General features: G+C 41.8%; 3 protein-coding genes across 5 annotated transcripts; all 3 read right to left on the bottom strand.

Moving 5' to 3' along the window:
* Nucleotides 1-312: 312 nt before the first annotated feature.
* WDR47 (WD repeat domain 47) lies at nt 313-76,610 on the bottom strand. 3 transcript variants are annotated; one of them, XM_060201964.1, is made up of 15 exons: nt 76,125-76,610; nt 61,077-61,243; nt 56,004-56,087; nt 53,568-53,652; nt 48,733-49,535; nt 41,951-42,077; nt 37,308-37,486; nt 29,660-29,917; nt 23,449-23,524; nt 20,344-20,501; nt 17,776-17,945; nt 16,887-17,057; nt 15,722-15,853; nt 5,541-5,759; nt 313-1,642 (listed from the first exon to the last, which is right to left on the bottom strand). In XM_060201964.1, exons 2-15 carry the CDS (start codon nt 61,232-61,234, stop codon nt 1,500-1,502), a joined length of 2,763 nt encoding a protein of 920 aa, XP_060057947.1. In that variant the 5' UTR covers nt 61,235-61,243; nt 76,125-76,610; the 3' UTR covers nt 313-1,499. The 3 variants fall into 3 exon arrangements, with proteins under 3 accessions (XP_060057947.1, XP_060057948.1, XP_060057949.1); XM_060201965.1 differs by lacking the exon at nt 61,077-61,243 and having other exon boundaries at nt 76,125-76,609; XM_060201966.1 differs by lacking the exons at nt 61,077-61,243; nt 76,125-76,610 and having other exon boundaries at nt 53,568-53,654; nt 56,005-56,087.
* Nucleotides 76,611-82,555: 5,945 nt separating this feature from the next.
* LOC132541460 (endogenous retrovirus group S71 member 1 Env polyprotein-like) lies at nt 82,556-84,276 on the bottom strand. Its single transcript, XM_060202366.1, has 2 exons — nt 82,688-84,276; nt 82,556-82,628 (listed from the first exon to the last, which is right to left on the bottom strand). The coding sequence occupies exons 1-2, from the start codon at nt 84,274-84,276 to the stop codon at nt 82,556-82,558; spliced, it is 1,662 nt and encodes a 553-aa protein (XP_060058349.1).
* Nucleotides 84,277-102,635: 18,359 nt separating this feature from the next.
* Nucleotides 102,636-114,515, bottom strand: TAF13 (TATA-box binding protein associated factor 13). The gene is made up of 4 exons (XM_060201961.1): nt 114,402-114,515; nt 112,093-112,171; nt 106,748-106,845; nt 102,636-104,203 (listed from the first exon to the last, which is right to left on the bottom strand). The coding sequence occupies exons 1-4, from the start codon at nt 114,426-114,428 to the stop codon at nt 104,033-104,035; spliced, it is 375 nt and encodes a 124-aa protein (XP_060057944.1). The 5' UTR covers nt 114,429-114,515; the 3' UTR covers nt 102,636-104,032.
* Nucleotides 114,516-119,287: the final 4,772 nt, after the last annotated feature.

Genomic DNA, 119,287 nt, shown 5'->3' with positions numbered 1-119,287 from the left:
AGAGAGGAGGTGAGGCCCCCACAGCACTGCTTGTCTTATTTGGTGCCACGGATCAAATCTGGGGACTCACACATAGACATCCTATACTCTGCCTGCTAAGCCACCTTCCTGGACACTCTAGATCTTAAATAAAAGAGAAGACATGCAAAAACTATGCAGTTTCCAAGAGTTTGAAAATAGCAAGTACTGGAAAAACATTAGATAGAAACTAATTGATTATGGTATTTCAAACACTAGACCATACTACTTCCAAGTAAACTAGAAAAGAAATGCTATAAATGGAAAATTATAGACACAAAGGAACAGGAAAAGTTTTAGGTGTCAAGAGGTCTTTATTGAAATAATAGCACAGTTACATTTCTAATATCCTTCCACTTGGACACAATAGATTAAAAATGCTTGCTACTTACAGTGCACAGACAGTTCAATAATTAGAACCAACTCAACTGCTTTTAAAATAAATAAAATAGCCTGTTTAATAATTTAAAGTAAGTTTACTGTACAATACGAAAATAAAGATACATAAATGTTAGAATCTATAATGCTGTAGAAATAAAAATCGTTATTCTGCATTACATAAAACAGTGCAAGAAAAAAATCCAAATAGGCTTTCTGGAGTGCAACAGTTTAAAATTTTCATTTTTAATTATCATGCGGACATAGCATTTCAAGCCATGCTATAGTCTATGGGAAATTTTTAATTTTTAAGAGGAAAATGATAGCCAGTAAGTTTTTTGAACCATCAAGTGTTACATCACATAACAAAGCTTCTGCTCTGCTTCTACAGTATAGAAGGGACGTATCTTGTTGCATTCAAAAAACTGAAATCAACAAGTTTCTGAAGCAAACAGAGTTACCTTTTAAGCCTGATGCAAAGTAATAGACAAAATGGCAATTATATCCCTGGGTTAAGGGGGGGGGGGGAGGCCTACACCACAGAAGGAATTAAGAAGCAGTTTTCCATTTGTCTTTAAACTCCATAATGATCCTTTGTGAAAACAACCATGTAACTTTTGAAAGACAAAATTCTGACCTCTAGCTGACAAGTGATAATATCATGGGGTTGTGAGAAAAGCAAAAGTAATTTCCAAACACCTATGTTTCATCTGTGTAGGACTTGGTTACATTACATTGTAATATGCTTAAGAGTTCACCTTCAGTGTGTATATAAAACCATTATTTAGGCAAAGACCAAGGAATGCATTCAATACTAATCGTAAACACATCTTCCACACCTTGACTTGAGTGCACACAGACAACATAGAGCTCTTCTGCAGACTTTGGCAACAAAACTACATGGCGGCACGAGCTCACATGGAAGACTGAAAGCACTGCAGAATAACACCACCCAACACCTTCTATCAAAGGGGTCTCAGGGACAAGAAGCCTCCTCCTGCTAAGCCACTTTCTTGGCCAGTCTATTTTCTTCAAATTTGTAATTCTCCCAACTCAGCAGTCTTAAGTCTGTGCTTTCACTGCATGACTGATGTCAGTGTATTCTAGCCATTGTAAGTCCAGAGAGTTACAGTCCTATCTGCAGAGGATGACAGGAAGGAAAGGTCCTGGGTGTGCCACCTGCACTGAATTACTTTGTCCTTGTGCTCCCCCACCACCATGATGGGAAGCTGCTTAGTGAGGTCTCCTATATTAAACAAGAAAAGAGATACTGGGTTACAATACAAAACAAATACATGGGCCAGTAGATAGCATATGGCTATTCAAAGAGACTCTCCTGCCTGAGGCTCCAAAGTCCCAGGTTCAATCCCCAGCACCACCATAAGCCAGATGAGCAGTGCTCTGGAACAGGACGGCAGAGGACCTAGTGGGGGTTTTACTAAGTGGAAAACTGGGAAATGTAATGCATGTACAAACTATTATATTTACTGTTAACTGTAAACCATTAATCCTGCAATAAAAGAATTCAAATGAAAAAAGATACATGGTGGGAACTGGGCGGTAGCACAGAGGGTTAAGCTTACATGGCACAAAGCACAAGCGTTGGCATAAGGATCTTGGTTCGAGGTCCCAGCTCCCCACCTGGAGGGGGTTGCTTTGAAAGCGGTGAGGCAGGTCTGCAGGTGTCTATCTTTCTCTCCCCATCTATGTTTTCCCCTCCTCTCTCCAATTCTCTCTGTCCTATCCAACAACAGCAGCTGTGAGAATAATAACAACTACAACAAGGACAATAAAATGGGTAAAATGACCTCCAGGAGCAGTGGATTCGTAGTGCAGGCACCGAGAGCCCCAGCGATAACCCTGGAGGCAAAAATAAATAAATAAATAAATATTAAATAAAAAGAAAAAAGATACATGGCTATCTTTCTCAGACTTCCTATTACAGTATTGAGGCTGAAGAGATAGCTTACAGGTAATGCAAAAAGATTTATAATGCCTGGGGGAGATAGCATAATGGTTATGCAAGAGACTGTCATGCCTGAGGCTCCAAGATCTTAGGTTAAATCTCCCACACCACTACAAATAAGAGCTGAACAGTATTCTGGGAAGGAAAAAAATTTTCTTTTTTTTTTTTTCTTTCTCAAATTTTCCTATAATTAGCATTTTTAAAATTTCTTTATTGGGGAATTAATGTTTTACATTCAACAGGAAAAAAAAATTTCTATGCCCAAGGCACCAAAGGTCCCAAATTCAATCCTCAGAGCCATTATAAGTAAACCAGAGTTGGGGGTGGGGGAGGGAGGGGGGAAGAAGAGAGAGAGATCAGGGCAACAAAAGGGAAGAAATAAATAAAATAAATATTAAAAAAAAAAAGAAGAGAGAGAGATCACAATATTAAAAATACAAACTATATGGGAGGCCAGGCAGTGGTGCACTGGGTTAAACACATTTAGTACCAAGCACAAGGACCCACATAGGATCCTGGTTCGAGCCCCCAGCTCCCCACCTACAAGGGGGGCGGGGAGAGGGTAACTTCCCAAGTGGTAAAACAGGTCTGCAGGTTTCTTTTTCACCCCATCTCTATCTTCCCATTCCCTCTCAATTTCTCTCTGTCCATTCCAAAAAAAAAAAAAAAGATGGTCACAGGAACAGTGGATTCGTGGATTCATAGTGTAGGCACCAAGCCCTTGCGATAACCCTGGAGGTAAAAAAAAAAAAAAAAAAACCAAACTATATGAATATATTTAATAGGTTTATTAGATAAGAGACAGAGAGAAATTGAGAGGAGAGGGGGAGATAGAGGGAAAGAGACAGAAAAACACCTGCAGCTCTGCTTCACCACTCATGAAGCTTTCCCCCTGCAGGTGGGGACCAGGAGCTTGAACCCGGGTCCTTATGCTCTGTAATGTGAGCACTTAGCCAGGTGCACCACCGCCTAGCCCCACTTCACTATATTCTTTAAAAGAAAAAAAATTCTCATCAGTATTGAAAGAAATGATAATTCACAGAGGACCTGTTTTCCTTACATGTCCCTTTACTTAGTTTCCAAGGATTGTGTACAATCCAGGTTTAAATCCAGACCTAAGCTTCAGAGTTGTGCTTTTGCTTGTTCTCTCTCTCAAAGGTGTTATTATAGGACTTACTCTACTTAGTGGGTGCTGGGGGCAATCTGAATCCTCAGATGACTGAATTGACCTAAACTGTATAAAGCTCAACTGTTATCTAAAAAACTGCTTGTTGTATGTATGGGAAACCCTCTTCCCACATTAGAAACTGGATCCAGAAGGCCCAGAGGTGGCGCACTCAGTTGAGTACACTCATTACCATGCAGAAGGACCTGGGTTTGAGTCCCTGCTCCCTACCTGCACGGGGAAAGTTTCACAAGTGGTGAAGCAGATCTACAAGTGTCTTTCTTTCTTGCTCTCTAACTTCTCCTCCTCTCTCAATTTCTCTGTCCTATCAAATAAAATAGAAAGAAGGAAAAAAAGATAGCTGCCAGGAGCGATAGATCTGTAGTGCCAGCACCAATCCCCAGTGATAACCCTGCTGATGAGTAAATAAATAAATAAATAAATAAATAAATAAATAAATAAATAAATAAGAAATTGGGTCCAGAAATCCAAAATAAAAATGCAATTCTGGTCATAATCTGTGTTTTTAAATCCTTCGAAGGATTCCCATTGTGTTTCTTAAAAAGTAATTAAAAATCCTGCCTCTGGTTTCTTCTCCTCTCTCTTTTAGTTCACTAAGTTCCAGTCAGAATGGTGTTCCCCCCCCCCCCCAGTGTTATTGCTGGGGCTCAGTGCCTGTACTATGAATCCACTGCTCCTGGCGGCCATCTTTTTCCATTTTTGTTGTTGGCTAGGACAGAGAGAAATGGAGAGAGGAGGGGAAGACAGAGAGAGGGAGAGAAAGACAGACTGTAGATTTGCTTCACTGCTTGTAGGTAGGGAGCCACGGACTTGAACCAGGATCCTTGCACAAGTCCTTATGCTTCGTACTATGTATGTTTAACCAGGTGTGCTACTGCCTCCACCCCCCCACAAGTTTTTTGTTTTGTTGTGTTGTGAGCACCCCCAGCCACTCCTGCCTTGAAACCTTTACACCTGCTGTGTGGTCTTCTAGGGTCCTTGTATGGCTTATATCTTCTCACCACTGGTCCTCTATGCATGTAATATTTTCCTGGGGACATCTATGCTATCTTATCTAAAATAGCATGTAATATTTTCCTGGGGACATCTATGCTATCTTATCTAAAATAGTCTTCCCCTGTTGAATCCAGTCAATCCATCCTTGCTGATTTTTAAATGCTCTTGCCAATAGCTAGAGTTATATAGATTAAGGACTTCCCCACCCAAATGTTTCTTTATTTAGTAACATGAGAGAAGGATAGAAAGAAACAGAGTATCACTCTGAGATACAGATGCCAGGGGTAGACCCTGGGACTCCATGCCTGAAGTTCTAACATTTCATCCCACACTATCTTCCAAGCTGCTAATAGTTTGCTTTTTTTATAATTCCCTAAAATGTAAAATCCATGTAGAAGGAATCTGTTTTATTTATCTCTGTGTCCTTAGTCACTACATAGATTTTTGCTTAATGAGTATTTAAAAATAAAACAGACAGTGAAGATATATATATTACAGACTGTAGATTAAGATGTTTTTAAGTAGAGGCAAATAGTAGTATATAAAAGTGTGTGTGTGTGTGTGTGTGTGTGTGTGTGTGTGTGTGTGTGTGTGTGTGTGTGTATTTTAACGAGACCACAGCATTGCTTAGCTCTGGCTTATGGTGTCAAGGATTGAGCCTGGGACTTTCAAGACGCAGGCATGAAAGTCTGGCATGTTATATATCATTGGGCAATCTCCATGCCCCCAAAATAGGAGCACATAAATACATATTATAACATCACTAAATTCAGAATGGTTCGATGTAATAAATTTATGGTTTTAAACATTTTTACAACTAAAAACAAAAATAAAACTACATGAATCATTTAGTAACATTATAATTCACAGTACCAATAATTTGTTCAATAAACAGTATAAAACCAAAATTTGAAAATGCTGTAAACAATGTCAGATTAACAAAAACAAAACAAAACAAAAAACCCCTAAGATCAAAGAAAGAGGTAACCTACTTACCTTGCAGGTCTGTCACTTTTATTTTCATATCATAGGATCCTGTTAGCAAGTAGTGTGCTCCAGGAGAGAATCGAACTGAACGAACATCACTGGAATGAGGGTGATAACTCTGTACCATTCTTCCCCCTCTTATGTCATACAACATGCAGCTAGAGTCTTCTTGTCCTGTGGCTAAGAGTCGACCACTGGGGTCTACAGCCACTGATGCCACTGCACTGCCTATAACAGGGAGAGCAGAAGTTTCAGTATGGAAAAATCAAATAAAGCTTTACTGCAATTTCTAATTATGTTCACTGATGCATACATGAAAAGTTAATGTAGCTTATCATGTCTATTCAGTTACAGAAAAATCCAGATTAACCTTCAGTCATCAGGGGCCAGGTGGTGGTTCACCAGGTAAAGTATACATGTCACAGTGTACAAGGACCTGGGTTCAAGCCCCTTGGTCCCCATCTACAAGGGGAAAGCTTCATGAGAATTGAAGCAGTGCTGCAGGTGTCTTTATTTCTCCTTCTCTGCTTCCCTCTTCCCTCTCAACTTCTCTCTGCTTCCATCCAATAAATAAATAAAACTTTAAGAAAAAACAGTCACCAACAAACAGTTGTGTTCTTTCTTGGGTAGGGAGAGTATAAAACAAGATTCTGCAAAGAATAAGAAAGTCCCTTCTTGGTCATTTGGGAAATCTGCTGAGAAAGCACTACTTATGGTATGATAGATGAGTCATTTTTCCCAATGCAGTGTTTTCACTGCTGGGTAAATATTCAGAGATACTACCATTTCAAACTTAAAGTCTAGTTGGGGTTACAAGAAATAGCAGAGTATGTTTTACGGCACTTTGTAAGTAACATATGACTTACTGCTAATAGGAATCCAACAGAAAATAGCTCAAGTCCAGAAGCAAATGTCCTAACTCTAGATCATGCATTCTCAACAGAAGCAATGAGGACCCCAAGAGGGTGTGAAGTCGTTCTTGGTGAGGGAGCAGGGTTGTATGCTTGAAAAAATGCAAGACACACCAGCACCACTATAAGCTAGAGCGGAGCAGTGCTCTGGTGAAGAAAATAAGAATAATGAAACAAGTATGTTAAAAAAATAAAAAAGAGTTGGAAGACGGAAAGGTGATTAAAAAAGGAACTTTTGGACATTGCCAAAGGCTTGATTATATATGACACTTGAGTAAAAAAAAATGAGTAGAAAGAAATATTAACATTTCAAGAGAGAGAAAATTACCAAAAAAAAAAAAAAAAAAAATGAAGTCTCTTAATAGGAGAGAAAAGGAGTGCCAGGCAGTGGTGAGCCTGGTTAAGTGCACATGTTAACATGCACAAGAACACAAAATAGATGAAATATTTAAGAAAAAAGATGTCATCATTAAGAAAGATAAATAATGATAAAGTATATAAGAATTAAGCAAATTAAACAAATAACACCATGGTAAAACAAAAAAAAAAATGCAAAAAGATATGAATAGTGTTTATTTGTTAAAATAATGTAAATGGTGAGTTGGGTGGTAGCACAGCGGGTTAAGCACAAAGCGCAAGGACCAGCTTAAGGATCCCGGTTTGAGCCCCCGGCTCCCCACCTGCAGGGGAGTCGCTTCACAAGCGGTGAAGCAGGTCTGCAGGTGTCTATCTCTCTCCCCTTTTCTGTCTTCCCCATCTCTCCCCACTTCTCTCTGTTCTATCCAACAACGATGACATCAATAACAACAACAACAGTAACTACAACAATAAAAAACAAGGGCAACAAAAGGAATTAAATACTTTTTAAAATTTTAATTTAAAAAATAATGTAAATGATGATAACCAAAACTGCTATAACTATATTGAAATTTTACAAGATAGGAAGAAGACTACAAAGGATTCCGGCAAAGGAGGGCATGGGAGGGGACGGAAAGGACATTGGGGTCCTGGTACGTGATGAGGGAAAAGGACCTAAGCTGGAGATGAGAGTGTTCTGCAGACGCCCATCACAGGGATGTAAGAAATTGTATCCAGGTGTCAACACTGTACTATGAACCATTAACCACCCCTCACAAAAAGGATCTTTTAAAAAAGAAGATAGGTAGAAGTAGTTAGTAGCTGAGGGACGGCAAGAGTTAAAAAGGGACATGAAAAGGTTATTTTAATTTTTTTGGCCAAACAAGGTTATCACTAGGGTTGGTGCCTGCACTACTCCATCATTCTTAGTGACCATTTTTCTTTTATAGAGGGTGAGAGACAGGGAGAGAAAGCAAAACACATGCAGCACTGTTCCACTGCTTATTTAGCTTTCCCCCTAGAGGTGGGGACTTGGGGCTGGAACCTCAATTCTCAAGCACAGTAACTTGTGCACCTACTGGGTGAATGATGATCCTGCCCCCAAATCTTCATTTTTTTTAATGGTAGGGAGAAAATAGGTAATACTAAAATGAACTGTGTCCAGACATGTTATTTAGAAATGTGGAAATAGAATCAAAACCATAAATGATTTCCTCTAGTAAATGGGAGATGAGGCAGGAGCTAGAGGTCAAGATGTGATTCTCACAGCAAAGCTGTTCTTTTTTTTTTCTGATTTTTTTTATTAGGGAATTAATGTTTTACATTCAACAGTAAGTACAATAGTTTGTGCAAAGCTGTTCTTTTTTAAATGAAAGAAAAGACAGAGGCCAGAGTGCCACTCTCACATATGTGTTGCTGCAGATTGAGCCTGGCACTTCTAGTCTGCAAAGCATGAGTTCTAACAGCTGAGCCACCATCCAGAGGTCATATAGGCTCCTAAGCTGAATATGGGCCCCAGACCACATCAAATCATGAGGTTTACATTCAACAATATTTCTTTTTTTTTTTTTTTCTCCCAAGTGAATCACCAGTTTCTGGGAAGGACAGGTTTTGAACCTGAAAACTCTATCTGTCTGTCTTTCTGTCTCAGAGTCCACAGACAGAGCCACTACTCCAACCTGATCATGTCTCAACAATATTTCTACCCCTTTCTCATATTAGGGGGCTACTCTCTTCACTGATCCAGCTTTCTGTTCCTTTTCCAGCCATGACATCATCTCCCCAGACAATAACCTGGATCCACCTGCATATCAGATTTCAGGCTCACGGAAAAAAAAAAAAACTAGTATAGCCACAGGCCCTTTGGAATATAACTAAAATATGCCTACTAGCTATCTACAAAAGGGAGTGCCCCCCCCCAACTATTCAGCTGCACTATTCCAGCCTTAAGGTCCATAATTATTCAACAATTTGTTTGACTTTGTGTTAACTCTCTTTTCAGCCACCAAGTTCCAGATGCTAGCATGATGCCAACCAGACTTCCCTGGACAGATGACCCCACCAATGTGTCCTGGAGCTCTGCTTCCCCAGAGCCCCACCCTACTAGGGAAAGAGAGAGGCAGGCTGGGAGTATGGATCGACCTGTCAACACCCATGTTCAGCGGGGAAGCAATTTCAGAAGGCAGACCTTCCACCTTCTGCATCCCACAATGACCTTGAGTGCATACTCCCAGAGGGTTAAGGAATAGGAAAACTATCAGGGGAGGGGATGGGATAAGGAGTTCTGGTGGTGAGAATTGTGTGGAGTTGTACCCCTCTTATCCTATGGTCTTGTCAATGTTTCCTTTTTTTTTTTTTTTTTTTCCTCCAGGGTTATTGCTGGGCTCGGTGCCTGCACCATGAATCCACCGCTCCTGGAGGCCATTTTTCCCCCTTTTTGTTGCCCTAGTTGTTGCAGCCTCATTGCGGTTATTATTGACATTGTTGACGTTGCTTTGTTGTTGGATAGGACAGAGAGAAATGGAGAGAGGAGGGGAAGACAGAGAGAGAGGGGAGAGAAAGATAGACACCTGCAGACCTGCTTCACCACCCGTGAAGCGACTCCCCTGCAGGTGGGGAGCCGGGGGCTCGAACCGGGATCCTTATGCCGGTTCTTGCGCTTTGCGCCACGTGCGCTTAACCCACTGCGCCACCGCCCGACCCCCAATGTTTCCTTTTTTAAATAAATAAATATATATATATATATATATATATATATATATATATATATATATAATAAAATAAAGACAAAAAACAGTGCCATGTGATACTTAGAAACAGAAACAGTAGTTTTGGGTTTTTTTTTTTTTAAGTTTTTAAACTTTAATTTGATAAAACAGAGATAAATTTAGGAGGAATGGGGTAAAGAAAGGGAAGAGAGAGAGAAACCTACAGCAGTGCTTTATTTGTGAAGCTTTCCCCCTGCAGGTGGAGACCAGGGTTTGAACTAGGTCCCTGTGGATGGTAACATGTGCAGTTAACCAGGTGCACCACTGCCTGGCCCCAACAGTAGTGTTTTTTTTTTATATTTATTTTCCCTTTTGTTGCCCTTTTTTTTTATTGTTGTTGCTATTGATGTCATCATTGTTAGATAGTACAGAGAGAAATCAAGAGAGAGAGGGAAGACAGAAGGGAAGAGAAAGATAAGACACCTGCAGACCTGATTCACTGCTTGTGAATCAACTGCCTGCAGGTGGGGAGCCAAGGGCTCCAACCGGGATCCTTAGGCCGGTCCTTGTGCTTTGTGGCACATAAGCTTAACCTGCTGCGCTACCTCCCAAATCCCAGTAGTGCTTTTTTATTTTCATGTGGTATCAAGTCAAACTCAAGGTCTCTCATGTACTCTACTACAGTCATCAGTCTGGTTCCTTTATATATTTATTTATTTGTTCCCACCAGAGCATTGATGTGGCTTCATTCCTACACAGTTCCACTGATCCTAGTGGACTGTTTTATTTTTAAATAGAGGGTGGGACTGAGGAGATATCATAATGATTTTGCAAACACTCTTATGCCTGAGGCTTTGAGGTCCCAGGTTTAATCCTTTGCATTACCATAAGCAAAAGCTGAATAATACTCAGGTAAAAAATAAAATAAAATAAAATAAGAAGAGAGAAAGAAGGAAGGAAGGAAAGAAAGAAAGAGGGAGAAAGAAAGAAAGAAAGAAAGAAAGAAAGAAAGAAAGAAAGAAAGAGGGGGGGAGGTTGGGTGGTGGCACACCATGTTAAGCTCACAGAGTGCAAGGACCTTTTCAAGAATCTCAGTTGGTGCCTCGGTTTCCTTCACCTGAAAGGAGAGAGTGTCGCTTCTCAAGTGGTGAAGCAGGTCTGCAAGTGTTGCACTGCCTCTAACCTTCCCCTCTCAATTTCTCTCTCTCACCCTCACCTCTCAATTTCTCTTTGTCTCTCACCCTCCCCTCTCAGTTTTTCTCTGTCCTATCCAATAAAATGAAAAAAATGGTCGTCAAGAGCAATGGGTTCGTAGCACTGGCACTGAGCCCCAGCAACAACCCTGGAGGAAAAAAATAAAAGAAAAAAAAGTCTTGGGGGCCAGGTGGTAGCACAGCGGGTTAAGCGTACATGGCGCAAAGTGTACTGAATAGCGTAAGGATCTGGGTTCAAGCCCTCAGCTCAAACCCCACCTGCAGGGGGGTCACTTCACAAGTGGTGAAGCAGGTCTGCAGGTGTCTATCTTTCTCTTCCCCTCTTTCTTCCCCTCCTCTCTCAATTTCTCTCTGTCCTATCCAACGACAGCAATAACAACAACAATAAACAAGGGCAACAAAAGTGAAAAAATGGTCTTCAGGCACAGTGGATTATTAGTAGTGCTGGCACCAAGCCCCAGAAAGTCTTAAGTAAAGGGTGAAAGAAAGGGAGAGCCACCATAGCACTACCTCACTGCACGTGACACTTCCTCCACTTTGAATGATGCTCCCAGGTGGTGGCTCAGGGCTCCAGCAAAGGTCATCATGCATCTTAAAGTATGTGTCCCGACTCTGTCGGGAGTCGGGTGGTAGCGCAGCGGGTTAAGCGCAGGTGGCACAAAACACAAGGACCGGTGCAAGGATCCTGGTTCGAGCCTCCAGCTCCCCACCTGCAGGGGAGTGCCTCACAAGAGGTGAAGCAGGTCTGCAGGTGTCTTTCTCTTCCCCTCTGTCTTCCCCTCCTCTCTCCAGTTATCTCTGTCCTATCCAACAATGACGACATCAGTAACAATAACTACAACAATTAAAAAAAGGGCAACAAAAGGAAATTTTTTTAAAAGTATGTGCTGGGGGTCGGGCGGTGGCACAGTGGGTTAAGCGCATGTGGCGCAAAGCGCGGGGACCAGCGTAGGGATCCCGGTTCGAGCCCTCGGCTCCCCACCTGCAGGGGAGTCGCTTCACAGGCGGTGAAGCAGGTCTGCAGGTGTCTATCTTTCTCTCCCCCTCTCTGTCTTCCCCTCCTCTCTCCATTTCTCTCTGTCCTATCTAACAACGAATTGCTTCAACAAGGGCAATAATAATAACCACAACGAAGCTACAACAAGGGCAACAAAAGGGGGGAAAAAAATGGCCTCCAGGAGCGGTGGATTCATGGTGCAGGCACCGAGCCCAGCAATAACCCTGGAGGAGGAAAAAAAAAAAAAAAAAGTATGTGCTTTGTCTAGCTGAGCTAACTCTCAGCTCCCAATTTTTAATCTGATTTTATTATTGATGTATTTTCCACCATAGTGACTGTTGAGGTTCAGTGCTGGCATGAATTCACTACTCTTAGTGGTCATTTTTTTCTTTCCATTAGAGGGTGGAAGCATAGAAAAATAGTCAGGGGGCCAGGTGGTGGCCCACCTGGGTAAGCATACACATTACAGTGCTCAAGGACCCAGTTTCAAGCCGCTGCTCCCCACCTGAAGGGGGAAAGCTTCACGAGTGGTGAAGCAGGTCTGCAGCTGTCTCTCTGTCTCTTTCTTCTCTACCCCCCCATCTCTCTCTGTAGCTATCCAATAATAAATAAAAATTAAAAAAAGAAAGAAAGAGTCAGAGATGAGGCTGGGTGGTGGCGCATGCTGTTGAGCACATATGTTACTATGTGCAAGGACCTATTTGTAAGCCACAGTCTCCACCTGCAGGGTAAAAGCTTCCAGAGCAATGAAGCAGATCTGCAGGTGTCTTTCTCTCTACCTCTCTATCTACTCCTCCCTTCTCAATTTCTCTCTGTCCCATCAAATAAAAATGGGGGTAAGGGCACCATGAGCAGTAGTTTTAGTAGTTTTGTTCTGTAGTGGCACCAAGCCCCAGTGACAACCCAGTGGCAATAAAACAGATAAACAAGCAAGCAAAAAGAGATAAGGAGAGACATCAAAGTACTGCACCACTGCTCATAAAGCTTCACTCCTGCAGGTGCTCTCATGTGTTGATCTGCATGGTAACATGTGCATTCTACCAGGAGAGTCCCCTGATGGCCCCTTAATTGATTGCTTCATAAAGAAAGAATACACAAAGCACTCCTCCACTATCTATGGACAAGAGTACTGCTCAGCTCTGGTTTATGGTGGTGCTGAGGACTAAACCTAGGACCTCAGAGCCTCAGGCATGAAAGTTCTTTTTAGACAAACATTATGCTACCTTCCTCATGCAGTTCCCCATTATTATTATTATTATTATTATTATTATTCAGTGCTTGGGATCAAACCCCAGGGCCTCACACATACAAGACTTGCAATTTGCCACTGAGTCATCTCCCCAGCCTTTAAACAATTTTAAAACACACATAAAAAAATGTAATCTCAGTCTATATGGAACAATCTAAGATTGCTAATAATAATAATAATAATAATAATAATAAAAGCAAAGAATAGAGTACATATGTTACAGTGTGCAAGAACCTAGAATCAAGTCCCCAATTGCCACCTGTGAGAGGTGGGAGTGGGAAGGAAACTTCACAAACGGTGAAGCAGTGCTCCTTCATCTTCTCCTTCCTTCCCTCTCAATTTCTGTCTCTATATTAAGTAAATAAATTTAAAAATTAAAAAGAGGGGGCCATACAGTGATGCACATGACCATGCACAAGGACCCAGGTTCAAGCCTCCAGCCCCCACCTACACGGGGGAAACTTCATAAGAGGTGAAACGGGGCTGTCTTTCTATCCGCTTTCCCTTAAAATTCCCCTTTGTCCTAATATTTTTTTTTTTAATTTTAAAAAGATTGAAAGAAAAAAGCAAGGAATATACTGTGTGCTAGTGTGTGTGTGTGTGTGTGTGTGTGTGTGTGTGTTGAAAGGGAAAATGTGACACATACATATTTTGGGTTATATAAATTTACAGAACATATCTAGAAGGTAAGTAGAGTAGTATTTTAGGTAAAGACATCAAGAAGTAGGGCTGGTAAGAAGATGGCACACCCTTTTGTTCAATTTCTAGTTTTGTGTGTATTTAAAAATAATTGTTTTAAACAGGAAAATAGCTCACTTAAATTGTGTGCTGCCTTGTCATGTGAGCCACCCAGATTTGAACCCAGCCCCCATTACACTGAAGGATGCTTCTGTGTTGCTCTCTCACTCTTCCTCCTTCTCTACCTACTACTTAACTACTAACATATCTCTAGCCAAAAAGAAAAAAAGCAAAAACTTTTTTTATTCATTTCCTTTTTGTTGTCCTTATTGTTTCTATTGTTGTAGTTATTGTTGTTGACGTTGTCGTTGTTGGATAGGACAAAGAGAAATGGAGAGAGGAGGGGAAGACAGAGAGGGGGAGAGAACGAGACACCTGCAGACCTGCTTCACCGCCTGTGAAGTGACTCCCCTGCAGGTGGGGACCCCGGGGCTTGAACCGGGATCATCAGGCTGGTCCTTGCGCTTTGCGCCACGTGCGCTTAACCCGCTGTGCTACCGCCCGACTCCCGAAAAAACTTTAAATATATATTTATCCCCTTTTGTTGCCCTTGTTTTATTGTTATTATTGATGTCACTTATTGGATAGGACAGAGAGAAATGGAGAGAGATGGGGAAGACAGAGAGAGAGAGAGAAAGACACCTGCAGACCAGCTTCACCGCTTGTGAAGTGACTCCCCTGCAGGTGGGGAGCTGGGGCTTCAAATTGGGATCTTTAAGCCAGTCCTTGTTTTGCGCCACCTGCGCTTAACCCACTGCGCTACTTACCGCCCGACTCCCGAAAAAAAATTTTAACCAGTTGAAGTATCCATCTGGTCTAAAAGTTTAAGTTCTAAAATGATCTTGCTAACTAGCGAATCTGAAGAATAATACTTAATCACTGACCTTCAGTTTTCTTTTTTTAATATTTATTTTCTCTTTTGTTGCTGTTTTTTTTTTAATTGTTGTAATTTGATGTTGTTGTTGTTAGAACAGAGAGAAATGGAGAGAGGAGCGGAAGGCAGAGAGGGGGAGAGAAAGATAGATACCTGCACACTTGCTTCACCACCTGTGAAGTGACTCCCCTGCAGGTGGGGAGCCGGGGGCTCAAACCAGGATCCTTATGCTGGTCCTTGAGCTTCGCGCCACGTGAGCTTAACCCGCTGCACTACCACCCAACTCCCAACCTTCAGTTTTCTAAGTTAAATTTACTTCAAAAAATTTTTAATTATCTTTATTTATTTATTGGATAGAGGCAACCAGAAATTGAGAGGAAGGAAGAGATAGAGAGAGGGAGAGACAGAGAGACACCTGCAGCACTGCTTCACCACTTATGAAGCTTTCCCCCATGGGTGGGGACCTGGGGCTTGAACTCATATCCTTGCACATTGTAATATGTGCACTCAACCAGATGCACCACCACCCAGCCCCAAATTTACTCTTTTTAAAATTACAAACTTACAAATAAAAGTAACAGTTGTAAGAATTTAAAGCAATCAATAAAATAATATGTACTACAGCTCAGTTGGTAGAGCACTGAACTGGCATATCTGAGGGTCCTGGTGCCACTCCCAGTGTCACATGTACCAGAGTAGTAATCTGGCTTCTCTCACTCTTACATGAAACTCTCTCCCTCACATGTAATAGATAAAAAATAAATCTTTTAAAAAATATCAAGTATTGGGGCTGGGTGGTGGCAACATGGTTAAGTGCAATATTACCTTGCACAAGGACCTAGGTTCATGCCAATGGTCCACATCTGTAGGGGGAAGGCTTCATGAGTGGTGAAGCAGTACTGCAGGTGTCTCTCTGTCTTTCTCTCCCTCTTTACCTTCCCCTCTCTCAATGTCTCTCTGTTCTATCAAAATAAAGTTTAAACAAAGATTTTAAAAATATAAATATTTTTTAAAAATCAAGTCTTTGTTTTATTATTATTTCTACTATTAACATATTTATTACATGGCAGAACAAGTTAGATAACTGCACTTTATAAAATTTCTTCCTCTTAAAAATTCATATAAATTACAGAAAAACCTACCAGTTCCATGGAATGTTGTGCCAACAACACGAACACAACTTGGTACTCGAAGATCCCAGAATCTGACAGTTTTATCTTGAGAACCAGATGCAATCATCCAGCCACTCCAGGTATAAAGTGCTAAAATATGCCCTACAAAAGATCACATATTTGGTTGTCACTGTACTTCTTCCATTCAAAACTAAATTCTTTATTATTAGGTTTCTGATGGTCTAGTTAATGCAAATATACTATGTGGTACATATTTTCCATATATGGTGGAAATATTGCCAATTTTTAAGAATTAAAATTCAATACAAATACAACTTCAAAACCATACTGAATAAACTTTTTTTTTGGTAATTCAATACATTAGAACATTATAATTAGTACTGAAAAATAATACAATTTGAAATGGTAGGAAAGGTCCCCATAGAGGAAGCACAAAATTATGGGATTACTAACTTTGAAAGACACATCTGGGGTCATAGCTCAGTTTTGCCATATTTAGCAATATGATTGGGAAAACCATTCTTTCAAGTTTCATTTTCTTCATGAATAAGATAGAGATAAAACTCTCTGCCTCAGAAGACTGTTGTGAGGAGTAAATTAAGGAATTATGTGTATAAGTAAAAGATTAAGTGCACTGGGATAAATGGTAGATATCACTACTTTAATGCTCTCCAAAGTTCACAATATGAATTTTTGAAATAAAAGTTACTATCTCTTTTTTTTTGCCTCCAGGGTTATCGCTGGGGCTCAATGCCTACACCACAAATCCACTGCTCCTGGAGGGCATTTTTTCCCATTTTTTTGTTGCCCTTGTTGTTACAGCCCTTGTCATCATTATTGTTATTGTTGCCACTGATGTTGTTAGATAGGACAGAGAGAAATCGAGAGGAGGGGAGACAGAGAGGGAGAGAGAGAAAGATAAGACACCTACAGACTTGCTTTGCTGCTCATAAAGCAACCCACCCTACAGGTGAACTGAACTGGGATCCTTACACCAGTCCTTGTGCTTTTTGCCATGTGCACTTAACTCGCTGCACTACTGCCAAACCCCCAAAAGTTACTATCTTGATGAAATCCCTTTTGACAAAGTGTACCCTAATAATGAAATGTGGAGAGGGAAAAACACAAGTTGATCAACAACAAAAAATTAGCATTGATGAATGATACCACATACCAGTATGCCCACTCAGAGCATGGAGGCCCTGTCCTCTTTGACAATCAGTTGTATAAATGTTACAATCCCCTGCTCCAGCACTTATTAAAATAGCACCACCACTTTCTGGACCTTCCATGAAAGCCAAGTCTCTAATTGTTCCATCATGCATACTAAATTCCAGATCTGGTCCTGAAACAGCAATAAGAATTAAAGAAAAAAAAAAAGATGCTGCTCAATTTACTGTGCTAAGTCAAGAGTTAAACTGCTCAAAACTGACCAAGAATAAAAACAGAATGGTATGTATAATCAGTTTCACTTTACTGAGCAAAGAGCTTTAAGAAATCAAGATAATGATTCTGTTATAATCATCTCCAAAACAGTTTATATGGTATCTTTCCATCTTCTCTTTCACACTAAATGAAAAAGAGAAGAGAGATACATTTTAGGATGTATCCATTAATACAATTCTGGTAATTATTTAAGTTATCTTTCTGGTAATAACTTTCTAAAGATTAGACACAACTTGCCCTCCTTTAAGATGTACAAAAAAAAAAAAAAAGGAAACTACTTCATGAATGCAACTAAGCAAGGAAAATGTTAAAGAAAATATCCCTGAGGCTAGATTCTTGGATGTTATTAAAGACAACATAACCCACAATGACCCGGTCCATACTCCCAGAGGGATAGAGAATGGGAAAGCTATCAGGGGAGGGGATGGGATATGGAGACCGGGTGGTGTGTGGAGTTGTACCCCTCTTATCCTACGGTTTTGGTTTTGTTAATGTCTCTTTTCTTAAATAAAAAATTAAATTAAATTTAAAAAAGACAACATAAAGACATAGTAGAGATACAACAGGTGAAAATGTAAAAGAAACAATGATAAATTGCTTACATACTTGGGCCCTACCTGTTGCATTACAAGTTTCTGCATTGAATGGTAGTACTTTGACATATTTGTCATTTGATCCTGTTGCTAATAACTGTCCACAAGGACTCCAGGCCACACAGTAAATGGATCCTTTGTGATGTTTATTCCTTTTAAAACGCACCACTGGCTGCTTAGGGGTGTCATGTGCACTAAAAAGAAAGATTATGAAAAATTATTCTTGAGGGAAGAAGCGAAAAGAGTATCAGACATGATGATGAGAATTTTCAAAATCTTTTAACAAATACAGTGAGAAAATATTTAAAAATCTAGAAGTAGAGGCCTTAGAGGTGATACAGCAGCAAAAGCAATGAACTTGAAAACATGAGGTCCAAGTTTAATTCCCAGCCCCACATATGTCAGAGTGATGTTCTGCTTCTCTCTCTCTTACGTACACACACCACAAATTATATAGGTTTTTTTTAAGCGCAGAATAAATTGCACAGTGGCTATGAAAAAGACTTTCATTACTGAGTTTCTAACATTCAGGGTTCTATGCCCTACACCACCACAAGCCCACTGCTCATTAAGTTTTCCTCCTACAGGTGAAGACCAGAAAGTTGAATTGAGGTCTTGCACATGGTAACACATATTCTCTACCTGCTGAACCTCCACCCTGGCCCTGAATTCAGTTTAAAAGAAATAAGTATGAGTTTTATGGGATGATTTGCTGGAAAATCATTTGTTAACAGTAAAAGAGTTAACACAAATAAAAGAGGTGGTCTGGGAGGTGGTGCAGTGTATAAAGCATTGGACTCTCAAGCATGAGGTCCGGAGTTTGATCCCTGGCAGCACATGTACCAGAGTGAAGTCTGGTTCTTTCTCCCTCTCCTCTTATCTTTCTCATTAATAAATAAATGAAATCTTAAAAAAAAAAAAAAAAAGAGAGAGAGTAATATAAAACATAGCTAGACTGATCAAATGAAAACAGTTTTAAAGTCAAAATGGTCAGATAACATCCAAAAGGGGGCAGGTGGTGGCGCAGCAGATTAAGTGCACATGGCACGAAGCTTAAAGACCAGCCTAAGGATGCTGGTTTGAGCCCCCAGCTCCCCATCTGCAGGGGGGTCACTTCACAAGCGGTGAAGCAGGTCTGCAGGTGTCTATGTTTCTCTCCCCGTCTTCCTGTCCTCTCTCGATTTCTGTCTTATCCAAGAATAGCAGCAGCAATAAGAACAACAATAATAACAATGACAGCAACAAAAGGGAAAAAATAGCATCCCAGGAGCAGTGGATTCATAGTGCAGGCACTGAGCCCCAGCAATAATACTGGAGGTAAATATTAATAATGATAATAATAAAATCCAAAAAAGCCTAATATCAGTAAATTCAGAGTTGAACTTAATACTTTAAAAAATTTTTTAAACTTATATTTATTGGATAGAGACAGTGAGAAATCAAGAGAGGAAGGGGAAATAGAAAGGGAGAGACTGAAAGAGACACCTGCAGCCCTCTTCACTACTCGCAAAGCTTTCCCCCTGCAGGTAGGGAGGGAGGGCATGTGCTACAGTGTGCAATCCTTGCATATTGTAGCACATGCACTCAGCCAGGTGCACCACCACCCAGCCCCTTAATTTTTTTTTAAGGTTTATTTACTTATGTGAAAGAGAACCAGAGCATCCCTCTGACACATGTAATGCCAAGGAATGACTCAGGACCTTATGCTTGAGAGTTCAGCACTTTATTCACTGTGCTATTTTTTGAAGCTATTATAAGAATATTTTCTCAGGGGTTCAGTAGTAGTGTAGCTGGTTAAGCATATGTGGCACAAAAACACAAGGACTGGCATTAAGGATCCTGGTTCCAGCCCCCGGCTCCCTACCTGCAGGGGAGTCGCTTCACAGGCAGTGAAGCAGGTCTGCAAGTGTCTATATTTCTCTCCCCCTCCTCTCTTCGTTTCTCTCTGTCCTATCCAATGATGCCATCAATGACAACAATAACTACAACAATAAAAAATAAAAGGGCAGCAAAAGGGAAAATAAAAAAAAGAATATTTTCTTAAGTCCTGTAACAAATATTACTTTGTCTTTGACTTAAATAATTTAACTGTAATATAAAGGCCTTTCAGATAAGAAGACTAAGTGATGGTGTGCCTGCTAAAGTACATGTTACAGTATGCAAGGACTCTGGTTCAAGGACACAATCCCCACCTGCATCAGGGAAGCTTCATGAGTGGTGAAGCAGTGCTGCAGTTGCCTCTCTTTCTTCCTCTCTCTTTAGTCTCAATTTCTCTATTTAACCAAAATAATTTTTTTAAAAAAGTAAGAAAAAAAAAGCCAATTATATAAGAAAAACAAAATATAAAAGCCACAAGATAAGGACTAGAGTACTGAATGAGCAACATTGATCAAAAGCATTTTATGAAAAAAAAACTGATTTTGTATATTTTTGAAACACTGAAATTAAGCATAGCAGAAGGCAGAACAAAGTATTGCAGAAAGTAGAAAAATGAATATTCAAGCCCTACTGAAGATCAATTTTGAAAAAGGTACCAATGGAGATAAATGAATAAATAGAGCAAGAATGGGAACACAAACCATCTATCCTTACCTTGGATCAATTACTTCTGGATAGGCGCACACTCTCAGAGTTTTTGAATTTGAACCAACAGCATATAAACTACCACCTGGATGAAATGCCACCGCTCTAACAGCTTGTGTGTCTTCTAGAGTATTAATACAAACAAACTGTTTTTTTGACTTGTCGTCCTATGAAAAAAATTAATATGAAAATCATCTTATAGGAAAAAAATAAAGTTGAAAAGAATTCATCCTTATCCAGCTTTAAATTCATTGGAATATTATTATGTATTTCATCAGTTTATATGGTGGTGATGGAACTAAATCTGGGAATTTAGAGCTTCAAGCATGAAAGTCTTTTGCATAGCTATTATGCTATCTCCCCACTCCACAAGTAAGAATTATTATAAAAACAACACAGGCATCACTTGTTTCTAAAAGAAGTATAAATAACTATTGTTTAAAAAAAAAAGAAAGGACTATTGTTTAACCCATTTAGAAAAAAAAGAGAAAAGTTCCATTAACTCTAGCAACTAATGAATCAATATTTCAAACAGCAATTGTAAGTTACCCTTTAAAACTGTAAAAATATTTCAGTATCAGAACACTTAATGTGATCTTCATTTTCATTTGAAACAGTCAACCTGTCCTCATCTGAAGCAGCTATGTTAAAGATTTAGGACTCCTGCTATTAGTATCTTTTGTAACCACCTGCTACCCTGACCAGGACTAGCTAGCTGATCCTGGAACAAGAACCTCTACACTAAGTGCAACCAGACACAACCAAATCCTACCTTAGAAGATATGAATTCCAAGTACATGGACACAGGCAAATTACTGCACCTCTGGCTGTATTCTGAGAAGCCTACATCCTAAGTGATTATATCAGGGAAAAGACTATGCCTCTCCCTATCTAAGCTTTTCTTTCTTTCTTTCTCTTTTTTTTTTTTTTTTTGCCTCCAGGGTTATTGCTGGGGCTTGGTACCTGCACCATGAATCTACTGCTCCTGGAGGCCATTTTCCCCCTTTTGTTGCCCTTGTTGTTTTTATATCATTGTTGCGGTTATTATGTTGTTGATGATGTCGTTGTTGGATAGGACAGAAATGGAGAGAAGAGAGGAAGACAGAGAGGGGGAGAGAAAGACAGACACCTACAGACCTGCTTCACTGCCCAGGAAGTGAGCCCCCTGCAGGTGGGGAGCTGGGGCCTCGAACCAGATACTTAAGCCGGACCTTGTGCTTCGCGCCATATGCGCTACTGCCTGACCCCTCTCATTTTTTTTTAAGCCAGGATTTAGCACCTCTGGTTCCACCACCCTAATAGACTTCTTAAAAATCCTTTCCCCCCCCCACAGATTTAGAGTAACAGAGAGGGCGGGGGGGGGGGGCAAGTGGTGGAGCATCTGGTTAAGTGCACATCTTACAGAGCACAAAGGCCCGGATTCAAGCCCCAGGTCACCACCTGCTGAGGGAAATCTTCATGAGTGGTGAAGCAGGGCTGCAGGTGACTCTCTGTCTCTTTCCCTCTCCGCCCCCTCCTCCCCTCTCAATTTCTCTGTCTCTATCCAATAATAAAAATATATAGAGTATATATATAATTTTTAAAAATGACAGGAAAAAAAGGAGAGATACCACAGCACTGTTTTACCACCTGCAGAGTTTCCCCTTTGCATGGTGCTCCTATGGGGTGAGAGGTTCAAGCCCAGATGCTAGGGTCCTAGGTAAGGTAACAGATGCTTTCTACTGGGTGAGCTATATCCCAGCCCCAGCTAAGTTTTTATGTTTTCATGTAATAATCCTCATAGAGATGGAGAGCTGAGGGTAAGTATGATATGTCACACTATGTTTTCTCATATAATTTGATTGAATCATTATTATTATCCTTGGTACTGACTAAAAATGCTGTATTTTTCCACTAATCTATAATAAGAAATGCAACTGCCAAACCAATATCATCTATAGATAAGAGAAATAAAAGGGATGAATACTTGATTAAATAGCCTATAGGACATTAATAATTATTAAAGGATGCTTTATGGCAGAAGAGGCAGAACCACAATTATTTGTCTGTTGTTTATTTATACCAGAGCAATGCTCAGCTCTGATTTACAGCGGTGCAAGGGATTGAACCTGGGAATTTGAGGCCTCAGGGATGAAAGTCTCTATGCATAGCTATTATGCTATCTACCCCAGACGTTCCGGAGCCACATATTTTTGTTGGTTATCCTGTGTGTTAATAAAAACTATTTTTTTTTGTCATTTTAAAAATAGGTTTTGCAGGCCAAGAGGTGGTAGAGTGGATAAAGTGTTAGGCTCTCAAGCATGAGGTCTCAAATTTGACCCTCAGCATCATATGTAATGTTCTGATTGTCTCTCTCACAAATTTTAAAAATAAATGGATTTCACATAAAATAGATATTTCTAGATTTTCTTGAAAAAAAGAAAACTTGGAACACCAGATCAGCCTATTTCTTTGTGAAAGGGAAAAATATCCCTCAGTGTTTATCACAAAATGATCAACTCTTCACTTCCGGTGCCTTTTGGCTCTACAAGTATTTAAACTAGGGCCTTTGTTTATGGGGTTAAAATGTGAAGGAGGGAAAGTAACATAGAGTGAAACTGCATACCAGTTAAAAGTGAAAGAAGATGCCTGGCTCCAAGGAAAGAACAGACACACTAATAAGAAGTTCAAAGGAGACACTAGTAATAAACTAAAGGAACCAGAGAATTCTGAGACTACTTCATAGCCTTAACTCACGTGCTAAGATCTCTATGGGAGCATGCATACTGAAAACATTCTCAAACATGCTTTCTGAAGTAATCTCATCACTTAGCCCTGTGAAAGCTCTAGACTACTTAGATGTAAGACTGACATTAACAATGCTTATTTCTAGGTGGGGAGATGTATTGGCAGCAGAATGCAGGACTTAAAAGTCGGAGGCCTCAGGTTCAATTCTGCCACTGCATATGTCAGAATGTAGCAGTCCTCTTACATGTCTTTCTCTCATGAAAGCAAATAATTATTTTTAAAATAATGATTTCTAAAAATGTTATATTCTTTAACTTGAGAACCCCTTACAAAAATATTCAAGTACATATAAAAACAAAGAAACCTCCTCCCCTGAAGTATTATTACCTCTTCCCCTCTTGACCTTGACAGACTCCCAGAAGAATCTTCAAGAGATGGCTTGATGACAGAATCTTCTGATAAGCTGTATGAGCATAAATTCAAACGAAGTTTATTCTTAATAACAAAGCAGGAACCGAATTAATTTAACCATTGATTTCTAAATTTATTTTTTTGGGTAAATAATCCCCTCACTGATTAGTCAGTTATCCCTGGAGTCATTTGCTAGAGGGTCTAGACTCAATAATACCAAACTTAGTTATAAGGAAGGAGTGAGAATGCATTCTAGAAAAGAGATTAAGTCAAATTCTATATATTTTATTCTGCTGTTTGATTTATGAATGAAAAAGGAGAAAAGAGAAAGAGAACCAGACATCACTCTGGTACATGTGCTGCCGGGGATCAAACTCCAGACCTCATGCTTGAGAGTCCAATGCTTTACCCACTACACAACCTCCTGGACCACATAAGTAAATAACATCTTTAAAATAATGTCTTGTGGTCTGGGAGGTGGCAAAGTGGATAAAGCATTGGATTCTCAACCATGAGGTCCCAGGCTCAGTCCCCAGCAGCACATGTACCAGAGTGATGTCTGGTTCTTTCTCTCCTATCTTTCTCATGAGTAAGTAAATAAATTCTTTTAAAAAAATAAAATAAAATAATGTCTTACTCTTTAAAAATCATCAAAGAGGGGCAGGAGATAGCTCAACTACACACGAAGCCCTCACTTTGAGGTCATAGGTTCCAGCCCTGGCATCGCATGGATGCACCATGGATAGCACCAAAGGAAGCTCCATAGATAGTGCACTGGTGGTGGTGTGGTGTCTCTATATCTAAAAATATATTTTTTAATTTTATATTTATTTCTTTTCCCTTTTGTTGCCCTTGTTGTTTTTATTGTTGTTGTAGTTATTGTTATTGATGTTGTTGTTGTTAGATAGGACAGAGAGAAATGGAGAGAGGAGGGGAAGACAGAGAGGGAGAGAGAAAGACACCTGCAGACCTGCTTCACTACCTGTGAAGTGACTCCTCTGCAGGTGGGGAGCCAGGGGCTCAAACCAGGATCCTTACGCCGGTCCTTACGCTTCGCACCACCTGTGCTTAACCCGTTGCGCTACTGCCTGACTCCGCTAAAAATAAATTTTAGAAGTTGGAGTAGGCAGGGGAGATAGCACAATGATTATGCAACAGATTTCCTTTCCAGAGACTCTGAAGTTCCAGGCTCAATCCCTGGAACCACCAAAGAGTCAGTGCTAAGCAGCACTCTGGTTTAAGGAGGAAAAAAAAGTTGGTGTAGAAGTGGGACCCCACATATGTGTGGCACTAGTAATGAAAACAATGCCCATGTCAAGCGGAAAAGTAATTACAGAAGCCAGACCTTCCATCTTCTACTCCCCATAAAGAATTTTAGTACAGCGGGGGTAGATAGCATCATAGTTATGCAAAGAGACTCTCATGCCTGAGGCTCCAAAGTCCCAGGTTCAATCCCCTGCACCACCATAAAACAGAGCTGAGCAATTTATTATTGTTGTTGATGTCATCATTGTTGGATAGGACAGAGAGAAATGAAAAAAAGAAGGTTAAGACAGAGAGGGGGAGAGAAAGACAAACACCTGCAGACTTACTTCACTGCCTGTGAAGCACCTCCCCTGTAGGTGGGGAGCCAGGGCTCTAACGGAGATCCTTAGGCCCGTCCTTGTGCACTTACCCGGAAGTATTGAGTTTAGGGCCGGTGAAATACCTTATTTGGAATAGTGTGCCGATTGGCCATGTGCATGACCCACGCTTAAGGATTGAAGGAAGCTTCAGTTCTGTAATAGCACTCTATCTCTCTCTTTCTCTATGCCTCTATTTAAAAAAACTATAGTAATGGGTACTTCAAAAAATAGGCACACAGAATATATATATATATATATATATTATATATATATAATTATATATATATATATATATATGTATATATATATATGTATATATGTATATAATATATGTATTATACATATATATGTATATAATTATATTATATAATTATATACATATATATGTATAATATAATATAATTATTATACATATATATGTATATAATTATATGTACACATATAATTATATACATATATACACACACATATTCATAATAAGGGAATTATTGCCCCCAAGAAAAACAAAACAAAAAATTTACATAAAAGAAATATAATATTACACTATATGATACATTTGTAAATAACATTAACACAGTTATAGAAATGTTAACACTGAACACAGATTTAAACATAAGCTGATGTATGTATTGGAAAGAAGGGGCAAAGTATGTATTTTGATTAATAAGCAGGTTAACTAAATCAAACTGGCAGAAAATGAACTGATAAAAATAGTGATCTGTGGTTTAGGAGGTGGTACAATGGATAAAGTGTTGGGCTCTCAAGCATGAGGTCCTGAGTTCAATCCCCAGCAGCACATGTTCCAGAGTAATGTCTGGTTCTTTCTCTCTCCTCTTCATAAATAAATAAATAAATAAATAAATAGTAATCAAACTGGCAGAGAATCAATTGATAATAATAATAAAGTAACAGAGAGAGTAGGAGATAGCTCACCCAGTGGAGCACACACTTTATTATGCACAAGGACCTAGGTATAAGTCCCTAGCACCAAACAGGAGCACTGTACCCACATAGAGGGAGGCTCCATGAATGGTGTAGTAGTTGCTCTGGTGTCTATCCTTCTCTATCTCTTTCTATCCTTCTCTGTATCTGTCTCTGTCTGAACTTAAAGGGTTAGGTGTGCAAGTCTGCTTTGAGCAGTAGAATTGAACAGGCATGAAGGTCTGGTAGGAAGAAAAAAGAAAAAGTAACAGAAAAGTGTTATTCAGAAACATGGAGCTATAGAGCAAAAGAAACAGTGAAGTGTGTAAAAATGGCAGTCTACTAGAAATAGAACCCATGGACAAAGACGGGTAAAACATGGGATTCTGTATTTTATTTTAAGTCCTATGATTTAATTTTGACAAAAATTAAGGTTTAGAGATAGGAGATACATAAAACTGGTGTTCTAACAAGTGTAACATAGAAGCAAATATTATGTTATTTTATATTATAATAATATAAATTTATATTATTAAATATAAAATAAGTTTTTAATAATAAATTTATAAGACTTTTTTTTCCTGTTTTGCTATTACTAAAGATCAAACTTAAGGCTTCATATATGCAAAGCAAGTACTCTACCACATGAGTTACAACCCTGAATCAATTCTTACCTTTTTTTTTTTCTTTTGCTTCCAGAGTTTTGCTGGGGCTCAGTGTCTGCACTATGAATCTACTGCTCCTATGGCCATTTCATTTTACTTTTTTGATAGGACAGAGAAAAATTGAGAGGTGAGGGGAAGACAGAGAGGGGGAAAGAAAGACAAACACCTACAGACCTGCCTTGTGAAGTGACCCCCTGCAGTTGGGGAGCTGGGGGCTTGAACCAGGATCTTTGCACAGGTCCTTACACTTCGTACTATGTGTACTATGTGTCATTAACCTGGCGCACCACCACCTACCTGGTCCCTCTAATTCTTATCTCTGGGCTAATTCTTTTTTTTTTTTCTTAATGTTTTATTTATTGAATAGAGACAGACAAATCAATAGAGAAAGGGGGAACAGAGAGGGAGAGACACCTACCTGTAGCATTGCTTCCTTGCTTGTGAAGTTTACTCCGCTGCAGGTGGGGATTTAGGGGCTTGAACCCTGCCATGCACATTGTAACGTGCCACATATGCCATCACTACCTGGCCCCAATATATATATATGTGTGTGTATATATATATATATATATATATATATATATATATATAATTTATTTATTTATAAATGAGAAAGCTAGGCAGGGAGAGAAACAGAGAGAGAGAGAGAGAACCAGACATCACTCTGGTATATGTGTCACTGGGGACTGAACTTGGGACCTCATGCTTGACAGTCCAATGCCTTATTAACTCCACCATCTCCTGGACCATCTCAATATATTTTTAAGGTTTTGTCTGTTTATAAATAAGAAAGAGGAAAATATTGGGGGAGGGGAGAGAGAGAGAGAGAGAGAGAAAACACCAGGCATCACTTTGGTATATGCAATGCCATGGATCAAACTAGGGAGCACATACTTGAGATTCCAACACTGTATCCACTGTGTCACCTCCCAGACTGCTCTCTGTATAACTGTTATGAGCATCTAAATGCTAAAATGCCAAAAGCAAGTTATGCATTTTCAACCACTCTCAAGTGTTTAATGTTAAGAACAGATGAAGAAGTTGCTCCTTAACTATTGCCATTATAAAAAAATAACATGTTTACTAATAGCAGGATAAATTCTTACCTGATAAGTATAAACTTAAATATGTAAAAAGAGTGATCCAGCCCCACCTGCAAGGGGGGAAGCTTCACAAATGGCTCTTTTTCTCTCCTTCTCTATCTCCCCTCCCCTCTCGGTTTCTCTGTCTCTATCCAAAATAAATAAACAACATAAAATGTAAAAAAAAAAAAAAAAAAAAAGAGTGATCTGGGAGGTGGTGCAGTGGATAAAGCAGTAGACTCTCAAGCATGAGGTCTTGAGTTCAATCCCTAGCAGCTCACATAACAGAGTGATGTGTGGTTCTTCCTCTCTTTCCTGCTATCTTTCTCATTAATAAATAAGTAAAATCTTAAAAAATGTATATGTAAAAAGAAAACATTTTGTTATATTTCCCAGAACTGCCAACACTATCTTGCTATAATCATTCCATTCCTAAAAGTCTGTGAATTAAAAAATTATTTGTTGAAAGTTACCCTTTCCCTGGTGAAAAAAGAAAAAAGAAAAAAAAAACATCAGCAAGACACCCTCCCCCTAGGAAAAAAAATCAGTGAAAAATAAAGCCTTAAACTATATTACTTGGGAGTAAGATAACTAATTAAAAATAGAACTCTGTGTGTGTGTGTGTGTGGGGGGGGTGACACAATGATTAGAGCTGACTTGCAGGTACTATCCCCCTACTATCTTGTGAAACTAATACAAATAAATCTTGGGGGGGGGATTGCTGGGCCAAGAGGCAGCTCACTTAGTAGAGTGCGCTCTTTAACATATGTAAGGCCCTGGGTTCAAACCGGGGCATCACATAGGAGCACCATGGCCCCAGAGGAAGCTCCACAGATGGTGGAAAGGTGCAATGGTATCTCTCCCTCTCTATCTGAAATAAAAAGAATGGAAAAATTTGTCCTGAGAATGAACAATCCATACACACAGAGAATCCCAACCCCACCCTACTCCCTCCTCCCACACACAGTTTGGAAGCAGTGAGAAAGAAAAAATAAATTTAATTAGACTCACAGTTGGTGGGAGAGAATATAAATAAATGAAGGCAGATTAGAAAACAATTGGGGGGCTGGGTGGTAGTGTACTTGGTTGAAAACACACATTATAGTACACAAGGACCTAAGTTTGAGCCCCCATCGCCCACCTACGGGGGAAAGCTTTGCAAGTGGTGAAGCAGTGCTTGCAGGTGTCTCTCTGTCTCTCTTCCTCTCTATCTCTCCCTTCCCTCTAGATTTCTGACTGTCTATCCAATAAATGAAAAAGTAAAGATTGAAAAAGGGAGTCAGTCGGGCAGTAGCACAGCGGGTTAAGCGCAGGTGGCACAAAACGTAAGGACTGGCTTAAGGATCCCGATTCGAGCCCCCGGCTCCCCACCTGCAGGAGAGTCGCTTCACAAGCGGTGAAGCAGGTCTGCAGGTGTGTATCTTTCTCTCCCCCTCTCTGTCTTCTCCTCCTCTCTCCATTTCTCTCTGTCCTATCCAACAACGACGACATCAACAACAACAATAATAACTACAACAAGAAAATAAGGGCAAAAAAAAAAAAAGAAAAAAGAAAGAAAACAAGGGCAACAAAAGGGAATGAATAAATAAAAAATTTTTTAAAAGATTTAAAAAGATTTTGAAAATAATTTGGTGTGTAGTAAGCTAAATCTTGTCAGGTTGAAAGAGATTTTCTTCTTCAAAACAGTAATTAATTAGTGACAGGGAAAAGAGAGAAAAAGAACCAGAGCTTATCCCTGACACAGTGATGCTGGGAATTGAATTTGGGACCTCATGTTTGAAAGACCAGCACTTCATCCATCGTGCCACCTCCTGCTCAAAGTGATGTTTGACATCAATGATCTTTCTATCCATTAGAAGTTACTATTTCTAGCTTCACAAAGTCAAGCACTCACATTTGGTTGCCACTAGAAGGTGATTCCTCAAGAAATGGTATGTGGTTTGTTGACCCTGGATTACGAGGAGTACTTGTGTGAATATTTGAAGCATCATGTATTAGTCTCTGACTAGAATCTTGGGGTGGTGTAGTAAAACTTGTCACAGAATTATTAGACCCATTTCCTTTGCTTCCATTACACTGCTGGTTGATTGGTGATACTTCATTACCAAGGTTATCCATTCCAATATTTAATTCACCAAGTTTTTGAATGGACCTATAAAAAAGGCAATTATTTTAACGTTAAAACATCATGTTCCTCACACATAGAAGACTGAAAGTTTGAGACAGCAAACACATGTACATATATCAGTTGCACACTAAAATTCACCACCATTAGTTTAAAACACTGTCATTCCAGGCCTCAAACCTGGGGCACCGTATGTAGTATAATCTGCATGGTCTACCAGAGAGTTATCTCCCAGCTCCCATTGACCTTTTAAATGTACCTTTTACCATTAAAAAAAAAAATCTGGTGTATTGTACCAAAGTAAAAGAGTATGGGGTGGGGTGGGGGGGTTCAGGTCCTGGAACAGGATGGCAGAGGACCTAGTGTGGGTCATATTGTTATGTGGAAAAGTGGGAAATGTTATGCATGTACAAACTATTGTATTTACTGTCAACTGTAAAACATTAATCCTGCAATAAAGGAATTAAAAAAAAAGATAGTATCACCACTAACAAAATTTTTTACCAACAAAACAAGTCATTTTCATTCCACCTATTCATTCCACCTATTCATCCTAACAACTACAAAATGGGTAACCAAAACAGGACTTGACAGGACAAAGCCAGGTGGCACACTTTCATGCATTCTACAAAGCTTATTTCTGAGGGCCGGGTGGACGCCCACCTGGTTGAGCGCATGTTATAATGCATATAATGCATAAGGACCTGAGTTAATGCCCCCAGTCCCCACTTGCAGGGGGAAAGCTTCACAAGTAGGTGAAACAAGTCTGCAGGTGACTCTCTGTCTCTCTATATTCCCCTTCCCTCTCAATATCTAGCTGTCTCTCAAAGATTTTTTTTTTTAAAGTTTATTTTCCAGGCTTTAGTCTAGGCACGAGGGAGGGAAAATAGGGAGCAAATCAAGTTAGGAACTGGAGATACAGTTATTCTATTAGACCACTAATTAGGTATGCTTGAAGCTCCTGAGGTTAGAGGTTCAATCCTTGGCACTTACTTATGCCAGAGCTGAGCAAAATTTTGGTCTTCTCTCTCAACTGTAGCAATTAATAAATTAATAAAACCAATTAATTAATTTATTATTTTTATTGGGGGATTAATGTTTTACATTCAACAAAACCAATTAATTTAATTCCTTGAAAAGTCAGCGTCAGTGTCTTTCCCTCATGACAAGTCTCCCCAAATCACGGTAGCCTGATTCCTTATGTTGGACAGAGCTCCAAAGGTCACAAAGAGCAGGCTTTCCATGAACTCCTAATATTTAGACCCAAAGCTGGTCTAGGGACCAGCCTAGATTCAAAATAAAAGAGAGTTACAAGGAATGTGATTGTTGCAAAATGCTGTGGTTCACGATACTGTCTTATTTTCCAATACTAAAGACATTAATATGTATATGTGTTTAGGGCTTTAAAAAGGGGTTGAAAGAGAAGTCCAAACAAGATTAAAGGAATTGGCAGCCATTACTAAATATTTATCAGTTAACAAATTTTAACTAAGAAATATTTCTCAAATTGTGTTCTATGAAACATTAATTAAACATCCTATGAAATGCTCTCTCATAAAGAAAGTCAAGGTAAAATAAATCTGGGGAGTGCTGAATTAAATACAAAGAGTTTAAAACGCTAACACATGGCTGGGAAGTGGTTGAGTGGTAAGAGCGCATGAGGTCCTAGACTTGATCCCAAGCACTGCATATGAAAAGCAGAGTCTTGGTCTCTGTATCATAAAATAAGCAAATTTTCAAAAAATTTTATAATTAATCTACTGTTTGTTTTACCAAAGCACAACTCACCTCTGCCTCATGGTGGTGCCAGGGACTGATCCTGAGGCCTCGGAACCTCAGGCATAAAAGCTTTTTGTAACCATTACACTATTTCCTCACTCATAAACAAACCTTTTTTTAAAATGAAAATAGAGGGCAGAGGGTAGACTAGCATAATGGTTATGCAAACATACTCTCATGCCTGGGGCTCCAAAGTCCCAGATTCAATCCCCTGCACCACCATAAGCCAGAGCTGAACACTGCTCTGATTAAAAATAAGTAAATAAAATAATAAAAATAGGGCAGGGGTAGATAGCATAATGGTTATGCAAAGAGATTCTCATGCCTGAGGCTCCAAAGTCCCAGATTCAATCCCCTGCACCACCATAAACCAGAGATGAGCAGTGCTCTGGTAAAAATAATAATAATAATAAAATTTAAAAATATATATTAAAAATAAATAAATAAAATAAAAATAGGGAGGTCGGGTGGTGGGGTACTTGGTTGGGCACACATGTTATAGTGTGCAAGGACCCAGGTTCAAGACCCTAGTCCCAGTAAAGGGAATATCTTTATGAGTGGTGAAGCAGGTCTGCAGGTATCTACCTATCTATCTATCTCCCTCTACCCTCTTGGTTTCTAACAGTCTCTATCCAACAAATATAGTTAAAAAAAAAAAAGAAAAAGAAAAACTTTAAAGAAAATAAATAAATAAATAAATAAAAACAGGTGCTGGTGTGCTATCTCACTGAATAGAGTACCTGCTTCTGCATGTATATGGCCCAGGTTCAAGATCTGGCACCACAGGGGAGGTGTGCTATGACACTGGAGAAAGATAAAGTATCATCATGGTGTCTCTTCCTCTGTTCCTCTGAATGAAAATGTGGCCCAATGTGGCTAAACCCTGTATGTGTGAGGCCCCAGCTCTGAAAAACAAATTTTAAAACACTAACACACTATCTAGACTCTAGAAGTGGAGGGTAGGGCTGGAAAGATTGCTCAGCATGAGAGGAGTGGGCTTACATGTACTTGAGATTCTGGGTTCAGTCTACGGCACCAACAACTCCAGAGCTAAATGATGTTCTTTTTTTTTTTTTTTTTTTTATTTAAGAAAGGATTAATTAACAAAACCATAGGGTAGGAGGGGTACAACTCCACACAATTCCCACTGCCCAATCTCCATATCCCACCCCCTCACCAGTAGCTTTCCCATTCTCTATCCCTCTGGGAGCATGGACCCAGGGTCATTGAGGGTTGCAGAAGCTAAATGATGTTCTAATGTCTTTCTTATTATCTCTTTCTCATAAAAGTAAAAATATGCACTAAGCTGAACCTAAGTTAAAAGGCATAATTTGAATTCTATTTATGGTTTATCAGTAATCAGATTGAATTTTAACAGTGGGATCAAATTGTTAATACATCTTTATTGACTTGTTCTTTGAAGTATTAATTCACCTATAAGCTTAAACCAGGAAGAACAATAGTAACTGGTGACATCACTTTATAAGATACAGCTATATGTAAATAAAGTTAAAGGACATAAATTATGGTGTGGTCTTGTATGATATAGCAAATCCTAACAACAGAATTTTCAAAGTTAACCCAACTCTCAAATAATTTGGTTATAACAATAACTATCTATTGCCTTCTTAAACCATAAGACAGCAGGAACCTTTCCCACTCTCTACAAAACCCATATTTTTCCCACTTCTGAAACCTCTGGGGCGGGGCTCGCTTTCCTGCATGCTTCTCTCAAGTCATACCAATTGATACTGCAGCTGCTGATATCAGCCTATTCAATGCAGCCAGTACCACCTCAGCATGTTTCACTTCGGATTGTGTCCAGAGACATCAGGTGTGGAATATCAACCCTCCAGTTTCATCACTCTGGTGAGACCTTTCCTAGCTCATAGGACTCCTTAACTCCATTTTGGGTGGTGCACTTCTGAACAAAACCTAGATATAGACAAGGGCCCATGAGATAGGGCTTATTATACATGTGTCCATAAGTTAGGTGGAAATATATACCTTAAAGCAATAGTGCACAATAGTTTCGAGTGAGTCAAATATAGCAAGCAAGTAGAAAGACCTAAAAAAGACACCATAAAGTACCTAATCAAATAATTTCTACTTAGACCTAGACACCCTCCTCACCTACTTTCTATTTCACTTCCCTCAATCATTCCAAAGCTAACCTTGTCTGTTGTATGCTTTACATTGGGTTCTAGTTCTCCCCCGCCAAGAGAATTGGATCAGTCCAGTTAGTTTCGCGGCCGCTTGGCCCCGCCCCGAAGGAACCCCGCCAGTTCCAGAGTTGGAGAGTTGCAGAGAAAGAGAGAGTGCTTGCGCCGCCGCAAAGAGACAGCGGAGTTCTGTTTGGTGATTAGTTTGTCTTAGTTTATGAATCGTTGTTCCTGAATAAAGAAATACAGCTTCCCTGCCCAGCCGTATGTCTCTGGTCGTCTCTGTTACCCGCCCGTGAAGCTAGCTAGCCCGGCCAGCTGGAGCCTCCAAATTTTAACAACACTTGTCAGACAAAGTAAGGACTACAAAAGCTGAATAAGAACAAGAGACTGGTATACTTTAATGATGATGCTTTGGTCACTACCAGGCCATCCCATCACCTGGGGCCCTAGTAAGAAAGTCCTGCAATTACCACACAGACATGATGGGCCTAGACATCTAACAGATCCCTCTCTCCACTGTCACTGGTCATCTTCATCAGGAACAACATAATGGACCCCTTTGTGGGACCCTATAGGACCTTGCTTTCAATGTGGATCAATAATAGTAGGGACTGTTTCATTCTCTGAAGGGAGGTTGGACAACATATTCCACCACTCGAGGAAGATGGGTCCTGAAATTAGTGCAGCCTGGAATGTTCCTAGCCTTGACCACAGAATGTGAGCCTAGACCTACAGGGATGCAGAGGTTACATAGGCTCCTGTGCTGAATATGGGCCCCAGATCAAACTGATTGGGCTTACATATACAATATTTATATACCTTTCCCATATTTGGGAGCTACTCTCTTCTCTGATCCAGCTTTTTAGTCCTTTTTCCAACTATGACACCATCTCCCCAGACAATATCTTGGGTCCACCTGCATGTTAGCTGTCAGACTCAGGCAAAATCTAGTAAAGTCATGGACCCTCGGAATATAACTAAAATAGACCTACTAGCTTTTTCCAAAATGGAGAGCCCAAAATCTAATCTGCAATATTCTTGCCTCTAGGTTCATGATTAGTCAACAATTTGTTCTGCTTTATGTCTTAACTCTTTTTCAGCCACCAGGTTTCAGATGATACCACGATGCCATGTTGACTTCCCTGGGCAGACAACCTCACAAATGTGTACTGGAACCCTGCCTCCCCAGAGCCCTGCCCCAGAAGGGAAAGAGAGAGACAGGCTGGGCAAATGGATCGACCTGCCAATGGCCATGTTCAGTAGAGAAGTAAACTAACTATTGCCTTTTAAACACTAAAGATAGCAGGAACCTTCCCCTTACTCTATAAAGCCCATACTTCTCCCAGTCCTGGAACCTCTAGGGTGGGGCTCACTTTCCTGCATGCTTCTCTCAATTTATACCAACTGATACTGCATCTGCTGATCCCAACCTAATCAATGCAACCAGTACCACCTTGGCATGCTTCACTTCAGACTATATCCAGAGATGTCAGGTGTGGAATGTCAACCCTTTAGCTTCATTCATCTGGTGACCTCTTTCCTAACTTATAGGACTCCTTAATTCTGCTTTGGGTGGCGCACTTCTTAACAAAACCTCAAAACCTAGATATAGACCAGGGCCCATGAGATAGGGCATATGTACATGCATCCATAAGTTAAGGAAAAATATATACCTTAAATCAAAAGTGCACAACAGTTTGCAGTGAGTCAATAAATGAAGCAAGCAAGTAGAAAGAGCTTAAAAAAAAACAAAAACCTTAAAGTACCTAATGACCTGAAATGTAATTGACATATCGCACCAAAGTAAAAGACTCTGGGGTGGGAGTGGGTGGGTGGGGAGAATACAGGTCCATGAAGGATGATAAATGACATAGTGGGGGTTGTATTGTTAAATGGGAAACTGGGGAATGTCATGCATGTACATAACATTAGACCCAGATACCCTCCTCACCTACCTCCTACATGTCCCTCAATCACTCCAATGCTACCCTTGTCAGACAAAGTAAAGATTACAAAAGCTGGATAAGGGCAAGAGACCGGCATACTTTAATGATGACTCTTGAATCATTACAAGGCCACCCCATCAACTGGGACCCTAGTCAGGAAATCCTGGGATTCCCATACAGACGTGATGGACCTAGACTTCCAACAAATCCCTCTCTCCACTGCCAATGGTCATCTCCATCAGGAACAACTTAATAGACCCTTTTGTGGGCCCTTACAGGACCTTGCCCTCAATGTAGATCAACAATGGTAGGGACTGTTCCATTCTCCGAAGGGAGATTAGACTGGGCAACATGCTCTTCCACTCAAGGAAGATGGGTCCTGAAATTAGTGTAACCTGGAATGTTCCTGGCATGACCATGGAATGTGAGTTCAGACCTACAGTTATGCAGAGGTTACACAGGCTCCTGTGCTGAATATGGGCCCTAGATCAAATTGATGGGGTTTATAGTTAACAATATTTATATACTTTTCCCAAATTTGGGAGCTACTCTCTTCCCTGATCCAGCTTTCTAATCCTTTTTCCAACTATGACACCATGTCCCCAGACAAAACTATGACACCATGTCCCCAGACAATACCGTGGGTCCACCTGCATATTAGATGTCAGGCTCAGGCAAAAACTAGTAAAGTCATGGGCCCCTAGGAATATACCTAAAATAGACCTACTAGCTTTTTCCAAAACAGAGACCCCAAATCTTCATCTGCAATATTCTTGCCTTTAAGTTCATGATTAGTCAACAATTTGTTCTGCTTTATCTTTTTTATTATTGTTTCCCTTTTGTTGCCCTTGTTTTATTGTTGTTGAAATTGTTTTCGTTGTTGTTTAATAGGACAGAGAGAAATGGAGAGAGGAGAGGAAGACAGAGAAGGGGAAAGAAAGATAGACACCTGCAGACCTGTTTCACCACTTGTGAAGCGACTCCCCTGCAGGTGGGGAGCTGGGGCTTGAACCAGGATCCTTGCACCAGTTTGTGCGCCTTCTGCCATGTGTGCTTAACTCGCTGTGCCACCGCCCGGCTCCCCTACTTTATATCTTCACCGCCCTGCTCCCCTACTTTATATCTTAACTCTTTTTCAGCCATCAGGTTCTAGATCTACCATGATGGCAACCTGACTTCCCTGGGCAGAGAACCCACCAATGTGTCCTGGAGCCCTACCTCCCCAGGCCCCTGTTCCACTAGGGAAGGAGAGAGACATGCTGGGAGTATGGATCAACTTGACAATGCCCATTTTCAGAGAAGTAATTACAGAAGTCAGAACTTCCACCTTCTGCACCCCATAATGATCTTTGGGTCCATACTACCAGAGGGATAAAGAATACAGTAGGAAAGATTTCAAAGGAGGGGATGGAATAAGGAGTTCTGGTGGTGGGCATTGTGTGGAAATGTACCACTCTTATCCTATGGTCTTGCCAATATTTCCATTTTACAAATAAAAACTTTTAAAAAGGTGATTGAAGGACTAACCTATTAAGGAATTGCTCAGTAAGATTCTGCTGCTGATCAGGACCATCTTCTTGATTCACACCACCTTCAAGCAACATTTGCTGGTATATCTGTCGTTGTTGTTCTTTTTGTTCTAAATGCTGTTGATACCGTAATCTTTGCCTATAATATTCTTGAAATTGTTCTGTTGAATCTCGAAGCTTAAAAATATTTGAAAAAATTAATATTTGAACAGACTGTGAGTACATGTCCTCAGTCAACAGTAACTTCTATAAATACTAAGATATGTAAATATATTTATCAACTTAAAAAACTTACTACTGTTATTTTTTTATTTCTTTATTGGGGACTTAATGTTTTACATTCAACAGTAAATACAATAGTTTGTACATGCATAACATTCCCCAGTTTCCCATTTAACAATACAACCCCCACTATGTCATTTATCATCCTTCATGAACCTGTATTCTCCCCACCCACCCACCCCAGAGTCTTTTACATTTCAGGTTCTACTTGTGTTTTCGTTTCTGATCTTGTTTTTCAACTTCTGCCTGAGTTACTACTGTTATTTGAAAAATAAAGAGTATAATAAGCCTTTTTAAAAAAGTACTGATGAGTCTTAATAATTAAGTAGATAAGCATGTTGCTAACCATGTGTGAGGACCAAGGTTCATGTCCTCAATCCTTATCTGTAAGGTGGAAGCTTCATGAGTGATAAGAGCAGTGCTGCAGGTAACCCCCCCCCCCGTTCCCAACCCCCCCCCCTACTCTCTTGCTCTAGCAGAAAAGAAAGGAAAAAGTGGCCACCAGGAACTGTGGAGTTGTTGAGTAAGCACTGAACCCCAGAGATAACCCTGGTGTGGAAAAAAAATTCAAGTAGATCAGTTATTTTGTTTTATTCAAAAAATAAAGGACTGGCAATTAATGGTCATCTTGAATCCTTCACTAACTCAAAATAAAAATACATGTCAAAATGGTCATGATAGGGATATGATTAGAATATACAAATATAGGTAAGTAATGCCTATGTTTCTATATATTACTTGAAGTAGTCCAGGAAGTAAAAAGCAATGAACTTGCAAGCATGAAGTCTCAAGTTAAATTCCTGGCACTACTCATGAAACTTTAATTACCTGACTGTCTCATTAATAAACACATAAAATTTAAGCGTTCTCAAGAAATCACATTAGTATTTCATAAATGCTAAGCTAACATTATCTAACACACTTAATTTAAGTATGTAAATGGTCTTAGCAAGTTACTCTATAGAGAAACAAAAATGGGAGTGGCCAGGCATTGGCACACCTGGTTAAGCACACACAATTCAGTGCACAAGGACCCAGGTTCAAGCCCCCTGGTCTCCACCTGCCCGGGAAAAACTTTATGAATGGTAAAGCAATGCTATGGGTATCTCTCTCTCTCTCTCTCCCTCTCTATCTCCCCCTCCCCTTTCAATTACTCTCTATCTCTTTCCAATAAAAAATAAAATATTTTTTAAATCTTCAGAGAGAGAGAGAGAAAGAGGGAGGGAGGGAAGGAGAAAAATGGGGCCAGGTGGTGGTGCATCTAGTTAAGCGCATACAATGCAGTGCACATGGACCCAGGTTCAAGCTCTTGGTCCCCACCTGCAGGGGGAAAACTTCATAGGTGGTGAAGCCAGGGCTGCAGGTGTCTCTCTATCTCTTTCCCTTTCTTATCTCCCCCTCCTCTTAATTTCTGTGTCTATCCAATAATAAATAAACAAACAAAAAAAAAAAACTACCTTAAAAACAATACTTCAGAGAGTCGGGCAGTAGCACAGTGGGTTAAGTGCACATGGCACAAAGCACAAGGACCGGAGTAAGGATCCCAGTTCGAGCCCCTGGCTCCCCATCTTCAGGAGAGTCGCTTCACAGGCGATGAAGTAGGTCTGCAGGTGTCAATTTCTCTCTCCCCCCTCTGTCTTCCCCTCCTCTCTCCATTTCTCTCTATCCTAACCAATGATGACGACATCAATAACAACAACAATAATTAAAAAAATAAGGGCAACAACAGGGAAAATAAATAAATGTAAAAAAAATTTTAAAAAAGAAAAACAATACTCAGGTAGGTCACAAAATTATATAATAAATAAGAGTAAAAATTAGAAGTCTCAACATTCCTACTTCACTATTTTTATTATATTTTTATCAGTGATTTAATAATGATTAACAAGATTGTAAGATAACTGAGGTACAATTCCACACAGCTCTCAACATCAGAGTTCTGTGTTCCATCCCCTCCGTTGGCAGCTTCCCTAAACTATCCTTTGTTAAAAATTTATTTATTTATTTATTTATTTATTTATTGCCTCCAGGGTTATCACTTTAGCTTGGTGCCTGCACTATGAATCCAATGCTCCTGGAGACCAATTTTTACATTTTGTTGCTGTTGTTGTTGGATAGGACACAGAAATTGAGAGAGATGGGGAAGACAGAGAGGGGGAGAGAAAGAGAGAAAGATAGACACCTGCAGACTTGCTTCACTGCTTGTGAAGCTACATCCCTGCAGGTGGGGAGCTGGGGGCTCAAACCGGATCCTTATGCAGGTTCCGTGTGCTCTGAGCCATGTGTACATCGCTGCGCTACCACCTAGCCCCCTTCTTTATCCTTTGCAATAGTAATCTTTCTTTCTTTTTTTTTTTAAAGATTTTATGTATTAATGAGAAAGAAAGGAGGAGAGAGAGAAAGGACCAGATATTCTGGTACGTGTGCTGCTAGGGATTGAACTCAGGACCTCATGCTTGAGAGTCTAGTGCCTTAGCCAGTGCACCACCTCTCGGACCACACTTCTTTATCCTTTTAAGAGCACTGTATATCACTTTCAGGACTTAGATATTCAGTAAATTACAATATTGACAAAGAAAGACTTCCCTAGGGGAGTCGGGCTGTAGCGCAGTGGGTTAAGCACAGGTGGCGCAAAGCACAAGGAGCGGCATAAGGATCCCGGTTCGAACCCCGGCTCCCCACCTGCAGGGGAGTCGCTTCACAGGCGGTGAAGCAGGTCTGCAGGTGTCTATCTTTCTCTCCTCCTCTCTGTCTTCCCCTCCTCTCTCCATTTCTCTCTGTCCTATCCAACAACGACAACAACAATAATAACTACAACAATTGTTGCTGAGGACTTATTCTGATGCAGTCTCCGCCCCCAGGTTTTTCTATGCCCCGCTAAATCCTAGAGTGCCCCCTTTCAACCAATCCTGGCTCCGCCCCCAGGTTTTCCTATGCCTCGCTAAATCCTAGAGTGCCCCCTTTCAACCAATCCTGGCCCTACACGTCACCCCTGGTTGTCGCCCAATAAAAAGCCCCCTCACCCCTCCCCTCGCTCTCTCTGGGCTCTCGGCTCTCCCTCTCTGAGGTCTCGCTCCCTGCTCTCCCCCCGTGGTCGGCCATTGCTGGCTGGCTCCACGTGGTCTGAACCAAACCTCCCCCCCATCCTATAATAAAGATCTGTGTACCCCTTTGCTCTGGACGTCCGCTCTCTTCTCCGCGGTGCAGCCCGACACCAGACCACCTCAACAACAAACAATAAAACAACAAAGGGCAACAAAAGGGAATAAATAAATAAAATAAATATTTAAAAAAAAAGAAAGAAAGAAAGACTTCCCTAGCAAGCTGAAATCTAGTCATAATACATGGACCATGTACACTATGGGTACTCTGGAATAAATCAATCATCTCTCAAATTGGCCAGTATTAACAATAAGCTTAACCAAGAATTTTATGCAAATACTAAAGCTAAAATCATCTCCCTTTTACAAAAAAGAAGTTATTTATTTTTAGGAGAACACAAGAATAAGCAGAACACACTCCATGATATGTGATGCTAGGGATTGAACTCATCCTTCATACATGAAAAACATGTACCCTACCTACTCAGATACCTCATCAGTTGCTTTATGTCCATTTAAAAAATTATTTAGGGTGCTGGGCAGTAATGCACCTGGTTGAATATACATATTATCATGTGAGAGGACCCAGGTTCAAGCTCCCACTCCCCCATGCAGGGAGGACACTTTACAAGTTTATAAGCAGTGAAGCAGGTCTGTAGTTGTCTATCTCCCCTGCCCCTCTCAGTTTCTGTCCTGTCAAATAAAAGAGGAGGAGGAGAAAAAAAAAAAGAGGAAAAAGTGGTCCAGGAGGTAGCGCAGTGGATAAAGCATTGGATTCTCAACCATGAAGTCCCAAGTTCAATCCAGGGCAGCACATATACTAGAGTGATGTCTGGGTCTGTCTCTCCTATCATTCTCATGAATAAGTAAATAAATAGATTTATAAAAAAAAAAAGAGAGAGAGGAAAAGGGGCTACCAGGAGTGGTGGATTTTTCATGCAGGCATCAAATACCAGCAATAACTATGGTAGTAATAAAAAATACTAGGGTGGAGGGTAGATAGCATAATGGTTCTGAAAACAGTCTCTCATGCCTGAGGCTTCAAAGTCCCAGGTTCAATCGCCCTACCACCATAAACCATTTGCTACATTCCATATAGTTGGATCATGGCAAGTCTGAATAGGTTAAATCTGTTTTTACTTGCCTATATTTCTAATTTCCCTTGTGATTTCTTCTTTGTCCTATTGGTTATTTAATTCTATCCAAGTACTTTTGCAAAGAGAACAGCTCTAAATGGCTCTCCAGTACTAGATATTACCTCATTTTTTTCTTGCTTAGCTGGTCCAGGATCCAGTGCTCCATTTGCAGGCTCTTTTTCGGAAACAGAATTCTGGCCCGGGATTTCACTGTTGATAGACCGCTGCACTTCAACAGGTGTGTCACTTCTTCCAGAGAAGAAAGGGAGTAAAAAAAGAAGAGGTAAAGGTGAAGGAAAATCTATTTCAGGTGAAGAAATTTGAATTTATCTGCCATCAGGAAATGAAAAGAGGGCCTTATACATGTAAGATACCACTGAATGGCTTCCCCACATCAATTTTTTAAATTAATTTAATAATGATTGACAAGACCGCAGGATAAGAGGGGTCCAATTCCACACAATTCCCACCATCCACTTCAATTTTTTTAGACCTCTGCAGAATGAAAGGAAGAGAAAGGGAAAGAAGGGAGAGAGCAGCAGAGATATCAAAACTCCACTCCACCATCAATGGAGTTCTCTTTGATGCAGCCCATGGTGATCCCAGGTGGTGCTGGACATCAAATTCAAAGTCCCACACACTGTAAGGTGTGCACCTCTACCAGCTAAGCTATATTCTGACTCCAAGAAATTTTCTTTGTTATTTTTACTGGTAGGGCTTTGTTAAGCTTTTGCACTTGCATAACTGCACTTCTCCCTGTAACTCTTGCATTTTTTTCTTTTCAAGACAAAGGATATGGGCTGGGGAGATAGCATAATGTTTATGTAAAAGGTTCTTATGCCTAAGAGTCTGAGATGCCAGATTCAACCCCCAGCACCACCAAAAGCCAGAGCTGAGCAGTGCTATAGTCTATCTGTGTCTTTCTATCTCATTAAAATAAAGGAAATAAAACATAAGAAAAGAAGGTGAAAAACAGAAAAGGAAAGGAAGTGACAAACTGGGGTGGGGGTAGATAACATAATGGTTATACAAAGAGACTCTTCAGTCTGAGGCTCTGAAGTCCCAGGTTCAGTCCCTTACACCACCATAAGCCAGAGCTGAGCAGTGCTCTGGTTAAAAAAGAGAAAGAGAGAGAAAGACATGAAAGAGACACCACAATACCACTCCATTATTTGTGAAACTTCCCCTTTGCGTGGTGTTCCATGTGATGGCTCAGGGCTCTAGCCCAGGTCCTTGCACATGGTAAAGTTCTACTGGGCAAGCCATCTCCTGACCCCTTTCAAGAAAAATAAAGCTTTAAATAAAACAGTGGCCTGGGAGAATGAATCTAGTGCTGGACTCTCAAACATGAGGTCTTGAGTTCAATCCCGGGCACTATATGTGCCAGAGCAATGCTCTGGTTCTCTCATCCCCAAAATATAAATCTTTAAAAAATAAAAAAACAATAAAACAATGACTACTTAGCACACATTTATCAAATGTACAAAAATGGTTTTCCTTTCTTCCCTTACATGTATTACTTAAGAGATTTATTTTTAAAAAAACAGAATGTGCTGGGGGCTGGGCGGTAGTGCAGTGGGTTAAGCGCACATGGTACAAAGCACACAGACCTGCTTAAGGATACTGGTTCGAATCCCTGGCTCCCCACTTGCAGGAGGGTCACTTCAGAAGCGGTGAAGCAGGTCTGCAGGTGTCTATCCTTCTCTCCCCCTCTGTCTTCCCCTCCTTTCTCCATTTCTCTCTGTCCTATCCAATAGCGACAGCAATAACAAGTGCAACAAAATGGAAAAAATGGCCTCCAGGAGCAGTGGGTTCATAGTGTAGGCACTGAGCCCCAGTGATAACCCTGGAGGCAAAAAAAAAAGTAGAGCGTGCTTCTAATAGGAGAGTGCCAGATTAATGAACAAAGAAGGTATGATCCACCACCTAAATCCTAAGTACAGTGTTTGGGAAACAGTGTACATTCTCTTTGGCTCATCTTCATGAAAGACTGAGTGAGAAACAGACCAGCTGCTGAGATTATGCATAGGTTCACTTCTTTCTTCCTTTCTTTCTTTCTTTCTTTCTTTCTTTCTTTCTTTCTTTAACAGAGCACTGCTCAGGTTTGGCTTAAGGTGGTACAGGGGATTAGAACTTTGGAGCCTGAAGGATGAGAGTCTCTGCATAATCATTATGCTATCTACCCCGGCCCCTTTACTTATTTTATATATGATAAGGAGGGTTTCACACCAGGAAGAGAGATAAGTGACTGTCTGTTTCTCAAGTACACGCAATGCCAGGAATTTAAATGGGAGCCTCAGAGTTCTACACTCCATGCAATTATTTCTCAAGATGTAGTAGTATCTTATTTAGATCTTAATGAAAGTTCTTTTTTTCTATTTGTACTTAAAAGCTAAACACATGTGCTTCCAATATTTTTAATGCACAATAATCAGTAAACTTGAGCCAGAACGATAGCTCGCCAGGTTTGAGGCTCAACCCCATATCAAAGGTGCAACAGCATTGGGGCAGTCTAGTGCTGTGGTGTCTCTCACTGGCCCCCACCCACTCTTTCTCCCTGTCTGAATGAAAAACGTAACCCCAGGTATAATGAAATTACACATGAACTTATAATGGAAGAGGCCCCCACTAGGGAATTTAAAAAATGTAAATTTGACATCTTATGTGAAATTGTTTCTAATATTCTTCTAAAATATTAGAAATTTTTAATTTTTAAAGATGCTCATTCCAAAAATTTTAATAACTAATAACATTCAAAGTTGATGAATGCCACAGATTACCTCTTGGTGTAAGAAACCATGGAAACAAGTATAAAAGTCAATTTTTTTTTTTTAATCAGAACACTTAAACTATTGCTTATGGTGGTGCCTTAGGCATAAAAATCTGTTGTGTAAACCTCTATGCTAGCTTCCTAGCCTGTAGAACTACCTATAATTTAAGAAAAGGCAAAATTAGCTTTGATCAAATGATATACTGCAAAGATCTGTTAACTGGTGCAATGAGCTATATGTATATATGGATGTGAAATCATGGTCCAAAATTTTATACTATTTAAATAAGTATTAGTCAATATATATATATATATATATATATATATATATATATATATATATATTTTTTTTTTTTTTTTTTTTTTTACTAGAGCACTGATCAGCTCTGGCTTATGCTGGTGCAGGGGATTGAACCTGGGACTTTGGAGCCTCAGGCTTAACAGCCTGTTTGCATAACCATTATGCTATCTACCTCTGCCCTTAATAAATTTTCAATGAGAAAAAAAATTAAATGACTTTGCCTTCAAATAATTTGATTATGAAGTGGCCCCAAGAGTGACCTCACCAGTAAGGAGTATGTAGGACAGAGGTGTAATTACCAATGACCAAATAGACCCCACCTTATCTCTATAAAAGAAAACTTGTAAGAGTTGTTAACTAAACAAAGACAGCATAAAATGACCCTATTAAACATAACTTGTAGTTCATATATATCACTTAGTTTTTGCATATATACTGTGAAATAAGTATAATTCACATTTCACAAATAAGGAAGCAGACTCAAAACACCAGGGATCCTCCTAAAACTGCATTGCTTATATCTTGGAATATTATTCATTCATGAAAAAGCAAGATATCTTTCCACTTGTGGCAACCATAGATGGAACCTGAGAACGTTAATGCTAAGTTAAATAGCAAAATCAAATAGTGTATGGTATCACTTATGTATGAAATCTAAACTCAAAGCTGTTAAAGAGTAAAGTGGTGGTTATCACAGGCTGCTTATCTCAGGAGTGCAGGGAGATAAGTTGAGTGGTATTTAATTGTAACAAGCAGTAAGTCAGAGAGATATAATGGGCATGTGGTCCAGGAGGTGGCACAGTAGATAAATCATTGAATTCTCAAGCATGAGGTCTCTAGTTCAATCCCTGGCAATACATGTACCAGAATGATGTCTGGTTCTTTTTCTCTCTCTCCTATCTTTCTCATGAATAAATAAATAAATTCTTTAAAAAAAGAAGATATAGGGGAGTCGGGTGGTAGCGCAGCGGGTTAAGCGCGGGTGGCGCAAAGCGCAAGGACCGGCGTAAGGATCCCGGTTCGAGCCCCCGGCTCCCCACCTGCAGGGGAGTCGCTTCACAGGCGGTGAAGCAGGTCTGCAGGTGTCTATCTTTCTCTCCTCCTCTCTGTGTTCCCCTCCTCTCTCCATTTCTCTCTGTCCTATGCAACAACAACGACATCAATAACAACAACAATAATAACTACAATAAAACAACAAGGGCAACAAAAGGGAATAAATTTAAAAAAAAAAAAAAAAGATATAATGGATACTATAATGAATAAAGACAATAATAAAATAATATGTCAATTTAACAGCAATTTTATTATAATATGTAAATATACTGAAATAACATACCATGTATCTTAAATGTACACAATGTAACATGCCAGATTTATCCAATAAAAATAAATTATCAGATTAATTATCAATCCTTAAATCTTGCGTTTATTAACACTAGAGAGTGAGCAAGAGAGAGCTCCATGTCCAGCACTGCACATGCTAGAGTATGCTCTGGTGTTCTTTCTCTCTCTCTCTCATGCTTTCAAGTCCAACACTGTAGCCACTATACTATCTCCTGGGGTGACCTAATATTTTAATATCAAATTTTTATATTATCACATTATAAAGAACTAAGAATAAACTTAACTGGAGAAGCTGTGGTGGTAGTGAAAGGCCTGTACTCTAAAAACTATAAGACATTGCTGAAAGAAATAGAAAACAGGGGCCGGGCAATAACACAGAGGGTCAAGTGCACATGGCGCTAAGCGCAAGGACAGGTGTAAGAATCCCAGTTCGAGCCTCTGGACCCCACCTGCAGGGGGATGGCTTCGCAAGTGATAAAGCAGGTCTGCAGGTGTCTATCTCTCTTTCCTCTTCTCTGTCTTCCCCTCCTCTCTTGATTTCTCTCTGTCCTACCTAATAACAACAATAATACCAACAACAACGATAAACAACAAGGGCAACAAAGGGAAAAAATAGCCTCCAGGAGCAGTGGATTCGTAGTACAGGCACTGAGCCCCAGCAATAACCATGGAGGCAAAAAGAAAAAAAAATAGGAAACAAAAGGAAATGGGAAGATGTTTCATGCTCAAAGATTATAAGAATATAAAGTAGCCATATTACCTAAAGAAAAATACATATGCAGAAGGTATTAAATACTCATAAAAACTCACTGGCACTCTACATAAATAGAACACAAACTTATAAAATGTATTTGGACTACAAAAGATCCTAAATAGGCAAAGTAATCTTGAGAAGGAAAAAAAATGAGAGCCCAGTATCAGAGCCCAGTACTTGCAAGCATGAGGTTCTGAGTTGTTTTTGTTTCTTTGTTTTTTACTACCAGGGTTATCCTGGTGGCCTTTTTTTTCTCCCTATTTTATTTCATAGAACAGAGAGAAATTGAGAGCTGGGGAATAGAGAGGGAGAGAGAGAAAGACACCTGCAGCACTGTTTCACCATTCATGAAACTTCCCCCTGCAGGTGGGAACCAGGAACTTGGAACACAGGTCTTTGCACAAGGCAATGTATGAATGCTGCTAGGTGTGCCACTTCTCAGCCCCCTAACTGTACCATGTGGGGTGTGTGGGTGTGGGTGTGTGGGTGTGTGTGGGTGTGTGGGTGTGTGGGTGTGTGTGTGTGTGTGTGTGTGTGTAAAATGTAAGTATGTATTGGAAAGAGATAGAAAGAAATAGAGAGGGAAGGAGGAAGTAGACAGGGATAAAACAAGAGACCTGCAGCACTGCTTTACCACATATGAAGCTTCCCTCCTACAGGTATAGAGTAGGGGTTTGAACCTGGGTCTTAGAATTTGGTAATGTGTGCACTTAACTGGGAGTGTCACTACCCAGCCCCAATTAGACCTTTCTAAAAAGAGTTATTTATGGGTGTTGAATGGTAGCACAGTGGGTTAAGTGCACATGGCACAAAGTGCTAGGACCAGTATTAAGGATCCTGGTTCAAGCCCCCACCCAGCTCCTCACCTGGAGGGGGTTGCTTCCCCCTCTGTCTTCCCCTCCTCTCTCCATTTCCCTCTGTCCTATCCAACGATGACGACATCAATAACAACAATAATAACTACAACAATAAAACAAGGGCAACAAAAGGGAATGAAGAAATATTTTTTAAAAGATTTATTTATAAGCAAGAGAGAGAAGAGAACCAATGAACAACCGCATGCAAAAAAATGCAATTATACCACTCTCTTATTAAATAAATTAATTTAAAATAACTAAAGACTTGAACCATAAAATGCCTAAAAGAAATATAGGAGCCTAAGCTCCTTGACATCAATCTTAAGAGATATCTTTGGGATTCAGCTTGAATGGCAAGGGAAACAAAAACACAAGTTTTTAAGTAGCAAACTTTCAACTAAAGGCACATGAACATTAAGAACACATACACACATACATACACACACACACACACCAGTTAAACCCTCACAATTGTGGAAACCTCTTAACTTTTTTTTTTTTTTTTTTTGTGAGTGAGTCCTTTTTTTTAAGTTTTTAAAAATTTTTTTTCATTTAGTTTCCCTTTTGTTGCCCTTGTTGTTTATTTTTTATTGTTGTTGCAGTTATTATTATTGTTATTGATGTCATTGTTGTTGGATAGGACAGAGAGAAATGGAGAGAGGAGGGGAAGACAGAGAGGGGGGAGAGAAAGATAGACACCTGCAGACCTGCTTCACTGCCTGTGAAGGGACTCTCCTGAAGGTGGGGAGCTGGGGGCTCAAACGGGGATCCTTAAGCCAGTCCTTGCGCTTCCCCCGCTGCGCTACCACCCAACTCCCACCTCTTAATTTTTATAAGAAATTATGGACATCTCTTAGTCTTTATAGGTAAATACTCACCGTTCAGGGGATTCTTCATAAATACTGTGGCATTCTGTATTCTCAAGCATAAGACTTCTACTAAGGTTCTGTATCCCTGGGTAATGGAAGTTAGCAAAGGAGTGTGACATTGGAGAAGTTTTGTTTCCAAGGTCTGAGATTCTCTTATCATGACTGGTCAGTCCGCAAGTGAGACCGTCTAAAGCAGGATTCAGAGAGCGAGTCATATAGGCATCAGCTGATTGAGGCCTTCTCATTGGCGATGATGGATAGGGAGAAAGTTTGCTTATAAGAGGAGTCAAAAGATCAGCATATGCAGCTTTTGTGGGCTTCAGAAGTTTGTCAACATGAATATTGAGCATTTTCTGTTCAAAAGCACAAGAGAAGACAGAAGATGGGAGATTCTGAAGCCATGACAACAAACTCAGATCCAGATCATCACAACCATTTCCACATAAGAGGTCGATGCCAAGAAGTACTTCACTTTCTGTGATTTCTTCTCCAGTTGCTTTACTTTGACAAAATTCTACACAGCACTCATAAAGTAAGCCCTTCATTACAAGCTGAAACAAACGATTATTACTTGCTTTAAAGCCAGCCTCACTCAGTTTCCTATCAGCAGGGATGAATTCTGCAACCATGACACAAGCCTCTTCAAAACAGTGAACTCGTGCAGTGCTGGGATTCCAGTCCTTAAATTCAGCATGGTTGGTCAGACGAGGCAAAGTCAAGAGCAAACAGAGCTTGCTATAATCATCTTTAGAAGGACAGTACTCTTCTAGGGCATGCAAACACTGCACAGCTTCTTGCATTGTAAATTCCAACTGTAAGAAAAATATGTAATCATTATAAATAAAGGCTATGAGATATGAAAGTGAGAGTATTTTTTTTCATATAGATACTTTACAGACTTTCACAAGTTAACCAATTGCAAAAGGATAAATTCTACTGTAACAACTTTCAAGTCAGGCACCAAAGTGTGTTCACTGCTAAAACAAAATGAGTAAATAATTTAGTTATTTAGCACAATCTATCCCACAGGTGCTGGAAGAGAGCTCACCAGGAAGGCTGAACCTTACTTAGCATGTGTAAGGCCTCAGATTTGATTGAGCCCTGGCACCAGATGGGAACACTATGTACAACACCAAGGGAATACTATGAATGGTGGAGAGGTACTAAAGTTTAACACCTATGTCTCCCTCCTGTTCTTCCTCCCTATTTAGGAAGGAAGGAAGGAAGGAAGGAAGGAAGGAAGGAAGGAAGGAAGGAAGGAAGAAGGAAAGAGAGTCGGGCAGTAGTGCAGGTGGCACAAAGCGCAAGGGCTGGCTTAATGATCCCGATTCAAGCCCCTGGCTCCCCACCTGCAGGGGAGTTGCTTCACAGGCAGTGAAGCAGGTCTGCAGGTGTCTATCTTTCTCTCCTCCTCTCTGTCTTCCCCTCCTCTCTCCATTTCTCTCTGTCCTATCCAACAATGACGACAACAACAGTAACTACAACAATAAAACAATAACGGCAACAAAAGGGAATAAATAAAAATGTTTAAAAGAAAGGAAGAAAAAAAAGGAAAGGAAGAAAGAAAAGAAAGAAGGAGGAAAAGAAGGAAGAAGGAAGGAAGGAAGGAAGGAAGGAAGGAAGGAAGGAAGGAGGGAAGGAAGGAAATGGCCTGGGAAGGCCATTCAACAGTGGTATCACACATATTCAAGGCAGGCATGCAAGCACACACACATATACAGGCTCTAATTCAGCCATAACATTATCTTTTTCTATTTTTTAGTTGTGACTGAGGCATTACCACTCTAGACTAACTTTTACTGAACAAAAGACAAAAATAAAAGAGATGGGGAAAGAGACCATAACACTGAATCTTCCCACATTGTGGTGGGGGCTAGGCTAGAATCTGGATCATGCCCCTTACAAAGCATACTACTCAAGTAAGCTATCTTGCTAGTCTAGCTCTGAAACTATCATTTTCAAATGTATAATTTAAAATTTTAGTTATTTGTTTATTTATTTATGTATTGGATGGAGACAGAGAGAAAATAAGAGGGGAAGGGAAGTTGAGAGATGCCCGCAACCCTGTTTCAACCGCTGCAGGTGGGGACCAGGGGCTTGAACTTGGGTCCTTGTGCATTATAATGTGTGCACTTAACCAGTTGTGCCACCACCTGGCCCCTCAAATGTATACATTTTTAAAAAACATGGTTTTTTTTTTTTGAGAGAGAAAGACTGACAAAGTGAAAGCAACCACAGCACTGGTTTCTTTGAAGGCAGTGATGACCAGCCTTGAACTTCAGTCATGCACATGGCAAAGGAGTGGACTTTTCTGCTAGCCTTCAAATGTATCATGTTTAAGAGTTAAAGTAAGTGAATTTTCCACATGTGAAAACTGAAATGGTATCACTACAGTATGGGGGGGGGTCGTTCTTGTAACTCAAATGTGTGTGCCATAGGAAAGAAAGTAATCCAGAAAAAATAGTTATTCACAGTTCATTTACAACAAAAATAGTACAGACAGGACAAAAGAAAGCGTAGCTGAGAGACAAATTAATTTCTATGGCATGTATTATCTTAGAAGCATAAGATTTTGAAAATGTAAGGTACCTTAGAGTTGATGTAGTCCAATTTCTGTATTTTTCTTTTCTTTTTCTGCATTGCTAGTCTCACATTTGCACATGAGTAACCTCTCCTGGGTCAATTTTTTTATTCTTGGATATGGGTAGATAGCATAATGGTTATGCAAAGAGACTCTCCTGCCTGAGGCTCCAATGTCCTAGGTTCAATCCCCCACACTACCATAAGTCAGAGCTGATAAGTGCTTTGGTTAAAAAAGAAAAAAAAAAATTTCTTTATTTTGAGAGAGACAATGAGGGAGGTGAGACAGACCCAAAAAGAAGCTCACAGCATTGCTCTATCATCCACGGAGTTTTCCGTTGTTCCTGATGCTGACCATGGTGTTTCCATGTGGTGTTAAGAGCTCGAACCCAGGGCCATACACATGGCAAGGTGTCCATTATACTAGGTGATCTATCTCCTGGCCCTAGGTTTCTAGATCTTACATATAGGATAACACAGGGTACAGATTTAAGAAATAGTGGTTAGTGACCAAAAAAAAAAAAGTTTTTTGACTTAGAATCCAGTATTCTTCCCACTTAAAAAAAGAAGAAGAGAAGAGAAAGGAAAGAACACTGCTCAGCTCTGGCTTATGGTGGTGCCGGGACCTGAATGTGAGACCTCAGAATTTAAGGTGTGAAAGGCTTTTGCATAGCCATTATGCTGTCTCCCTGAGCCCTATTCCCACTTTTTAAATATCACTATTTGCCAAGCATTTCTCCTACACAAAGTCCCACTGCGATTTTCTTTTGGTTTAATTCAAAAACCACTAAATGACAATGAATAAAATTTTTTCTTGATTTTATATGTGGCAAGACTAATACTGAAACTTCATTTCATTTTTTCCACCAGGTATATTTCTGGGACTCAATGCCTGCACAATTCTAACACTCAATGGCCTTTTATGTTTGTTTATTTGTTTGTCTGTTTTTTAATTTCCTTTAGATGGGAAAAGAAAAGAAGGAAAGACACTGAAACACCACTCTAGTTTTCATAAAGCCCACCCCACCCTACCCCCAGCAGGTACTCCCATGTAGTAATGTGGAACTCAAAACCAGTTTCTCACCCAAGCTAGCATGTATGCTTTACCTGGTGAGCCACTTATCAACCCCATGAAACTATTAAAATCTTTATTTAGTAGTTTCAACAGAAAGAAAACTACAAACAGGGTAAAACCAGAATACTGCTCAACTCTGGTATATGATGGTACCAGGAATTGAAGCTGGGGCCCTCTGGGACCTGAGATATACAAGTCTGATATGCTACCACTGTACTATCTTCCTGTCCATTTTAACTTTAAAAGCAACTTTCTATTGCGTAGAATTGTGTAGGAATAAGCATCTCTTATCCTACGGTCTTGTTGATCATTATTAAATCAATTTTTTTTTTTTAAAAAAAAGCAACTTTCTAAGCAAAAGTCATTTAAGGAGGCCAGAGCGCAGTTCACCCAGTAGATTGTGCCAGTGTTCAAGCCCCCTGACCCCACCTGAAAAGGAGAAGCTTCACTAAAGGTTGAGAAATACTGCAGGTGTCTCTATCTATCCCTTTCTATTTCTCTCTCTTTCCCCTATCAAAAAGAAAGAAAGAAAGAAAGAAAGAAAGAAAGAAAGAAAGAAAGAAAGAAAGAAAGAAAAAGAAAAAACCACTGTGAATGGTGTTATCATACTGACATCAAGTCCCAATGATAACTTTGGTAGCAAAACAAAAAATGTAATTTAAAGGCCTACAAGATGCCTGCATTGCTATGTGCACAAGCTAGTACCCCTCTCTGCCTCTGTTTCTGTCTCTCCACACACAGACACACACACACACACACACACACACTACATTCAGAGCAGAGAGTTCCTGAGACAATAACAGAAAGCTAATCTTAAATTATTAAACTGCTTTAAAGACAAATAACTAATAAAAAATAGTCTCTGAATCAAAGATAATACTGAAATAACAGTAAGAAAGGTAAAAATTCACTTTTGGCATAAGAATCAATGATGTCATTAAGTCAAGCATTTATCACTAGCTAAATCTCCCTTTAAAAAGAGGACAAAAAGAAAACATATTACCCTGCAATCCAGCCACTCATATCATCTTTGCCTAAACAACAGAAAAACTTTACAAGTACTGCAGACTAAAATTATTGTATCCTATAAAAACTTTGAAAACTCGATTTTCATACTTTGCTTTAGGGAGTGAAATACTTATGACTGAAACAAGACTATGGCGCAAACCTTCAGGAATAAAAATCTTACATGCTGGGGCTCATCTTCTGCTGACATTGCATTGTTAACACACAAAGCTTCTAAAAACTTCTGCTTCAGGATAATATAACGGAACCTGTGAAAAGTAAAATATGAACCATCAAAATGATTTAAAAAGATGTTAGTGGCAATATTAAAGATTAAAAATAAAATTCAAATTACCTAAAGCTTAAAAGGACAATGTGTTCCTAGAAAACCAGGGTTTTTTTCCTTTCAAATTTTTTTTTTTGGTATTTAAGTCTAACCCCTACTATACTGAAGGAACTCCCCACTCTCTCCACCTACCTCATCCTTTCTATCTGTGGGGGTGGGGGGGAGTCACCCTGGAATGGTAAAGCCCAAGAAGTGGAAAAAAATGTTTTCTATCTATTTCACATGAAATAAAGAGTTTTACATGAAAGAGAGAAAAAACCTGAGCACCACTCCAATACATGTGTCACTGACGAGCTTGAACCAGGAGTTAGAGAGGCATGAGAGTCTTATGTTTCACCAGCTCAGCTAGTTCATAAAATAAAATAAAATAGTAAAATGATGTTTTGAGTGGGCCAGGTAGTGGCATACCCAACAGAGTAGTGCACATGTTATAATGCACAAGGAAGAGTTCAAGTCCTGTTCCTACACTATCCCTACAGTGCTGTAGGTATCTCTGTCTACCTCTCTGTATCACCCTCTATCAATGAAAAAAAGGGGGAAAAATGGCCGATGGGAGCAGGGAAGGAGGAGTCATTGTGCAGGCATCTAATCCTAGTGACAACCTTGGTGTCAAAAAAAAAAAAAAAAAGGGCCCCCACACCTATGGACATCTAATCTTTGACAAAAGTGCCCAGACTATTAAGTGGGGAAACCAGAGTCTCTTACACAAATGGTGTTGGAAAAAATGCATAGAAGAATGAAACTGAACCACTATATTTCACCAAAAACAAAAGTAAATTCTGAGTGGATCAAGGACTTGGATGTTAGACCACAAACTATCAGATACTTACAGGAAAATACTGGCAGAACTCTTTTCTGCATAAATTTTAAAGACATCTTCAATAAAATGAATCCAATTACAAAGAAGACTAAGGAAAGCATAAACCTATGGGACTACATCAAATTAAAAAGCTTCTGCACAGAAAAAAAAAAAAAAAAACACTACCCAAACAAAGAGACCGCTCACAGAATGGGAGAAGATCTCTACATGCCATACATCAGACAAGAGGCTAGTAACCAAAATATATAAAGAGCTTGCCAAACTCAACCACAAGAAAACAACCCCATCCAAAAATGGGGAGAGGACATGGACAGAATATTCACCACAGAAGAGATCCAAAAGACTGAGAAACACATGAAAAAATGCTCCAAGTCTTTGTCAGAGAAATGCAAATAAAGACAACAATGAGAAAGATACCACTTCACTCCTATGAGAATGTCATACATCAGAAAAGGTAGCCGCAACGAATTCTGAAGAGGTTGTGGAGTCAAAGGAACCCTCCTGCACTGCTGGTGGGAATGTAAATTGGTCCAACTGTGCAGGAAAGTCTGGAGAGCTCTCAGAAGGCTAGAAATGGACCTACCCTATGATACTGCAGTTCCTCTCCTGGGGATATAGCCTAAGGAACCAAACGCACCCATCCAAAAAGATGTGTGTACACATATGTTCTTAGCAGCACAATTTGTAATAGCCAAAACCTGGAAGCAACCCAGGTGTCCAACAACAGATGAGTGGCTGAGCAAGTTGTGATATATATACACAATGGAATACTACTCAGCTATAAAAAATGGTGACTTCACCATTTCCAGCCCATCTTGGATGGACCTTGAAAAATTCATGTTAAGTGAAATAAGTCAGAAACAGAAGGATGAATATGGGATGATCTCACTCATAGGCAGAAGTTGAATAACAACATCAGAAGAGAAAACACAAATAGAACCCGAACTGGAGTTGGTGTATTGCACCAAAGTAAAAGACTCTGGGGTGGTTGGTGGTGAGTACAAGTCCTGGAAAAGGATGACAGAGGACCTAGTGGGGGTTGTATTGTTATGTGGAAAACTGAGAAATGTTATGCATGTACCACTGTATTTACTGTCAACTGTAAAACATTAATTCCCCCGATATAGAAATTTTTTTTAAATGAGAAAATATGGAGAAAAAAATGGATGTTATTGAAAATGATTAGTAATTCAAATGATAAAATATTGTTTGAGAAAAAAATCCATGTTTGAGAAGCAGCATGATGACTAATAAGGACTATTCCTGTTTCTTTATATAAATAAAATAAATTAAAATGATGTTTTGGGGGCCTGGGATTGGTTCAGGTAGTAGGGTGCACACTTTCCAAGTGTGGGTGTCTGAATGCAGGCCCTGGCATCATGAGACATTATCAAGGACAGAAATGGATAGAGTTCCATGATGGGTGGAGCACACACCAGGCCCCTAAATCTTACCTTTTTTTGTCAAATTTTTCCATACATTCTAGAGGTTGAATGAACTGAAGAACTTCATCCCACTGGCCATCAAGGATTAGCTGCCTAAGTGAAAGAAAACATATACTATCAAATTTGAGCTACAATGATTAAAAGTAGAACAGATGGCAAGAAAGTATTAACACTTCACAAAGCAAGTAATGAGATTAGAATTTACTTAGTCCCTTAGTCACTGTAATTACATTTTTCAGAATTTACTTGCAGCAATATATAGTATATAAGAAAAATTTATACATATACAACTGCTCCCCATACATACATGTAGTTTTTCACATATGTTAAAATATCTGAGTAGGTCTAAAAGTTCTTTTATTACCTACTCACCTTATAGTTTTAAACCTACTCTGTATTGTTTAGGAACTAGCATGGATGTTCCAGTTTCACTAACTCAGCAGTACTGATGAAGGGTGATTTTTGTTCCCAGAAGATATTTGGCAAATGTTTGGAGAAATATGTAAGTTTTCATAATCGAGGGACTACTGGCACTCACTGGGTATAAGCAAGAGAAGTTACTAAACATTCTAAAATACTCTCCTCATTCAACAAAGAATGATTTTAAGTTTAAATTGCTGAGGTTGAGAAGTCCTGCTCTACATCTTTTTAATTTTCTAAGATAACACTGGTTTATAAGACTCTATGTGTTTTAGAAGTACAGTCTAAAGCTGGAGAGATAGCTCACCTGGCATGGCACACAGCCCAGGTTCAAGTGGCAGAACAACACAGGAGATACTATGGCCCTGAGTTTCTGTGGTGTCCCCTCCCACTGGCTTTCATTGCCCCTCTATCCGAATGTAAAAAGATCATGGAACTGCTGAAACCGTGTACATGGAAGTCCCTGATTCCACACACACACACAAATATATATGTATACACACACACACACACACACACATTTTGAGCCTCTTCAATATATGTGTTACTATTTGAGCCCCCTGCTTCTCACCTACAGAAGGGACACTTCACAAGCAGTAAAACAGGTCTGCAGGTATCTTTCTCCCCTCCCCTCTCAATTTCTTTGTCTTGTCAAATAAAAAAAAGAAAAAAAAAAAGGCCACCAGAAGCAGTGGATTCATAGTGCCCGCAATTTAACCCTGGTGGCAATTTAATAATAATAATAATAATAATAATAATAAATTACACACACAAAAACAAAATGTGTTATATAACCACCACCAAAGGAACAATATACTTCCACTGAAGTCTTCTAGGCCCACTCCTCTTATGGTACCTCTGTCCTGCAATCTAAGTCTCAGTTTGTTTTCATTTGACTTTGTTCCTTTGCTTTATTTATTTATATATCCCATGAGTGGGGTCATACACTGTTTTCATTTTATAGACATTCCTTTAGTATTTCTTGTAAGGCTGCTTTAATGGTGATGAATTTCTTGAACTGTTGTTTGCCTGAAAAGCTCTCTATTGCACCTTTGAATCGGAGCACTAACCCAATTGAGTATTCTTAGTTGGAGGTCTTTGCCAGTCAACACTTTGAATATATCAGGCCATTCCTTTCTGACCTTAAAAGCCCCTGTTCAGAAATCTGATGACAATGAGAGTCCCCTTAAATATGATTCTGCTTTTCTCTTGCTATTGTTTGGGCTATCTTTGATCTTTCTCACTTTAGCTATAGCATGTCTTGGTGCATATCTACTTGGACTTATTTTGCTTGAAACTCTTTGAACTTCCTAGATCAGGGTATTTCTTTGCTCAGTTTAGGGTAGAATGTCTTCAAATAAGAATTCCAAGGAGTCAGGCAGTGGCGGACTGGGCATATAGTAGGAAGCACATATAGTAGGAAGTGCAAGGACCAGAGCAAGGATTCTAGTTCAAGCCCCCATCTCCACCTGCAGGGAGGTCGCTTCACAAGTGGTGAAGCAGGTCTTCAGGTGTCTATCCTTCTCTCCCTCTATCTACTCTACCCTCTTAATTTCTCTCTATCCTGTCAAATTAAAAAAAAAAAAAAAAAGCCATCAGAAGTGGTAGATTTGTAGTATAGGCACAGGGCCCCAGTAACTGGAGGCAAAAAAAAAAAAAAAAAAAAAAAAAGAATTCCATTCCTGGGGCTGAAGAGACAGTATAAAAGTTATACAAAGACTTCCATGCCTAAGGCTCTGAGGTCCAGGTTCAATCCCCACCACCACATAAGCCAGTTTAGCAGCTGTGGTTTAAAAAAAAAAAAAAAAAAAATCCCATTTCCTCCTCTCTCCTTACAGGAATGCCTAATGTTATAACACAAATTTACGTTACCTCGACTAGTTTTAGTTTTATCTTTTTGGTGGTGTTTTCCTGATGCTTTTTCATGCTCAGTGATATTGATTTGTGGTATCTCTCTTCCTACTTCTGAGCCCTTCTACTGTATGTTTTTTCTTTTCTTTCCACCAGAGTTATTGCTGAGGCCTGGTGACTGCATGAAGATTTTACTACTCCCAATGTGTGAGTAGTGAGACAGAAAGAAGGGGAGCCAACTGCAGCACTATTCCAACACTCATGAAGCTTCCTGCTTGCAGGTAGGGACTAGGGTCTTAATGCATGTTAACATGCACTTGACCAGGTGCACAACAACTTGGCCCCTACTGTATGTTTCTTATATTGTCTCAAGACTTTTGAAATTTTCTTCCATTGACCTCATTTCAGTAAGCATCCTGAAAATTATTTCTTTGACATTTTCTTTAGGAAGTTTTGGTCCTAATCCTTCAATGCAAGTGATTCTGTTTTTGCATTTTGTCTAGTGCTATATGAGGACCTGGATTGGGAGGTGTACAGCTGATCAGATTTGTGCAACAACAAGAGTTTCAGGATCACAAGTGGGCAGCAGCTACAAGAATACCAGAGGCATTGGTTCAGGTCCAGGAAGAGGCTGGGGTTTAAAACCATATGGTGACAAAGTGCATATTCTGGGCAGAGGGTAGACAGCATAATGGTTATGCAAACAGACTCTAGTGCCTGGGGCTCCAAAGTCCCAGGTTCAATCCCCTGCAACACCATAAGCCAGAGCTGAAAAGTGCTCTGGTTAAAAAATTTAAAAAAAGAGAGAGTGTGTGTGTGTGTACATATTCTGGGGCTAGCAGGGATCTGTCTGGCAGGTTGGGGGCCAGTGATGGAGCACAGCAGACAATGGGACCCCGTCAGTAGTTTACTATAAGTGGGAGATTCACCATGAGCATGTGGGCTTTATAAGCTTGCTTGTGAGCAATCAGATACAATTACAGAAGCCAGACCTTCCACCTTCTGCATCCCATAATGACCCTGGGTCCATACTCCCAGAGGGATAAAAAAACAGGAAAGCTATCAGGGGAGGGGATGGGACACGAAGTTCTGGTGGCGGGCACTGTGTGGAAATGCACCACTCTTATCCTATGATCTTGTCAATATTTCCATTTTATAAATTTAAAAAAAAATTTTAATTATTGTCATATAGTGGGGCTTCTTTTCTATTCTTTTTTTCAAACAGATACAGAGTTGGAAAGTGGTGTGTGTGTGTGTGTGTGCTTTGATATCCCTGATGGCAATATAAATAAATAATAAAAAGTAAGAATTCAGCAACCTGAGAGGTGGCAAAGAAGAGCACAGGATTTGCCAGCATGGGTGCCAGAGTGATGGCTACATTTTTATAGAGGGTGTGACACATAGAGAATAGAAAGAGAGAGGAAAATAGAGAAATAGAAAGTGACACCTAAAGTGCTGATCCACTGCTCATGAAGCTACCCCCTTGCTGGTCTTAACTGAGTCCCTATGCATAGTAATGTGCATACTCTACCAGGTGAGACAGCGCTTTGCCTCCAAAACACTTCAATTCTTAAGGCTTCCAATGTCAGTAAGTCACAAAATGCCACTTGTCCAAGAACTTGTACTCCTTGTCTAGAATATTTGTATCACATAAAAATAGAATATATTTCTAAGTGGAAATTTGGTCATTACTTCTGTCCAAGACAAGATAGAATATATTTAGCATTTCATTTTGCCCAATGCATTCATTCCATTTCCCTGCAACTTCATCTCCAAAAATGTCTTTCTAAGCAAAGAGAAGAGGGGAGGGAGGGGAGGAGAGTAGGGGAGGAGAGGAGAGGAAAGGAGAGGAGGAAGAAGAAGAGGAGGAGAGGAGGAGGGGAGGAGGAGAAGAGGAGAAGGAGAGGAGGAGGAGGGGAGGAGGAAAGGAGAGATGGGGAGGGGAGGGGGGAAGAGAAGGGGAGGGGAGGAGGAGGGAGAAAGGAAGGGAGGAGAGGGGAGGAGGAGAGGGGAGGAGGAGGGGAGGAGAGGAGAGGAGAGGAGAGGAGAGGAGAGGAGAGGAGAGGAGAGGAGAGGAGAGGAGAGGAGAGGAGAGGAATCGGAGAGGAGAGGAGAGGAGAGGAGAGGAGAGGAGAGGAGAGGAGAGGAGAGGAGAGGAGAGGAGAGGAGAGGAGAGGAGAAGGGAGGGGAGAGGGGAGAGGGGAGAGGGGAGAGGAGAGAGGGGAGAGGGGAGAGGGGAGAGGGGAGTAGGAGTAGGGGAGGGGAGGGGAGAGGAAAAGGACAGGATGCAAAAAAAATCAACCTATTTTCTTTACTCTTTAAATATTTTTATTTATTCATTATTAGAGACAGAAAGAAATTGAGAGGGGAGGAGGAGATAGGGAGGGAAAGAGACAGAGACACCGGCAGCCCTGCTTCACCACTCATGAAGCAGGTAGGGACCAGAGGCTTAAACCTGGGTCCTTGCACACTGTAATTTGAGTGCTTAACCAGGTGAGCTACCTACCACCTGACCCCAACAACTTTTTAATATTTTATTTATGTATTTTGGATAGAGAGAGAAATTCAGAAGGAAAGGGGAGAAGATAGGAAGGGGGGGAGCTTGAACTTGGGCCCTTGTATACTGTAACGTGTGTGCTCAACCAGGTGCACCAGCCCCAATGAATATACCAGCCCCAATGAATATATTTTAAAATCATGCTTGCATAACCTTTTTATACATTACAAAGTCCTACCTGTACTGTACCTACTACTTTATTAATACTGGCATTTCTATTAAGAAGTTACACAACTCACAGTATGAAATCATACCTCAGGAAAAGCATATCATCTGAAAACAGGCCATTGATGACGCCACTTTCCTTCTCAAGGGCCAACATACTAATGTGAAGCTTCTTTGAATTCAAGAAGTCTAAAATTAACTTAATGATCTCAACCTCTTTTACATTCACCGTTTCTTCAGCCGTCATGTTGATAACCTAAATATTAAACAGAAAAATAAAGCCAAAATTAACCCAACTGTCTTATTTCTAAATGCTACTAACTGCAAGCTACACACAACAAGCTTTTTTTTTTTAATTCCATTATCTTTATGTATGTATTGAATACAGCAGCCAGAAATCGAGAGGGAAGGGGGAAATAGGGGAGAAAGAGAGAGGGATACACCTGCAGCCCTGCTTCTCCACTTGCAAAGCTTTCCCCCTACAGGTGGGGACTGGGGGCTGAACCTGGGTCCCTGCACTCTGCAACATGTACACTCGACAAAATGTGTCAGCACCCGGCCACACACAATAAGTTTTTTAAGAAACTTTTAGTACAAACATTTTGAAGTCAAATTAGTAACTATCAAAACCAAATAATTACTTGAGGTGTGGTAAAGATATGGCTATGATTTTTTTTTTAAGATGATTTATTTAGGGGGCCGGGCAGTATGCACAGTGGGTTAAGTGCACTTGATGCAAAGCGCAAGGACTGGTATGAAAATCCCAGTTCAAGCCCCCGGCTCCCCACCTGCAGAGAGGTCGCTTCAAGAGCTGTGAAGCAGATCTGCAGGTGTCTACCTTTCTCTCCCCTTCTCTGTTTTCCCTTCCTCTTTCCATTTCTCTTTGTCCTGTCCAACAACGACAGCAACAACAACAATAATAAAAACAACAATAATAAACAACAAGGGCAACAAAAGGGAAAAAATAGCCTCCAGGAGCAGTGGATTGTGGTGCAGGCATTGAGCCCCAGCAATAACCCTGGAGGCAAAATATATATATATTTAAGAGGTATGATGAGAGAAAGAACCAGACATCACTCTGGTACATGTGCTGCTAGGGACTGAACTCAGGACCTCATGCTTGAAGAGTCTAATTTTTATCTACTGTGCCACCTCCCAGACCACTAGCTGTGGCTTTTTTTTTTACAGTCTTTATCTTGCAAAGTACATACTGAAATAATTACAGATTAAGAGAAATAACGAAAGCTGTTTCAAAATAATCCAAAAAGAGTGAACTTGGAAAAAGTAAACATAAAAAAGAAAAGTTACAACTAAAGCAGGATGATGAATAAACAAGTTTATTAAATTTGCTATCATTTGACACAATGCTTTAACAGCTGGGAGAAAATCCAAGCTGGTCAAATAAAGAAGGGGCTACAAGAAAATGGAAAAGGACAAGAGACTGGCTCACTTGATGGTGGCCTCTTTGGCCACTACCAGGCCACCCCATCACCTGGGGTCCAAGTCAGGGAATCCTAGGATTCCCCTGTAGATACGATGAGCTTAGACCTCTAATAGACCCCTCTCTCCACCATCACTGGTCACTCTCATCAGTAATGTCATCATAAGCCTTTTCAAGGGCCTCTCCAGGCCTCACTATAATGCAGCAATGGTAAGGATGCCCCACTTCCTGAAGGGTCAGCCTACTCTGCCACTCAAGGAAGATTGGTCCAAAATGAGTACAACCTATAATGATCCCAGATGTGACCATGGACTGCAAGCTCGGGCTAACGGGGACTCAGAGGTTACACAGGCTCCTATGCTAAATATGAATATACATGGGCCCTGGGTCTGATTGATGGGGTAAACAGTTAATTATATTTATATATTTTCTTCAAGTTTGGGAGCTACTCTCTGCCCTTAATCCAGCTATTTCTTTTTCACTTATTTATTTTTTTTCTTGCCTCCAGGGTTATTGCTGGGGCTCAGTGCCTGCACTATGAATCCACTGCTCCTGGAGGCTATCCCCCCCCCCTTTTGTTGCCCTTGTTGTCTTATCGTTGATGTGGTTATTACTGTCATTATTGATGTCACTATTGTTGGACAGAGAGAAATGGAGAGAGGCAGGGAAGACAGAGGGGAGAGAAAGACAGACACCTGCAGACCTGCTTCACTGCCACTGAAGTGACTCCCCTGCAGGTCTGGAGCCGGGAGCTCCAACAGGGATCCTCATAAAGGTGCCAGTTTGCTTAACCTGCTGCGCTACTGCCCGACCCGCCCCCCCCCCCCCCCCCGGCTCTCTATTTCTATTCTCAACTCTGACTACATCTTTCCAGACAATGTTTTTAGCCCACCTCCATTTTAACTATCAAGGTCAGGCAAAAATCACCAGTCATGGGCCCCTAGGAACATACCTAAAATAGAATTCCCAGCTTCTTACCACCTAAAATCCCTATTCACACCTGCTCTATTCCTACTTTACAGTTCCTGTTTATTACACATTTTGTCCTGCCTCATAACTTACTGCCTTTCAGACACCAAGTTTCAGATGCTACTATGATTCTACCCTGAACTCCCTGGGTGGACAACTTTACCAATGTGCCCCAGAACCTCACCTCTCCAGAGCCCTGCCCCATTAGGAAAAGACAGAAACAGGCTGGAGGTATAGATCAACCTGACAACGCTCATATCCAGCAGAGAAGCAATTGCAGAAGCCAAAATTCCCCCTCTGCACCACAAAATTTTGGTCCATACTCCCACAGGGGGAGAAATGTTAGGGGAAGATGACCAGAGGGCTCTGAACCCCATTTCCATCAGAGAGAGTAGAGGACAAAAAGAAAGACATTCAGAAGTAGCAGTAATAGGTGCAGGTGTGACTTTTAAAAGGAAGAGAAGGCAGGATCATGTGGGAGGGGGGGGAATGGGCAAATATAGATAGACTAGATTAGACAGATACAGAAATAATAATTGAACCATTTCTGTGACCTGGCGAAAACAACTGCAGTTGGTGGAGGAAATGGGGACACAGCAATCTGGTGGTGGAAACGATGTAAAATTGCACGTGTTATTTTGTAATTTTGTAAATCACTAATAAAAAAAATTGCTATCCTCTGAACCAACATCTATGTCCTCCTAAAGTTCGTATTTCCCCAAGCCTAACTCCTAAAGTAATAAATAGTATCAGGAAGTGGGGCCTTTAGGAGATGATCCATGAGGAAAGAGCCCTCACGACTAGAATGAACGACTCAAGAGCTAGCTACCTACCTTCCATTTTGTGAGGAATCAGTGAGGAGGGGGGAAAACAGCCACCAGGAACATAAATAAATAATTTTAAAGAGGGCAGGGATCAGTATAATGCTTATGCAAAAAGACTTTCATGACTAAGGCGCTGAGGTTCCAAGTCCAATCCCCAATACCATCAGCCAGAGCTAAGCAGTATCTGGCTTTAAAAAGTAGGGAGGGAGAGAAAGAGAGGGAGATATGGAAAAATGTTATCACTCCTGAGACTCCAAAATCCCAGGTTCAACTTCCTGTACCACCAAAAGCCAGAACCAAGCAGTGCTCTGAAAAAAAAAAAGGGGAAGATGAGGAAGAGAAAGATGAAGAGGATGAAGAGGAAGAAGAGGAGGACAGGGAGGTAAGGAAGGAAAAAGAAAATTTTGTGGTGTTAGGGACTAGAGTCAGCTCAGTATAGCAGAGAATAGGACTTTTATACTTGAGGGCCTGGGCTTAATCCTCAGTATCCCAAGTACTAGAGCATTGTTCTGGCTTCTCTCCCTCTCTCATGTGAAATTTTCTCTATCTCATATGAAATGAACAAAATGGGAGAAAGTCTTTACATGCCATACATCAGACAAAAGGCTAATAACCTAAATATATAAAGAGCTCACTAAACTCAGCAGCAGCAACAATAACAAAAAGATCCCATAAAAGTAGGATTATATGGAAAAAATATTCACCAAAGAAGAGATTCAAAAGACCAACAGATACAATGAGATACCACTTCACTCCTGTGAGACTGTCATATATTAAAAAGGATAGTAACAACAAATGTTGGGAGGTTGTGGGGTACAGGAACTCTTCTGCACTGCTGTTAGGAATGTAAATTTGTACTGCACCAAAGTAAAAGACTCTGGGGTGGTGGGGAGGGTTCAGGTCCTGGAACATGATGGCAGAGGAGGACCTCGTGGGGGTTGTATTGTTATGTGGAAATGTTACGCATGTACAAACCTTTGTGTTTTCCTGTCGACTATAAACCATTAATCCCCCAATAAAGAAATAAAATTTAAAAAAAAAAAGGAATGTAAATTTGTCCCACACCAGTGAAGAGCAGTCTGGAGATCTCCCAAAAGGCTAGAAATGTACCTACCCTGTGACCTTTCAATTCCTCTCCTAGGGATATATCCTAAGGAATCAAACACACTCATCCAAAGAGATCAGCTTATACCAATATCCATGGTAGCACAGTTTGTATTAGCCCAAAGGTGGAAGCCAACAATGGAAGAGTGGCTAAGAAAGTTGTAGTATATGCACACAATGGAAAACTATTCATCTACTACAAATTAGGAATTCACCTTCATCTCATCTTAGATGGAGCTTGAAGGGATCATGCTAAGTGAGATAAGCCAGAAAGAGAAGGGTGAAAAAGGAATGATCTCACTCACAGACAGAAGTTGAGAAATAAAAACAGAAAGAGAAGGGGTCAGGCAGTGGCATACCTGGTTAAGCACACATAGTACAGTGTGCAAGGACCCAGGTTCAAGCCCCCTGGTCCCCACCTGCAGGGAGAAAACTTCACGAGTGGTGAAGTAGAGCTGCAGGTGTCTATCTCTCTCCCTCTCCACTTCCACCACCCCCCAAATTTCTATCTCTATCCAATAATAAATAAGTAAAATTTAAAAAATAAGAACAGAAAGGGGAAACACAAAGTAGACGTTGGACTGGGCTTGATATATTGCATCAGAGCAAAGGGCTCTGATAGAGGGGTGGATATTTTCAGATCCTGGTGCATGATGGTTGAGGAGGACCTACACTGGGAGTGAGAGTGTTTTACAGAAAATTGAGAAATTTTACATATGTATCAATAATTGTATTTACTACAAACCATTAATCCCCAATAAAAAAAGTTTAAAAAAATCATGTTCTGACTTTTGTTTCACTTTCTCATATGAAATTCTCCACCTCATATGAAATAAATAAGTTAAATATTTTTAAAAGACTAGCACTCGCAGGGGTAGATAGCATAATGGTTATGCAAAGAGACTCTCATGCCTGAGGCTTCAAAGTCCCAGGTTCAATCCCCTGAACCACCATAAGCCAGAGCTGAACAGTGCTCTGGTAAAAAAAAAAAAAAAAAAAAAAAAAAAAAAACAATAATAATAAATCCAGTGCTCCTGGAGGTTATTTAAAAAAAAAAAAAAAGACTAGCACTGGACTGGGCAGTGGCACACCTGGTTAAGCACACATAGTACTAAGTGCAAGGACCCAGGTTCAAGCCCCTACTTCCCAGCTGCAGGGAAGACACTTCACAAGTTGTGAAGCAGGTCTGCAGGTATCTATCTTCCTCTCTCCTCCCCCCACTCTCAACTCCTCTCTGTCCTATCAAAACAAAATAGAAATAAAAAAGAAAAAGATAAGCACTAATCTACATCTACAATAGAGAAAATAATGGCAATAGAAATACACTGACTGGGAGTCAGGCGGTAGCATGGCGGGTTAAGTGCAAGGACTGGCATAAGGATCCCGGTTCAAGCCCCAGTTCCCCACCTGCAGGGAAGTTGCTTCACAGGCAATGAAGCAGGTCTGCAGGTATCTATCTTTCTCTCCCCGTTTTCCCCTCCTCTTTCCATTTGTCTCTGGCTTAACTACGACAACATCAATAGCAACAATAAGAACTACAATAACAATTAAAGGGGGGGGCAAGAAAAGGGAAAATAAATTTTAAAAGATTGAAAAAAAAATACAGACTTTCAGATAGATAGGTAGATTTTTTTTTCCTACCAGTGCACTGCTCAGCTCTGGCTTATGGTGGTGCAGGGAATTGAACCTGGGACTTTGTGGAGCTTCAGGCAGGAGAGTCGGTTTGCATAATCATTACGCTATCTACCCCTGCCTTCATGAATATTTTTTTATGGAAATATGAAAAAGGTTTCACACAGGAAACAGCAGTAGATTTTAACCAAATAGGAACCAGGCGGTGGCATACCTGGTTAAGCATACACATTACAGTGCACAAGGACGCAGGTTCAAGCCCCTGGTCCCCACCTGCAGGAGAAAAGCTTCATAAGTGATAAAGCATGGCTGCAACTATCTCTCTGTTTTCCTCTCTATCCCCCTCTCCCCTCTCAATTTCTGTCTCTATTCAATAAAAGAAAAAAAAGATTTTAACCAAATATAAACAGACATGATTTTTTTTAGTTTTTTTTTAATATTTATTTATTCCCTTTTGTTGCCCTTGTTGTTTTATTGTTGTAGTTGTTGTTGATCTCGTTGTTGTTGGATAGGACAGAGAGAAATGGAGAGAGGAGGGGAAGACAAAGAAGGGGAGAGAAAGATAGACACCTGCAGTCCTGTTTCACCACTTGTGAAGCGATTCCCCTGCAGGTGGGGAGCCGGGGGCTCGAACCAGGATCCTTACACTGGTCCTTGTGCTTAGTGCCACCTGCACTTAACCCGCTGTGCTACCGCCCGACTCCCCAGACATGATTTAAGTATTATTTTACAAAGAGTTTACTTATAATAAGCGTAAGAAAAATACACAGGTTTGGGAAGTGGTACAGTAAGTACGGTGCTGAACTCGGAAACATGAGGTCCTGAGTTCAATTCCCTGCATCCCATGTACCAGAGTGATGCTCTAGTTCTCTCTCCCTTCTCTATCTTGTTAATAAATAAAATCTAGAAGAAAGGAATGGAGGGAGGGAGGGAGGGAAGGAGGGAGGGAGGGAAAGGAAAGAGAAGGAAGGGAGGTAAGAGGTGAAGAAAAAGAGAGAACTTATAATGATTCAGGGGGGCTGAGCTATAGCATTCCCGGTAGAGCACATGTTACTATGTGCAAGAACCTAGTCCAAGAACTGAGGTTGAATCTATCCGCAGGGGTAGAGTTTCACAGTGAAGCAGTGCTGCAGGTGTCTCTCTTCCTCTCTATCTCCCCCTTCCCTCTCTATTTCTCTCTGCCTGTCTCTATCCAATAAAGAAGTAAATAAAATATTTAAATAAGAATGATTAAGAACATGGTTAAGAGAGTTAGGGTACATATACTATAAATTGGGTAGGCAACAACAGCAAAAAAAAGGGGGGAGAAGGCTTAATAAGTGGTCCTGGAGGTCGTGGTCCTTAAGGCTTTGGACTCTCAAGCATAAGGTCCTGAGTTTAATCCTCGCGGCACAAGTGGCACATGTGCCAGAGTGATGTCTGGTTCTTTCTCCTCCTATCTTTCTCATAATAAATAAGTAAAATCTTTTTTTAAAAAAAGCTAAATAAATGCTCCATTAATTACCAATTCTATCCCAAACAATAATAAACACTCTACTCTTTCAAGAACTTAAGTGCCTAACACTTGAACACTAGCATTTACCATTCCAGTCAGAGAATAAAACAAGAAAATTAAATACCATGAACCTTTTTTTCTTTCTTTCTTTCTCTTTTTTTTTTTTAACCAGAGTACTGCCCAGTTCTTATTTTTGGTGGTGCCAAGGGATTAAACCTAAGACCTTGGAGCCTCAGGAATGAAAGTTCTTTGTATAACCACTATGCTATCTCTCCAGGTCCCTACCATGAAGTGTTCAAATAAAATATTAACTGTCAAAAGATTACTGTACCTTTCCTTAGGAAAAAAGGTTATTATGGTCAGGGAAGTGGCTAAGTGAGTCTAGTGGAGGACTTGCATGCATAAGGTCCCAGTTTCCACTCCTAGTGCCGAATACAGAGCAGAACTGTGTTCTGAAGTCTCCCCTATAAAATAAGTAGAATTTTTTTTTAGTCTTCAGTCATTCTTTCAATAAAATAATACCACAAAAACACATCAGTTGCCAGGTCACTTAACTATAAATGTCTGGTACTTTAGGAATATGTGATGGTGCAAGCTATTTGATCTTTAAGGTCTTCAATTTCTTCATACACAAAATAAAGAGTTTATAGATTTTTACTAATTCCTAGTTTCTCTTCAAGTTTTACAACTCACACTTAAATAACAGGAACCATGTATTTTTAGGAGGTAATATCTAGCCTGTAATGCAAAATCTCTATATAATCAGTTTTAATTAAAAAACAAAGAAAAAATGCATCTAGTTTCTAAATGCATCTAGTCAATCAGTGAACATCTGCACTATAGATGCAGCATCCCGACTCTTAATAGCTTTTCATATTGCTTTCTATTCATCACTATTACTTTCTAGAACTATGAGTGATTATTGGACTAATGGACAAATGTTTAACACAGCTGCAGATATTTTTAAGATATATACAGTTTGTTTTGTTTTGTTTTCTTACCAGAACACTGATCAGCTCTAGCTTATGGTGGTGTGGGGGATTTAACCTGGGACCTCGGGCCTCAGGGATGAAAGAAAGTCTCAGTGTAACCATTATGCTATTTACCCCACCCAAGATTTATTTATTTCAATGCAAGAGGCACACATAAGAAAGCAGAGACTGCTCAGCTCTGGCTTATGGTGATATCAGGGACTGAAAATGGGACCTTGGGGCCTCCAACATACCAGTGCTGTGCTCTAACAAGCAGAGCTATTTCCCTTGTCTAACAGTTATAGCTTTAAATCAGGAACTTCAGTTGTGCAACGCCAATATTCTACCAATCTTCCCCAATTACAATAAATAAACTGAAAGAAAAGTAATAATAATATGGGCAGCTGGGAAAGCTTACTTGGATATCGAGCTGCATTGCCATATGCAGACCCAGGTTCGAGCCCCACCTCCAGACTGAGGGAATGTCAGTGCTGTGGTCTCTTCCACTCACTCTCTCCCTCTGTCTCTCTCCCTATTTAAAAATAAATGGTTTATATTGGTACTGACATCTGAAAAAGGGAATTTGAAGGGCCAGGTGGTGGTGTACCTGGTTAAGCGCCTATGTTACAGTGCACAGGACTCTTGGTTGGAGTCACTGGTCCCCACCTGCGGGGGGGGGGGGGAAACTTTGCAAGTGGTAAAGCAGTGTTGCAGGTCTCTCTCCTTCACTATCACCCCCTTCCCTATTGATTTCTAGCAGCCTCTGTCCAATAAATAAAAACAATTTAAAAAAATTAAGTGAAAAAAAGAAGAAAAAAGGGAATTCGAAACCATAAAATTTTTATCTAAAAAGAAACATATAAAAGAAGGTACAGAAGAGTCACACAAACTTGAAAAAAGTATTTAAAAAGCCAAACTTGCACAAGCATTAACTACTCAAAACCATAACAGAGTTTTGTATTATATAATTACCTACATCTTAGGTTAGTCTTCATCCTAGCTATTCTACTTCCTTATTTATTTATCACAGAATTGATCTAACAGGTACTTTAGTTCACCCTCCTACTTAGTACTGTGTACCATCTCTGACATATGGTCTTGTCACAAAATAGATCACAGGGAGATGAGAAACTGTACCCATGTGTCAAAATTGTACTGTAAGCCATTAATCCCCCACACTACAATAATTTTAAAAAATAGAATACAATAGGATCTCAAACCAGGATCTTTACGCCAGTGCTTGCACTTTGCGCCACTTGCACTTAACCCGCTGCGCTACAGCCCAACTCCCCACATCATCTTTTTTTTAATTATTATTGTATACAGACAGCCAGAAATCAAGAAGGAAGGGAATGGTAGAGAGGGAGAAAGAAAGGGAGTCTCTCCGTGGCACACCAGGTTATGCGCACATAGTACCAAGCACAAGGACTGAAGCAAATATTCTGGTTGGAGCTCCCGGCTCCCCACCTGCAAGAGTGGCTTCGCAGGCAGTGAAGCAGTTCTACAAGTGTCAATCTTTCTCTCCGTCTCTATCATCCCCTCCCCTCTCAATCTCTCTGTCCTATCCAATAAAACAGGAAAAAAAAAAAAAAAAAAAACGGCCACCAGAAGCAGTGGATTCGTAGTGCACCAAACCCCAGCAATAACCCTGAAGACAAATAAATAAATAAATAAATAAATGGGAGGAGAGACACCTGCAACTCTGCTTCACCACTTGCAGAGCATTCCCCCTGCAGGTGGGGACCAGGGCCTTGAACCTGGGTCCTTGCACATTGTAACATGTGCGCTCAACCAGGTACACCACCACCCGGCCTGTCTTTTTGCTTGTTTTATTTATCTTAGTGCCAGGGATATACCATTCTGTTGTGTTTTAATATAAATACAGTATTTTTGTCCAAGTCTGCAAGTGAAATTAGTAACAATTCCCTAAGTATATGCCATATTATATGACCAAAGGTTTCTCTTGACATACTGCAGCTTATCTTCAACAGCACAAATATTCCTACTTGGAAAACAGAGGTCAGGTGGTGGCACACCTGGTTAAGCGTGCACTGTGATATGCTCAGCTCAAGCTCCCAGTCCTCACCTAAGGGGGAAAATGAGCAGTGAAGCAGCACTGCAGGTGACTCTCTCCATCTCCTCATTACCTCTAGCCTCCTCTCTGTCTCTATGCAAAACATAGAGACTTTTTTTAAAAAGCACAGTTCAGAGGGCTAAAGTAAGCTATTTCTCTTTTTTTATTTTTTATTATCTTTATTAGATAGAGACAACCAGAAATTGAAAGGGAAGGGGATGGCAGAGAGGGAGAGAGACAGAGAGACACCTGCAACCCAGCTTTACCACTTGTGAAATTTTCCCCCTACATGTGGGGACCAGGGGTTTGAACCTTGTTCCTTCCGCCTGTAACATGTGCTCATCCAGGTGCGCCACCACCCGGCCTCAGGTATTTCTTTCTCATTCAATACTCAAGTGATCCAGCAGGTGGACTATTTAATACAAATGCAACTCAAGTGAGCTATTGAACATAGTTGTATTCTTTAGAATATGAAGACAACCTAGTAAAAGGAGGAAAGCAACCCTGGCCCACACACAGGGAGGAAACACCCTTTTCTGTGTCACCACAGAATAAAAGAACCTCTGCCAAGGTGTAATGGAGTAATTATCCACCTTAATAGTTCCCATGAGCTCTTTGAAAAATAAAGGCTTGGGCAGGTGAAACACTTCACTTGGATAATGTGCTGCTTTGCCATGTACATGGTTGAGCCTGGGTCTAACCACATTGAAGGAAGCTTTAGTTCTATGTTCTCTTTCATTCTCTCTCTCTGTCTGTCTGTCTCTGTCTCTCTTCATGTCTTAAAAAGAAACACCCTACAATCTCTCTATGCTCAGGGGCTTTCTGTGACACATCAATAAAATTCAAGTTCCTTTTTAAATTTTTTTTTTTTTCCTCCAGGGTTATTACTGGGCTCAGTGCCTGCACCATGAATCCACCGCTCCTGGAGGCCATTTTTCCCCCCTTTTGTTGCCCTTGTTGTTGTAGCCTCGTTGTGGTTATTATTATTGCCATTGTTGATGTTGTTCGTTGTTGGATAGGACAGAGAGAAATGGAGAGAGGAGGGGAAGACAGAGAGGGGAAGAGAAAGACAGACACCTGCAGACCTGCTTCACTGCCTGTGAAGCGACTCCCCTGCAGGTGGGGAGCCGGGGGCTCGAACCGGGATCCTTAACGCCGGTCCTTGCGCTTTGCGCCACATGCGCTTAACCCACTGTGCCACCGCCCGACCCCCCTTTTTAAATTTTTTTATTTTTACCAGAGCACTGCATAGGTCTGGCATATGGTAGTAAAGGGAATGAACCTGGGACTTCAGAGCCTCAGACATGTCTTTTACACAGTCATCAGGCTCTCTCCTTCCCCAAAATTCAAATTCTTAATATAAACTCTTGGGTAGGAGAGCTAGCATAATAGTTATACAAAAAGAAATTTACACCTGAGAAGCCAAAGTCCCAAATTTAATCCCCTGTACTATACCATAAACTAGAACTAAGCAATGCTCTGGCATTAAAAAAAAAAAAAAGGGGGGGGGGGGTCAGACAGTGGCACACTCTATAGAGCACACATGTAACAACATACAAGAGCCCAGGTTCAATCCCCCAGTCCTCGTCTGCAGGGGGGAAGCTTCACAAGCAATGAAGCACCGTTGCAGGTATCTCTCCTTCTCTATCTCCCCTTTCCCTATAGATTTCTCTCTGTCTCTACTCAATAAATAAAATATTTATTAAAGAGTCTTGGGACAGGTGAAATAGCTCTCTTAGAGAGTGTGCTGCTTTGCTGTTTGTCACACAGGTTCAAGCCTGGCCCCCACTGCAATGAAGGAAACTTCACTGCACTGGTCTCTTACACACACACACACACACACACACCTGCCTCTGTCTCTAAAAAAAAAGTAGTAATCTTAAGCCTAGAAATGCTAAGTAGATCAGGCAGAAAATTTAATTATCCTTACCAATATTATACGACTCTATTTTATTAAAAAGGCTATCAACAGATATCTTTATTTCACAATATGCTTTCAAGCACATTATTTTGTTCTTCAGAGCCCATTCCCTAAAATAAGAACAGGTATTATATTCATAATGCAGATCTAGAAGTCAGAGTTAACCTTAGGGTAAAAAGCCCTTCCAAGACAATCTGATGTCCAGTTTACTGATCTACTTTGGAAAGCTGCAAGTCTTCCCGTATATTTTGAACTGCTATGTAAGCTACATCATATGCTATTCATTCAGTAACTGAGAAACTGGACTTCACAAACAGAAACAAAGGAGGAACACAATTATTTAACTACAGACATAGGACAGTACCTCTATTTTATGATACATTCCCATTACTGGCTTTAAAAAATAGGTAACCTAGGAGATGGGTACAAGCAGAGCAAGCATTGCATAGCATGTGCCAAAGTGATGCTCTAGTCCCCCTCCATATATATATATATATATATATATATATATATATATATATTTTTTTTTTTTTTTTTTACCAGAGCACTGCTCAGCTCTGGCTTATAGTTGTGAACCTGGGGCTTTGGAGCCTCAGGCATGTGGGTCTAGTCTCTTTGCATAACCATTATGCTATCTACCCTCGGCCCAAATAAATCTTTTTGTAAAGTAAATTTTAAAAAATTTAAAAACTGGTCTGGGAGATGGCTCAGTGGAAAGACATTGGACTCTCAAGCATGAGGTCCTGAGTTCAATCCCCGGCAGCACATATACCAGAGTGATGTCTGGTTCTTTCTAACTCTCCTCCTATCTTTCTCATTAATAAAATATTTTTTAAAATTTTTAAAAATAAAGTAGGAGAGGGGGTCGGGCGGTAGGTAGCGCAGTGGGTTAAGCACATGTGGTGCTAAGCGCAAGGACCGGAGTAAGGATCCCAGTTCATACACCCAGCTCCCCACCTGCAGGGGGGTCACTTCACAAGCGGTGAAGCAGGTCTGCAGGTGTCTATCTTTATCTCCCCCCCCCCGTCTTCCCCTCCTCCATTTCTCTCTGTCCTATCCAACAACAACGACATAAATAACAATAATAAAAGTAACTACAATGATAAAAAATAATAATAACAAGGGCAAAAAAAGGGGGGGAGAAATAGCCTCCAGGAGCAGTGGGTTCCTGGTGCAGACACTGAGCCCCAGCAATAACCCTGGAGGCCAAAATAAATAAATAAATAAATAAAATTAAGTAGGTGATAAGCAGGTTAAAAGTGGTAGGAGGCGGAGGGTAGATACCATAATGGTTATGCAATCAGGCTCTCATGCCTGAGGCTCCAATGTCCCAGGTTCAATCCCCCGCACCACCATAAGCCAGTGCTGAACAGTGCGCTGGTTAAAATAATAATAATAATAAACATGACAAAATCCCTCACCCAAACAAATCCAAGAATTTGGGGGTTTTGTTCTCTGATCTACAAGTATACTGTTGTGGATCAATTGCTTATGGATCTCATTGGATATAAATTTCCTTTCCTGTGTAGAAGCAATTTACTCTCTAAAACCCAAGGTAAAAAAAAAAAATTATTTATTATCTCTTCCTCCTTAATGAGACCTTGAGAATATACCATATAAAGGAAAAATGGTTTCTTAGGCGTTTCTCTCTAGTAAAAAAAAAAAAAAAAAAAAAAATCAATGTAACCCATGCCAAGACTGGAAGAGAAAAAAAATCCGCTAAGATTTACTGTGGGGACACACACACACATACATAATTTTAAAAACCAAATATGTTCATTCCTGTACCATTAACTTTTTAAAGCATTCTATGAAGTCTACAACAAAGGGAGGAAAGTGTTGGGATCGCAACCTATGGATCTGGGTGGAACAAAGACTTCTCCTTTCATTATGCAGAGACAACCAAGTTGCCAAAATAGTAATAATGATAATCTGCTCCCATACCGTGCGTGACTGGTTATACTGACTGCAAGTCTGGGTGCAGCCATGCAAAGAAATAGCGAAGGCTGATCAAACGTCGCCCCTGTCTACACCCCTCCAGCCCCTTCTGCCTGAGGCCTCTCCCGGGAGCCCCGATCTCACCCTCCCCAATGCGGGGAAGCGGCCTAAGCCCGCGAGTCCCTGCGTCTCCCACGCAGGCGCCCCCGGCCCCCGCACGACCCTATTTCCAAATCTATCGACGCCCCTCTGTCCGAGCGGGATCCCGATCGTCGCCAAAGGCCTTTGCCCACTGACCACCGACGCAAGGAAGGCCAGAGCCGACCCCGCAGGGCTGCCCGGCCGCCTCTCTGCCCGCAGCCCCCTCCCCTCCGGCCGCCCGGCCCGGCGCCCCGCGGTCCGCGCCCGGGCTCCGCAGCGGGGCCAGCAGGGCGGGCGGCTCCCTCGCACTCTGCGCGGTGGGCACCAGCCGCGCCCGCTCCCAGCTCGAGGCCGACCGCGCCGGGGCGAGAGGCGTCGCCGCGACCGCCCAGCCGTGAGGGGCCGAGTGGTCGGGGCGGCGGCCTCCACAGCCCCCGAGTCGACGCCCGGGCCTCAGCCGCCACCCAGGTCCACCCAAGAGCCCGCTGCCGGACCGCGGGTGCCGCCGCGGGGGTCGCCGGGTCCCAGCCCGGTCGAGCGGTGACAGGTGGCGGCCAGTGACCATGGCAACCCGAGGTGCGCCGCGCCGCGCCGCGCCGCCCGCCGCCGCCCGCCGGAGCCGCTCACCTGAGGGCTCCAAGACGAGCCCGGGGAAGCGGCGGAGAAGAAAGCGGCGGGAGGCCGGCGGGAGGCCGGCGGTCGGGCCCCGAAGCGACGAGTCCTGGCTGCTGCGTGAGCGCGAGGGCGGCGGTCCCAGCTGGGCGGCGGTCCTCCCTTCTGCCGCCCGCGCGTCAATCCATCAGCCGGTCAGGCCGTCCTGCCCCCCGTCGGCCCCTCCCCAGCCCGCAGCCGCTCAGCTCAGCCGCTCGCAGCCTGCGGTTGTCAAGCGGTGCTGCAGCCGGGCTCCCCGGAGCCGCAGCCAATCGCCGCACTTCCCTGAGACGCCTCAGGACCCCGCCGAGCGGGGCGGCCAAGCAGGTGCCTGCGCTTAAGGGAGACTTGACTGGGCGGGCCCAAGCCCGGGCCCAGGTGGCGCTCCACCTAAGTGAGCCGGCCAGGGCTCGGGGCGGGAGCTGCAAGGATCGGCCGTATGCCGGGCGGGAGCCGGCGCGGAGAGCGCGTGGGAGCCTGGCAGCCGGGGCGTAGACCCATAGCCGGCCGCTGACCCAGCATCCCGAAATAGCCTGGAGAGGACTGTGGCCTCCGAATCCAGACGTTGGCTCTTCTTGCCACTCCCTGGCAATTTATTAATAAAGACTAAGCAAATAAAGCTTGCGTCCTCTCACTCCTTCCCATCCTTTTTGCAGGGCCCACGTCCTCCATGAAAACTCCTCAACTATTTTCCGCCATATAGATTTTTTTTTAATTATAATTTTATTGGGGCATGAGATAATGGTTTACAGTAGTTGTTGATGCATGGGTAAAATTTCCCATCTCACTGAGAGAGGTGTCTACAGAACCGAGGTGTCACACCCCGGTTTGGACTTCGTTCCCATTCTCCCTCCCCCCTCCCCCTACCCTTCCAGATTTCTTGCTTTGTGGTGCTGAGTTGCTTTGAACAGTTTTGCAATCACTTAAGGCTTAGAAAGGTAGTCCACCCCTGGGCTGCAAAGCCTTACTGCCTCCCACCCCAAAAGGTGCATTAAGTATTCCACAAAAAAAAATGTATATAAATTCTGTTAACTGTAAACCCCATCGATCTGACCTAGGGCCCATGTCTATTCATATTTAGCACAGAAGCCTGTGTAAACCTCTGGATCCCTGTCGATTTGAGCTCGCATTCCATGGTCATAGCTAGAAACAGTCTAGGCTGCATTCTTGCGGGACCCATTGAAGAGCATGTTGACCAAGGCTCCCATCTGACAGTGAGGCAGTTTCTACCATTGTTCTACATTGAGGGGTAAGGTCCTATAGAGGCCCACAAGAGGATTTATGATGTTTCAGGAAGAGGTTTTAAGAGAAACATTTACAAATTTGGGGAAGATAATTAAAGCATAAAAGCTGAAGCCCTTGGGGGACCAAGTGGTGACTTGACGCACCTGATTGTGCCCACACATCAAAGTGCACAAGGACCGAGGTTCAAGCCCCTGGTACTGACGTGCAAAGGGAATGCTTCACTAGTGGTGAAGCAGTGATGCAGATATCTCTGTGTCTCTTTCCCTCTCTTATCTCCCACCCCCTCAATTTCTCTCTCTATCCAATAATAAATAAAAAAGAAATATATCTTTTTTATTTAAAAAAAGGAGACATTAACAAAACCATAGGATAAGAGGGGTACAACTCCACACAATTCCCACCACCAGATCTCCGTATCCCATCCTCTCCCCCGATAGCTTTCCTATTCTTTAACTCTCCGGGAGTATGGACCCAAGGTCATTGTGGGATGCAGAAGGTGGAAGGTCTGGCTTCTGTAATTGCTTCCCCACTGAACATGGGCATTGACAGGTCTATCCATACTCCCAGCCTGCCTTTCTCTTTCCCTAGTAGGGTGGGACTCTGAGGAAGTGGAGCTCCAGGACACATTGGTGAGGTCCTCTGTCCAGGGAAGTCTGGTGGGCATCATGCTGGCATCTGGAACCTGGTGGCTGAAAAGAGAGTTAACATACAAAGCCAAACAAATTGTTGACCAATCATGGACCTAAAGGCTGGAATAGTGCAGATGAAGTGTTGGGGGGTACTCACTGCAGACTATTGTGTACTTTTGCTTTCAGGTATATATTTTGCCCTAGTTTGTGGATACGTGTGAACATATGCTCTATCTCATGGGATCTGGTCTATAGCCAGGTTTTGGGACTTTGTTAGGAAGTGAACCACCTGGAATGGAATTAGAGAATACTATGAAAGAAAAGGTCTCACCCGACCTTTCCTTTTATAGTACACTCTAATTTCATCTCAGGTAGTTCACTTTCTAACAAAGTCCCATAACCTAGATATACACCATTTTCTGTGAGAGAGAGCTTATGTTCACACGTACCCATAAACTACTGCAAAATATATACCTGAAAGCAGAAGTACACTAGAGTTTGCAGTGAGTACCTCCCTAACACTTCCTCTCCACTATTCCAAGCTTGGGATCCATGATTGCTCAACAAATTGTTTGGCTTCGTATGTTAACTCTCTTTTCAATCACCAGGTTCCAGATGCCACCAGGATGCTGGCCAGGCTTCCCTGGATTGAAGACCCCACCAATGTGTCCTGGAGCTCAGCTTCCCCAGAGACACACCTTACTAGGGAAAGAGAGAGGCAGACTGGGAGTATGGACCGACCAGTCAACGCCCATGTTCAGCGGGGAAGCAATTACAGAAGCCAGACCTTCTACCTTCTGCAACCCTCAACGACCCTGGGTCCATGCTCCCAGAGGGCTAGAGAATGGGAAAGCTATCATGGGAGGGGGTGGGTTATGGAGATTGGGTGGTGGGAATTGTGTGGAGTTGTACCCCTCCTACCTTATGTTTTTGTTCATTAATCCTTTCTTAAGTAAAAAATTTAAAAAAAGAAAAAAGAAAAAAAGAAAAGGTCTCACCCGAGTAATGAAGCTGAAGGGTTGTCATTCCACACCTGAAGTCTCTGGATACAGTCTGAAGTGAAGCATGCTGAGGTGGTACTTGTTGTATTGATTAGGTTGGGATCGGAGGATGCAATATTATTTGGTATGAAATAAGAGAAGCATGCAGGAAAGTGCGCCCCACCCTAAGGTTCCAGGACTGGAGGAAATATAGGCTCTATGGTGGAAATGTGAGGTTCCTGCTGTCTTAGGGTTCAAGAAGACAATAGTTATTGTTATAATCCCATTGTTTGGTAATTGGGTTAACATTGAAAAGTCCCTTTGTTAGGATTTGCTGTATAAGAAATATATCTTTTTTAAAAGGGGGGAGGCTGTGTGGTCCAGGAGGTGGTGCAGTGATAAAGTTTTGGAATCTCAAGCATGAGGTCCTGAGTTCTATCCCCAGCAGCACATGTGCCAGAGTGATGTCTGGTTCTTTCTCTCTCCTCCTATCTTCCTCATTAATAAATAAAAAAAATTTTTTAATTAAATAAAATAAAAGGGGGGAGGAAAGTGAAGCACACCTGGTTAAGCTCATGCATTACAGTGCTCAAGAACCCAGGTTCAATCTCCTGGTCCTCATCTGCAGGAAGAAAGCTTTATGAGTGGTGAAACAGGGCTGCAAGTGTCTCTCTGTCTCACTCCCTCTCTTTCTCCTCTCAGTTTCTGTCTCCATCCAATAATAAACAAACAAACAAACTGAACTGTAAAACTCCATTTACCTTACCCTGATTAACTCCTGGAAGACAGTCTTTATAAACACCCACTCGGGGGAGTCCGTTGTTATGCCTGGTTATGCATGTGCAAGGACACTAGTTCGAACCCACATCTCCCACCTGCAGGGGGGAAGCTTCACAAGTGGTGAAACAAGTACTGCAGGTGTCTTTCTGTCTCTTCCCTTCTTTATCTCTCTTCCTTCTTAATTTCTATGTCCTTTCAAAGAAAAAAAAAAAAGGAAAAAATGGATGCCAGGACCAGTGGATTGAACATGCAAGCACCAAACCCCAGCAATAACTCTGATAGCAATTAAAAAAAAAAACACTCAAAGTGGAGGTAGTGCAGTCAATAAAGCTAAAGTATTGGACTCCTAATATTGAGATCCTTAATTCCAGTCCTAGCATTGCATGTACCAGAGTAATGCTTTCATATCTACCTATCTATCTATCTCACAAGACCACTGTTCAGCTCTGGCTAATGGAACCTCAGAGTCTCAGGGCCTCAGGCATGAGAGTTTCTTTGCATAACCATTATGCTATCTACCCCTGCCCTTGTGTTCTCTCATAAAATAAATATACAAATAAATATTTGAGTTTAGAAAAACTCAATCATGACCTGGGTGGTGATGCAGTGGATAAAATCTTGAACTTTCAAGAATGAGGTCTTGAATTTGATCCTCAGAATTGCATGTACCAGAGTAATGCTCTGGTTCTTTCCTCCTCTCTCTCTCTTTCTCTCTCATTAATTAATAAATAATATCTTTTAAAAGTAAAAAAATTAGGTGTGGTACAGGAGGTGGCACAGTGGATAAAGCATCAGACTCTCAACCATAAGGTCTTGAGTTCAATCCCCGGCAGCACATGTACCAGAGTGATGGCTGGTTCTTTCTCTCCTCCTATCTTTCTAATTGATAAATAAAATCTTTAAAAAAAAAAAATTGGGGCCAGGTGATGGTGTATCTGATTAAGTGCATACATGACAGTGCATAAGCAGTGAAGCAGGTCTGCAGGTGTCTATCGTTCTCTCCCCCTCTCTATCTTCCCCTCCTCTTTCAATGTCTCTCTGTCCTGTAAAATAAAATGGAAAAAAATAAAATGGCTGCCAGGAGCAGTGGATTCGTAGTGCCAGCCACAAGCCCCAGCAATAATCCTTGAGGCAAAAATAAATAAATAAATAAATTTTTTTTTAAAAAAAAAGACATGATATAGGCTGGGCAGGGTTAGATAGCATAATGGTTATACAAAAAGAGACTCTCATGCCTGAGGCTCCAAAGTCCCAGATTCTATCCCCCACACCACCATAAGCCACAGATGAGCAGTGCTCTGGTTGTTTTCATTCTGTATCTCTCTTTCACTGAAAATAAATATAAGGGGGGCAGGCGGTGACACACCTGGTTGAGCACTCACACTACAGTGCACAAGAACCCGGGTTCAAGCCCCTGGTCCATACCTGCAAGGGGGAAAGCTTCACAAGTGGTGAAGCAGGGCTACAGGTGTCTCTCTGTCTCTCTCCCTACTTCCCCCACCCTTCAATTTTTCTCTTTTTATGTCCAATGATAAGTAAATAAATATTTTAAAATGTTTTTAAAAGAAATATATATATATTTTTTTAAATATTTATTTTATTTATTTATTCCCTTTTGTTGCCCTTGTTGTTTTATTGTTGTAGTTATTATTGATGTCATTGTTGTTGGATAGGACAGAGAAATGGAGAGAGGAGGGGAAGACAGAGAGGGGGAGATAAAGACAGACACCTGCAGACCTGCTTCACCGCCTGTGAAGCAACTCCCCTGCAGGTGGGGAGCCGGGGCTGGAACCGGGATCCTTACGCCGGTCCTTGTGCTTTGCGCCACCTGCGCTTAACCCGCTGCGCTACCGCCCGACTCCCCCAGAAATATATATTTTTAAAAAGACATCATGTGGGAGTCGGGCGGTAGCGCAGCGGGTTAAGCGCAGGTGGCGCTAAGCACGAGGACCAGCGGAAGCATCCCGGTTCGAGCCCCAGGCTCCCCACCTGCAGGGGAGTCGCTTCACAGGCGGTGAAGCAGGTCTGCAGGTGTCTGTCTTTGTTAAAGAGCGAAATCAAACCACCATCCACTGCAAGGAAGCAAAATATGTTTATTCACGAATTGCAATCCGGGCCGAGATGGTGACTGGTGTCAGTCTACCAAGCTCGACCCTGAACAAAGCTCAAACCATACAATTTATAGGAATTCAGACTACACTCAGGGAGGGGGAACACATCACCTTATCTGCCTATATCCAATCATTTCAAACTTAGCAAAAGCCTGATCCATTCAGAGCAAAGCATGGGCTATTTCTAAACATCACACCAGACCAATAGGTCATTGCCAAAGTGGGGGTCACCACATTTTTTTGTTCTTTATTGGGACCACCGACCATCTGTTTGCAATCTATCAGGTCATCATTTGTCAGGCCATTTTTAACTGTCTGGTAACAGTATTCTGTTGCAGAGGTCATGATGAGTCCTGCTCGCTGCAGGGTCTGTCAAAATAATTGATGGCCTCTCAGGTTCTGTCGAGGGGAAAGGGGCAAGGAATTTTCCACCTCACTGGTCAGGAAGGCAAAAAGCAACTATATTTAAACTATTCTTAAAACTCAAACTTAAAAAGCAACTATAACTATTTTAGAGTTACTGCCTCTAACATTCCCCACTAGTCTTAGCTGGGAATCAAATCCTTGATTCATCTTCTTCTTCTTCTTCTTCTTCTTCTTCTGAGCTATATTGCTCCTCGACATACTGAGACTCCAGGAGCATAACCTTCTCAGTTTTCCTTTTAATCAAGGAGATCAAAGACCTCCATAGACAAGGCCCCAGGGTAAGAAGTAGAAGTAGGGTGATCAGAGGCCCTGCCAGGGAACTAATTAGTGTTTTTAACCAAGAGGGCCAAGAAAATAGATTTGCGAACCAGCTGTCCTCGCTCAGGTCCCTTAGACGGTTATCTCTATCTTCTATTCTTTTCTTGACCTCACTTAAAGTTTTCTTCACCATTCCGGAGTGGTTGGCATAAAAGCAACAGGCCTCATTCAGGGCCACACATAACCCACCCTGTTTCATGAATAACAAATCAAGTCCCCTACGATTTTGCAGGACCACCTCGGCCAACGAAGATAGGGACCCTTCGAGAGATTCAATAGTGCCCTCTAGTGTGGCCATATCTTGATTGATCTGCTGATCTAACTGTACTAGAGTAGTCTCCTTAGCTAGGGCTGCAGCTCCCATTGCCGCTGTCCCTGCTATGGCTGTCCCCACGAGTATAGGAACTACTATCGGGACACGTTTCCGTCTTATTGGTCCGAGGTAGTCTGTTCCTTGCCGTTCAAGGTGAGCCCAACCTTCTTCACCATGGGAATAGTATACATGGGGCAGGATATGGGCCAAAACACAGAGGTCCTCTTTGGTCATTCCGTAGGGGGTGATGCAGGGGGTCATGCCCGAAGTACAGGCCCACCAAGTCCCCTCAGGGGCTTTGAGGAGGGTCACCCACTCTTGAGTCTTACTAACTTTAATGGTTAGGTTGCAATTTCCCCTGTACGGGGAGGATTCCAATTTATAGTTGGCTGTGATAATACAAGTTCCTGTTCCCTGGATATCTCCCAGTGTCATGTGGGGCTGTACTCCCCACTTACATTCTGGGCCCTTAGAGTTGCTAGAGGATAGAGCCAGCTTCCTTATGTCTCCCTTCTGGCTACCTATTCCTGCAGAGGCAGCCACACCTATGTAATAAGGAAGCTCAGGGTGTAAACACAGCCAGCAGTTTCTGGTTATGTTAGGGTCAGACTCATTCAAAAGGTAATACATTAATTCTACAGTTTTCACTAGTGGCTTCACCCTGGGATGCAAAGGTTCTGTGTCAGTCAGTTTAGTGCCACTTGGTGCAATGTCAGTCTGATCCCCATTAGTCTCATTCTCTTCACCCATCCGTAGAGAGGGGGAGAGAGTAGGTCGGGGGTCTTCTCCTAAAATGATGGGTCTCAAGGGCCCAATAGGATTCTGAGTCCATGGCAGCATCCGCAGTTGAATAGTGAATAATGTCCCAAAGTCCTTTTCAGAAAAAGGAATCTTAATGCCCCACATTCTCCCTCTCATCCATGAATCAGTCTCATTCCAAGTTTTGACCGTCACCTCCACAGGGTTACAGTCTCCAATATAGCAAGTACCTGGTTCGGTCGGGCCACCTGGTCGAATCACTCTTGTGACTTTCAGGTGCTTATCACCATCCCTCCCTGGAGATGCTGTCAGACATTCCCCCCACAACCCACAGAAAAAATATGGTTCTCCTCTGCAGTTGGTGGGGCTGTCTTCTTTGGGACATACATAATAGGGTCTGTCCCAAAGGCGTTCCTCCAGGTCAATGGAGCCACACCCCCCATCTATAGTAGTCCCTCCGGTTGCAGTCTGGCCGGCATAGATTACCCTGGTCCAGTTGGCATCAAATAGATCACACAGATCAAGAGTGAATATAGGCTGCCCGGCAGTTAGTTGATTGGCGACCATCTTTCCCTCTTTGTTTTTCAGCTCCCATACATACAGAGAGGACACTCGGGGGTGGGAGGCATGTGAGCTTGGGCAGTGGCAGAGGTAAAACAGAAGTGCACCAGGCAAAACACACACACAAGTTAGCAGGAGACCAAGCGGACCTTCATTGGGTCTGGGGTGGCTACGGCACACCATTTCCTCAGATTCTCTATTTCCGGGGGGTCCGCCACAAATTTCTTCAGGCGAGTATGATGAATCCAGTGTCGTTTCCCGGCAACCTTAGCAGCAGTTGGCGTACTCAGAATCACGGTGTATGGTCCTTCCCACCGGGCTTCGAGATGGTCAGGATGCAGCTTCTTCACCAGTACGGAATCACCAGGCTCGAACAAGGGGACTTGGCCTCGGCTTTCCTCCCTCCGGGTCCCAGGCTTTTCGTCCCGGACGGCGGCTCTGGCTTTTCCTCGCACCACCTGCAAGGCCTGTAGGGACTTGAGGAGTCTGCCCCGTGACACTTCGGCCAATTTTTCAGTCTCAACCCGGGGCACCAAGGTTGGCAGTTTACCATACACAATCTCAAATGGAGTAAATCCAGACACGTATGGGGTATTCCTGCTTTTAAGCAAAGCAAAGGGTAAAAGGGAAATCCAGTCCCCGCCAGTCTCTATTTTTAACTTGGTTAAGCTTTCCTTAATAGTCCTATTCATTCTTTCTACTTGCCCCGAATTCTGGGGGCGGTAAATGCAATGTAATTTCCATTTAATTTTTAAAATTTCTGCCAATTGTTGGGTGACCTTGGCAATGAATGCCGGGCCATTATCCGACCCCAGTGAATAAGGGAGCCCAAACCTGGGGATAATTTCAAAGACCAGTTGTTTCACTACTACCTGGGAAGTCTCTTTCTTAGTGGGGAAGGCTTCGGTCCACCCTGAAAAGGTATCTACCATGACTAAGAGATACTTATATCCTCCTTGAGCCACAGGCATCTCAGTGAAGTCCAATTCCCAGTGTTCTCCAGGTTCCCCCCCCCGCCACCTGGTTCCTGGTCCTTTCACTTGTACTGGGTTAGCGTTGACTCTGGCACACGTTGCACAGCGACCTGCCACACTCTGGGAGATCCTGTGCAAACCAATTATCAAATAAAATTTACTGATCAGTTCAGCTAATTTGTTTCCCCCAAAATGGGTACCTTGGTGCGTTTGAGAGACCACCTGTCTTCCCAGTGGCTGGGGTAATAGAATCCTATCATCCGGGAGGACGATCCATCCTTCCTCATTTAATCTCCCCCCCAGTCTCCGGCTCATCTCCTCTTCCTGTTTCGAGTACACTGGTTTCTGTCCTTTTGTCACTTCTCCTGGTATAGGGGTAGCCACCACCAGTTGGGCCGTGGTCCCCACTAGTCTTTGGGCCGCTTCCCTAGCTGTCTGGTCTGCCAACCGATTGCCTCGCGAGACTTCTGAGTCATCCTTCTGGTGTCCCTTACAGTGGATGACAGCAACCCTCTCTGGCCCCCAAACAGCTGCTAGCAGGGCCAGTATCTCCTGAGCATGCTTGATAGCTTTTCCCCCAGCCGTCAGCAGTCCTCTCTCTTGATATAGTGCCCCATGGACATGGACGGTGGCAAAAGCATACCTGCTGTCGGTGTACACATTTATCTTTTTCCCTGCTCCCCACTTGAGTGCTTGAATGAGTGCTATCAGCTCCGCCTTTTGGGCTGATGTCCCTTGTGGCAAGGATGCAGCCCACAAGACCTCCCGGCTGGTGACCACCGCGGCACCTGCATACCGTACGCCGTCTTCCACAAAGCTGCTCCCATCCGTGTAGAGGGTTTCCTGTGCGTCTGGTAGCGGGACGTCCGTCAGGTCAGCTCTCAATGAGGTCAGGGCTTCCAAGATTTCTCCACAGTCATGGGTGGCGTCTTCCTCTGGGTTGGGGAGCAAGGTAGCTGGATTTAAGGCTGCAGTCTGTTTGAAAGTAATGCGGGGTGGGTCCAACAACAGTACCTGATAATGGGTGACCCGAGAATTGGTCATCCATCGGTCCGGAGGGGAGCGAAGTAAGCTGGCAAGATTGTGGGCTGTGGTGATTTCTAGGGTCTGCCCAAAAGTTAGTTTGGTAGTCTCTTTCACCAGTAGGGCGGCTGCTGCCACTGTCCTCAGACATCCAGGCCATCCGGCCGCTACTGGGTCCAGTCGTTTAGACAGGTAGGCGACAGGCTTCTTCCAGGGCCCCAGGGTTTGAGTGAGTACTCCCTTAGCCACACCAGCACTTTCTGCTACAAACAGCTGGAACGGTTTGTTCAGGTCTGGGAGACCTAGAGCTGGGGCACTTACCAGGGACTCCTTCAGTGCCTGGAAAGCCCTTTCCTCCATCTCAGTCCATTTCAAAGGAGTGTCGCCCCCTCCAGTGGCGGTGTAGAGGGGCTTTGCTAGTTCAGCGAACCCTGGGATCCATAGCCTACAGTAGCCTACCGCTCCCAGGAATTCCCGGACCTGTCTCTTGGTAGTGGGGGTCGGGATCTTTAGGATAGCCTGGACTCTTCCCTCAGACAGGGCCCTTCGTCCTTCTTTAATTTGGTAGCCCAGGTAGGTTACTTCTTGGGTACACAGCTGAACCTTTTTGGCCGATACCCGGTACCCCAAGTTCCCCAGTACCTCGAGTAGGTCTCTGGTTGCCATTTCGCAATCCTCTCGAGATAAGGCAGCGATCAGCAGATCGTCCACATATTGTAGGAGGCTGCACTCAGGGTGCTCACTTCGGAAGGTCAGTAGGTCCTTGCTTAGGGCTTCATCAAACAAGGTCGGAGAGTTTTTAAAACCTTGGGGAAGTCGGGTCCAAGTTAGTTGTCCTGACTCACCTTCCTCGGGGTCTGTCCATTCAAAGGCAAAGATAGGTTGGCTCTGTGGGGCCAAGGGGAGGCTGAAAAAGGCATCTTTCAAATCTAGGACGCTATACCAGGTTCGATCAGGCGACAGTAGACTGAGGAGAGTATAAGGGTTGGGAACTGTGGGATGAATGGTCTCTACCCTCTTATTTACCTCTCGTAGATCTTGCACTGGTCTGAAGTCGTTCGTTCCAGGCTTTCGGACCGGGAGAAGGGGTGTATTCCAGGCTGACTTGCAGGGCACCAAGATACCAGCCTCTTTTAGGCGTCTAATATGGTTCCTGATACCATGCTGGGCTTCCCGACTCATGGGATACTGCCGGACTCGGACTGGGGTGGCAGTGCTGACCAATTGGACTATTATGGGGGTCACATGTTTAGCCAACCCTGGGGGGTTGGTCTCGGCCCAAACTCTTGGAATCTCCCGCTTCCACCTTGTTAATAAGTCCGGGTTGCCTACATTCTGTGGTGCTTCATAGAGACGATATTCCTCCCTTACCGGCATGGTGAGCAAAATTCGGCCACCTGCTTGTACTATTGGTCCTTCATTTGTCTCAAAGGAAATGGTGGCCTGTAGCTTATGAAGGAGATCCCTACCTAATAGTGGCTCAGGGCACTCGGGTATCACCAGGAAAGAGTGAGTAATAGTCTTCAGGCCAGGGCCAGCGACTCTTCCTATGGACTTTGGATAACTCCTTGCTTCCCCAGTGGCTCCTATAATCTTAACCTTATCTCTTCCGGTGGGTCCAATTGGTTGTTGAAGTACTGAGTGGGTGGCCCCGGTATCCACCAAAAAATTAATTACTTTCCCCCCTACCGCGAGTTTTACCCTAGGCTCCCGGGGGCTGGAGGAGCCCTGACTTCCTCAATCTAAAACTAAGAGGGGGGCTTCCTTCCCCATTCTCTTTCCTTCCTCTTCTTTTCTTTTTGGACATTCTTTCCTCCAGTGCCCTTCTTCCTTGCATAGGGCACACTGAGTCTTTCTCAGTCCTCTCAGGGGTTTATCTTTTCCCTTCATCTGCCCTTTTTCTCTCACATACCTCCCTCTTTCCTCTCTATTTCCTATTTCCCTAGCCAAAAGGACCTGTGCCATCTTCTTATTCAGTTCCAGAGTGGCTTTCGCGGGGTCCTCTCTATTATCAAAAACCCTCTGTGCTACAGCCAGCAGCTCCGAGAGAGATTTCCCCTCAAAACCCTCTAACTTCTGCAACTTTTCCCTAATATCTGGGGCGGATTGGGCCACAAACTGGAGGGCGACTGCCTGCACATTCTCAGGGGCTTTGGGATCTATGGGCGTCCAGGTTCGATATACCTGGTACAACCTCTCCAAGAAGGCAGTCGGACTCTCGTCTGCACCCTGCTTACACTCGGTCACCTTAGACAGATTGGTGGGTTTCCGACCCGCAGCCCGGATACCCCTTAATAGAGTCTGGCGGTACCTGGTGAGGGCCTCATACCCGGTGCTTGTGTTGGGGTCCCACTTAGGTCGGGATTGGGGGAACACCTCCTCCACCACGTCCTGGTCAGTGGGAGGCTCTCCCTTTTTATCCCGGACCTGCTTCTTTCCCTCGATTTTAATTCTCTCCCTTTCTTCTAGAGTGAATAGGGTACTCAGCAGCTGCTGACAATCATCCCAAGTAGGTTGATGAGTGTAAAAAACTGACTCAAGTAGAGTTGCCACCCCTTCTGGGTCTACAGAGAAAGGAGGGTTTTGATTCTTCCAATTATACAAGTCAGAAGTGCTAAACGGGACATAAGTTCGGAGGGGCCGTCCTGACATATCTAATTCCCCCACCTCCCGTAAAGGAAAAGTCCCGACTGGTGTGGACTCTGACCCAAACATAGTTCCTGCTCTGGTATGAGGTGGGCTCAGGACTCCTGATGGCAACCCAGAAGTGGAATCGGGTTCAGGAGTGGTAGCCCCTGAAGTGCCAGCATACGGTGGAGGGTTCTCATCCCTCCTCTTTTTCAGTCGTATGGGGGATTCGGGCTTAGTGGGGAGGACAGGAGGAGCTGTAGGTCTCCTAGGGAATCTATCCCCCTTCGTGCCCTTGATCACCAACACTCTCGACCTGCTTTTGACCTTCTTTTTTCCTTTGGAGTCGCCCTGACACTCCCGCAGATACCTTGGTTTATCATTAGCAATACTCATCCAGATCTCAATATATGGCATTTGGTCAGGGTGCCCGGGATTCCCAAAGATCACATCGTGCACTGCCGTGCACTTTCCCAGGTCGAGACTTCCCGTCTCAGGCCAGCCAACCTCAAAGGCTGGCCATTCCCTTTCACAGAACTTCCTCAGTGTGAAGGCGTCCACCTGGGCTCCAAACCCAGCAGCTCTCCTGGAAAAATCTGAAAAATTTTTAGTCAAGCATTCAAGGGGGGTTAGCGAGCTGGTTTTGGACTGACTCTGTCCCATCTCCTCGTCAAAGTGGAAAAGAAGGGAGACAAACACTGCAACAAGAATCACAGCAATTAGACCAAAGATTCCTCTCACTCTTCCTTGTACTTGCTGGCCAGCACACCATACACTCTCACACGTTCTCTCACTCTCAACCGTTTTTCCTGCTAACCCAAAGGGTGTCCACCTGGGACTTTCTCCCTTAACTAGACTGCGTGGAGCTTCTATAAATGAGGACTCCAGTTTTCCTACCCAAGAGTTCCTTATTATTATTTTTTTTTTTGAAGCCTATTGGTGTCTGGACACAGAAAGACAGCTGACACAGAAAGAGACAAACAGTGGGTGTTGGAAAAAGAACTGACATCCGATGGATGCCAGACAATCAACTATGCTCGCCTGGCCGGGCCGCTCGCGGGACCTTAAGGAGTCTTAGCTTAGGAGTAGCCGTATAAACCCCGGCCTCGGTCTCAGCAGGCTGAGAATCTCCACTTAGCTGAAATGACTCCACGGACACGCAGGTTGGAGCCCAATCAAGCCCCGTAGTCTTTCGACCGTGAGGCATGCAACAGGCACACTAGCATTCACATCAAACCATTCATCCAGTCAAGGGAGGGCGATTACCTTTCCGGCCATCGCTACTAAGGCATCACAGGTTAGGCCTTCAGGAGTCACCGGAGAGTAGCTCCGGCCAGACCCGTCAGTTGCACTAACAAGGTCAACCTTTTCGCAAATCGCCAAAGAGGAGAGAAGACAGACACAACAAATGGCCACAAAAGACAGAACTAATATCCTGGGCTGTCGGACCCTATTTCAGATCCTTAGGGTGTGGACCCTGTTTCAGATCCAGTTATCACCCAACCCTGGGCTGTCGGACCCTGTTTCAGATCCTTAGGGTGCGGACCCTGTTTCAGATCCAGTTATCACCCAACCCAAGCAGCCTGGAAGTCGTCACAAATGAAACGGTACCGTGCACAAAAATCAGGCCTGACTTACCGGCGCCAGGCAAAAGCTTCCAAGGTTTTTCCTAGGATCCGGACCCAGGATGGGGTGTCCTCAGGAGCCTCCGTCTGAGGATATCTCGCTGGAGCCTCCAAATGTTAAAGAGCGAAATCAAACCACCATCCACTGCAAGGAAGCAAAATATGTTTATTCACGAATTGCAATCCGGGCCGAGATGGTGACTGGTGTCAGTCTACCAAGCTCGACCCTGAACAAAGCTCAAACCATACAATTTATAGGAATTCAGACTACACTCAGGGAGGGGGAACACATCACCTTATCTGCCTATATCCAATCATTTCAAACTTAGCAAAAGCCTGATCCATTCAGAGCAAAGCATGGGCTATTTCTAAACATCACACCAGACCAATAGGTCATTGCCAAAGTGGGGGTCACCACATTTTTTTGTTCTTTATTGGGACCACCGACCATCTGTTTGCAATCTATCAGGTCATCATTTGTCAGGCCATTTTTAACTGTCTGGTAACAGTATTCTGTTGCAGAGGTCATGATGAGTCCTGCTCGCTGCAGGGTCTGTCAAAATAATTGATGGCCTCTCAGGTTCTGTCGAGGGGAAAGGGGCAAGGAATTTTCCACCTCACTGGTCAGGAAGGCAAAAAGCAACTATATTTAAACTATTCTTAAAACTCAAACTTAAAAAGCAACTATAACTATTTTAGAGTTACTGCCTCTAACAGTCTTTATCTCCCCCTCTCTGTCTTCCCCTCCTCTCTCCATTTCTCTGTCCTATCCAACAACAATGACATCAATAATAACTACAACAATAAAACAACAAGGGCAACTAAAGGAATAAATAAAATTTAAAAAAAAAGACATCATGTATCTTATAAGTGACCTCCAAAATATTTTGTCAATGAAATTCACCTGAGAACTTGCTTCTCAGTCTTGATTCTTAACCTGTATCAGTTGCAAGAACCTGCAGTATTTAAATATTTAAAATCTTCACCTGGATTTAAAACTAGTCAAGAATAAACTTTCAAGCACAGGGAGTCAGGCGGTTGTGCAGTGGGTTAAGCTCATCTGGCGCGAAGGGCAAGGACCTGAGTAAGGATCCCGGTTTGAGCCCGCGGCTCCCCACCTACAGGGTAGTCACTTCACAGGTGGTGAAGCAGATCTGCAGGTATCTATCTTTCTCTCCCCCTCTGTGTCTTCCTCTCCTCTCTCCATTTCTCTCTGTCCTATCCAACAACGACGACAACAATAATAACTACAACAACAATAAAAAACAAGGGCAACAAAAGGGAAAATAAATAATAAATTTAGAAATATGAAAAAAAAACTTACAAGCACATGACTATTTATTACGGCCAGAGTGTTACTTAAAAACGAATAATGTGTGGGCCGGGCAGTAGCTCACCTGGTTAAGCGCACATAGTACTAAGCGCAAGGACCAGAGCAAAAACCCTGGTTCCCCACCTGCAGGGAACCTGTGAAGCAGTGAAGCACTGCTAGCAGTGAAGCAGACCTGCGGGTATGTATCTGTCTTCCCCTGCTCGCTCTCAATTTCTTTCTGTCCTAGCCAACAAACGGAAAAGATGGCCGCAAGCAGCAGCAGTGGATTCCTGGTGCAGGTATGGAGCCCCAGCGATAACCCTGGAGGCAAAATTTTTAAAAATTAAAAAAAAAAAAAAGGAAGAATGTGACTTTCTAGTAGAAGATTGGTTCTGGCAATCATTAAACACCTCAGAGGGAACAAAGTGGATAAACAATGAACTCAGAAGATTCTTATTCCAGGTTTGATCCCAGGGATTACATATGCCAGAGTGGTTCAATCCCTCTCTGGCTTTCTAATAATTTTTTTGCATAAAATGAAGGTCAATGAAATAGATAAATTGGATAGTGTGCTTCTTTGTCACTTGCCTGGCCCAAGTTCAAGCCTGGCCCCCACTTCATTGAAGTTTATTCAGTGCCTCTCTCCCTCCTCTATGCTCTGTTTCCATCTAGAAAAACAAACAAACAGCAAACAAGGGCTGGGTGGTGGCACACCTGGTTGTGCATACATATTACAATGTGCAAGGACCTAGGTTTGAGCCCCCAGTTCCCCACCTGCAGGGGGAAAACTTTACAAATGGTGAAGCAGTGCTGCAGGTGTCTCCTCTCTATCTCCCTCTTTCCTCTCGATTTCTGACTGTCTCTATCCAATAAATAAAGATAATGAAAAAGAAAAATAAACAACCAAAATGAAGTGCTTTGCCTAAATTCTCACTTAAGCCTCACAAGCCTCCTTAAAATGTCTCTTAATCAACCCTATGTTGGAAATTGAGGGAAATATCTTGCCCCAAATCAGACAGTGGATGTGTAGCAAAGCCCAATTTGCAACTTCCAGGACTGTTTAAAGCCTGGTTTTTCTCCACTCTACCTCTCTGTATATCAACTGGAAATTTTTGCTTAAGGAACTGGACCTTACTCTGTCAAGGTGTTGGTGGAGGGGACATCTTATTTTTATCCCACAAACGATGAAACAGTGTAATTTGCATTCAAATTTTCAATAGCCATCTATGAGAATCCTGAAAAGTAAAAACATGACTATTATATTTCCAGAAAAGGAGAATGAGAGGAAATAAACCAGGCACTGAAATACAAGACATCTAGTACATCTTATCCCATGTACACTGATACACGCTTCAACTCTGTATTTACTTCCTAGTGTAACATCAAGTTTTACACTACAACCTTAATAGCTGTTAGCCTAAGATATCACCTTTCCTCCCATACTCAGCCACACTGGTTAAGATTAGATCTTCTTGTCTTTCACTCTTGTTACTGCAAAACAGTGGATTGTTTAAAAAGGACAAGGCTTTCTTAGATGAAGGACTGTCCTTACAGCCTAAGGTACTGCTTTAGTCACCAAATATTTATTGAGTGCCTATTCTGGATTAGGAACTAGGTTAGGCATCATTTGAAAATGCAGGTTTTAACTTGACAGAATAATTCAGGTGCCTGGTGACTTAAATGCCTTGAGGCTAAGGTGTAACCCTTAAAGACAGAGAGAGAGAGAGAGAGAAAGAAAAGGATTTTCATAACTTCTTTCTTAAAAGGAAGAGAAATCTTTGCTTTCCTCAAATAATTGAGAGGAACCTGTGAACCAGGCTAAATTAGGAAACCTTACCTTGAGCTGTCCAGTGGGGTGGAAGTTCAGTGGTGAAAGGGAAGTTCATGTTAAAAGTCCCACTTTCATTAGAATGCACACACAGGGCAGGGGTAGATAGCATAATTGTTAAGTGCCTGAGCCCCCAAAGTCTCAAGTAAATCTCCCACACCACCATAAACCAGAGCTGAGCAGTGCTCTGCTTAAAAAAAAAAAAATCCATACGGGAGTCGGGCGGTGGCACAGTGGGTTAAGGGCACCTCGGCTCCCCACCTGCAGGGGAGTCGCTTCACGGGCGGTGAAGAAGGTCTGCAGGTGTCTATCTTTCTCTCCCCTCTCTCTCTGTCTTCCCCTCCTCTCTCCATTTCTCTCTGTCCTATCCAACAACAAAGCAACGTCAACAATGGCAATAATAATCACAACGAGGCTGCAACAACTAGGGCAACAAAAAGGGGGAAAAAATGGCCTCCAGGAGCGGTGGATTCATGGTGCAGGCACCGAGCCCAGCAATAACCCTGGAGGAGGGAAAAAAAAAAATCCATACACAAAAAAGTACCTCAACAAAATAGCTATGTGCTTCAACCATGTGTTCTCTGGGTCTGGGAGAACAAAGTAATTACCACCTAATGCTTCTCCCTCAAACAGGTTCAACACAGCTAGAATAACCAGTTCTACCAGTGGTCAAATCTAGAATCCCTAGACAAAATCTTAAATTATACATTGATGGTTAAATTTAATAAAGAAAAATACATTCAGGGCCCTGGAAGTGGCACACCAGGATAAGTGTACATAATACTAAGTGCAAGGACCTGTGCAAGGACATGGGTTTAAGCCTCGGGCTCCCCACCTGCTGGAGGAACACTTCACAAGTGGTGAAGCAAGTTTGCAGATGTCGATTTTTTTTTTTTTTTTTTACACCAAAGCACTACTCAGCTCTGGCATTATAGTGGTATGGGGGATTGAACCTGGACTTTGGAGCCTAAGGTACAAGAGTCTCTTTGCATAACCATTATGCTATCTATCCCCACCCTGCCGTGCCAATCTTTCTCTCTCCTCTACCTCCTCCTCTCTCAGTTTCTCTCTGTCCTATCCAATAAAATGGAAAAAAGTGCTGCCGGGAGCAGTTAATTCATAGTGCTGGCACCAAGCCCCAACAATAACCATGAAGGTGAAAAAGAATGAAAAATACATTGTGGGGTGGAGGGACAGTATAATGGTTATGCAAAAAGACTCTCATGACTTAGGCTCCAAAGTCCCAGGTTCAGTCCCCCATATCTCCATAAACCAGAACTGAGCAGTGCTCTGGTAAAAATAAATAAATAAATAAATATTATTTAAGCATAAGATAGATGTACTTTTAATTATATATATAAATATTGTATTTGTTTTAGCGGCCCAGGAAGTAGTGCAGTAGATAAAGTATTGGTAGAGTGCACAAAAGACCTTGGTTCACACCCCCCAGGAGGAAAGCTTCAAAAGTGGTAAAATGGGAGTTGGGCAATAGCACAGCGGGTTAAGCTCATGTGGCACAAAGCACAAGGACCAGCATAAGGATCCCAGTTCGAACCCCCGGCTCCCCACCTGTAGGGGAGTCATTTTACAGGTGGTGAAGCAAGTGTGCAGGTGTCTATCTTTCTCTCCCCCTCTCTGTCTTCCCTTCCTCTCTCCATTTCTCTCTGTCCTATCCAACAACGATGACATCTACAACAATAAAACAAGGGCAACAAAAGAGAATAAATAAATTAAATTAAATTAAAATATTTTAAAAAGTGGCAAAATAGGATGTGTCTGTCTCCTCTTTCCCTAACAGAATCTTTCTGTATCAATAAATAAATAAAATAAATAAATATTTTTAAAAGGAAGGAAGGAAAGAAACATTTTTTTTATCTTTATTTGTTGGATAAAGACAGTCAGAAATTGAGAGGGAAGGGGGTGATAGAGAGGGAGAGAGACACCTGCAGCAGTGCTTCACCACTTGTGAAGCTTTCCCCCTGCAGGTGGGGACCTGGGGCTCGAACATGGGTCCTTGCGCACTTTAACATGTGCACTCAACCAGATGCGCCACCACCTGGCCCCGTGGAAACATTTTTTTTTTTTTTCCAACACTTTTCATTTTATTGTGGGCAACCCCCATAGTGTTCGTAGCCAAACAGTTACTGTAAGTTTTCAGTGATGTTTAGACTTTGAGTTATCTTTCTGATAATTAGGAAACATTTTTTTCTACACCTGTAGTTCAGAGGTCGTGAACCCATCCTCAAACCACATCACACTGGGGAGGATGAGATTTGATCCTGGAGCCTCCGGTCTAGCAGCCCCTGCTGGCTCCACTGGTAAGTGCTTCTTTTCTTCCTTCAGTGGTCTTTTACAAATGAGAGAAACCTGTGAAGATAGTGCTCACTTCATTAACCTTTATTGTTTTAGGTAAAGAGCTTTAGCATGACAATGTGTCAACAACTTTTTTTTTTTATAGAAACAGCCAGAAATTGAGAAGGGGAGATAGGGAGACACAGAGAGACACCTGCAGCCCTGCTTCACCACTCATGAAGCTTTTCCCCTGTAGGTGGGGACCGGGGGCTCAAACTTGGGTTCTTACGCACTGTAACATGTGTGCTCAACCAGGTGCACCACCACCCAGCCTCATGTCAACAACTTTTAACTATCATAATGCACTCATAACACAGTAACCAATATGTTTTCACACCTTAGTTGGCACTCAAGAACTTTTGAATAGTGTGAGAGATGGTTAGGTCTTCTCTTCAAAAGGGCATGAGTAGAACAACTGTTTAGTACAAAAATTACTTTTATAAATTGTTTTTTTTAATTTATTTATTTAAAAAGGGAGACATTAACAAAACCATAGGATAGGAGGATTACAAATCCACACAATTCCCACCGCCAGATCTCTATATCCCATCCCCTCCCCTGATAGCTTTCCAGTTCTTTATCCCTCTGGGAGTATGGACCCAAGGTCATTGTAGGTTGTAGGTGGAAGGTTTGGCTTCTGTAATTGCTTCCCTGCTGAACATGGGTGTTGACTGGTCGGTCCATACTCCCAGTCTGTCTCTCTCTTTCCCTAGTAGGGTATAAACTGTTATCCATGACCACCTGTGGCCAGTAGATTTGTATTATTTAGGTCAGCTCCTTGCAGTACTTGCTAATCCTCCAGCAGAGACCCTCAGACTCTCTTCTTCCTTTCCTTATTTAGGCAACGGGGAGATTGTGAGCTTTGAAGCCCAGCCCAGGGGTGGAGGAGACAGTTCTGCTTCAGATATAAAAGATGGGCGGGGTGGGGGGGTGCTGCTGCCTGATGGCCACTGTTGGCAGCACGCCCTTTTGCAAAAGAATAAATGCCTTGCTTCAATACCTTATTTTTTGCCTTGACAAGTAATTTTAATTGGACGTCATTTACAACAAGTAATTTTAATTGGACGTCATTTACAACAATTTGGGGACTCGTCTGGAATGACCTTGAGGTCAGGAATGAGTTGGGTAAGTCCTGGCTGCAGGAAGTGCACCCTTCCTGACTCCTTCAAGGGACAGAGGAGTGGTCAGCAGTGCAAGAGTGGTGGGGGGGAAGGCCTGTTGAATTGGAACAAAAGACGTTACAGAAACCAGGTGAGTGTGCACAGATCAAGGTAAGAATATATGCCTTGGCAGTAAAGATTTTCTCCTCTTGTGTGTGAGAGTGTAGACTGGAAACTAAGTATACTCTCTGATCTCAGAAAGACAGAGAGAAGGGCGTGACTGACCAGATGCCCTAGCCAGAAATGCAAGAAACCTCCAGTTTGGGGGGATTTGAGCATTCACTCAAGAAACTTCTGGGTAGAGATTGAGTGGTCTGGGACACAGCTCACAAGATTTAACAGTTGAGCGGGCTGTCAGTGGACATGAAACCTCTGGGTGGAGGCTGAGCCCACTGGGGAAATGCAAGAAACCTCCATTTTGGGGGTGGTGGTGAGCATTCTATTCGGCTGTCATGCAAGAAGCCTCCGGGTGGAGGTTGAGTGGGCTGGGGCAATATACATCTTGCACACTTTAGGAGAATCTCTCTGTCTCTGTCTCTTATTTCTCTCTCTCTCTGTATATAGATGAACAAAATGACTAAAATTGGAATCCCCTAAAAGAAAAAAGAGTTCAGCTTAGAACAGATTCCAACAAGTAGTCTATTCAGATTGGTGGTATGATACTGAGCTGACCATAGGGTCCAGGATAAAGAAAAGTAAAAAAAATTCTGTATTGTCAGCTGAGGCCACAATAACTGATACCCTAACCATCAGTTTTCTAGATGAAATTCAGCTCTATAAAGATTGAATATACCAATTATTAATTATATAAGAACTAGTACAGGGAGTCAGGTGGTGGCGTGGTGGGTTAAGCAGAGGTGGTGCAAAGCGCAAGGACCGGCGTAAGGATCCCAGTTAGAGCCCCCGGCTCTACACTTGCAGGGGAGTTGCTTCACAAGCGGTGAAGCAGGTCTGCAGGTGTCTGTCTTTCTCTCCCCCTCTCTGTCTTCCTCTCCTGTCTCCATTTCTGTCCTATCCAACAACAACATCAATAACCACAACAATGTTAAACAACAAGGACAACAAAAAAGGGAAAATAAATATTTAAAAAAGAAAAACTTAAAAAAAAAAGAATTAGTACAATTGCACACTGACAATGATTATGTACATATTTGTTTTATTTATCCATCTGAGTTTGGTTTTATGGCCTGAGAAACATTGATTTTAAGGTTAAAAAAATAAAAGACTGTCTTGCTAATGTTAAAAAAAGTTAAAAGTGTAAGTAACTCTGAAGCTACATTCTTTTTAAAATTATCTTTATTAATTGGATAGAGACAGCCAGAAATTGAAAGGAAAGGGGGAGATAGAGAGGAAGAGAGACACCTGAAGCCCTGCTTCACCACTTGCAAAACTTTCTCCCTATAGGTGTGACCGGAGGATCAAACCTGGTTCCTTGTGCATTGTAACATGTGTGTTCAACCAGGTGCACCACTATCCAGCCCCCTGAAGCTACATTCTTATCAGACAAAGCTGAGTGGGGAAAGAGAATGAGATATAAGGAGGGGACTTAGACATTTTAAACCTAAATAACTAATCCCAAAGGTCGAACAGGCCAGCTGCCAGAGAAAGGAAGTGAGACTGTGAAAAATGACCCATTTGTCTGCAGCCCCTAGTTTTTTAAAATTTATTTTCCTTTTTGTTGCCCTTGTTGTTGTAGTTGTTGGATAGGACAGAAATGGAGAGAGGAGGGGAAGACAGAGAGGGGGAAAGAAAGACAGACACCTGCAGACCTGCTTCACCGCTTGTGAAGCGACTCCCCTGCAGGTGGGGAGCCGGGGGCTCAAATTGGGATCCTTATACTGGTCCTTGTGCTTTGCGCCATGTGCGCTTAACTCAGCTGTGCCCGACTCCCAGCCCCTAGTTCTTATCAGGGGCCATTTGGCTACAGGCCCTTGACTCATGTCTATGTGACTGCAGCCATGTCTTGTTTTTCTTCAAAGTTAACCTAGCCCTCCCAAACCAGCAATAATAAGGGAATTATAGTGTGTTTTATAAACATAAGACATAGACAGAATATAGAATAAAATAAAGCTATATTAAACTTATGTGGGATGGCCCATTTGGTTGTAGCCTTTTGCTGTTCATTCAGCTTATCTATTTGTAGATATTTATCGATCCAGTCTGACTGCAGACCCCTGACCCTCACATGTCTACGTGACTACAGCCATGACTTGTTTTTCTTCAAAGTTATCTTAGACCACCCACCCCGCCCCCCCACTTCCATATATCCTCTTCTCTCCTTCCTCTCATCTCCCCTTTCCCAAACGTGGTTACATTGTGACCCAAGACAGGTTGTTGCTATTTCTTTTTTTTTTTTAATTTTTTATTTAAGAAAGGATTAGTGAACAAAGGCATAAGGTAGGAGGGGTACAACTCCACACAATTCCCACCACCCAATCCCCATAACCCACCCTCTCCCATGATAGCCTTCCCATTCTCTAGCCCTCTGGGAGCATGGACCCAGGGTCGTTGAGGGTTGCAGAAGGTAGAGGGTCTGGCTTCTGTAATTGCTTCCCCGCTGAACATGGGCGTTGACTGGTCGGTCCATACTCCCAGTCTGCCTCTCTCTTTCCCTAGTAAGGTGTGTCTCTGGGGAATCTGAGCTCCAGGACACATTGGTGGGGTCTTCAATCCAGGGAAGCCTAGCCAGCATCCTGGTGGCATCTGGAACCTGGTGATTGAAAAGAGAGTTAACATACAAAGCCAAACAATTTGTTGAGCAATCATGGATCCCAAGTTTGGAATAGTGGAGAGGAAGTGTTAGGGAGGTACTCACTGCAAACTCTAGTGTAATCCTGCTTTCAGGTATATATTTTGCAGTAGTTTATGGATACGTGTGAACATAAGCTCTCTCTCACAGAAACTGTTGTATGTCTAGGTTATGGGACTTTGTTAGAAAGTGAACTACCTGAGATGAAATTAGAGTGTACTATAAAAGGAAAGGTCTCACCCAAGTAATGAAGCTGAAGGGTTGTCATTCCACACGTGAAGTCTCTGGATACATTCTGAGGTGAAGCATGTTGAGATGGCAATCGTTGCTTTGGTTAGGTTGTGATCGGCGGATGCAATATTATTTGGTATGGATTGGGAGATGCATACGGGAAAGTGAGCCCTATCCAAGGGTGCCAGGACTGGGGGAAGTAGGGGCTCTATAGTGAAGATGTGAGGTTCCTGCTGTCTTAGGGTTCAAAAAGACAATCAATAGTTAATATTATCATCACATTATTTGTTAATTGGGTTAACTTTGAAAAGTCCCTTTGTTATGGTTTGCTGTACAGTACCCAGTATCTTGTATATAGCTGTGCTATTGGAGGTTGTTGCTATTTCTTAGTAATGTATAAAAGGCCCTTGAAGAGTGCCCTTGGCGTGCTTGCTGGCTTATAGATATATAAGTAAAACTTTTGCCTTGTTCATGTCTCTCAGTGTCTCAGTCCTTGTTTAAGGCTTAGACAGAGTGTTTCTGCACTGTTTTCTACATAAGATCTTAAAAAGAGACTCAATAGTGAAGACATTATTCAATTGCTATAAAATTTTTAATTTTTTTTAACCAGAGCACTGTTCAGCTCTGGCTTATGGAGGTGCGGGGGATTGAACCTGGGACTTTGGAGTCTCAGGCATGAGTCTGTTTGCATAACCATTATGCTATCTACCCTAGGCCCCTAAAATTTTTACTTCTTTTATTTTAAAATAATTTATTTATTTATTCATGAGAAAGATAGGAGAGAAAGAACCAGCCATCACTCTGGTACATGTGCTGCCGGGGATTGAACTCAGGACCTCATGCTTGAGAGTCTAGTGCCTTAGCCACTGCACCAACTCCCGGACCACTAACATTTTTACTTCTAATGATAAAGTATAGTGACATTCTTGAACTAATTGGTTCTGAATATTGGGAGTAAACAGATCAGTTAGTTCTAAGAATTTAATACTTATTTATGATCTCAGGCCTAATAAAAAATCTGATCCTATTAGTGATCTAAATAAAGATATCACATGTAAATCTTTCAATAAAGATATGTTAACTCTATCTATTGGATTACCAAATATAGATAAGCTTTTATATGGTGACATGGTAATAATGACTTGGTTATTATGGTTAAGTTCTTTATAAGATTATACTATGAGACTCTTGTAGACAAGAAAAGTCAAGAGTTAGAACATGATTGCTTAAATTTTGTTAAATACTAAAGTAAAATCAGATCTGGATGAAACAATTCTATGTGGCAGAAAACAATTATATTATCAATGGTTCCTCCTGAACAATTAGCTTTACTCTAATAGATAAAATAACCCAAACCCTAGTAAGATTGCTAGTCAGTAGTCCATAAAACTTATAAATTCTATACACTAAACTATGTCCTAAAGCCAAAAGTGATTAAAGAGGCAAAAAGGTATAATTTATGCTGACTGATGAAGAGATTGTTCATTAATCAGGTCTATCATATTTCTTGATAATCTTTGTCTATAAAAAAGGTAGAAAATATAAATCAAACCTAAGGGGAAAAAAATTCACTTGGAGGGAGTCAGGCAGTAGTACATCGGGTTAAGCACAGGTGGTGCAAAGCACAAAGACCAGCTCAAGGACCCCAGTTCGAGCCCCCGGCTCCCCATTTGCAGGGGAGTCGCTTCACAGGTAGTGAAGCAGGTCTGCAGGGGTCTTATCTTTCTCTCTCCCTCTCTGTCTTCCCCTCCTCGCTCCATTTCTGTCTTATCCAACAACTACTACATCAATAACAATAACTACAATAAAAAAACAAGGGTAACAAAAGAATAAAATATTTTTAAAAAATTCACTTGGCTTATCCTATAGTCCTCTTAAAATAAGGATATCTCCCCATTGATATATCAGGCTGTCCCCTTGTGAGAGATGATATGAGCTTCCATATCTAGATAACATTTAAAACTTTTCCATTATGGTGACTAAGGACAATTTTCTTCAAAATTGTGTGCTGGCCATTTCTTCTGCTTTAATTTCCCTTAGGAAAGAGGGGTTTCTAGCCCAGCTATCTCCACTAGAATTCAGTCTACCCATTTGGCCCTGAAAACTATATGCTGATAAAGACTACAAGCTACAAGCTATAGCCTAGTCCTGGGGACTCAGTGCCAGGAACAAGTCTGGGTTTGTTTGTTTTTGATGTTTGCTTGTTTCAGATACAGAGGGAATATAGAACGTATTCCAACCTCAGAGTAGCGGGGACCCTATTTGAACCTGGACCTTGCACACAGGATGGCAAAGCAGGCTCACTATCCATTCATGTGCACGGGAGCTGCGGGACCAGAGCTACGGTTCTGTCTTGAACACTCAAATCAAGTTCCTTTTATTTTTCCCCTGAAAAATGTGTTGAGGCCATAAATTGAGTGGAACTGGACCAGCCCTGCTGATGTAGGTTGTTTGGGGGAATCCTCTCTCCTTTGCCATGTCTGGTGTGAGATTATCCAGAAGCAGGAGGAATGCTTACCTGACTGTTGTTTGGACCATAGTCCAGGCCCCGAGACTGCGTTTTTTTTTTTGTTTGTTTTTTTACTTTTTAAAATGAGATCATCCCAGCTATCGTTGAATCCCATTAATTCAGGAACAGTACAATAGTAGTATAGAAAACATTTTTATTAATACTAAACAGCTAAAATCATACCACCATAATGGGGTGGGTGAGAAATCACATATTAATGTTTGATTTTGCACTTTATTACTTGTATCAACAGGTTAAGAAAGTACAATGCCCTAGAAAAGGATTTATATTGTCTGTAATGGCACACAAAACATTAATTTTCAAAGATACCATAATCTTCTTAAATGTAATGTTAACCCTCATTTTGAGCCAAGTACAATAATTTCATACAATAAGCTAATATACATACAATCTCTATATCCTGAACTACAAAAGCCACATATGGTTTTAGTCAAGTACACAGTTCCACAATGAACATGTATTTACAAATGTTAATAAAACACCACCCCAAATGCTTACCCTTGCCATTAGCTTTTCTAAGCAAAGTCGTTCCTGCTATTGAAAACATTTATTTTTAGAAGGATTAATCTGACTTGGGAAAATGAGTTCCACTAAAATTTGACAAATAGGATATTATAACACCCCCCCCCAAAAAAAAAAAAAAGCCTTCCAATACGGAAGCAGTCACATCTTTTTTTCTTAAAAAAAAAAAAAAGTCTTATCTGAAAAAATAAAAAATATTGAAACAAATTATTTTAAGGCAGGAACACTCTAGAGTACAGATGACTCTAGTTTCTTATATAATCTCCTTAAAAGAATCTTAAACCAGGCTGGAGAGAGTATAACAAGTATTCAACAGGCCTTCATGCCTGAGTCACTGGAAGTCAGTTTTAAACCCCAGCAACACCAGAGTTGAGCAGTGCTCTAGTTAAGAGAGAGAACACAAACCAATTTGCTCTCTAACTTCTCAGCCTACTATAGTCTAAAACCTTTACACTACATAAATGAGATGTCTCAGTTACCATGAAGTCAAAGGTGCCATTTAGATTTCACATGTCAAAGAGCTATGCAGTATAACCTCCAATAGCAGAAAGCCACCAAAGTACAACTTCATTGTTTAGACACTTAAAAGTCAGAAGGAAATGTGCTACTTCCAGGTACTTCAAATGCAATTCAAGTATAGACATATACAGGCAGGCAATTAATAGCTCAGACATGGCTCTAAAATTGAAGACATGAAGATAAAGGTTGGAAACTTAAGTTTTTCCATCTCTCATTCACATGGCTGGTTCATCTGGACCTCACAATGGAGAATATAATGAGAACTGCTTTCCCCAGAAGATAATGAAGCTTCAGAAAATACAAAAGATGTCAAGATCCATAGTTTGCTTCATCAAATGCTTTCCTAGCTCGTTTTAATTCTTCATTCATAGTAAGCAAGTCTTTAACCCGAGCAAACTTCCTTGGGTCCTTCCGAATCAAAAAGACAATATCCTCAACTTGTACTCGGCCTTGTCTTCCAATTGACATTGCCTTGTGAGTCTATAAAAAAACAGATCAAATTCATTTATTATTTTTTAATCTAGCAATTGGTTTTCGACTTAAAAAAATTTTTTTTGAAGTCTATTTTTTCTAACCAGAGCACTGCTCAGCTCTGGCTTATGGTGGTGCTAAGGGACTGAACCTGGGATTTTGGAGCCTCAGGCATGAGAGTCTCTGCATAACCATTATGCTATCTACCCCCACCCTTTCCAAATTTAATCAGTTTCAATTACTCCCCACCCCCCAGCCCCCAGAGCATTACACATCTCTGGAGGTGGGACCTTTGGTGTCTCTAGCATGAAGTTTGTTTTTTTTTTTAATTTATTTTCCCTTTTGTTGCCCTTGTTGTTTTTCATTGTTGTAGTTACTATTGTTGCTGTTATTGATGTTGGTCATTGTTAGATACGACACAGATAAATGGAGAGAGGAGGGGAAGACAGAGAGGGGGAGAGAAAGATAAGACACCTGCAGACTTGCTTCACTGCTTGTGAAACAACTCCCCTGCAGGTGGGGAGCCAGGGGCTCGAACCAGGATCCTTACACCAGTCCTTGCACTTCATGCCACATGCGCTTAACCCACTGCGCTACTACCGACTTCCTGAAGGTCTTTTTATATGATCATTATGCTAGCTCCCCAGCCCAATGTCAATTACTTTAGTAAGTAGGAAAAATATTTTATTTATTCATGAGAAAGACAGGAGAGACAAAGAGAGAGAGAAAGTACCAGACATCTCTCTGGTACATGTGCTGCTGGGGATTGAACTCGGGACCTCTCGCTTGAGAGTCCTTGCTGTAGCTACTGCACCACAGAAAAAGATTTTTTAAAAATACATGTTTGTCACCCAGGAGGTGAAGCAGTGGCTAAAGAGTCAGACAAGAGGTTGAGTTCAATCTATAGCATCACCTATGCCAGAGTGATTCTCTGGTTTTCTCTCTTTCTCTGGCTAATAAATCCAAAGCACCAGGCAAATATTTACAAAAACCTGAACACAAAGCCAGTAATCCCATCCATACAGATATACTCAAAGGGATACATTTCACAATTACAGTCCAAAATTATTAAGTAAAAAGAAAACAATTTGTAAATAACCTATACAATAGGAAAGTGTTTACCTTAGAAAACAATTTGAAACTTTTATTTTTATTTATTAGTGGAAAGAGACAGAGAAATTGAGAGGGGAGGGGATGATAGACAGGGAGAGAGACAGAGAGACACCTGCAACCTTGCTTGACCATTCATGAAGCCTGCCCTCTGCAGATGAGGACCAGGGGTTTAAACTCGCATCCTGGCACGCTGTAATGTGTGTGCTCAAGCAGGTGCCCCTAATTTGAAACATTTAAAAAATGTTTTTATTTTTATTTTATTTTAATGAGAGAGGTACAGAAAGACCAGAGCACTGTTCAGTTCTGGTTATGGTGGGACTGCAGAGCCTTAAGCATGAAAGTCTTTTGCATAACCATTATGCAATCTCCCCAACACACAATTTGAATTTTTTAATTGCCACCAGGATTATCAACTGGGGCTTGGTACTGTACTACAATCCACCACTCCCAGTGGCTATTTTTTCCCTTTTTTTTCTATTTTATTTGATTGAATGGAGAGAAATTGAGAAGGGAGTAGGGAGTGAGGAAGAAAGATACTGCAGACCTACTTCAACACTGGTGAACGTGTCTACCTGAAGGTGAAGAGCAGGGGCTTCACCTTGGGTCCTTGCACTTAGTAATATGTGTGCTCAACCAGGTGCATGCTACTACCACCCAGCCCCCAACAATTTGAATTTTTAAGTTTACTGAAATTTTGATTCTATCAGAGCAGATATGTAAAGGTTGAAATAAATGTTTGCTTTCCCTCTGTAGGTGAGGACCAGGGGCTTGAACCTGAATCCTTGTGCACTGTAAGCACTTAACCAGGTGTGCCACCAATTATCCCCCGAAAAAAATGTTTACCATGAACACCAGTATATAAAACATTGTATACCTTATATACTAGAAGTGAGAACCTATTATGATGAATAGTGAAATTATGGGTACAATTTAATTTTATCCAAGGATCATATACATATTCATAATGATAAAAGTAATCAGTAATGGGGGTCAGGCAGTAGTGCAGCGGGTTAAGCACATATTGCGTGAAGAGCAAGGACCCCGGTTCCAGCCCCTGGCTCCACACCTGCAGGGGGGGGATCCCTTCACAGGTGGTGAAGCAGGTCTGCAGGTGTCTATCTTTCTCTCCCCCACTCTGTTTTCCCCTCCTCTCTCCATTTCTATCTGTCCTATCCAACAACTAACAAATCAACAGTGGTAATAATAATAACCAAACGAAGCTACAACAACAAGGGCAACAAACGGGAAAAAATGGCCTCCAGGAGCGGTGGATTCATGGTACAGGCACCGAGCCCAGCAATAACCCTGGAGGAAAAAAAAAAAATTCACTATAATGGGTAGGCTATTTCAAAAGGTTGCCATAGTACTAGTCCTACTGAAATATCTGAGGTTCCAAATCCATTCCTCAATTAACTAAAACCAAATACAAAACAATTTTACCATTTCTGTGATGAACTCTATAACAAGGTCTTCAAGAATGTCCACTGACTCAGTATAAGGATTCTGGTCATCTCCAAACCCATACATCATACATCGCACTGTAAAAAAAAAATAAAAAATAAATTATTTTGCATGTACAAACTATTGTATTTACTGTTGAATGTAAAACATTAATTCCCCAATACAGAAATAAAAATAAATAAATTACTTTTGTTTAAAAATTGTATAAATTAGCTTGATACTTTTTTCAAATTAAATCTAAACAACTTTATAGGAGACATAGGTGTAAAACATTGATATTACATTTGTTTCCAATTATTGACTTTGGTCCCCTATGCCTACACTGAACTTCTCTGTTCCAGTCTCTTGGAAACAGAGCTGGCAGTCAGCTGAGGTAAAGAACAAACATCTCATCACAGACTGCCACCTCTCCAGATTCAAAGGAGGTCTCGAAACTTTACATCAGGCTCAACCTGATGCTGTTGACTGGCTACGGAAGAAGGGAAAATGCTAGAAGAAGAAGACTGACTTTGGTATAAAAAGTTTTTATTTGGGACCGGGTGGTGGTGCACCTGGTTGAGAACATGTGTTACAGTGCACAAGGTCCTAGGATCAAGTCGCTAGTACCCACCTGCTAGACTGTCATTCAGACTAGATGGAGGCATCAAAACCTTCTCAGACAAGCAACTGTTGAAGGAATCAACTATCACCAAGCCTGCCCTGAAAGAAGTTCTGAAAGGTCTCCTATAAACAACCAGACCACCACAAATAGGACATATATCAAAACACTCTAAAACTCTACAAGAATGGCGTTAAAATATCTTCAATCTTTGATATCAATAAATATCAATGGCCTGAATTCACCTATTAAAAGACACAGAGTAGGAAGATGGATCAGAAAATACAACCCAACAATATGCTGTCTACAGGAAACCCACCTAACTCAACCAGACAAACACAGACTTAAAGTGAAAGGATGGAAAACTATCATACAAGCCAATGGCCCACAAAAAAGGGCAGGAGCAGCTATTCTCATATCTGACATGACAGACTTTAAAATAGATAAGATTAAAAAAGATAGGAATGGACACTACTTAATGCTCAGAGGATCAGTCAATCAAGAGGACTTAACAATTATTAACATCTATGCACCCAATGAGAAGCCATCTAAATACATCAAACTTCTACTGAAAGAGCTACAGCAATATATTAACAGTAACACAATCACAGGAGGGGACTTCAACACCCCACTCTCTCAACTTGACAGATCATCCAGGAAGAAAATCAATAAAGATATAAGGGAGCTAAATGAAGAGATAGATAAGCTAGAACTACTGGACATTTTCAGAGTCATTCATCCCAAGAAACTGGAATACACATTTTACTCAAATCCACATGGGTCATTCCCAAGGACAGACCAAATGTTAGGCCACAAAGACAGCATCAGCCAATTCAAGAGCATTGAAATCATCCCAAGCATCTTCTCAGACCACAGTGGAATTAAACTAACACTTAACAATCAACAAAAAATTAGTAACAGTGCCAAAATGTGGAAGCTCAACAGTACACTTCTTAACAACTTCTGGGTCAAAGAGGAAATCAAGGAAGAAATCAAAATATTTCGAGACTTCAATGAAAATGAAGACACAAGCTATCAAAATATTTGGGACACAGCTAAAGCAGTCCTAAGAGGGAAGATCATAGCTATACAAGCACACATTAGGAAACAAGAAAAAGCACAAATAAACAGCCTGATTGCACATCTTAAAGACCTAGAAGAAGAACAACAAAGGAACCCAAAAGCAACCAGAAGGACAGAAATCATTAAAGTTAGGGCAGAAATAAATAACATTGAGAATAAGAAAACCATACAAAAGATCAACTAATGTAAATGTTGGTTCTTCAAAAGAGTAAACAAAATCGACAAACCTTTAGCCAGACTCACAAAACAAAAAAGGGAGAAGATCCAAATAAATCGGATAGTAAATGAAAGAGGTGATATCACAACAGACACCGCAGAAATTCAACATATCATGTGAGGCTTCTATGAACAACTATATGCCACCAAGCTAGAGAACCTGGAAGAAATGGACGATTTCCTAGATACCTACCAACTTCCAAAACTAAGTAAAGAGGAAGTGAATAACATGAACAGGCCCATCACAGCTAATGAAATTGAAAGTTTATCTGATTACTGTAAAAAATGGTGACTAATCCCTAGCACTGCAAAAACGGTATCATCTGTTTTCCATCTACACCATGCCTCGGCCTCTCGTGAGCTTAATGTGCAGCTTGGCGATACGAGAATCCGGCATGAAGCCCAGCCAGTCTATCTTGGCATTACTCTCGATCGCACTCTGTCATTTCACAAACATCTCATAAAAACTGCAGCAAAGGTGGGCGCGAGGAATAACATCATTGCAAGACTGGCCAGCTCCTCATGGGGCGCGAGCGCTTCCACACTGCGATCATCATCTCTGGCATTATGCTATTCCACTGCAGAATACTGTGCCCCAGTATAGTTCCGTAGCCCCCATGTCCACTTGGTCGATTCCAAATTATACTCCTCCATGAGGATAATTTCTGGAACCATCCGTTCCACCCCGTTCCATGGCTGCCAGTTCTTAGCAACATCGCCCCGCCAGATATTTGTCGGGATGCGGTATCATCTAAGTTCATTTCCCACATCTACGCTCGACCGGACCTGCCAATATACGCGGATATCTTCGCCCGCCCTGTCCAACGCTTGACGTCTCATCACCCAATCTGGTCCCCTACGCCTACACTGAACTTCTCTGTTCCAGTCTCTTGGAAACAGAGTTGGCAGTCAGCTGAGGTAAAGAACAAACACCTCATCACAGACCCCTGCAAGCGTCAACCCGGCTTTGACCTAGCACATTATGATTGGGCCCTCCTCAATCGCTATCGAACAGGCCATGGCCGGTGCGCCGCTATGTTCCATCACTGGGGAGCCAGAGACGACCCGAACTGCCCCTGTGGCTACAGACAGACTATGACCCACATAGTCAACGACTGCCACCTCTCCAGATTCAAAGGAGGTCTCGAAACTTTACATCAGGCTCAACCTGACGCTGTTGACTGGCTACGGAAGAAGGGCAAACGCTAGAAGAAGAAGAAGAAGAATGAGAAAGATACAGAGAGAGAAACCAGAGCACTGCTCAGCTCTGGCTAAGGCTGGTACTGGAGATTGAAATTGGGACCTCAGAGCCTCAGGCATGAGAGTCATTTACATAACTGTGGGACATTTGGATGGAACAGCTCCCACCCAGAAAGTTTTAACCAGAAGCTCATAACCAATTGTTCTTACCCAGCCCCCCAAGACATCTCTCCCTCCCAACTACTTAACTCAGTCAACAATAGTATTTCCCTAACATTTATACTCATCCAAACCCCCAAAATCGCTTTAAGCAAGGCTCTGACAAGGACAGGATCAGGATGAGAAGGACTGTAGCAAGTGGGGCATTGGTGAAAAAAGGTGAAATCCTTTTTAAAATTATTATTTATTTATGGGATAGAGACAGAAAGAAATCAAGAATGGAGGGGAGACAAGAGACAGAGAGACATCTGCAGCCCTGCTTCACCACTTGTGAAGCTTTCTCCCTACAGGTGGGGACTAGGGGCTTGAACCTGGATCCTTGTGCACTGTAATGTGAACACTTAACCAAGTGTGTCATCACTTGACCCCAGTGAAATCCTTCTTGAGAACATCACGAAGAAAAGGACGTTAATTTATCAATTTAGAAACTTTTTTTTTTTTGTCTTTGCTGGTGCTTCACTGTTCTGGATCAACTTTATTTTAAACCAGAGCACTGCTCAATTCTGGCTTGTGGTGGTGCTGGGGATTGAATCTGGGACCTTTGGTGCCTCAGGCATGAAAGTTTTTTTTGCATAACCATTATGCTGTCTCTCCAGCCCCTGGATCAACTTTTTCCACACAGAAAGAGATTAGAAGGATGACACAGGACCTAGTGGGGTTTGTATAGTTATATGGGAAACTGGGGAATGTTATATATGTAAAAACTACTGTATTTACTGTTGAATGTGAAACATTAATTCCCCAATAGAGAAATTAAAAAGAGAGAGATTAGAGACACAGGGAGAGGAAGAACAACACCACAGCAAGTTGTACTCATGACAGAACAAGTGCACTGTACAGATGAGCTATCCTGTCCATCCAGAAATAGATTTTATAGAATGAAAGTAATTAAAGAGAAAGCAGATAATTTAATACATAGAGTCCTGACAGTTCATCCCCTAGATCAATACAACCGCCAGCAAAAGTCTTTCAGGTTTCATGTGAAGGAACTATAGAAAACGCAGAAGAGGGAGTTGGGTGGTAGCGTGGTGGGTTAAGCACAGGTGATGCAAAGTGTCAAGACCAGCGTAAGGATCCCTGTTCATGTCCCCGGCTCCCCACCTGCAGGGGAGTCATCTCACAAGCAGTGAAGCAGGTCTGCAGGTGTCTATCTTTCTCTCCCCTTCTCTGTCTTCCCTCCTCTCTCCATTTCTCTCTGTCCTATCCAACAACGACGACATCAATAACTACAACAATAAAACAACAAGGGCAACAAAAGGGAATAAACAAAGGAAGAAAGAAAAAAAGAAAGAGAAAGGGGGAGAGGAAAACGCAGAAGAGGGCAGTCTAAGAGGTAGTGTAGTAGATAAAGTGTTAAACTTATAAACATAAGTGCCTGAGTTCAATCCTAGGTATCATATATGCCAGAGTGATGCTCTGGTGTGTTCTCTCTCAGAAATGAAGATTTAAAAAAATTGTTAAAAATGCAAAAGAGAAGCCTTATACAGAGTAATACAAATAACTTACTATGTGCCAGGCACTGTTTTAAAACTTTCACAACTGAGATGGACTCTGGGATTTGGACAAAGCAAAATCAAACAAACTGGGCTGATGCTTGAAGTGAAGACACCATGCTAAGTGTCTCTCCTGTTTATCTCACACTCTACCTATGTAAAAAAACAAAACAAAACCAAGTTGACCAGGAGTAGTGGGATCCTGCAGGCATGTGAAGATTCAACTAGGCTTTGGTAGTCTAAAAAAAAAATCTTTTAGGGATAGGCTCACATGAAAGGGCACCTGCTGTGCTACACACTTGCTCCAGATTCTATTCCCTGATACACCACTTGGGAGTACTACCCACTAAGAGGTTGATGTTTCAGTGCTGCGGTTTCTCTCTCTCCCTCCTTGCATCTGAAATATTTTTAACCCAATGGTTAACTCCAAGAGAGGATTAAAAAAAAAAACTAATCTCTTAAAAAAAAAAAAAACAGTAAATATGGGGGATTAGAAAAAATTGCCAAATACTTACATTCTTTTGAGAAAAGTCTCTTTCTTTTACCCTGTCCACCTTCTGCACCTCCTCCAATTTCTTCATTTTCTTCCTCAAACTAGAAGTTAAATATATATATGGGGGGAGAGAAATGTCAAGAATTGCACTTTATTTTTAAATTAATATAATTTTCCCACTTTGTATACCAATATGCCAGGAAACATAATGCAAGCAAGAAAATCACGAAACTTGGCAATTTAAGGATCTTAAAGTCCAGTCCAAATTCCAGCTCATGAAGGAATGACTCCTTCTGGTGTACTGCACAAGTAAAAGACTCTGGGGTGAGGGGTGGAGGGGGGAGGGTTCAGGTCCTCGGACATGATGGCAGAGGAGCACCTAGTGGGGGTTAAATTGTTATGTAGAAAACTGGGAAATGTTATGCATGTACAAACTATTGTTTTACTGTCACCTGTTCTTCTTCTAGCGTTTGCCATTGTCACCTGTAAACCATTAATCCCCCAATTAAGAAAAAAAGTTATGACTCCTAACCAATAATCCTATCACTACTCCTGGAAAACCAAAACCAGACGTTTTTTAATGACTGTACTTTTTTTCTTTTTTTTTTCTTTTTTACACCAACTAAGACCATAAGGCTGTGTAGCTAGGACCTTGCAAGTAGAGTATGGATTTTGCAATTCTGAGGCACCAGGCTGGATTCTTGAGCCAAATGTCTTTATGTTAAATAACTGTTTAAAAAAGATTTGTTTTTTGTGGTCCAGGAGGTGGCACAGTGGACAAAGCACTGTACTCTATTATAAGGTCCTGAGTTCAATCTCTGGAAATGCATATGTCTGATTCTTTCTCTCTCTCTTCCAATCTCTATCATTAATAGATAAAATCTTAAAAAAAAAAAAAAAAGATTCCTTTTATTTCAAAAGACTGAGTTTCCTCTGAGAAAAGAAGCCAGAGCACCACTTCCACACAAACCGCAAGCCTCAGGTACACAAGTCCTGTGATCTACTAATTGAGCTACCTCCTTCCACCTGCAAAATACCCTTTTTAAAGTTGGGCTGCAGGGAGGCAGAAAAATAGTTCACTTGGATAGTGAACTTAGATAGTAAACCTAGGTTTGAGCCTGGCCCCACCCTAACTGAAGGAAGCTCCTGTAGTGTATTTTTCTGAGTATCTTGCCCAGAAGCTGAAGCCAAAGTAATGACAAAAAGTTGGTCAGCATGGAGGTGGCACAGTGATGAGTTGTGTGATGTGCAGAGTTCCACTCTGGGCACCACATCCTGGTTTTTTTAATGATCTTGGGCTGGGGTACATAGCATAATGGTTATGCGAAAAGACTCTCATGCCTGAGGCTCCAAGGTCCCAGGTTCAATCCCCTGCGCCACCATAAGTCAAAACTGAGCAGTTCTCTGGGGGAAAAAATAAAGAAAGAAATCTCTTGAAGTTGGTATTGAGGAGGACAGGGAGACAGTCCCAGCTCTGGCGACCAGAATTGCAAGCCCAGGGTGCAGGAATCCCTGGTTCAATCCCTGGTACCACAATAAGCCAGGGCTGAGCAGTGCTCTAGTCTTTCAGTTAAGTAAATATATTTTTATTATATTTCTAAAAAAGTATTCGTCTATGAGAAAAAAAGGGTAAAGAGAAAGAGAGAACCATAGCATCACTTTGTGGGGACATACGATGATGCAGAGTTCAATACTGTGCCACCAAAAAGTTAATCTGAACTAAAACAAGCAAAACTTTACTAAACCATGCTTACACCATGCCAGGAATTTCCCTAAAGCCTTAACCTCATCTTTTATTTTTATCTGGGCAAGGAAACCTAAGCGTTAGTTGTTTTACCATAACACTGCTCAGCTCTGGCTTACAGAGTGGTACCAGGGGCTGAACTTGGGAGCTTGGAGAGTTCTAGCCATTAAGTCTTTTGCAAAATCATATGTAGCTTCCCCATCCTGTCCAATTTTTAATGAGAGTCTCAAATCCGGATTCCCTGATTTTTCAGTTCATTATTTTCCCACTTTACAAGTAACATAGTTTGTAAGCAGTTGAATTGTTGGTTCACAATGAGCGCTATGAAAACGTCAGCTTTGACTTCTCCCTGTTTTCTAAGCGTTTCAGAGTATCTGGCAGGCAGGCACCAAAAGCAAAGGGGCCACGTCCTACTCTTCCTTCCCGTTCTGCCCAACGCACTAGTAACATAAGGATGCGAGCACGTTGTAAGATCCTCAAACTTTCCCGGCAAATTCACCAAGGAAAACGGACCTGGTTTTGAGCCTCGGTTACTGTGCTCCAAGGAGCGAAGAAAACAAAGGCATGTAACGGAGGTGTTCACTCACCGTGGGATCTTCCTCCTCATCTGCCATGTCCGCAGTGAGCGAATTGACTGAACCAGACTGCCGCTCGCTCTCCTAGCGGGTTTAAATACATCCGCTGACTCACTTCCGGTGACGTAGCAGGGGAGGCGGGACCTAGAGTGGGCGAGGCGCTATCTACCTCGCGGGGAATTGTGGAGGTTTAATTTAGGGCGCGGCAAGCATGAACTCCCACTCGCGGACCCGAAGAAGGAATTAAGGTTTAGAAAAGTCAAGACAGTCACTGGCTAGGTGGAGAGCAACTTTTGTTCCCCATCGAAATTAGCTTCTATTCATCGAGCCACCGCTTTGGGACTGCGAAGATAAGGGTTTTTGGAGGGCTGGCTAGCCTGCAGCTCATAGGCTGCCTTCAGTGTTTATTCCAACGACTTAAAACGGTTCCACTATTACTAATTTCACGGCACTGTATATGCTATAAAGGGTAGTGCTTTCCGATACTAGTTCTCAAAACAACTGTAACACCTTTTAGATTGAGAAATTGAGACAACTGCAGACTTGCTTCACTGCTTGTGAAGAGCAGGTGTGGATGGAGGCTCAAACCCAGCTTCTTGAGTGTGGAAACATGTGCACACAACTGGGCACCCACCGCCCGGCTTTATTCAATCTTAATATCTGTTTACCAAGTAATGGCCACAATCCTCGGTTAATCATGTAGGCTCTGAGGTCAAAGTAGTTGGATCTGAAAGCCCAGCTGTAGTACTTACCAGTTATGTTACTTTGAGATATCTACCTGCAGGGGGAAGTTTCATGAGTACTGCAGCAGTGTTGCAGGTGTTTCTCTGTCCCACTTCTTTCTTCCTTTCTTATTTATTTATTTTTTTAGATTTTATTTATTTATGAGAAAGCTAGGAGAAGAGAGAAAGAAACAAACATCACTCTGGCACTGAGTGCTGCCGGGGATCAAACTCCGGACCTCATGCTTAAAGTCCAAAGCTTTACCACTGCGCCACCTCCCGGACCACGTCTTCCTTTCTTTTTATCTGGGTATAATGAAAAAGAAGAAGAAGAAAAAGCCACTAGGAATGGTGGAGTCCTTCGGCAGGCCCAGAGCCCCAGCAATAACCCCAGTGGGGTGGAAAAATCACAGAGGGTGAAGGGTAAGGGTGGAGACAGCATAATGGTTACCAGTAAAAGATTTCGGTGCCTGAAGCTCTAAGGACCCAGGTTTTATCTCTAGCCCCCGCCCCTTGCACTGTCATAAACCAGAGCTGTGGAGTGCTCCAGTTTAAAAAAATAAATCAGAAATAGTCCGTGGAGCACCTGGTTCAGCATACACATTACAGTGTGCAAGGACCTGGGTTCAAGCCCCTGGTTCCCACCTGCAGGGGGAAAGCTTCACCAGTGGTGAAGTAGAGCTGCAAGTGTAACTCTGTCTCTCTCTCTCCCCCCTCAATTTCTCTCTATTTATGTCTAATAATAACAATAAATAAATATAATTTTTTTCAAAGACATCTCCCTAGAGTAATTGAAGTTTGAGATGAAATCTTAGAGGTAAATAAAATTCCCCCAATGAAAGAGGAAAGGAAGAATGTGCTAAGCCTCAGATTTATATATACATTCCATCTCCATACTTTTGATCACTCCATTCCTTTCCTACCAAAAGAATTTTCTTTTCTACTAAAACACTATATGCCTGTCAGGCTTAGCTAATGTTTGCTCTTCCTTGAGCACTCCTGCTGAATGCACTTTCTCCTTTATACTGCCATAGCATTTCGTTTTCTCTTCCACATTTATCACTTTATATAGCATTTTCAGGTTAAATACATAACTTATCTTGTCTGGTAAGTCTTAAAACTTACTAAGTAAGAATAGAATCTGTTTCTCCAAAAGGCTAGCTCATACTTAGACTCAGAAATCCTGGAACAAATATATATACTTTTTCTGGAACAAATATATATAGCCTGAATTAATTACTGTTTGACATCATTTTTCAAGTATTTTGTAATTCAGAACAACCTATTATAAAGTTGTGCCTTTGGGACTGAACTTTCTCTATGGTAAAACAGAATGCCAAAGTTATGGTCCCCATGACTGATTAGCATTCACCATAGTGTCCACAACCCTAACAAACAGGCCACTCTTCTTTTTTAATTATTTTTTAAAAATATTTATTTTATTTATTTATTCCCTTTTGTTGCCCTTGTTGTTTTATTGTTGTAGTCGTTGTTGGATAGGACAGAGAGAAATGGAGAAAGGAGAGGAAGACAGAGAGGGGGAGAGAAAGACAGACAACTGCAGACCTGCTTCACAGCCTGTAAAGGGACTCCCCTGCAGGTGGGGAGTCAGGGTTCAAACCCAGATCCTTGTGACAGTCCTTGCGCTTTGCACCACATGCGCTTAACCCGCTGCACTACAGCCTGACTCCCAAGGCCACTGTTCTTTTGCAGCAACTACCTGTCCTCAGGAAGGACTGTGGGGCTCTATTTATTCTATTTAATCTATCTACTCCTTGCAGTCATGCTGCAAAAGCCAGTGACTATGGCTGTAATCTAGTGTGAGGCTATGAAACTTTCCAGGGTTACAGAAACACTGCATGCTTGGAACAAAATCATCCAAGATCATTATCAGTAGGTAGCATCATAATCTGATCAGCATGATAACAAGTGGGAAAGGAGCTTTGAAGCAAAGTAGAACTGAATTTAGATCAAACTAGGGATATAATATCCTCTAGCCTGTCTTTTTTTGGGGGGAGGGGGATCTCAGGTTCCTTTCTTCTTCCTTCTCTTCCTCTTCTTCTTCTTTGACATTTATTTATTTATTTAGATACAGAGAGAAATTGAGAGGGAAAAGGGAAAGAGAAAGGGAGAGAAACACCTGCAGTACTGCTTCACCACTTGGGAAGCTTCCCTTCTGCAGGTGGGAACAGGGGTTTGAACCCAGGTCCTATTGCACTGTAATATGTTTGCTTAGCCAGGTGAACCATCATGTAGTTCTCAGATTTCATATTTATAAAATGGTCTGTAAAACATTTGTGGAAATCAAAGTGAATTTCCTTACATTCACAACGTCTGTGATTTTTTGAAATGTGTTTACTCATTGATCTTCCCCAATAAAGTTTGTATTAGAAGGGCAAGAATTCTAATTTTTGTTTTTATTCCTGCAAAATTTGTCAAAATTCTAGCACAAAATAAACAATGGTAATTTAAAAAAATATTTATTCCCTATTATGCCCTTGTTTTATTGTTGTAGTTATTATTGTTGTTGTTATTGATGTCATCATTGTTGGATAGGACAGAGAGAAATGGAGAGAGGAGGGGAAGACAGAGAGGCAGAGAGAAAGGTAGACTCCTGCAGACCTGCTTCATCACCTGTGAAGAAACTCCCCTGTAGGTGGGTAACTGGGGGCTAGAATGGGATCCTTATGCCGGTCCTTGTGCTTTGCACAACCTGAGACACTGGTAATTTTTTTAAGTACCTCATATATATGAGATACCACTTCCTGGCTGCCAGCTTTTTCACTTAATTTAACTTATTATTGTTGCTGTCTACTATTATTTTTTAACTTATTACTATTTATTGTAGCCAGAGTACCTCTCAGCTCTGGTTATGGTGATATGGGGGGTAAATTTGGGATTTCAGAGTCTCAGGCATGAAAGTGTTTTTGCATAGTCATTATGCTATCTCCCTTGCCCTTTCTTTCTTTTTTTAATGTTTTTTAAATATTATTATTGGATAAAGACATAGAGAAATTGAGAAGGGAGAGAAAGATAGAGAGGAAAAGAGACAGAGAAACATCTGCAGCTTGGCTTCTCCACTTGTGAAGCTTTCCCCCTGCAGCTGGGGACCATGGGCTTGAACCTGGGTTCCTGACACTGTAATGTGAATGCTTAATCAGGTGTGCCACTGCCTGCCCCCTCTTTTTTTTTTTTTTTTTTTTTTGCCAGAGCACTAATCAGCTCTGGCTGATGGTGGTGTGGGGGATTGAACCTGGGACTTCAGAGCCTCAGGTATGAGAGTCTCTTTGAATAACCTACTATCTACGCCTGCCCTGCATAACAGGTAGGCTATCTCCTCTGCCATATTTATTATTATTATTATTATTATTATTATTATTATTATTATTTTCCTCCAGGGTTATTGCTGGGCTCAGTGCCTGCACCATGAATCCACCGCTCCTGGAAGCCATTTTTCCCCCCTTTTGTTAGCCTCGTTGTGGTTATTATTATTACCATTGTTGATGTTGTTTGATGTTGGATAGGACAGAGAGAAATGGAGAGAGGAGGGGAAGACAGAGAGGGGGAGAGAAAGATAGACACCTGCAGACCTGCTTCACTGCCTGTGAAGCGACTCCCCTGCAGGTGGGGAGCCTGGGGCTCGAATGGTGATTCTTAGGCCGGTCCTTGCGCTTTGCGCCACGTGCACTTAACCCACTGGGCCACCGCCCGACCTCCTTATTATTTTTAAAATATAATGACAGAAAGGCAGAGGAAGCGAAGGAGACTACAACACCAAAGGTTCCTTGAATGTTGTGATGGTTATACTCAAACCTGGATTGCACACATAGCAAAGCAGCCCAATGTCCAAGTGAGCTGTTTTGCTAACACCCCGAATTTTTTTTTTTTAAGCAAACATCACTCTGGCACATGTGCTGCCAGGGATCAAACTCAGGACCTCATGTTTGAGAGTCCAAAGCTTTACCATTGCACCACCTCCCAGACCACAACACCTCCCATTTTCTTTATTTACTTTAAAAATATTTTCAATTTTAAAATTATTTATTTATGTGGTCTGGGAAGAGGTGCAGTGGGTAAGGCTTTGGACCTCTTTAATCCCCGGCAGCACATGTACCAGAGTGATGTCTTGTTCTTTCTCTCCTATCATTTCTCATGAATAAATAAATAAAATATTTA

The sequence above is a fragment of the Erinaceus europaeus genome, chromosome 11 (genome assembly GCF_950295315.1).
Source record: "Erinaceus europaeus chromosome 11, mEriEur2.1, whole genome shotgun sequence".
Lineage (NCBI taxonomy): Eukaryota > Metazoa > Chordata > Mammalia > Eulipotyphla > Erinaceidae > Erinaceus > Erinaceus europaeus.
The sequence above is the reverse complement of the archived record's forward strand: the minus strand, read 5'-3'. Positions and strand labels throughout refer to the sequence as shown.

Bases quoted from the DNA above. Each gene is read 5' to 3' on its own strand.
- TAF13 (XM_060201961.1), bottom strand. From the start codon at position 114,428: ATGGCAGATGAGGAGGAAGATCCCACG. The intron at 112,172-114,401 runs GTGAGTGAACAC...TTTAACTTCTAG, and splicing joins ATGAGGAGGAAGATCCCACG to TTTGAGGAAGAAAATGAAGA. The intron at 106,846-112,092 runs GTAAGTATTTGG...TTTTTTTTACAG, and splicing joins GAGACTTTTCTCAAAAGAAT to TGCGATGTATGATGTATGGG.
- WDR47 (XM_060201964.1), bottom strand. From the start codon at position 61,234: ATGACGGCTGAAGAAACGGTGAATGTAAAAGAGGTTGAGATCATTAAG. The intron at 49,536-53,567 runs GTAAGATTTTTA...TTTTTCTTACAG, and splicing joins CAGAAGATGAGCCCCAGCAT to TTGGAATTTACAATGCAAGA. The intron at 1,643-5,540 runs GTAAGTAGGTTA...TGTTTAATATAG, and splicing joins AAAAGTGACAGACCTGCAAG to GAGACCTCACTAAGCAGCTT.
- LOC132541460 (XM_060202366.1), bottom strand. From the start codon at position 84,276: ATGGTCGCCAATCAACTAACTGCCGGGCAGCCTATATTCACTCTTGAT. The intron at 82,629-82,687 runs GTTCGCAAATCT...GTTCCCTGGCAG, and splicing joins GACCTGAGCGAGGACAGCTG to GGCCTCTGATCACCCTACTT.